General features: G+C 38.3%; 1 protein-coding gene across 3 annotated transcripts; it reads left to right on the top strand.

Moving 5' to 3' along the window:
- Nucleotides 1-2,415: 2,415 nt before the first annotated feature.
- MDFI (MyoD family inhibitor) lies at nt 2,416-57,034 on the top strand. Of its 3 annotated transcripts, none has more exons than XM_034414564.3 (5): nt 2,416-2,790; nt 3,039-3,253; nt 42,412-42,636; nt 52,295-52,570; nt 55,527-57,034. In XM_034414564.3, the coding sequence occupies exons 2-5, from the start codon at nt 3,157-3,159 to the stop codon at nt 55,781-55,783; spliced, it is 855 nt and encodes a 284-aa protein (XP_034270455.1). In that variant the 5' UTR covers nt 2,416-2,790; nt 3,039-3,156; the 3' UTR covers nt 55,784-57,034. The 3 variants fall into 3 exon arrangements, with proteins under 3 accessions (XP_034270455.1, XP_034270456.1, XP_060545807.1); XM_034414565.3 differs by having other exon boundaries at nt 2,440-2,790; nt 3,146-3,253; XM_060689824.2 differs by lacking the exon at nt 2,416-2,790 and having other exon boundaries at nt 2,847-3,253.
- Nucleotides 57,035-107,724: the final 50,690 nt, after the last annotated feature.

Raw genomic sequence — 107,724 nt, 5'->3', positions numbered from 1 at the left:
AGAACAGACCACTGAAGGTAGAGCTAATCGGTTATTTGGAATTATTGCTTACCTTGACTTCTGTGGATTTTATTTATTTATTACATTTATTTTGATCCCCATGGACTCCAGCTGGTATGCAAAGACAAGGACATACATGTTTTTTTTTTCCTGGCTGAAGAACTTGACATTAGTTTGCATGAAATTTCATTATGTTATTTTGAGCCTACTTTAACTGATTATTCTGAAAGTTGTTTTGTCTTCTAAAATATTAGTTTAGGGCTCTGTACTATCCAGGTATGAGCATAAAGAATAGAATATTCTACATTATTTTTGTTATTATTAGAAGTCCTGATTTAACAGTCCTGGTACATTGTTTACCATTAGTTGCCTAGTGCACAGCAGCAAATATATAGAAGCTTAAGTGAAGTTATATACCTGTCAAAGAAGAAAAATGTGTTAGTTGACTTTTTGGATGCATCAGTGAGTTTTCTTTGGCAACAGTACAGAGCTGGTTTGCCACTGCTTTATTCTGAGATGCTTTTTCAGCTTCTCAGTATATCTTACAGCCCTGGGATTTTTGGGAGTTGTGGACTCCTTTCTAACCAGGTGTGGTCTTGCTTATCTTTTTAAGGCCAGTAGAATACTAAAAGCACAGCATGCTGACTGCAAATCTATAGATGCTGAATACAGTCCTGTGCCACCATCGTCAGCATCAATTTGTTTATTAGTTATAATCAAAAGCTCACTACATTCTCCATTTATAATACAGAAGGAAAATGGCATTCTGCACTGAAGTGGGCCCTCTTCACACAGCAAGCAATCATCCTCCAAGTTGTATTATCAGAAGGCTACATTTAATCCCAACTACCATGAAATGTAAGATCAGTGCCATCACTGAGATGAAAGTTCTCATACAGGTCATGGCCCAGCTAGGTTCTTCTCTGTAGCCAGTTGTAAATTTATCCATCTGAATGTAACTCGGCCTGTTTTTCAGTATCAAAAGCACTATCCATAACACAACATCCAGCAACAAAATATTAGCAACTGAGGATGTAATTCCAAAAACTGTGGGTGTCTTTTTAACAGTGTAGTTCAGCGTTTCTCAGGCATGGCAACTTTAAAATGTGTAGACTTCAACTCTCCAAATTCCCCAGCCAGTGTAGCTGAGGGATTTTAGGAGTTGAAGTCTACATATCTTAATGTAGCCATGCCTGAGAAACACTGGTAATTAGTTCTTTATTTGGAAAGCATGAGATTTATTATCTAAAAAAAAATCCTGTGTGATTGTTCATAAACAATCAGATATTAGAGTAAGGCACAGAAAGGATTCCAAAACACTTTCTTTTGAATTGGACTAACGTGAATATATCTGCAGTAACCTAAATTCAGTAAAAGTGTTTTTTCCCTTCCCTTGGAATATTATTTTCCAGCTAAATCAAGTTTTTTAAAATTTAACTCCTAAATAATTCTGCAATCTAATATTCATGTTGCTTTTTAAAGAATAAGATTGTAAGGTCCAATAATAATATGTTTAAGCTCATAAATGCCAAACAAGAAACTTAAACTGAAGCTTGAGAAAATATTAGTATTTATTCTATGATCATAGGTTAGTTATTTCAAACACATACAGAAGGTGATATGCAAGAAATAGCTACCCGCAAGAGAGGGGATGCCTTCTTTTTATACAGTTAGAAACGTCATAAAACAACATCCTGGCTTCCTAATTAGATTTGTGTATTTGTGCAAAAAGGATAGTGTGTTATCTCTTTCCTTTGTTCTCACAATTGGCCTCTTAGCCCCCTGGTGTGAAGGGAACCGAACTCAAAGATGTGATTGTTAGCATCTTCAATCTGAGATTGTATGCCCATAGATTGCAGGAAGATTGATAAAAGTTCGAATGGCAAGGAACATATGTTTTAACAAACACCAGTTGTTGCAGGAAATACAAATCCCATGTAGCATATTTGTTACAACTTCAAAGGCACAAAGTATTTATGTGTTCCAGGAAACAAATATTTACAGCATGCAGGTATACAAAGACATCATATATCATACATATATGTTGCAGGAAACAGCAAGTTTCTACTAATTCTAGTATTCCAGTACATTATATTTTAGTATATCCTTATTACTATTTCCCTACAAGATGTAAGCAGCATGGACACACTGCTTTGATTTTATGTTTTAGTTTGGAGATGTCATTTTGGCTATTCCATTTCCTGAAATATAAACTGCCTTCATACTATCTTGTCCCTTTTTAACTGCTGAAGCAGGTTTGTGGGAGAAAAATAGGATGTGTGTGAGCGCATTTGTTTACTTTCAGTGCTTCAAAAGAAAAAAGAGAACCAATTTTGTGCCAAGCTACTTATTATGGGTTCTATGGACTCCAAATATCTCATGCTCGAAGGAAACTGAGTAATCAAGACTGGATGCAATTTCCTGTTTTAAAAAATAACCGATGGGAGGCAGAGCTTACAGGATAAGGGGAAGAGGCAGAAACTTGCCCGTCTGCAGCTAAACTTTTTAGGAAGAACAAGGCAAGGCAGAGCTCCAGTGGTCGAACGCGTTTCCCCAGTTCTCGCTTTCTCTACTTCGGAAAACTTTGAGAAGCGAACCGGGAGAAAAGTTACAGCCCTTATAAAAGGATAGCAGGGCAATCCAGGGTTCGCGTCTTTTGTTTTCTGAGCTCTGTTTCAAGACGGGTGAAGGTAGAAGCCGAGGAGTGGAGCAGCGGGAGAGAATTGCACGTGGAGGCGGCGGCGAGATGACCGTCCGCTGGTTCAAGCGCAGCTGAAGACTCATCCCAAAGTAAGTCCCCTCCTCTCTCCCAGGGTTTTTGGTCTTTTTTTTTAAAAAAAGACCTCCTTTTTGGAAAGGGGGGTGGAGAGCGGTGGGCTTGCGGAGTTTCACTGCGACAAAGAGGTGGCTGGAGGGAGGCGGCGTTTGCGTCGGGTTGGGCTTTCTTCGCGAGGGGGACGATCTGGGGAGCGAGAGATTTGGGAAGCCTGGGCTGGCACGGGGCGGTTTCTCCAGCGAAGCGTCTGATTCATCCCCAGGGGTGAGCGTCTTGTGGGCCGGCCGGAGAGGGAGCGTCTTCAATGAACTTCGCTCTGTCTGTCTCTGTGTCTCTGCGGGCGGCGGCGGCGGCGGCGTCTCCTCGCAGGGCTCCTTCCGATGTCCCAGGTGCGAAGCGACCTCCCGAGCCCTTCCACTGACTCGCCCGATGGAGACCCCCAAGGGGATTCGATGCTCATCCCAGCCCCCAGTACAGGTGAGTGGTCCTTCCTTCCCTCCTTCCTTCCTTCCTTCCTTCCTTCCTTCCTTCCTTCCTTCCTTCCTTCCTTCCCTCTCTCCCTCCCTCCCTTCCTTCCCTCCCTCCCTCCCTCCCTTCCTTCCTTCCTCTCTTCCCTCCTTCCTTCCTTCCTTCCTTCCTTCCTTCCTTCCTTCCCTCTCTCCCTCCCTCCCTTCCTTCCCTCCCTCCCTCCCTCCCTCCCTTCCTTCCTCTCTTCCCTCCTTCCTTCCTTCCTTCCTTCCTTCCTTCCTTCCTTCCTTCCTTCCCTCTCTCCCTCCCTCCCTTCCTTCCTTCCCTCCCTCCCTCCCTTCCTTCCTTCCTCTCTTCCCTCCCTCCCTCCTTCCTTCCTTCCTTCCTTCCTTCCTTCCTTCCTTCCTTCCTTCCTTCCTTCCTGGAAGGCATGGAAAGCCATCTCCCTTCTCTCTGCTCGGGTTTTCAAATACATTCAAGCAAAACACTGCCGAGAGAGGGAAGTATCTCTTCCCCCTCCTTCGCCAAACTTTCCGTGTAGGCTTCAAGTTTCACAAAGATCCGCAGCTGCTGGCTTCCCTCGCTTCGGGCTTTTTTATTTACATACCGACATACCCACCCTGCCTGGGGCTGCCGTTTCCCCCTCCCAAGATTCCCTTTCCAAGGAAAGAAGGGCGCTGGGGGGGGGCACTGGACTTCCCCGCCCCCCACCCGCCTCTTCTCAGCCTCAACTTTTCTCCTGAAAGCCTGCGGGCCACTTGAGCTCCACCAGCGTTTGGTTCCGGGAGAGACCCTTGGAGAGCCGAAGGGGGGTGGGGGGGGGGCTGAGGGCAAGGGGCGAGGTGAAGCCGATCGCTTCCCCTTTGCCTTCTCTCTCGAAATTGCTCCTCGGGCGCCTGTTGGCTTTTGCAAGAAACTCAAGGCTCTTGCGTGCGCTGGGCTTGGCCAGAGAATCCAATTTTTCTCCGGAGGTCTCCTGCCTTCAGGCACCGTCTCTTGCTGAGTCTGGGCCAGCGCCGTTGGGGCCCTGGCCTGATTTTTTTCCCTGCCCCGCCTCCCAGCCCTGAGTTTTTAAAAGTTGCTTGCCTGCATCCTCTCGCCCAAACTGGAGCCGGGAAAGAACGTCTCCCTTTGTTCCCTTTAATTCTTTCAACAGATCTGGCTTCGAAGTGGGGCGGGGAAATCGGTGCTCCAAACCAGGAGGTTGCATTCCACCATCCATGCAGCAACTTTCAGAGCCAAAATAGCTTTTGGGGTTTGGAAAGACACAACACAGGGCTATATTCACACAAGATGCAAAACCCCATTACCGAATTAACTATTTTTCTGGGTTTGCATAAAACACTGGAATAATGGAGCCAGCTGTTCTCTGTGGAGATTCTCAGTCAACCAGGTCATGGTTGTCTTAAAGGTGCTTTTTAAAAAAGGCAACTGGACTATGTATTTTTTTCTTGAGGAAGACCTTTCACTTCTCATCCAGGAAGCTTCATCAGTTCTGACTCATATGAACTGATGAAGCTTCTTGGATGAGAAGTGAAAGGTCTTCTTCCTCAAGAAAAAAAACATACCCCAGTTGCCTTTTGAAAAAGCACCTTTGAGACAATCAAGTCAGCTAGGTTCAGCTAATTAACCTAACTTTAACCAAGATATAATTTGTGACATGAATGCTTCTGCTGGGGTCTATATCTGTCCCAGTGAAAGGTGTAGTGCAGGGGTGGGCAACTGTGGCCCTTTTACAACATGTGGACTTCAACTCCCAGAATTCCTGAGACAGTCAAGCTGGCTCAGGAATGCTGGGAGTTGAAGTCCACAGGTTGTAAAAAGGTCACAGTTGCCCACCCCTGGTGTAGTGTGAACAAAGTGGAACAACCACTTCACACAAGAGTGGAAAGGGCAGATTGAGAGAATGAAGGCTGAATTTCGGTTCTGAATGGACAGCTGTTGTGCTATGCAACAATCATGCCACAAGTCTTATTGTGGGTTATTTCCCAAATTATAACACTATAAACTATTTCCAAAGTAAGTTTCTGAATATTTTTAAAAGCGTATTTGGGAATTCTTCCTCTCCCCAGTCTGTGATGAAGTTGTAGCTTTCCAGAAGTGCCTGAACTGCAACTTCCAGTGGCCTAGAGCAGGGGTGTCAAACTGGATTTCTTCGAGGGCCGTATCAGCATTGTAGTTCTCTTCCGCAGGCCAGGCCGGGGTGGGGAGATGGGATGGACACCTCCTGCAGCACTCTACCAGACAAAACAGGGTGTGGGAGGTAGCGCACACACCCCTGTGCCCCATTTTGGCTGGTAAAGTGTTGCAGGAGGCCATCCAGGCTGAAAATGGGGTGCAGAAGGGCCGTGCGCAGCCCCCCATGCCCCACTTTGGCTGCCAGAGGCACCATGGGCCAGTCCTTCGCTATTTCCAGGCCAGCCCCACAGGCCAGATTTAAACACCACGTGGGCCAGATCTGGCCCGTGGGCCTTGAGTTTCACACCCCTTGCCTAGAGGGTCATAAGAACTCCACATCCCTATTTGAATCAAACTTTACTGTTTATATTATTATCTTACTAAGAAATATTAGATATAAAATAGAGAAAAGAGCTGGAGGCAGATTTAAACAAAAGGATTAGTTATGTTTGCACTGCAGGATGAGCTATAAACTTCAGCAAGCACCCATAAAATACCATTTTTATTCCATTCTGTAACAGGCTTTAGATTTACCGTGCTGTTTCAACTCTTATATTCTAAGTTAGGACAAAACTAAAATACAGAAATTGAATTAAATAGATACAAGACTATTTACAGTGTAAACTGTCTGGTTTAAATAAAGGTTTGGGTTTTTGCACAGATTGGAGGTGTGCTGATACACAAGCTGTATGCATTTATAGGTAGGGTCAATAGATATTGTATTCACCTCTGAGCAGATGGGATTAGAGGCAACAACATATTGGCTTGCCAGGGTTCTCCAGACTTGTGATCTCCACTTTCATATAGTAGTGTGAGCATATTTGGGAGGAAAAACTGGGCTTTGGTTGTGCTTGTGACACTGGCCAAAATGTGCCAGAAGTGAATAACAGTGTCTATACCCGTGATGGTGAACCTATGGCACGCATGCCACAGGTGGCATGTGGAGCCCTCTCTGCAGGCACACGAGCCATCGGCCATCTCAGCTCCAACGCAATTGCATGTGCGCCTCCCACCAGCCAGCTGATTTTTGGGTCTATGGCGTGGGAGACGTGTGTGCATGCATGGGGTCTCATGCACAGGGGCAGGAGGGGATCTTGGATGCATGCGCAGGGGTGGGGAAGTGTGGGAGGGAGTGGTGCGCCCCCATGCCAAAACGGGCCACGGAGGGTGTAGCGTGCCCCCTGCAGCCTGTTTTTGGTCCCGGGAGGCTTCAGGGAGGCCTGACAGGCCCAAAATGGGCTGCAGGGAGTTGCGTGCAAATGCACGGGGGGACACGGGGTGGTCGTACACGCATATGCAGGGGGTGAGGGAGCACGTGCGCATGCATGGGAAACCATGGGGGTTCACACGTGCATGCGTGGGGGCGAGGCATGTGGGGGGCATTGCATTATGGGTGTGGGCACACGTGAGTGACCCCCTCGCGCTCCCCCCACTTTTGGCTCATGACGGCAAAAAGGTTAGCCATCACTAACCTTTATCAGAGAAAGTTGTAGTGGAATTGTGGTAATCTTAATAAACTAGCCTATTCACTAACATATTTAAAAGAAATTATATAAAAGTCTCTATTAATGAAAATCATGAGGCAGTGGTTAATATTGGTGGCCCTTCTGGTCGATGCAGCAGATGGAAATTGCAACTTCAGGTGTAAGAGGAACTAAATGGAAAGAAAAACCACGAATTAATAATGAAAGGAATAAAAATAAATTAGGTTATATGCCTGTGAAACTACCAGAAAAGAAAAGAGTTTATTAGACCAGAAAGGAGATAGTCTGACCTTGAGGCATGGACTTGATGAATACCTGCTTGTGTAGGTTAATTATGAATAAAAGGGTTAAAATGTTGCAGGATCCAATCTGGGTCAGTCACTGGGACCAAAGGTTTAGTTTTCTGAGCTTTCAGATTTGTGCTGGAGCCTATTTTCAGGGAACTTCTACAATCTTTTGGTTTGTAAGAGAAAAAAAATTTTTTTATCATGCCCTGTCAGGCATAAGCAACACACCTACATTTTAGGGTTCAAACTTGCTCCTTTATTACGTTCTATTATACAGGAATCTCATCAGATTGTCAGCCTCAGCCTGGGAACAGATAAATAAGGCTCAATGGAGCTTAAGGTTTCCAGGAGCACAGAATATATTCCAGCAGCACTGAAGTTACTATATATTCAGCTAAGGCTCCCATACAATTATTCTTTGGTGCTCAACTGGGATCTTACTCCTCTTTTATTCCTCTGGAAAAGGTGCAATCCAAATTCCTATGAGCCATATTTTAGGTAGCATGCTGCATTCCAAATGCAGTACTAAGGAGGGAGGCAGGACTAGCCAAAATCAAAACAGGTGCATGGCTTTATATTTTTGCACATTGGTTAAAACTACTCTTTTCCCCTGCAGGGTTGAGTTCTTTCCTTATAGAAGACAATTTCAAATCAGTATGGTTCAGGACCTTCTCACAAAAACTCCAGTATCTTGGTTTCTCTAGGGAAGTGCTTCTAATGATGGGGTATGAATGTGCATTTAGAGCACTTAAACCATGTAATAAAGATCTGGAAATCCAAAAGGATTGGGCTCCTCCTGAGAATGCTTTTTTGAGCAGTCACAACTTCCCCCTTTAAAGCAGCGAGATATTTATATCAAATAACCATCCCCAAAATCTGAAGGGCATTAACCTTAGTGCACTGCAACACACTTCCCACAGCAGTTTTGGAGGGCCGATTCAAAAGAATACTATATGAGCTGAGATTGTGCCCCTATGGACATTGAAATTGTAGCTCATGTCCTGCTATACTGCATCTTCTATAAGGACTCACGGACTCGATTTATAACACCTTACCTAATAAAATATCTGGGAAATACTGCTCTTTTTTATGTACAACTATTTTATCAGTATGAAGTAGCTTCTCTGAATGTGGCCAAATTCTCCTATGCTGTATGTAAAATTAGGCAAACTTTAACTGCCCACTGTTAATCTACCACCAATTACAATATATTATTCTGTCTGTCTTTTATTTTTATACTATTATTATTGTTTTAATGCTTTTATTTGCTGGTCTGTGACTGTAATAATGATGGATGGATGGATGGATGGATGGATGGATGGATGGATGGAGTTTACAGGAGAGGGGTCAGTTCTAGATCTCTTGCAGCTATGCAAGGATGGTGCTCTTTTGAAGCCTCCACCCTACTGGGTTTCCCAACATGCTTTTATTATTTTTTTATAAATAACTCAAGGCAGAAAATATACATAATACTCCTTCCTTGTCCTATTTTCCTTACAATAACCACCCTGTGAGGTGGGTTGGACTGAGAGACAGTGACTGGCCCAAGGTCATCCAGTTGCCTATCAAGTCTACAGTAACGCAGGATTAGAACTCACAGTCTCCTGGTTGCTGACTTATATTGACTGTCAACAATTTAAATAGACTGTGCAAGATTATGTATCTGACCCTAAGGCTTCAGTTATAAGCACAGATAGTAGAGAACAAAATGTCAAGCTCCAGGGAAATTGGAAGATCCAGGCGGTTCAAATGAGTATAAAGATTTTTTGCAAGCTTCTGCTATCTACAAGAATCTGAACTACTAATGGTCAAAGCAAATTGGTGATAGATAAGAGTCAAAGGAATTCAAGATGGGCTGGACTTAGATCTCTTGTGGGCATGAAGGGACTCAAGACTGGTGATGCATTTGACCCCTCCCTCGGACTCAGCCTGGTCATCTCCTACATAAAGGCTCTAATGAACATAAAGGGGATATAGTTGGGGGAAGCTGAATATAAAAATGCCCTGAAATGTATATGTTAGGGAAAGCTGCATAGAAAAACAAATGTGCATTATCTTGGATTTGTATAATGCGCTATTAATTTCAAACTTTCATAAAATGGAGATGTGAGTGCCATATGGTCAGATATAAATTATATATTTTAAAGAATACTGGCAAGAGCTAGATATAGGATGAAGTATACTGTACATTTCTTTTGGAAAATATGTGCTATTGAATTTACTCGGGTTTATTTTGGAAAAGTATATTTAGAATTATAATGTAAAAAATGTTGCTCGTAAGTGCTCAAAACCCTTCTCTGCAATCCCCAGGGCCTCCCAAAATCATGTCTCCATAATTCGTCTAGAAACTCCTGACAAACAGAGGGAGAACGTCTTGCCTATTTTTATAGAAAATAAACCTTAGTCTGCAATCCTGCCAAAACAAATGAACATAGACACCCAGAAGTCACTATTTGCATGAGGTCATGATATAATCAATTTGCCTACTGTTATTCTCAACCTCCCCACCTCCCCCATGTAACTTCTGGGCTACCCTAAGGATGGCCAGCCCTACAGTAAGAGTTCTTCTGATGGATTTCTATATAGCAGGGGTCTCCAACCTTGGCAACTTTAAGACTTGTGGCCTTCAACTCCCAGAACTCTGGGAGTTGAAGGCCACAAGTCTTAAAGTTGCCAAGGTTGGAGACCTCTGCTATATAGTTTACACTTTTGGGAAATAATTTGTATAGGAAACCCCATTTTTTATCCCCATGAGAAAGGCAGCGATCAGATTTTCCTGCAAACTATTACTGTATGTGATGTCACAGAAGCATGTGCTGGGTTCTCTCTACAGTAATTATTTCCTGGGTGGACTTAATGTTGCAAGTATTGTCTTTCTGGATTACACAAGGAATTAATCATCAGCATAATTTGACAGATATTTATTAAGAAATAACTCTGTTTGAGTGCAATGGAACTTACTCCCCGATGCATTTAAGACAGAAATCAAAGGCTAGCACTTTATCTTAAAATGCGGCTCACATTATGCCATAGGAAAAGCGGACATTAGGAAAACAATGGTTGTACCCTGTTGTTTGTCACAAATCTCTGATCATGAAAGTCTACGTATGGACAGTCTGTTCTGGCGGTCTCATGTTGATTTGTGCAAATAGGTCAGTCAATACAAGATAAAGTCATGGAGATGAATTCGAGAATATTTGCTAGTTCATGTATATTCCCTGTGTAGATGTATCTTAAATTTGATGCTGCCTTTATAGATTCTACTTGCTTCAACATACAAGACTTACTTTCATCATCCATAAGGCATGAATGTGGTGCAATTAAGTAGTGAAGGATATATCCTGTAGTGTATTTTACACTAACAAACTTAGCAGTGGTTAATTTTGCCTTAATTTCCAATAAAGTTGTTTAGGAAACTTCAGTGAAGGAATGCAGATTGTTTAGATTGTTTTATTTCAGGCCCCAATGCAAATGTAAATCCTATACCAATCAGAAAACTGATTCCCATGTCTGCCTCTGCGTGTTAGCATAAAGAAAAGGCACTTTCTGCTAACCCATGTTTGCATCGTTCAAGATTTCTGATTTCAGAAAACAAAGCAGGGATTGACTAGACCTGTAGGTACACTTTGGAAATGTTTAGCTGACTGAGGATCTACAGTCTTCAAAGAGAACTGACAGCTAATTAAATACTAGTTCTTCTTAAGTAGAGATGTCTCAGCAAGTCATTGCTCAACAATCAGAGGAATATTTTATCCTGCTCTCTTAATCTTCTATCCCAACTCCTTGCTCTTTTTGTAAAATCAATACAAAACTAGTATGTCTCTGCTCATATAGTAGAATGGTATCAAGCTCTTTATTTTGTTAGTTGTTTGAGCCCTTCTCATGATATTCATCCATCTTACAGAAATTACAGGAGCTGGGAGGTCTGGCAAGACAGATGTCCCTTCCAGGGACCTCAGAGATCACATCCTCGTACTACCACATAATGAAATGTTATTCTTTATGCAGTAGCAGTCATTGCTTGAAATGAAAGTTCCTCATTTGAAGGAAAGTTCAGAAATGCAACAAAGAAAACAGGGATTTAGCATGACGGTAAGCTTTGTCATGGCATCATTGTACCATTCAGAGGTTTAAACTGACCCATGAACATATCTTCAGCATTGTCAGATTCTGAGAGAGAGGTTCATGGATGACTTATAACTCCTAGATTTTTTATTAAAAAAAACCTTGACACTTTCAAGGTGATATGTCTATTGCAGTCTCAATGATATTTCCTTGAAATGTAGTTCAGACTCTGACAATAATAATTTGAATAAAAGGTAGATTTGCCAGTCCACTAAAAAACTAGTTCACCCAAAGTATTCAGGTATTTCAGATATAAAGTTTAACCATATCAACAAACGAAGGGGATTAGAGGCATTTGATTTCCTATTTAAATAATCATCAGCAAGTATAAGCAATGAGAGAATCAATACAAGCCATAAGGCTGCAGTGTAGGAAATAGAGCCACAGATTAAGATTAATGAAGCCATGAATGATGTCCTCATTTTCTCTTGTCCTCCCACTTCATTATAAAAATCCTAGCTTCTCATAAATTGGAGTTCTATATTACATCAAAACCAACAGACCTTAGATTAATACCTGTAATAGAATGTGTGGATGACTTTGGGGAATGAGGGGAAGAGATACTGCCTAGAAAACAATCAGACAAGAGAGGCAGGAGCCCCCAGTGGCTTAATGGTCAAAGGAAAAAAAAGTCTTAGGAAAGACTCACCTAACTGGTCAGGTGATTAAAAGTAGTGGCAGGAAGTTTGTACCTTCAGAGTTGCAAGATTCTGTTAATGTAGTCTTACAATAAAGTAGAATTAGCTCATCTACTTGTGTTTCCTGTCTGGTTTACTTGAGTGGACTGACTAGTATTGTCAGGATTTTTGTCCTGAAGTGGGGAGGTGGAGAAAAGAGCAGTTCTTAGCACTTATTTTCAAAGCTATGATTTGTGAAGTCATAAGCATGAAGACCAATCTGGGTCACTAATTAGAGAAGAATTGTTGCCCATTATGTTCCTTAGAGCAGGGGTCTCCAACTTTGGCAAGTTTAAGTCTGGTGGACTTCAACTCCCAGAATTCCCCAGCCAGCTTTGCTTTGCTTTGCTGGCTGGGGAATTCTAGAAGTTGAAGTCCTCCAGGCTTAAACTTGCCAAGTTTGGAGACCCCTGCCTTAGAGCATTTTTTGGATAACCATTGGCTTTCACAAAAGCAGGAAAAGTGGAGGATCTCAACTAAACTCAGTAGAGAATAAAAACATTCTTACCCTCCTCCTCCTCCTCCTCCTCCTCCTCCTCCTCCTCCTCCTCTCTGAAATAAGAAAAAGGGCCATTTATTTTATGTGTTGATGTGGAGTCGGAATGAGTACACAGTCACTTAAAATAGATGTAGTAGAAGAAATGGTTACTTCATAGACAAATGTGAAAACAACGCCGAACAAACCATGGCAGTTCTGACATGAGTGTCTCTTGGTCTCCTTTTTTCCTGTCACTCACCTTTCCGTAATCAAAATTCTGTTTTGCTTTTTGATGTACACAGAACTGCGTGAGATGTACATGTAGTCCTAGAATTTTATTTTTCGGCTCTCTTGCTCCTGCCTTCCTATTTTTCTGTTAGAACCAGTAGCTCTGTGGTATTTTTTTTTTCTGATTAGGAAAAAAGCACAATGGCAACACTAAGTTGTCACAGACATACAGTGCAGCTTTCTAACCAAACCCAGCTAGTTTGCCCTGAGGTATAATGTGTGTCTTAAAAGCCATTCTGTATCCAGATCCTGGCTTAGCTGTGTTGTCCAGCCCCTCAAATGCTTCCAAACAATGCATCTTTCACAAAATCCTGGGGCTTTGCTCAGAGTTAAGCCTGTTGAGCCAAGCAGAGCATGTATCTGGCCTCCAATCCATCCATTGTTCAGTCTAAATATTCAGCCTTTTTAAAATGGTGACCCTTCGTGACATAGGAAAGCCATAATTTTATGTGTCAGTTTCTTAGCTTAAATCTGCCTAATATTTAGGGCCTCACAATCTGGATTTTCCAGCAGGTAAAATGAGAACATTTAAGTATAGCAAAGGAGAAGCTGAGTTGATTCTTCCCCTCAGAGATCAGTCCTACTCTTGTTATGGTGTGATATGTTTTCTTTTCTTCTAAATATGGAACCTTCCAGACAGCATCTGGCTGAAGGTGTTGTGCCAATGCAAACAGGGTCTTTATCCCTTTGCTGGAAAAGATTTGTACTGCAACTATTGGCACCAGATGTGGAGTGAGATAGAGGCAGAAAGTGACATCTATGCACAAACTTTGATTGTACAAGACTGCAAGAACCACTGTGGTGAAATAAAGAGGGTCTATATAATTCTATAATAGAGCAGTCAGGATGATCATCTGTGATTTTGGGGGGAAGCTGCTAACAACATTGTCTCACATAGATATCAATCTGACTCACTTTACGTTCTGCTCTTATTTCGATCTGCTCATTTAAAATACCAAATTGGGGGGGGGGAATTCAATATAAGTTGTATAGCTACTGAAACCTATTTAAACTTCAGCTGCTAGCAATATCTTAATAACAAAAGTGGAGGCAATATTGCCTCTGAAGTCAAATGACTAGGGAAGTGTCCTTCAAACTTGACAACTTTGGCAAGATGGGAGGACATGTTGGCTGGGGAATTCTGGGAATGGAAGTGAACACATCTTAAAAGTTGCCAAGTTTGAAAAACACTGGACTAGGGCATGCTCTCTTCAGTTCTGCTTTGAAGAAATAATGTGTAGCTCTTTTTGGTGGGGGAACTAATATAGAATATTTTGAATTCTAAGTCAAAAAATGCTTTGGAACACATAGGTGTATACACATATCACTTGACTACAATTCCTGAACTTAAACTTCTCAGTTCCTGAGATTGTGCAACTATAGACAGCAACTGTACGATCTTAAGAAAAGATGCAGCTGTTTTAAGGAGATGAAGGTACTATGCGGGTACCCTTAAAATTCAGTGCATTATTTTCTCCTTCATATCCAAAAGATTTCACCACCCTACAGTTTGTTTTTTTCCAGAGGAAATGCCTTTTATTTATTTATTTCTTTTAAACATTTACATATCTGCCCATCTTATATCAGACTCTGGGTGGCTCCCAAAGAATTACTGTTGATAGATGCAAATATTGGAAATGCTTATGCTTTTAAGGCTTTTGAAATGTTATGCTAATTCTCTGCTTAACACATTTCTAATGATTTTAAGAGTTTATTGTTTTCAGTTTTTATTGTTTTATGAGATATTTTTAAATTTTAAAATATCTTGGGAGTTGAAATCAAAAATAGAGCAAGAATTCACAACCACTATTCAACATAGTCACTTATTTTCCTCCAGCTTCAACACAAGGATTCTAAAACTGCTCCAGTCCTTGGTAATCCCACACAGTCCAAAATATTCAGCATCTGAGGTGGTTCATTTCTGACTCAGTTACAAGGACTTTGAGATCACATCAAAACTATTACTGTCTTTGGTGGGAACTCTTGTCACTTTCTGCCTCTCATTTCCTGGACTCAATAAATTGTCATTCCCCCTTCTCAAAAGGGTTTATCTTCGGAGCAAATCTGCTAAATATTTATTTCAAGAATCCTGATTGGACATGGTGGGTGGGAGGGGAAGGGGAGAGCATCAGTTTGGCAGCAGCCAGCTGGTCTTCTATGAAGAGAAGATGAAAACAGAGAGCATCCTATTCAGTTTCATGTCTGCTCCCTTTCCTCTGCTCTCTTTCCCTAAGAAGAATTTCAAGTACCCTGCAAACAGTCAAAACAGCTCAGTGCATTCCTTCCCTCCTGCTGTTTCATCCACCAATTCTGCTTAAGGCAATTGTGGGAATTGCAAATGCCAATGGGTTATTTTTTTGGCTTCACAGCTCAGAGTGGCTTTAATATAAAAATAGAAGGAACCTCACCTCTGTTGTTAATTTCCCCTCGTAGCAACCACTCTATTGTTTTCTCCTTATGAACAGTGAAATACACTATACTAAATGCAAGAGACTAAAAATGTGGTTGGGGGTACCAGCAGCTTTTTTAATCTCCCCATATTCAGCTATTAGGAATGCTGGTTGGCATGTAGTCTCAGTGTGAAATGGGTGGCTATATAAATTGAATAAAATGAATAAATCAACATATGCACAGGCAAGCACTTTAGAGAAGACTGCTTCCAACTTCCTTTGTGTGATTTGGGACTTAAGATTGGTGTAGAAGGATCCCCATTTCATTGATTTGTGAGCTGATCATCGTTTTTTCCAGGGGCGGGTTTCAAAACCCGTTGCTACTGGTTTGTTCCTGGGCGCGCTTGTGCGCGCAACACTTCTGCACATGCCCCCCACCACTGCCACCCGATCCAGGGTGAACCAGTAGCAACCCACCACTATTTTTTTCACACAGAGAAAGAGTGAAAATTAATGTGCAGAATGTATTCAACCTTCAGAATGTATATGCTTAACTATAATTCAAGCAGTGGGAAACAAATATATCTATTGATTTTTTTCTGTTATGAAACACCTATTGCAAGAAAGATTTCTCAGGAAAAAATTGAAATAATTTATGGTTGTAATCTATGTATGATTTTAAACTGGTATCTCTAATTTAAGATGAAATTAAGTCATTTACTTCAGACTGTGTCCCTCTGTAATTTTGTGACTCACTTCCTTTTCTCAGATAAATTTTAATTGCCCTGTTGGTATGCTGTATAACCAAAAAATAACTTTTTAAAGGTATCCTGGATGGTGTTTAGAGGAGGTAGGATTGGGGAAGGACTGTGTCCAGAAATATTAAATCCAGGTCCTTAGATAGAAAAGGTGATTCTACTAACTCCCTACTCTGACATTGGTTTTTTGATAGCAAAACCAGACAGAAATGTATCCTGGGAAGTTTTGAATCTGCTGAGTTAATAATTTCAGATGAGAGAAAATGTTCTTCAGGCCTGGAGTTGATGTGCTCACTTTATTTCAGTGTTTCTTCCTTTCTACTGCTATCAGCCTATTTAATTCTATATACATTTTAGTTTACTGTGCCATCAATAAATACTACTGGATGTCTCTATGTACCTGTAAGAAATACATCCCAGTTTTATTAGCAAATCAATATCTTCCTGTTATTATTAAATTGGCAATGCTTCCTTTATGTCAAATCTTCCACATACCGAGCAAAACATTCTTACTATAAGTAGACAGATTAATTTAATAGGCATGGTGGAGACCCAATGAAATGATTCCCATGACTGGACTATAGCAATTGAAAGATACAATTTGTTCTAAAGCAGGGGTCTCCAACCTTGGCCACTTTAAGCCTGGCAGACTTCAACTCCCAGATTTCCCCAGCCAGCAATTCTGGGAGTTGAAGTCCGCCAGGCTTAAAGTTGCCAAGGTTGGAGACCCCTGTTCTAAAGGAACTGAAGTGGTAAAAAGGAAGGAGAAGCTGCACTATATGTTGAAAATATCCATGTGACTGAACTTGGAGATATCATAGGGAACACCTGATAAATTCAGTGGAGGAAGGAATAAACAGCAATAATGTTGCTGATGTCTACTTTCACCTGCCTCTCTAAAAAAAGATGTAGATGAAGTGTTTCAAAAGCAAATTGCAGAGGAATTTCTGAGAGGAATAACTATTTGTGAAAAGGTCTTTATTTTAAACATGTTCTTTTCAGAAAATATCTGGCTTGTGTTACTGATAGTTTTCTTCTTCATCCATAAAAAAACAAGCTATCCTTGATCTATTGAGGGAAAGTTATTGTCTGATACCGAGTTCTAAGGTTAAATGTAGTCTTATATGTATACTATATTTTAAAAATATAGATTTGAATGAATTAAATAAAATGATAACCAGGTTTCCACGAAGGAAAAGACAGTTGTTTAAAGAGCTTTTTGAAGTAGTTTGAAAAAAATAAAAAGGGAGATAATAAAAGCATAATGGCAAATAATTGAAATGAGGAAACAAAAAGGGAGATAGCGGGTGTCAACGTGAATATATGAGAAAAATAGTGAATATCTAAAAACAAAAAAAAAAGAAATATATAGGAAGTAAATGAGAGGTATATTTCTAAAGAAGGAGCTTGGAATTGCAGACAAGGTATTAGAGAAACTAAAGCTCAGAATGAGCTGACATTGTCAAGAAAAGAATGTTAAAGAGAAAGAGAAAAGACTTAGTATACCACATTTTTTCAGTGAAGATAACAAAATGATAAGAGATAATAACAACAGCAATAGCGAAACTACTTGATTCCTCTGGTTCAGTCTGTTATAGAAATACTAACTTGTGGACTTCAATTCCCAGAGTTCCTCAGCCAGCAAAGGAAAGCTGGCTGAGGAACTCTGGGAGTTGAAGTCCACAAGTCTTAAAGTGGCCAAGGTTGGAGACCCCTGCTATAGGATACATGTTCTACCAGCAATTATAAAAAGAGGGATGAGGGGACAGGATGAAGATTAAGAGAAACCTGTTTAGGGAATACTTATTTAGTTTGAACATGCTAATGCATCTCCTGAGCCAGTTGAAATTTATTTAGGGTACTACTAAATAACTTGCTAATAGTTTGGTTAAAACTTTGAGAAATCCTAGAGAATAATTTGGTCTAGTGGTTAAGACGCCAGGCTAGAAAGCATGAGATCATGAGTTCAAATCCTGCCTTAGCTGTGAAAGCCAGCTTGGGTGACCTTGGGTTAGTCCCTCTCTCACAGTCCAACCAACCTCACAGGTTGTTATTGGGGAAACTAGAAGGAAAAAGGTGTGTTGGATATGTTTGCCGCCTTCAGTTGTTTGTAAAAATAATACAGTCAGGATCCTAACTAACTAAACAAACAAACAAGCAATAGTTGGCATGCCAAAGCACTAAAGAAATGCAAATGTTATCTTTATTTTCAAAACAGAAAAAAGAAAATTCCATATATCTGTGAACAAATTAAGGAATGATCGATTTGAGATTTTTAAAAAAGATTGATTTAAAAACAAGACAGAACCAGGGTCTACATGGGTTTGCCAAGAATAAATGTTGTGAGATTATCCTTGTGTCAGACCTAAGCTTGCAAGGTGAAAGACTGGACATCTCAAATGTCATCTTCTGAGAGCCTTCTAGAGCCATCCATCCTGGCCCTGTTTCCCTCCTTAGGATAACTGCTTGTTGCCACCACTCACCTTCAATAGGTTGATTGCATCTGGTCTTTTGTGTCCCTTTCTCTCCTGAAAGAGAGAGAGAGACTGCATTTTACTGGCAGGTAAGATAAAAAAGACAAACTTGAAATAAAATCTATCTTTATTTTAGACAAGGGATTTTTTAAAAAAAAAAACAAAAAACATTTTTAGTATTAAATAGTTGCCTGCAAGACATTCAGCAATGAATGGAGTTAATAGAGCTCTTAAAGTAATAGACAACATCTTAAAAAGAAAACAGAGACACTGAAAGTTTATCATTATTAAACATACAAGTTTAATAATAATAAATCCAATATAAAAAATATATACCAGAAAAAATAAAGACCACAGGATGTCACTGATCTGTTCTATTCCTAAATTAGAGAAAATTCATATGTGCAGATTATGTTTATAATTTATAAACTGCCCAGAATCACCTTGTAGAGGAGATGATGGGTGGCATAAAAATGTAATAAGTAAATAAATAATGTAACGAGGATTGATGTTGCTCAAAAATCATCATAAGAGAATTGTATTGAAATAGAAACAAGAAGTTAAACATCAACGGTCAAAAGTAATTTTATGCAACAATTCCACCTAAATGTTTGTTATTTATCCTTTCAATGATAGCAATTTTCCCTGAAACAGATTTTCCTCTGTCTCAATTTCTCCTTGACTCTTATCCAGATCCTTGTAGTTTCCAGTCTCTTAATTCCGAGGCTGCTGCGAAGATGGAAGATGTTTCTTTTCTCTTCTCGGCCAAGGTCCATCTGTGTTTTAAAAAGACACCAGTTTTCTCTGTAATAACAAGGGAGGGTTTTGGGTAATATGATGTTGCATGTGACCCAGAGTGTAAAACTCCTCTTAGGCAGATAAAAGTTCCATGTCTGAAATGAATTTGCATGTGGATTGAAACTCACCCATCTGGCTGTCAGTGAATAAGTATGGGAGAACTTGTCTGTCCATTCACTATACACCTCACCTCATTTTGTCTGGGCTATGTCACATCCATCAATGGTTGTTTTTATTTTTATTGCTTTCTAAGTGTAAATCTTGCATATTCAGCTCACTAATGTTCCCCAAGTGACTTGCCCTGAAATAAGACATAGACTGATATAACTGAATATAATTATAACTCAGACCAAAAGCAACACAGAAACATTGTGAAAGAAAACACAAATTTTTCTGCAGTTAAATGGTTGCGACAATCCTTGAATAGAAACACTGGAACAATGTTGGAATAGGCAAACCGCACAGGGAACAGAGTTTTAAAAAGGCAGAGTGCGTTTCCCTTCCCTCGAACTTCTGATTAAGTGTCATTAAACAGAAGGACTTGGGGCTTATTCAAGAGATTTTGCTGTCCAAGTGAAAGAACAAGATGGCTTCTTCATTATCCATTCTGGCTGGATTAACTTCCGGTTGTTGTCTTTTTAATTCTCCAGATGGGATAGCTTATTCCACTCATCCAATGTTAACAGCAGAAGTGGGTTTCAAAATTTTTTACTACCGGTTCTGTGGGTGTGGCATGGCTTGGTGGGCGTGGCTTGGTGGGCGTGGCAGGGGAAGGATACTGTAAAATCTCCATTCCCACCCACTCCAGGAGAAGGTTACTGCAAAATTCCCATTTCCTCCTGATCAGCTGGGACTTGGGAGGCAGAGAATAGATCTGGGCGGGGCCAGTCAGAATTTTTACTACTGGTTCTCCGAACTACTCAAAATTTCCGCTGACCAGAACTGGTCAGAACCTGAAGAAACCCACCTTTGGTTAACAGGATAGTCAATAAAAGTTAGCAAGAAAGCAAGCAAGTCCACCACATTCAAACACAATCCAAGGGTGGAATTTATACCAACCTTCCAGGGTTTCCCTAAAAAACCCAATTCTTAATGTCATCCCCAAATTATAATATTGTATAGTAGAAGTCAAGACTTTGCAAGAATTACTTGGAGTGGCCTCAATCATGTATCCATTAATTGTTTTGTGTCAATATATCACTACAGAGCAGGCAAACAGTTGTAAGCAGGTTAAAAAAAAACTATACTTACCATATCTATCAGTTCCATCTCAAGCCTATTTTCAGGAGGCAGTGATCTCATTTTCTAGCTTCATTGCAACTTGTAAAATATCTATATATGTTTAAAATAACAATAAACTGAAGAAAGGGAAAAAAGAACAATAAGCTGCCTTTTGCCCTTTTCAAAGGTTCCAATTTTAAAGCAAAACAAACAAATCCCCCTTCTGGGATCTGCTCTCTACTGCTTAAGCATTGCATTCTTGCACTTATTCTTAATTGGATTTCCTTTGAAATTGCCTAACTAGATTCTATTAGTTGCAGAAATCAAACAGTATCCCACTTGGGTATTCTTGAGTTTCATTTTCTTATTTCTCATTCTTTCCCAGAATTGTAAAATCACATGCATGCCAAGCTTCAGGCTTTCCATCCATAGACTCCATCATATGATCTAGTTTGATCTGTCTGAACCAAACATTATTTATGAAATGCCGTAAAATGGATGATGCAAAACGCAAATAAAGAAACCTTTTACAAAATGTTAAAGGTACAACCTAAAAAGGGATTAACATCAAACAATCGAACATATAGTAGACAGTAGCTAGCCAAAGACCATTTAGTGACTTACAGAATATGGAATAATAGAGCTGGAAGAGATCTTGGAGGACTTCTAGTCCAACCTCCTTTTTGAACAGGAGACCCTATGGCTGTCCAGTCTCTTCTTAAAAACCTCCGGTGATTATTAATTGTTCTCACCAATAGAAAATTTCTTCTTAATTCTAAATCTAGACATTCCCAGTTTCCACAGCCATTCATTGTACATTTTAGCCTCCAGTCCCGTAATCATTTTTGTTGCTCTTTTCTGCAGTCTTTCTAGAGTCTCAACATCTTTTTTGTATTGGGATGACCAAAACTGTGGTCTTACCAGTGAAGATCCTATTTAAAATAGGAAATTTCCAGATTTGCAGCGCTGCATTACAGTTGTTATCAATATGTTGCATAATTTTTCATTGACTGAAATAAAATTAATAAAACACACAATGTAGAATGTTGAGATCAGGGCCTGACTGTCTGTAAGAAATATTGCATGGAGGGGGGGGGAGCCTAAATTATCCCATTTGAAGCAAGGATATATATCTATTCCATCCTTTAGCCATTGACAATCTAGTGTGCCACTTTTCTCAACATCATGCTGTCTGGGATGATAGGAATTATAGTCCATCACATCTGGTCAACACCAATTTAGCAAAGATTAACCCATCTCCCTTCTAAGAATGGAAGCACAGAGTTAGGTACAATAACACAAGAGTTTTCACAATGTTTGCTTGATATAATGTAAGTTGTTTTCTATTTTTAGATAGTCTCATACAAGTCTACAATAGATATCTAATTATGATATATCTATATCCACATAAGCCTGTTATTAACTTTCAAATGGTCAGAAAGCCGAGATATTTATATTAAAAATAATTTAATATTTTTCGAGAAGGAGCCGAGAAAACCCCAAAGAAAAGATTGTGGACTTCTAAATGTTAGAGTCAAAAAAAGACTAAACGATTACAATTGTTCTTAGATTTTTGACCTTGAATTTCTAGGATTGTAAAAGAACAAATAGGTGCCTTCTTGATCTTTTCAGATAATAAATTCAGTTATCTGTAGCATAACTATAATAACATTTTATGGTTGAGAACATAATGGGAGATGCAGCTGAAATAACTACCCTGTTTCCCCCAAAATAAGACATCCCCTGATAATAAGCCCAATCGGGCTTTTGAGCACATGGCAATAAGGCCAAGCGCTTATTTCAGGGTTCAAAAAAATATAAGACAGGGTCTTATTTTCGGGGAAACACGGAACCATCCAAAATACAGTGACCCTCACCCCAGCCAATGTAGTTGTGCTATATTCATTAATGGGCATTAACAGTCTAGCACATCTGGGAAGAGCCAGATCAAGGAAGACTGCAATAGAATCCGATAATGCAGATGATGCAGTTGCCCTGAAAGTATGGGTAGTGGGAGGGGGAAATGGTGCTGATTTCAAAGCAAAACTGTTTTATCCTGTTGGAAGATGTAAGAGATTGCAGAAGAATTTAAAAGCAGTTGCACTTTACCCCTCATGACAAGGGAAGAAAATGGAAGCACTGTTAACCCTTGACCAGTTCTTTACAAGCTAATCTTGGGTAATATGACTTTTTCTCCATAATCTTTAAGGATTGCTCAAAGCACCTGGAACATGTCTTTACCAATCCAGTTTGACTTATGCAGTTTTATTGCACTTTTGCACAGATAAAAATCATGTCCACATCAGCCAGTCTTGTAAATTCCAAGCAAGCTGTGATGGACAATACATGGAGGGTAAAGATTAAAGACAATGTGACAACATCTGGAATGTCAGGATTTTGCAAGATATCATCAACTCTATTAGTCTTTACAAAATACAGTTCATGGATTTTATGTATGTGCTTGCCTTGCTTATGTCTAGAGTCCATATGCTTAAGGTTTTCTTCTGAGTGGGAATTTCTTGTTAGCATGCCTCAGTTTGTTTCCTCATTAAGGGACTTTTGAAGTAACATTATAATATCTATTACAGTGGTAATAGGGGGCGCTTTTGAAAGTGCTGCAGGACCAGGTGAGGAACAGATCACCATGAAGAAAATTTATTTTTGAGGTCACTAAAAGCTGACATTGACTTGATGGCATGTAATCAATCAATAATTAATCAAGAGCCACAGATCTGTATTTAAGATCCTCTGGATTCATTTTTTTAATTTGACACATTTCCATGCTGCAGTTGAAATATCTGTGAGTTCAAGCCGACCTATCCCATACTCAATGCTTTGTGTGGCCTCACTGTTAAACAAAGAGAGGTAGATGCCTCAGGGAGCAGATGGAAAGAGGGAGCAGTAGAAGCTCCTTATATACATTTCCTTTGAAACCTTCTAGCTTGTTCTTTCTGTTCGAGTTCTAGAATACTGAGAGGAGATTACCAGGAAATAACAAGGCTGATAGGCAAAACTGATAATTGGGGGAAATATCTTCCCAGAAAACAGCATTGTTGTTGTGTTCTAAGAGCACCATATGAAATCACCAAATATCAAGCTTGACTTAAAGAAGACTTAATAGACTATTAATAGCGTATTTTGATTTGAGGTGTGTATGTGTGTGGGGGGGAGGGGGACGGGGAGGGAGAGGGAGGGAGGGAGAGGGAGAGAGAGAGAGAGAGAGAGAGAGAGAGAGAGAGAGAGAGAGAGAGAGAGAGAGAGAGAGAGAGAGAGAGCTCTGCATGGTGAGTTGTGAATATCACTCCCTTGAATATTCTTTCTCTCCTTCTACAATTTAAGAGGGTAGGGAATGAGGAAGGTATTTTTCTAACACAATTAGGTTTATGCTATTGTTTTTGTTTGTATGCTTCTTGCCTCAAAATGTTGCAAAATAATGTTTCCAATTTTTAATCATTGGGGATGAGGAGAACTTGTATTTCTCAGATTCTTTGTAATGGTCTGGGTGTTTCAGGAGGCCTTGAACTTGTGTAACCAATTCCTCTCCCCAATTGTTCATTTTGTATATTTGAATCAAAGCTTGGGTCAAGACATTATATAGCTGACATCTTAGGCTGATGAAAAGTTTATATTGAAGATTTGCTTCTAACTTTTTAAACACTGGTTGGCACTAGTAACTTGCCCTACTCAAAGTTTTCAACAATACTGTCAAACATTTTCCATTACATGTATTTATGCAAAATAACTACTATTTTGTTGTTCGCAATCTAGCCTTGCCTTGTAGTAATTGAAAAAAGGTGGAATTACTGCATCTTTACAGAGTCTCCAAGTCTATCTATTTTTTTAACTAATGCCTGCAGTAGCAATTACTCTGGAGAATTGGTTTTGTTGCTAAACGTTCTATTTTCTTCAGAATTCTATTGTGTAGATACATTGCACAGGTAAATTCCTAACTGGGCTTTGCACATCAAACTCTTTGACCTTTTGTCCAGTATTGTGTGTCCCAAACACTATAAAGTTTGAGTTTGAAAATTTGAAAGAGAAACAGGTGGGCAAACGCAAAGGAACTAGAGCCATTCATGGCAGGTTGCTTGTATCTTACATAGAGACATGTATATCTCTATTTTTGTACACCTATCTATGTCCTCATGAGCTGTCCTGTCATTATCTTCAATTTTATACATCCTCAGCTGATGAATAGAATCCAGTTCTTGCAATACTGCCCTTGAGGTCTTTTTTGTTGTTGTTGTTGTTGTTGTTGTTGCTATTTTGTGCATGGTGCAAAATGGCAGATGGACTTTTGGGGTGTTTTTTAAGGATTAGGGTTCAGTGTATCTGCACCTTCTTTCTCTCACTTGGTTAGGGTAAGCACACCCTTTCCTGGATTAGCCTGGTCTTCCTCAGGGCAGCTACCAAACCTTGAAACAATCTGTCAACTAATGATTGAGGAAATTGTTCATGGAGCTCAAACTGGCTTCTGAGCTCTGTGTGTCTCTTTTATGTTCTCAATAAAAGGGCCTCTTGACTGCATTGCTAGGTACTAGTGCTACTTACAGATAGCTTACAGCTTGTCCAATGGTCACTTGTGGTTGAGGTACTTCGCTTTCCTCTGAAGTTTCTGACCACGATGCTGGTGACTACAGCTGCTCCTGTTTACAGGAAGAAAATGACAACAATCAACCCTACAATCTGTATGGAAGCAGAGATTAGAGCTTGTATGGTTTATAATTTGCTTTGTCTACAGACTTTGTGGCGGATTGATTGATTCCATCTACAATTTTGTTTATTCATAGTTGTGGCTATTGATAGTATGGCAAATGGGACATTTGCACATATATTATGAAGCTCAGTCATTACATGGTGACTCAGGAGCACGCTGTTATCTGGTTTTCTTTGGTTTGCATCTCAGTACAAAATAGGGTTTCATTTGTTCGTTGTTCTTCTCTCCAGCTATGTAAAGGAACACTGTGATGGGAAAAATAAGTTATCAGTAGAGTGTACAAGGCAAAAATTGTACTTTGGATTGAAACAAAAGATGATACAAAAGCTGTGTATCTGTGTCAGGGCGAAAGTCCAAATCTTAAAACAGTTGCAAAGTTGATCAAGATACTCTAGGCAGATTTCAGAAGTGACGGGAAAGATGTTAATTGCAGAGAAGCTAAGCAGAATCTCTAATATTATGGTGCACTCCATGATTACAGGATTAAAAGAAATTAATTCTGATTATAAAATTTAGGTATCTGAAGAACATGGGGTGGGTGGAATGCCTCTTATTTTGAAATATATTTCTGGTAAAAATATGTTTCAAAATATAGGAAATAAATGCTGAAATCCCAGAAGCCACTAGTGAGATATACACACTTCAGGCCAGACAATATTCTACATGATATACTATGTGATTATAAAAAATGCAAAATGTTACCATTACATTATGATTGATAAACAATTGCCATAGACGTTTTTCTTATGTGAGGTATATGATTTTTTTTATTTATTCTACAAATAAATAGACTAAATTACCATTAGGGAACCAGTTCCATTAAACCATAGGAAATGTTGGAATTTTTTTACATATTTTTGCTGAGCATTTAGAAATTTCTATAGATGAGCATTCAGGTATATAATTACATTTAAAATCAAAGGTTGTCTTGTCAAACCAATCAAACATGTCACTGTATGATATTCTATGATCTACACTGAGGGATTAGTATGACTTACAGTAAAAGGAGTCAGATAAATTCAAATTATAATTCTCATTAATAATAATGTCCACTAGCTCCCATATATCTAATCTTCAATTAACTTCTCCAAAGATCTCTTAAAGGGTTAGAGAAGCACAATTTCCTCTTGAAGAACTTGTGCTGGTTTGACCTGAGAAGGTTAGACAATTACTGTACCAGCATGTCCTTGATTAGATTTGCCATAATTTTTGTTAGCATGATGGTCTGTTTGAAAGGTCTACAGTTATCCAGCTCTGTTCCATATGTGCTTTTTCTCAGCCTTTAAGCTCATGTCTGCATTAATATAGAAACGAAACAAAATATAGGAAGCACTAATTTAGTTTTATTTATTAAACAAATTTATATATTGCCATTTCACTTCATTCCTTAAAGAAGTAACTTCCAATAGCAACTGCCAGTTTGTCTTAAAATGAAAGCATTATGCTGTCCTGTAATGATCTTTCCTAAATATTACCAACCAAAATAGAGGAAATCTAAAAAAATAAATAAATCAGAATTTCTGTAATGGCTTCTATAGTAAATGTGATTTCTCACAGTTTGGTGGTAAAAGAAGCTGTGAGCTGCATTTTCTACCAATCCTATAAGATGCTCCCACCTGTGTGAACTGTTTAAAGCAGGCATCACCAACCTTTTGGACCTCAGGGATCACTAAATTCATAATTTTAAATCCCATGGACCACTAATATGATCTGCTTAATGACCGGCTGGGTGGACGTGGACGTGTGACTGGGTGGGCATGGCCAACTTGATGTCACTCACATCGAGGGGCACTTTGCTGGCCTCTACTCACCCCTCCCCTCCCAGCCACTCCTCATCTGCCTGCCCAGGCTCCTTAGGGTCCCAACAGGAAGCAATTGTTGGAGCTAAGCAGCCACCACAAGAAAGAGTTGGCAAAACAGTTGGATCAGTTTAAATTGAATCTGACCGAGAAGGAGGCTCAGCAGAAGTACCTCACTGAGGACTACGAGCATAGGCTTTCCAAGCAGAGGGAAAACCTGTGGGAGTGCAAGGCCAGGTACTGGCACCTGAAGGCTCAGTGGGCTGAGATGGTCAGCCAGTTCCAGGCCATGATACAGTCCCACTGGAATGAGGCCCTCCGGCTCTTTGCCACCAGAGGCACTTCCCTCCAGCCTTCATCCAAAGCAGTGTACCAGGAGGCTGAAGCAGACCCCAAATCAGAATTTCTTTCCCCCTCTGACTTGCATAAAAAGACCCCGAAGGGGGAGACTCTCTGTAGTAACACAAGCATTCATTGCACATATCTGGCTCAGGGGCCGTAGTTTGAGGACCCCTCATTTAGTGCAATATAAAAAATGCAAATAATTTTTCTGTGGGCCACCAAAATTTTCTCGCGGACCACTAGTGGTCCACGGACCACCAATTGGTGACCACTGGCTTAAAGTGTCATTATAATAAAACATTCACAGCACCCTGAATTGACCCTGAGTAGTGACAAGAGGAACAACAAGGCATGAAACAATGGCCCAGTAAACCTCATTGTTTATATTTGCTGTCCATATCTAAGGATGGTATAGTTAGCATGCTGTTCTAGTAGGAAGGAATAAATAATAAGGCCACCCAGACAGATATATATCAAAAACAGTCCAGTCATACTGTAAATTACACTGTTTTTGCCTCTGTCTTGCCTTTGAATTGTAGTAAGCCAAAGATACGTAAACTATGATTTTGCTTTTATCCAAGATTGCCAGTGCTTTGCTGGGAATCTGGTATGTACTGTAGTTGTCTGCATGCTTAATAAATCTATTTTGCATCTTCAAAATGATTTGGGCGATTTAGGTAAGCCAGGTTTTGACCAGAACACATAGCAATGAACTCCTTAGTCATTGCTGCCCCTTTTCTAAATATTTTGAATGTGCTAGCCTGATGATTTCAGATTGAATGTAAGTGATTTAGTTGAACAACCAATTGCTAATTCTTCAGAGCTATAGAATGCAATGAACATTTGGGAGAAACTTTAAAGTGCATAAGTCTTTAATCTTGCTTAAATCCATGTGTTTGTTTAATTTCATTCCCCATTTTAATGTGATACAATCTGCTTAGGGTACATGTATAATAAATGCCTTTCCCCATAAAAATGAAAGATAGTTTAACACTGACAAAATGATGCAATAAGTCACTGCCTGTATATTTATAGTACATGGGGTGCACTTTTTAAAACTACAGTATTTACCCAAAAGGAAGGCAAATATTAATTTGACATCCATCTCCAAAGGAAGAGTAAACAGGGAAAAAAATTAAACAAGACAAAAAATCTTGTTGAATACCCTAGCTTTCCTTAGCTTAGCTTTCCTATACTTAGGACTGGTATGGCTGGCTTTTGCCATTTTGTTGAGTTCATTTTGCTCATTTCTGTTCCTAGATGTTTTCACTTTGGACATTTGCCTCTCATTCTTGGGCCTCACATCCTAACATCCTTGCCCTAAAATTCCTGGAAGGCTACGTGATAGCCTTATCAAAGAGCACGTACCATACTGAATGAGGACAGCAGTGGAAACAAAGCTGGTCCCTTTTTCCTGCTGTAAACAGATTAGTTAGAATGTGGTAACTCCCCTTTTCTTGTTGCAGATAAATTAGCTAGAAAGTTTTGTATACTTAATTACTAGCCTTATCAGTTAGATACAGAAAGGCAAGGTCTGTAATATTTTAATAATGAACCCTACCTGCTGGGTGGGCCATCTTCTACATGGGTGTGAATATTTTATTGCTTGTTGTCTATTACTTGTTAAGGATCATGTGCCTCTGTTTTCCAAAAGTGTGTAAAAGCTATGGTAACTTGTGCATTGGGAACTCTCGACTTCGGTTTTAGTCCAGAGAGCGCACCTCTTTGTGTTGTACAGAATAACAAGCCTGAAATTTCCTGCCTTGTTTGATAATTGGCTAATTTGCACCAGGGAAAAACAAATCCAGCATTTGGCTGGGCTAATCAACAGTTTGGCCAACACTTTGTCAACCTAGGTTTACCAACCTTACATTGAAATCAGTCCTGGAGATTCTGTTTTCTCCTAAATATCAACACATCTCCTATGTATGCTTACCTATGTAATGGTGTGCATATATACTTGCCAAAAATTACATTCCAAAAATGAAAGAGAGAGGATATTTGGAATTTGTATCTATTAATTAAAATGTCTTTCCTTTAAAAATGGTTTATAACATTGACTCACAAATCATTTTCTCAAGTCACTTTCTCATACACATAATGTAGAGGAGATAAGGAGAGCTTGGCTGTTCACTTGATTACCCAACTAGGTAACATCATCAGTTACCTAGTTATCAGCACTAGTATTATCTGACTATTGCTTTGGTAGCAGCTCTTTCTCTTGTCTTTCAAGGAGATTTCCTATTCCTCTACACATAAACAAACCATTCTTACACCATGCAGCCATAATGATGGAGTGAGGGATCTGGAAAGCTCAACTCTGGGAAAGGAAGATAAAGAAGTAAAAGTTGATGAAGTTGAGGCAATGAGAAGAAATAATTGGATAGAAAAGAAATGAAAAGAGAGCAAAACTTTATTTAGATATCATAAAAAGATTTAAAATTCACCATGTAAACAGTCTTCTTATACAAAAGCTAATTTTCAAAGTCATCCAATATTTTCAGCAAGCAATCATTTGAAATTCTTGGCCATTTTTGTTTCTTTGCATTCTTACCTGCTTATCTAAATGGACCAATTTGGAGGGGGAAAATCCATAATCTTCATATTAAGAAATATGGTAATTTTCTACAGGAAATTTGTAGATTTTTACCAATATTTTGTTCTGTGGGCTTTTCTGTTTGTTCTTCTAAAGAATTTCTCATATTTTTCTTGTTCACTTTAGTTTCATTAAGCCTATTGGAAAACTTTGTCCGTCTTATTTGCTGTTGTTATAAAATAATAAAAATCACACTTTTGGTTTTCAGTGACGGTAAAAATATGCAGCATAAACTTTGGCTCTAGAAAGTGCAGTAAAGATTTCTGGGACCATATGCAACCTATAGTTATGAGCTGTATGTTCCTGCATTATTACAGTATGAATTGATAATGACTTAGTGTTCAGATATGTATATCCATGTGTGGTCCATTTCTTATATCAGGAAGACTTTATGGACAAAAGCACAATATTTCATGCCATTCATTTAAGAATAATAATGGGATGTTGGCCTTCATACAGTGCATGCAAAATTAGTTATAAAACTCATGAAACTACAGCTCCAGTCTCCCTATTATAAGACCCAAGTGTCTGCCTATAAATATTCAGTTCTGAAGATAATTCAGAGAACCCAGCTGCTGCAAAAAAAACATCCCCTTCCACTTGTGGAATTATTTTTTAACCGATTTCACTAAAGAAAGATACAAAATCTCAATAAACTTGGGAAAGTTTCATTGTTGATACAAAGAAAGTGCTCTGTTTACATATTCAATTGCTCCTCCCCTCTTTTATACAGCTTTTTGCCATTTAATTTGTCATTTGTCATTTAAGAGCTTGAATCCAGAAATTAGCTTAAATTGTTCATCACTAATAATAAATATTTATATTACAACATTGCCTAGAGGCATCTCATTCATTGGCAGCCTTTTCTGGTATATATCGCATAGATAGGAAATAAATGACAAGTTCTGTATTACAATTATAACACTGCAAGCCTAAACACATTTACCAGACAGTGTGTTTAACTGAACACAGATACCTTGGGGGATTTGCATTTCTATCCAGATATTGTGTTAAATGGATTATTTCCATTAAGAGACATACAAAAAAGGAAGCTAAAACCTGAGCAGATGAATAAAGGAAAATGGTGATGCCTAAAATGCCCCATAAAATGACTATAATGAGCTACTGTCAGTGCACATTTGAAGATCCATCCAGAAACAGGTGGGGCTAAATGCTAAGCATGCAGCAATCCAACCAGTTCCTTTTGCCTCATTAGTCTTTTTCTGATTCTTTCAAGGGATAGAGCAAGAGATAGTTTCGATACTGCAAAACGATAGCTATAAAAACCTGCCAGACTGTTTAGCACTGCTAACGCTTTTAGTTAAAGAAAGTACCACTCACCCAACTTTTCATCCTATCAATTTCTCCACCAGGTTTTAGCCTTCTGTGCATTTTGAAAACACACCTCAGAGACTGAGATGTAGGACAATCAGCATGTGGTCAAAATGGGTCAGATTTTTGAACGATGCTATTAATTCTAGGCATTTTTTCCCTGAACCTTCTAGCCCTGAAACTTGTACTGTAAGCCTGAGTCAATTGCTCTAAGATGTGGAATGGTTCAAAAAGCATTGGTGTAGAGTAGCATGTGTTATTATCTTCCACTAATTTTGGAGCTTCCCGCTGATTAATCTTCTTAATTGGTGATATCAACAAGTTTTGGGGATGTTTCCCAAATATAGTTTTTTCTCAGAATGCAAAATGATTATAATTAATTTCTCACTAACATCTACATTCATCCGAGTGATATTACCAGAAATCAAAGACATCCCTGAATTTTGGGATTTTGGTGTTTTCTGAGGTTGGGTTTACAGGCTATTTATGTGTGGCAACTTGTTCTACCTGTTTTGATCAGGACTGTTGTGGTTTCTGATAGACCTCCTTTGCATAGTTGACTATATTGTTTATTCTAAATTATTAGTCTTTTATGTTGGTTCCCCTATGTGCAGATTGCTGGGTATGTGATAATTCTTAAAGAAGCCATCTTTGCTATGGCAGTCCAGAACTCTTAAAAATGGAAGATAATTATATCTTGACTTCTGTGAATTTCTGTTATCGAATATATATATATATATATATTTGTTTTCATAGATTTTCACAGGTACAGATATATATATATATATATATATATATATATATATATATATATATATATATATATGTGTGTGTGTGTGTGTGTGTGTGTGTGTGTGTGTGTGTGTGTGTGTGTGTGAGAGAGAGATATTTTTGCAATCAGGGTTTTTTCCTATGTTGAAAGATGTTAAATGGCCATGGTGGGATGAAATCTCTATTCATCGCTTTCAGGCCTGTCAGACATTTTACCTGATTGCAAAAATATCACACATTTATACCCATGAATTAAAAGAAATAAATATTTGACCTCTACAGGGAGGAGTCATAAAATATGGGTGTGTCTGTCTGAAGAGGTCCAAGAAGGCCGAAATAGTGCTATCCCAGTTTCCCATAAGTCTCAGAAGAAACAACATAAAATGTCTGATAGGCCTGAAAGCGATGAATAGAGATTTCATCCCACCATGGCCATTTAACATCTTTCAACATAGGAAAAAACCCTGATTGCAAAAATATCACACATTTATACCTATGAATTAAAAGATATATATATATATATATACAGTTGCAACAAAAAAACTAATACAAACTAAAAAAAAGATAAAAATAGAAGGTGCAGATAGGAAAAAGAAAAAATAGAAATAAGAATATAGTAAAGAAAAAAAAGTATAAAGAAATGTATATTCTTCATTACAAATATAAAAAATCTTATCACTGCCTTTTAAAATGCAGCAGATGATTTCTTATTCCCATATCTCTTATGTATAACCAAATCCTTAAGCGTTATCATTGCAGTCCTAATGTCAGCAAAAGACCATTAAGGGTACCAGAGATAACAAATTTATTTTAACCTTGGTCTAATAAACGATCTTTATATTCCTTTTACTTTTAACAATCCTGATCTTTAGCCTCTTCAAATAATGCTCTAGAACTTAATTTCTTTTCATTTTTTCTTCTTTGTCCCTTCTCACAAATTTTTTCAAAACTTTAACTCACCTCTTTTTCAAATCCAATATGAGAAAATTATACAGGTAATCTTCTTGTTTGTTATCTGTATATTCCTTTTAACTATTCAGAAGACTGGTATCTTTTGTATGTCCAGTGTAGCATTTTTACCATTTTTCTTACAGCCTGCCATTTTTAAATCCTCTTTCAGATCAGTCTCAATCTCATCAGATAAAACTTGTTTCTCTTCCATATAGTTTTTTAAATATAGTCTATCTATAAAGGACAACACTTTTAAAATAAGCTGATGGTTGATTACAGGGGTGGGTTCTACTTACCTTTACCACTGGTTCGCACTGGGATCGCGCATGTGTTCGCTTTGCTCGCGCATGCGCATTGCTTCTATGCGTGCGCAAAAGCTTCGGCGCATGCGCAGATAGCTGATGATGACATCCGGGGCGGTGGGTGGGGCCTCCCGCTGGTTTTACTACTGGTTCTTGCAAACTTGTCCGAACCAGGGGCAACCCCACCACTGGCTGATTATTCAAAAATATTCTTCAATATGCCCAATGTTAACATATTTTCCTTCATTCTGTATTTTATGTCAAGTTTAACTGTTCTTCTATTTTAATTGTAATCTTTAGCTCTTTCTGGTTCCCTCTAATATCCAACCTTTAAAGCTCTAGCCTATCATGTATATTTTTAAAAAAGAATTCAAAATGAAAGCATTTTCCATGGGAAGGATTCTTTGCAATTAATTCCAAGATCTTATTGCAAATTTATTGGATTCTTAGTCCTTTTATACTTTCGCAAAATAAAATTTTTAATCACCCTTTTGGTGTTCCAGAAAAAAAAGCAATTAAACTTATATTTAAAACTTCTTTAATTAAAGATTGAAGGAAAGTCACCAAGTGTTTTCAGACTTGTCAAACCAAAGGTTCCTAATAGCTGAAAATGGAATTGTATGTGGGAATGACCTTAGAAAATAGTCAGAGGAGGGGGAGATGTTCTTAGGTAATGAATATTCTATTTTATTGTAAGGCTACATTAACAGAATCTTACAAATCTCTGGTTGCCCCTTTTACAGCCTGAGAAGTTAGGGAGCCTCTTTCTGAGTTTCTTTCTCTGCCCATTATGCAGCTGTGGGCTTGTGAGGGGCAGTGAAGTTGGGGTTGCTTTTTGGCTTTGGAAAAGCAACTGCAGCCAGGTAGAAACACTTCCCACCTTCAGTTCCCTCCTTTTTTTATACATTCATTTTACTTACAAGCATTCAGGCCAGTGTTGTAGCTGCCTGTGATCATTTAGCCATACTCTCGTGTTTTCATGGATGTCCAGATGTCCAACCTCAGAGTGCCCACCTATGCTCTTGGCTTACAAAATCAAATGCTATGACAGAGTGGGGAAAGGGGTATAGGAGGAAAAGTAATAAGCAAAGAGAATACAGACAGGGAAGTGGAGGCAATATCTCGTGTTTTGCAACTATTATAAGCAGGCAGGAGGATTATCGTTTAACTGTTAGGACTACAAAATTTGGTTATCAGCATATCATGGTGGGAGTCCTGTCTGGAGTTTATAGCTTTGCTGGGAGCTTGGTAGTAAGTAGAAGAGGAACAACCAGTGATAGGATTCAGCCAGTTCGCACCACTTCGGGAGAACCGGTTGTTAACTTTCTGAGCAATTTGGCAAACTGGTTGTTGGAAGAAATCATTAGGGCAGAGAACCGGTTGTTAAATTACTTGAAATCCACCACTGGGAACCACCATAGTAAAACAGCATCTTATCCCAATTAGTATAAGAACTTTTGAAAAAAGGCAAGTTTTCTGTTACTTTATAGACTTTGAGATTCATGTTTGAACTGAACATTAAAAGACTGAGTAGAAAGACATGTGTATGTGGCAGAGGGATACATGGCCCAGTATAGAAGAATGGAGTTGACCGAGAGCAATAACCTGTAGCACACACTTGGGGAACATGTGTGCTGCAATAAATCATTGTTTACAGATCTGCTACACTGTGGTGTGTCCAGTCCTTGAAAAACAAAGAACCTCACATGGCGATCCCCTCTTTCACTAATCATCCTCTAGACAGCATCTCTTCTTCAACACCCCTTCTTCAAAGTCATTCCTACATACCATTACAGAAAAGCAGAAATAGCAATTTCCAAAAGTAATTATAAAAGGAAGTATGCAAACTCAGTGTCCTTTTAAGACACCATGTGTGGTTTGAGAAGATGACTATTCCTTTATCTCCCAGAGCATTAAACCCACCAGAAACCACTATCTTATGGTCTCCTTTCAAGAAATAATTGTCTGGAGCACTGGGTGATTTCAAGTCCTCTCCAGGAGGAATTATCCAGGAGGAATTATGAAGAGGTGGCTTCACTGGCTGGCTTTTTATTCCGCTGTAGTTGTTGGCTTTGCTTTGAGTGAAGCCATCTTCAATTTGCCATTTCTTGGTGTTATGGAAATCCATTGAGGTCCACTTAGGAGTAACAAATCCTGAGGATGTTAGGCATATCCCTAGAAGCTTTAAAGTAAAAAAACCAGCACTTTGAATTGCTCCCGGAAGCACACTGGCAGCTCATAAACTAGAGGTATTACACACACTGAATAACTGGCAACAATTACCACCCATGCTGCCACATTCCGCAGCAGTTGACACTTCCAAATGCTGTTCAAGGGCAGCCCAACTTAACATTAGAATGACTAATATAAATTCCAAACATTGCTTAGTTTTTAAAATATGCTTATTCCAAAAGGAAGGAAGGAAGGAAGGAAGGAAGGAAGGAAGGAAGGAAGGAAGGAAGGAAGGAAGGAAGGAAGGAAACAAAGAAAGATCCTCCTTAGTAATTTCCAGACTATCTATAGTGATGCCAACAGTTGCTTTAGTTTGGCAAGATTTCTGTCTATAGTGAGAAACAATAAGAGAATAACAGAGTTGGAAAAGACCTTGGAACTCTTCTAGTCCAACCCCCTGCTCAGCAGAAACCATATACCATTTCAGACAAATGGTTGGCCAATGTCTTCTTTAAAACTTCCAGTATTGGAGCATCCACAACATCTGGAGGCAAGTTGGTCCACTGTCAGGAAATTTCTCCTTAGTTCTTAGTTGCTTCTCTCCTTGATTGGTTTCCATCCATTGCTTCTTGTTCTGCCTTCAGATACTTTGAAGAATAAGTTGACTCCCTCTTCTTTTGGCAGCCCTCAAGGCAGGGGTGAAATGCTCCCGGTTCAGACCGGATTGCCCGATCTGGTAATGATGGTGGCAAGTGGTTCAGAGAACCGGTAGCAAAAATCCCCCCCCATGCCCAGCTGAGCCACACAATCATCAGAGGCTTTTTTTTTATTTTTAAAAGCATTTTTTCTACAACCTCTTCGGCTGAAAAAATGCTTTTAAAAGTAAAAAAAAAGCCTCTGGTGATCGCACGGCTCAGCTGGGATCGTCAGAGGCTTTTTAAAGCATTTTTTACAACCTCTTCAGCCAAAGAGGTTGTAGAAAAAATAGTTTTAAAAGTAAAAAAAAAAAAAAAGTTGGCCACGCCCACTCAGTCATATTACCCCCACAAGCCACGCCCCAGAACCGGTAGTAACAAATTTTACATTTCACCACTGCCTCAAGGACACTGCTTAGAAGATAATAAAGGACACTACTTAGAGGACATGTCTTTCTTGGTTCTTCGGTCTGACAGTTATTAATTGACATAATTAATTAACTATGGGGCTTAATTTTGGGGACACACTATACTATGCCTATTTGTGTACTGTATGTGCATGTGTATGTTTTATATATGTACATGTGTTGTGTATGTGCTATAAAACCTTTCAGGAAATTATTGTAGAGTGCAAAAAAAATTTTGTAAATTGTATGAACTTTCTGGTATTCCTTACAGTAATCTTTCAATATGTTGAAAGATCTGTTCAATCTTTCACTGATAAAGATGTTAGAATGGGAAGTTTGCCTTAGAATAATCCCAGTATTGAGGAGAGAAAAAATGGTAGGCCAAACCAATATTTGTCTTCCTGTTTTTAGACACCAAGCTGCATGTGTGTGAAGTCTTTCAGAGAGCTCCTTCTTGAAATATGACTGAGTGCATTACTTTAAGCACAACTGAACCAGATCAGGAAAAGTGCAAGGTATTTTAATGCATGACCTGGTCTTTTTCTCTTCCACAAATTTGTAGGTTTCTTGGAGTTTCTCTTATTCTGGGGAGTGTTATTTAAGAGATATACTGCAGTATAGGTAGTACATCTGTGTGATCTGTGATATTCTTTAATAACAATTCAGTTCTCTTTGAAGGACTTCTTCCATCTGTCTGTCTGTCTCTCTCTCTGTGTGTAGAAAGACTGCATGAGCCTGTCTGCTTAACTGAAATAAGTTATGCCTCTGTGCTGCTCCTGATAAAATGAAAGCAATTTATATAGTTACCTGTGCATAATAAATCAGCTAAAAGAATCTGTGGGGCAGGGAAGGCCAAGTAAATAATCCACTCTTTTGAGTTAGAGGCAGAAGGAATATAGAACATCTGGCTGTTACTATGACCACATAAATTCTCAGGAGATGTTGTCATTTGATAATAGGTGGCATTCTGTAAATCAGAATACGTCTTATTAAATAACATGAAATAGGGATGGGAAATCTGTGGCTCTCCAAGTTTTGCCAAATAGCAGTTCCAAGCCTCTCCCTGGCTTGGAGTATGGCTAATAATGAAGGTGATTTGAAGCTATAGATTTGCAAACTTCTGAGAACAGGTTCTCCGTCTTGGATGATAATCCATGATTCTCACTGTACTTATGTAGTGACTGCTAGCCAGTTTGTTTCCAGCTCAAAATTAGAAAAGTACTAAAAAGTATAGTTTCTAATTACAGAGGCAAGTTGTATTTAGCAGGTAATATATATTGCAGGATATTTCTGGATCTGCTTTTTTGGCTCAAAACAGCTCCATAGCTGCTTGTAAACTACAATACAAATGCAGAAGTCAACGTACAATACAATGAAGGCAAGGTAAACAGCAGCTCACTTAAACCGAGCTCACATCCCAATTAACATAATTGAAATAAAAATACCCAAACCTCTAACATATCCTTCCTCTTACCTTAAAGAAAAACAAAAGTGTTCTCCTCCCCAAATGTTGAATGAGAGTAGGAGTAAAATAACCACACACGAACACACGCACAAAAACAAACCTGAGAGGTTTCTTGCCTCTTAGCAATAAATATCTGCCTGATTCAAGCTTTATGGCAATCTGTAATTGTTGGAAAACCACGAACTGCATGGAAATGGGAAAGGCAAGTGAGCAAAAGCATGATTTGGTTGTGACATCTGAGTAGAGTCAAGGTGTTACTGATTCAGTTAATAAGATCCTGCAGTGAAGATGGCAACATCTGCAAAGTTCTGAGCACCATCATCATCATAAAATAAAATATTGGGATTAGAAGGCATTACTTCTTTTTTTATCCTAGATTCAAGAGAAACCAGATGTAAGTGGTTATTCTACTCTTTGATTCTAAACTGAAAAAAGTATAACAGCAATAAAAAGAATTTTGAATATGAGCAAAACACCTAATGCTTTGTAACTGGGTTTAAATTAAAATTGGTAGGAAATGTTTTACTAACTCATTTTCTCTCTTTGCTGTTTTAATGGAGCATGCCTTTACAAACCACTGGAGGGTTGGTGCCTTGGGTTCCATCAAATGAGAGTCCCTACTGCCTGTTAAAGGGAGCAAGGAGGGAGCACATTCAGACATGCAAGATTTTGTTATTATAGTTTTTACAATAAAAGTAATACTTACCTGCATGACATTGGTCTGGTCTACTTGTTAAAGTTACAGTTAAAGTTACAGGAAACAACTTTCTATAATAGCTACAATAGTAGAAACCTTTAGCACTAATCTGTACTACTACAGTAGTACTACTGTACTACTACTAAAAGTCTATTAGCCATGCAAGTTTTAAAGATACTATATTTAAACATATGGTTTTAAAATAATGGAGTCTATTAAATTATTGATTTATTGTTTAACATCGTATTCCAGATAATAATTCAGGATTTACATTCAGGGTACAGTAAATAGCACAAATATCACCTCCAAAATCTCAGGGTCCATACAGCACAGGGTCCACAAATGTTGTAGGACTAAGGAACATACTTGGCCTTTGGATAGCAAGTTAAAACCATACCCTAAAAAATAATGGCTGCGGGCAACACAAATATTAGGTTCAACTACATATTACTTTCATTTAATTAAAATTAAAATAGAATTAATATAATTGCACTCCCAACATATTTCTTATTATTTTGCTGGTTTATTTATTGTTTTTTAATATCGTGCACCACTTGGTGTAAGGGAGACTTCAAGATCTTATAAACAAATAAATGTATTAACTTGGTTTCACTTCACTTCTGTCAATTTAAAAATGACAATGGAGTTGAACTTGGAGAGTCCAGTCTGGCCTTTCTTGGAATTAGGTAATTTCCCAATTTAGTTTGTCCCCACACTTTATTGGGGTGGGTGGGGGCAGGATTATTTGTAAATGACAATGAAATGTAGAAGATGAGCAGAGGTAACAGGTGATGGTGAGGGGAGGAATTTATTTTTATTTATTAAGTTCCTCACACAGAAAAGAGACCTCTCCCATGAGCTGCAAAAGCATGGCTGAAGTTTCGAATATGATGATGATGATGATGATGATGATGATGATAATAATAATAATAATAATAATAATAATAATAATAATAATAATAATAATAATAAGATTGTTTTGTATCTCAAAGGAAAAGCCAGCTTTTCTTTCTTAAAGTAAATGTTCAGGGAAGGAAGAGCATACACTAAATTACAAAGTGATGGCTTCTGTTTGATGAAGATTGCCAATTGCTAGAGCACTCCGATACTGGACAAAACAATCATTTCTGGGAAAGCTTCTACAATGCTGCTGTATGAGTCACCTCAAATCATTTGTTTATTCAGATGTTTCTGAATCACATAGAAAATAGCTTGTTAACTATAGTACCCCTAGACTCTATCCCTCGGTCTTCATACTGGGCCCTGTGTTACAATGACTAAAATGATGTGTGTGCGGTCTGCCTTCTTTCCTCCCTGACTGCCTGCATGTAGGACCACTTGTTCTATTCAGAATAATGATGGGTCCAAAGCTTCTTACTTCCTGCCTTCAGCCCCCTGCCTGGCTGCAAGGAGGGCTTGTTGTTACCGGCAGTGTAATTATGGGTATTTGGTCTTACTCTCTTCACCTAAGGTGTAATTTACTTTATATAAAATGTGACTCCACCCCTCCAAAGCTGGTGCATCCAGCTGCTCATCTTGTGTGCAAATTGTTGCTATTCTGAGTGCCCAGCAGGAGCAGGAAGGAGCCCAGAGAGTAGGAAGGAATAGTGCTGTGGATGAAACTGAAGATGTTTTAGAGGTGAAGAGAGATTTGTCAGCCTGCCATCTCATGGTCTCCATGGTGTTTGGCCACTGATTTCAATGAATCTCCAGTTTTCTTCTCATATTTTATATTCCTCTCTTTCAATAGGTTCCATTTCTACCAATAAAATTCAACAATTGCATCAATATCTCCCAATTATACACCGTTCACTGTTGTTGACTCAGAAATGACCTCAGTGCCTTTTTACTTGGTACGTGTTGTGTCAGAAAGGAAAAGGGAGCAATTGCTATGAAGCACATGGCTGGGTTAATCCAATATTTGAAAGAAGATCCTTTATTTCACAGTTTTGAGTCTTCTGTGTACTAAAAACAATGGACCAAAAAAATATGACCAACTTAAGTAAGTTTCAACAGAGAAATGACGAATAGTAGTACTAAAATCTAAATACAACAAGATTAAAGTTAATTATAGGAATGTTGGGACATATATAAAATAGTAGCCTTAATCCACTTCTACAGCATGTTTCTTGGTATATACTATATTCATGCACAGTCCAGCCATACACAAATCCTTTCCTTTTCTCTTTTTGACACTGTGCCATAATATCCCATGATGTCTGAAGCACATGATATTCTAACCTGATTCAACACTAGACTAAACTCTGCAGTGCCCTAAAAGGGGGGAACATTATGAGAGGAGAGGATGGAGCACAGAGGCTTAGGCTCATACATAAATCTGCTTCTAAGCTAAACTGATATTCTGTCACATGTGTATATACAGTATGTCCATATGGATCTTATTTAACAGACTAACAGAGTTGGAAGGGGCCTTGGAGGACTTCCTGTTTATGCAGGAAGGCCTATACCAAAGAGCAGTGGTGGGATTCAAATAATTTAACAACCAGTTCTCTGCCCTAATGATTTCTTCCAACAACCAATTCATCAAACTGCTCAGAAAGTTAACAACTGGTTCTCCCGAAGTGGTGCGAACTGCCTGAATCCCACCACTGCCAAAGAGCCACAGTGGAGCAGTGGTTAGAATGCAGTACTGCAGGTACTGCTGCTGACTGCTAGCTGACTGCAATTTGGCAGTTTGAATCTCACCAGGCTCAGCGTTGAGTCAGCCTTCCATCCTTCTGAGTCATTAAAATGAGGACCCAGATTGTTGGGGGCAATGCGCTGACTTTGTAAACCACTTAGAGGGGGGATATAAAGCACTGTGAAGCAGTATATATAGACTTAGCACTTAGACAAGTGCTATTGCTTTTTCAGACAAATGGTTGTTCAATCTCTTCTTAAAAAGCTCCAGTGTTGGAGCACCCACAACTTCTGGAGGCAAGTCATTTCTCTGATTAACTGTTCTGTCAGAAAATTTCTCCTTAGTTCTAGGTTGGTTCTCTCTATTAGTTTCCATTCATTGCTTCTTGTTCTTGTTCAGGTGCTTTGGAGAATAGGTTGATCCCATCTTCTTTGTGGCAGCCCTTTAAATATTGGAACATTGCTATCATATCACCCTTAGTCCTTCTTTTCATTAAACTAGAAATATCCAATTCTTGCAACTGTTCTTCATATGTTTTAAGCCTCCATTTGTGAGGCTTACATACCAGCCTAACAAATCCTTCCATCTATAGAATTTGTAAGGCTGGGCTAATAGAGGCCCAGAAAAGAAATCCCCAAAATAGGGATACTTGAATACTGAATACAGAATCAAAATAAGGATGCAATAAAGCATTTGTTCTACAGTTTCAAAAGTGCAGGACTGTTTTCTGTGCTACGTGGTTTCTGATTTTCATTGTGGTAGAACTAGTATGTGAGAAGAGGGCAGCCAATATAAAATCAGGATGCTACAGATCATTGGGGAAGGAGGACCAGTTTTGCTCATGCACAAAATGGCAGATTAACTGTGTGCCAAATAACGGAGGGTAAAAACCCATTTACTCTTTATTCAACCCCTGCTGATACATGACAATATATAATGGGATGACAGACAATGAAGTCCATTTTTCTATTTCTATTTCTCTCTGCATGCATGTGTATGTAAAAGAGACAAACACTTCTGTAATGATATTTCCACTTTTATCAGCTTGGATTTTCTGAAGACACATGCTGTCCATAATATAAGTAAGCTATATTCATGCTGAAACTCTCCTTTCCCTTGCAGGCCAAGATAGAAACTCATGCCCTTCCTCCAGGCCAACTTCAGAGGTAGCATCAGCAACTTCAAACTCCATAACCTCTACTTCTAGTTCTCAAAATCAGACCACAGTTGTGAAAGAAGAAATCTCACTGGAAGAACGTTCAACATCTCATATATCCCTGATGAATGGAAATTCTTCATCCAACACAGAATCTGAGGGCAACTTCACAGCAGCAGAGGCAGTAACGTGTATGTTTTTCCTTCCAATCAGATAGTCTTTTTCCTTTTCTTTTTAAATTGAGAAACAAAATATCCCAATAAAATAAAACAAAGTTACAAAATGAAAAATAAATTGTGGCAAAAGAACTTTGTAAAAAATGAAAGCAACTGTATGTAAAACAGTGAGTGAATGGAAGTATCCTAAACATCTAAGCACCAATATTCAACATTTCTATCTAGAAGAAATATTCTACAGACAAGGTACCGCATTTTTCTGAGTATAAGACACACTTTTTCCCCCCTAAAAGAGGGTGAAAATTTGGGTGCGTCTTATACATCGAATGTAGCCCCGCCCACCCACTGGCCCCCACCCTTCGGCCTCTGCACGTCCTCTTAAACGGAGCTTTTGGAGGCTTCAAATCCAGCCTCTCAAACAGAGAGCCTCTCAAGCAGAATTTTTTTTCCTTATTTTCCTCCCCCCAAAATAAGGTGCGTCTTATACTCCAGAAAAATACGGTAATTTTTAAGGGAAAACAGTTGTAATATAGCTAATAAATACCATAATAAAATTTGGAAAAAAGTCTGTTATAGTAGTTTTTTTAATGGCCCTTGGTCATTGTTTGAAAATTTTCAACTAAAGCAATTTCCCACAAATTTAAATATCTCTTATCAACTGAGAGATTTATTTCATTTTTACATTCCAGTGGTGATAACAAACTGGGCAGGCAACTGAATCAATGATTTTTCTTTATTTATTTAAATATTTTTATTTATTAGTATTTATTTCTTAATGTTTACAGAACGAAATAGAAGAATATCATACGACTTAGGAAATAAGGTCAATAATTCAAAAGCAGGATTGATTATAAAAGGTAGTTTTTCAATTTTTTCAAAAGCTTGTGACCAAAAAGTTATGCGAATTTGGTACAGCCAGTAAAGATGATAATGTAAATACATATATTTACAATCTGCCAATATATTTGAAAAACATTACAATTTGTATTGTCTAATTTTTGCAGATGGTAATTTTATTTATGAATTATGCTGATGTTTAATTCTTTGTACCATGCTATAGAACAGGCGTGTCAAACTCGATTTCATTAAGAGCCGCATCAGGGTTGTGTTTGACTTTGGGGGGGCCATGGTGGGCATGGCCAGCTTGACGTCACTTGTGTCAGGTGCTTGTGGTGGCCCGAGCGCTCTGCTAGCGAAAACAGGCTCAATTTTCTGGCTGTGACGGCTTCCTACAACCCTCTACCAGTGAAAACAGAGATCAGGAGGTGCCGCAGGCCGGTCCTTTGCTGTTTCCAGGGCAGTCCTGCGGGCCACATCTAAGAACCCCGCAGGCTGGATCCGGCCCCTAGGCCTTAAATTGACACCCCTGCTATAGAACATTTGAATGCAGTTCTATGTTATAAATAGTTCCAATGAATTAGGGCTCATATCATAAACAATCCTCCTTGAACTTCTTAACCATTTCAAAAGAACCTGTTGCTGAAACCTTAACAAATTCTATATTAGGTACTATTAATATGACTTTGTAACATTGATGTTCTTGCTGTCAACAGAACTGATGTACACTTTTTTCAAATGCTCTCTCAATGGATGAGATCTAAATAATTGGGGGGAGAGGAATGAATGGATTTCTCTGATTTGAAATTCATTCGTTTGCTTTTTAGAAATGTTCATTTTTCTAATTTCATAACAGGCAGAAAAATATAAAATGCAGGTGCTCCAATACTGATCCAATTCATGGTGTCCTTTTACGTCAATTTCAGTTAATGACTGATTGGCTAGGTATACTCAAACTTATGGCAAACCTATGTCTTTAGTTTGGCAACTTTTAAATCAGGCTTGCTTCGAATATGTTGTATTAATATGTTTAATTATTAAAAGTGAATTTTGACTCATAGCATGTAACAAAAGTGGAAAGGTGAGCTTTTCAGCAGGTAGAAGCTTTGAGGTGAGCTTGTTTGGGCCTGAAGGTTTGTTTTGGCTTGAAGTAAGGACAAACTTGGTTTTTTCTCAGATGGGAGACTAACAGTAATTGTCTAACTGTCAGGACTGTAGGATAAATTGGGAAATAAAAAAGCAAACTAGACGCAAACAGTGGTAATCTTTTCCTCCACTTTTACTAAGAAAATTGCCTGCTAGTGTACATGTAGCTGCCAGTTGAGCTCAGCTGAAGGGCAGTGCTCAGACTGAGTTGAGTTCTAAAATCATAGTATCTCTGCAACTTAATATAGGAATCAATTCTCCTTACTTGGTTGCTAGTATAATTTAGGAATAAAACAACTTTTATATAATGTAGCCCAACTTACATTATAACAGTATAGATCAGTGGTGGGTTTCAAATTTTTTTACTACCAGTTCTGTGGGTGTGGCTTGGTGGGCGTGGCTTGGTGGGCATGGCAGGGGAAGGATATTGTAAAATCTCCATTCCCTACCCAATCCAGGGGAAGGTTACTGCAAAATCCCCTCCCGATCAGCTGGGACTCAGGAGGCAGAGAATAGATGGGGGCAGGGCCAGTCAGAATTTTTACTCCGGACTACTCAAAATTTCCACTACCAGTTCTCCAGAACTGGTCAGAACCTGCTGAAACCCACCTCTGGTATAGATGTAGTTGAAGCCAAGTCAAAGGAAGGTCATATTGCTATTTCAAATATCAGAGTATGACATTTTTATCAGTGGCTGAGCTTTTGATTTAAAACTTTTTGCTACAAAATCTATTTTCCCCCAAATACTGGTAATAAAAATCACATTTCTTACATTTTCTATCTATAAATGTGGCATACAAATTTCCTTGGGTTATTTTTTTATTATTATTTTTTCAGACAAAAAAACCCCAATCTATTCGTTTGAGTAAACTCTCATTCTTTTTGGTGGGCTAGTTTGAGAGAAGCTGTCTGTTGACCACATAAATCTGAATCAAAGAGACCTTTAGAAATAATTAAGATTGCTAGTGGAATGCAGGGTGTTGGTCTGGTTTGAAAAGGGAGACTGTTGGAGGGCCAAGAAAAATTGTAATAATGTGCTGGGAACAAAATTCTTTATCATCAGCAAAATTCCCACCTGTAATTATCCGATTAGGGGACTCCCCACTCTATAATTTTATCCCTAAAATAATGATGATTAGAATGGTTCACCCATGCCACTGCAGTTAAGGGCATGTCAGTGTGTGAACCCATATTCTCTTGGGCTCCATTGAACTCGGCCAGCAAAAGCCATTCTTAAACTTAAGCTGAAAGTTTTTCCTCTCGGAAAGCATTTAGATACAAAGACAGAACTTGCTCTATTTATTCTGCAGATATAGTTGTAGATATAGTTGGATCTTGCCAACCGTTATTAGTAACAAACTTTCATGACAAATTGCTATTAGCATGCTATAATGTAGCCTTTCCAAAATCACAAAAAGGCAGAAAGGAAACCACAGTGCAGACTGTTTTCAGAATGCTGGTGTTTGCATACCTTGGGTCATAGATGGGTCAAAAAACAACTTGTATTTTAAGAAGCAATTTATTTTTAAAAAGGGGGGTGGGGTGGGATGGGGGAGACTGTACTCCTAACAAGTAGCCTAAGGAATATAAACTTGATTCAATTTTAATTATAATATATACATTATACATAATATATACAGTATACATAGGGTATATGTGTAGTAATATTCAGCAGTACCAGAGGTGGGTTTCAGCAGGTTCTGACCAGTTCTGGAGAACCGGTAGTGGAAATTTTGAGTAGTTCGGAGAACCAGTAAATACCACCTCTGACTGGCCCCGCCCTCATCTATTCTCTGCGTCCCGAGTCCCAGCTGATCAGGAGGGAATGGGGATTTTGCAGTAACCTTCCCTTGGAGTGGGGAGGGAATGGAGATTTTACAGTATCCTTCCCCTGCCACGCCCACCAAGCCACACCCATAGAACCGGTAGTAAAAAAATTTGAAACCCACCACTGAGCAGTATATACCTCCTCTTAGTTCATAGCCTCACAATTATGAATTAAACAGGATAGTTGTGGCTAAGAGGTTAAGGACAATATTATGAAATGCAACCAAACCTTGATTTGGAATGCTTTGAGATCATCAACTGAAAAGTGTTCCTGAACAGGGGTCACCAACCCCCAATCCGTAGACTTGCCCCAGGCCGTGGCATGCCAGAAACTGGGCCATGCAAACAAGTGAAGCCCCATCTGTGGGATGCAGGCAGCATACAAAACCACGCCCCCTCTGGTCTGCGGAAAAACCTCTCTCCACGGAACCAGTCCCTGGTGCCCACATGATTGGGGGCCACTGTTCTAGAAGTCTTTAAAATAAAGTTTAAAATTGTTAAAGATGGATGTTTCATAATCATTAAAAGTACTCATTGGTCAGAAATTGTTTCTATCTCTTCTCCAGGGAAATAATCCTTACAGAAAGCCAAATCATTGTTCCGTTCTGTTCTTTAGGGGGAAAAGATCTTCACAGAATGGTTTCATGCTTATTTCATGCAACCATTATTGATCATCAACAGTTCTGGCTTGTAGCTAAAAAAAATTCTTTTGATGTTTGATCTGTCTAGTTTAGCATTCTCTTTTGTGTTTATCGCTGGGTTCGTAATGAAATTCTGCTTGTAAATGACTCCCCTAGAAGGAGAGTAGTTCAGTTGTGCTGCTTGCATAGAGTGCTTTTGCAGGACCGAGCATCCAATTCTATTGATCAAACCAAAATCAAAGCAACTAGATATTTTCTGTATTTACCTAAGGATGTATATTTAAGTGGAAACCACAATAGTTATGCGTCCTCACACATTCCATTCTACTTGTTTTCTCTTTGATTCCAGTATTCATAATAGAGATTTGAGTATGAGTAGCACCCTTTTGATAGGTTACCCGTAGCTAAAGAAACTAGGATTGTACAGCCAGGCATCTACTGTGCATTTCCTGGCTCCTCAGTATCTTGACACAAGGAGCATCCTGTGCTTGAAGGCCATGCATGGTGCTCTCAGTATGACTCAGTGTGGCCTTTTTCATCTGAGAAGTCCAGGAGCTCTGTCCAGCTGTCACCCCAGAAAGAATATAGCTTCTGTTTCTTGAATTGGCTCATAGTGCCTTTAGCTTTCAACACTTTCTGCTAATTCACTGCTGCTTTACAAATCAGAGAGAGGAAATGTTAAACCTACCACCAAAAAATACAAGATCTACGGGGGTGGGGGGGTGTTCATTGGTTCTTAACCAACTCACCCTTTTGCTTAGCTCTGGTCTAACAAGATTGTGTTATTTATTTATTTATATATCATATTTATATAGCAGCCCATCTCACATGAAGGTGACCCTGGGTAGTGTATAGCTCTTAATTAAAAAACTAGAAAAAGGACAGAGGTTTTTTTTTAAAAAAAAAAAACATTAAAAGGGGGAGAAGATATTAATTACAGTAAGGAATTTTTACCGGAATTTTTACAAAGCTGCTTAATATCGCAAAATCTCTCCAGTCCCCTGGGACCCCTCAGGCCTGATAATATAGCCAGATCTTGAGGGACTTTCAGAATGTTGAGAGGGACGGAGATAATCTCACATACATACACATATAATTCATATGTATTTATAGTTCATAATTTGTTTAAATTATGCTTTGTTTCCTTCTAATATCTTTCCCGGCCAAGGTAATTTAAATTTTTCCACGGATCTGTCCATTGTCCATTAAATCAACAATTTTAAGACTGCTTCAACATGTTTTGTATACCCAAGGATCATTCTGTACCCTTCTGATTACAGGAACATTGAGACATTGCTTAATTATAGTCTTCAGAAAGTTAAACATTTGACTAACATTGGAAAAGTTGGGATGGATTCTTTAAAGTGCTCCTTTACCTTTTCCCCAATTATTTTGAGTAACGCTTTTTAAAAAGCTCAGTGTGTTCTGAATTCACATATTGTACTAAATCAACAGTGTGTTTTTGGCGGACTTTGGTTTAATGCATTATGTGAACCCAGCCAATTATGACTGATAACACTTGGTAAAAGTCCATGGTGTAAATGTGTGAACCAGGCCATTTTCTGTATATCCTGTTCATTCCAGATACAATATAGACTGTAGAAAATGTATGCATCAAAATTAGAATCTCATCTGTGTGAACTACTACATGAAACCCATGGGAGTATGTCTGATTTGAAAATACATGGCAGAATTGAAACATGGATGTCAAAATATCATGTCCTAAAAGGGCTTAGTTAAAGCACCGCCATTATTTTTTAGTCTTTAAATTAATTTAATTTAATTAATTTAATTAATAAATTTAATAAATAAATAAATAAATAAATTAGGATTTTTCTCAATTTATGCTTAAAGGAGTTTTGAACATTCACAGCCAAACCACAATCAGTTAACAAGTTGCCTCCAACAGAGTGGTTGCCATTTAGATCTGGTTACTTCTTGCTCCTCAAGGGGCTGGTGTATATCATTTGAAATCCAGGTGTGCTGGTGATGTGGCAAATTAATCGTGTATATATATGATCTCTTAGCCATAAATATTTAGCAAGTTCCATTGAAGAAAATGCAGCCACACAGTTACAGCTAGACCACAGTTTATAATCACAATTACTCTTTTATTGTTACATGGTTTGTAGTAGGAAAGAGCTGAATAACAGGTCAGCCAGCACTGGGCTTGTCTAGCAGTGCTCAGAGAAGACAAGGAAACTGCTTAACACAGAAAAGGCCGCTCACCCAAGGCATCACATACAGCCAAGGAGTTCTGCTCTCACCATTGCCACCAAGGAAGACTTAAAATCAGGATAATGTTTGTATTTTTCAAGCAGTTTTTCCCAGAAAACTCAATTTCCTTAAGGGATTTTTATTTGTTTGTTTTGGACTTCTGCTGTGATCCTAAGTACAGTTACTAGTATATAAATGCAATTAAAATTGAATGGGAATACTTCCAAATATGTGTTTCCTTTTTAATAATAATAATAAAAAAAGCTGGCACAGAATGAGTATTTAAATTACACTTTTCATGCAAAACATGTTGCATTACATAGATTCAATTTTGGCATGTGGTCAATACAATTTTTTGAGTTTTAAAACTCATAAATCATTCTTAAGAACTCTGAATTTAATTGTTTATTACTATTTATTATTAGCTTAACACCTTTCTGCCTGATAGCAGGCCCCAGTGAGACTGAAGGTAAGGGAGAATGAATGTTTTAATGCTCTTTAACAGCCCTGTTGATTTACAGATGTTCACTTTCTAGGTCTTAGATCTACATTTCTAAGATGTAGATACCTTAATCTACATGTTTAGTTTAGCTATTTTGTCATATATAGTCTAAAACCTACTTTTAAAAATATCTATGGAAATTCTCAGTCATCCAGATCATGGTTGTCTCAAAGGTGCTTTTTCAAGAGGCAACTGGACTTTCTGGTTTTTCTTTGAAGATGTTTCACTTCTCATCCAAGAAACCTCTTCAGCTCTGACTGGATGGTGAGGAATGGAAAGATTTATACTTCTTGCATAAGTCATTTGCATTCTTTTAGAGTGTTGTTAAAGCCACCTGGAGGTTTATCTGTGTCGTCAGTGTCACCTGAATAGTGCAAATAGGTGTGGTGCTTTCTTGGAACTGTTGAAAAGACTGTGTTGTACTGGAGATAGATGATGTCGTATCCCTCCACATCTGTTGAGAGAAGGCTGTTCAGTTTTGACATAGATGGCCTCTTTGACCCTTCTTTCAAACCAGTGGTCCTCTTTGTCCAGAATGTGGACTTTGCTGTCTTCAAAAGAGTGGCCTTTGTCTTTTAAATGCAGATGGACTACTGAATCTAGTCCTGATGTGTTTGTTCTCCTATGTTGTGCCACGCGTTTATGAAGTGGTTGTTTTGTTTCCCCAATGTACTGATCTGCACATGGCTCACTACATTGTACTACATATACCATGTTGTTCAGTTTGTGTCTGGGTGTTTTATCCTTGGGGTGGACAAGTTTCTGCCTTAGTGTATTCTTCGGTTTAAAGTGTGCATGTATGTTGTGTTGGCTGAAGATCCTCCTGAGCTTTTCTGATATTCCTGCAACGTACGGAATGATGACGTCGGTTCTTTTATTGTTCTCTGTGTTGTCTGTTATGGAGGAGCTCCTCTAGGGTCTTTTTTGAGATTTGATGAGGGCCCACTTGGGATAGTTACTATTTTAAAAGACCATACTATTTTAACTTTTGGGAAAAAAATATTTCCAGACAGTAAATTTCTATGCATATATAGTATGTGGGAACACTGTCCTATGTTTGAAGGACTTTTTAGCTGTGTCAAACTTCAAGGGCGATTATTGTTAAGGGAAAAGAAATAACCTCATCTTTAGCTGCTTTTTTCTTCTTTTTCTTTTTTACTGCTCCTCATAGGAACAGCTGCTGTCCTACCTTACAACATAATTATCTTTGATTACTACATCATGTTTGTTTGCATCTATCATGAGAGAAATTTATCTCTGCTAACTTGTGACCAACCTTTGTTGCTTACAATTGAAGCTGATAGTAAGGGAAGCTACTTCTCTGAGAGCTGACTCATGATGGAACAAATCATTGCTAAGCTACTTCTCTGAGAGCTGACTCACGAGGGAACAAATCATTGCTAATCCCTTAGTTGCCCTGAAACAGAAGCAATAACATGAGGAGATTTTAATCATTGTTATAAAGCTTTACTTCATCTATGAGTTAAAATTCAAAAAGATCTTAGTCACAGGAAAGGACATTGCTGGAGACCGTTTTCAGTTACATGTCTAGCTAATAGATTTAATTGCAGTAAGGACTGTAGAGGGAAAGCAGACTTTAAAAATAACTAGAGTTATTTCTCAGAATGCTTTCTGAGAAATTAAAGCCAATAAAATGATTGCTCCAGGAGAAAGTTATGCATAGGGGAAACAATAAGAAGGAATAGATATAATTCAAGAAACAGAAATAATTCCAAGAAATCTATTCTCTTTTGGTCCAATAAGAAAATGCCATTATCAAAAATGATAGCGCAGAAGTTTGATTCAAAATAAGATAAATCTCATGTCCCAAATGAACTTTTTCAAGAGGCAACTGGACTTTCTGGGTTTTCTGGTTTTAAAAAAACATCCAGAAAGTCCAGTTGCCTCTTGAAAAAGCAACTTTGGGACAACCATGACCTGGATGACTGAGAATCCCCATAAACATAAATCTCTGTGTACATCCACTCCCAACTTAATCTTGTGGAAGCTACAGTTACAATTTTATGCTGTCCTATTTGTATGTCTGTTTTGATCAGACTTTTGTATTTGTATGTCTTTTGAATTATCAAAAGATAATTCCTGAGTTTGAAACTAAGGGTAAAAAAATTAGCCACAGATTCTACTGATTATTCTGGTTCTATCCAATTTTGCATAGGTATAGATATTACATAAAGTCTGGTTAGAATTTTGGGGGTTTTTTTCATTTTTTTAAAAAAAATGTATGCATCAACTGGTGAGTTAATCTAAAATTCTGTGATAATAATTGAAAAAGAAAAAAATACATCCAGGAAATTGAAAGAAATCCAGATGGTGAGCATTTCATTGACACTGAATAAAAGCAAGATGATTTGCTGTTTAAAGTTTATTTCCTTTTCAAACAGTTTGTGTTATCTATCAAGTCAAGATGTATACAAAGCTTGGTACGTTGACTTAAACAATTAGGATTTTTTAAAAGAAAAAATTGTCTTTCCTCCTACAACAGGTCAGCCTCAAAGCCGAGTCACTGTCCAGATTCCTTCAGACTTCACTTGTGTCCCGTTGCTACAAAATGGTGCTGGATATATATCAGATGACCTCAGCAATTCTAAGGGAGAGGCTGGCAATGGGATCTTATGTTCCGAACTTAGATCACTGTCAAGTTCCCAGAAGCCTCATCGGAAACTGCAGTCCCATCACTCCATCAACAGCCATATCAGCAAAAAAAGCAAGAGCAGCTCCAAATCAGCATCCTCTCAGATCCCTACTGAAGCACAGGAAGGTATCTCTCTGCTTGCATGACTATTTTCACTTACTTGGTCCTCTAAATGAGAGAGACCATGTTCCTACTTGGGTTTTTTTTATTGTGACACAATCCAAGAACAGTCTCCAGGACTGTAAAATTGGTTAGACTTTGACCCCAACCCCCTTCAAGGAGTTTTTTTGTAACCTTAGTAACTTTAATATGCATAGACTTCAACTCCCAGGATTCCCCTAGTCAGCCATGTTCAGTGGAGGGATTCTGGGAGTTGACGTCCACACATCTTAAAGTTGCCAAGGTTGAAAAAAACTGCTTTGGAGGGAAATCAGGTGATTGCAGAGATTTAAAACAGGAGGAATAGAGGCAGAAGAGGTATAATGAAGGCATATAGGATGAGAAAGAGAAAAGCATGGTTCTCATCCAACCTCAAAGATTGAAGAGCTTGTTCATTTACATTATTTTGGATTTCCCTCCCCTTTCAGAATTTGGTTAATTAAGATAGGATAACGGCTCTAAATCTTCAACCAGTTCTTCACCTTGGAAGATTATTAAGAACTGGGCCTGCTTTTTAAAACACGAGTCCTTGATCCCACAACATTAGTATCCTTTCCATTCAGATTTATCCACTGACATGGCCAAAGGATGGTGGAAGACATCCTGTATCTTTTGGACTGAGGGAATTACTTATATGTCCACTGTCCTCGAAAGCATTAACTCAAAATAGGAAAGTTCTGGGTAGTCTTGCCTTTATTCTTTTATCTTTAATTATGTCTGTGTCCCTGTATGGGAATAGCATTTCGGGAATCACAATAGAGCAATTTTGCTGTGTATAAACATAAGTTTGGGAAATGTTTTCTGCTTTTGAAACTAGGCAGGTCAGAAGTTTGAATTCCATTGCTCCTTTCTATGTTTTGTCTACACACTTGCATTTTGTTTTTCAATATAAATGCCAAACTCCTGCTTCATTGTGTATTTTCCTCACCCTTGCAAATTGCATTCCTGAGTGTATTATGTTTTTTAAAAAACAAAACAAAACATGGTATCTAGAAGGCACTGTACAAATAGGGGAAGACAGTTAAAAAGAGAATAAGTATTCTAATTAAATGCTCATTTATTTATGAGACGATTTAGGAGAATTGCAGTTGAAGCTCCACAACTATTCGCAATTCTGGAATCTTTCTTTTTTGCAGTCTTTCTCTCCTGCCACAATTCCCAAATGTTAGTTGAATGGTTTCCTGTCATTTCAATGTGGAAAATGCAGATGTGTTATAACCACTCATGCAGCAATCATTCAAACTTGCAACTATGCTGAATAGGGAAGACTTATGACCAGATCTCGGAGCTCTGGTCATCGTAATATCCCCACAGTCACATCATCATCGTCTGGGGGTTTGGCATGTGCCTCACAATTATGGTATCATAGTGAGCAGGAGCCCAGCATTCACAATTTCCAACATTCCCTATCAGCTTCCCACAAGTGAAGTCAGCAGGAAATCATGATAGCGTAGTCACATGACATCACGCTTTAAGACTGTGTTGCTTAGTGACAGCAATTCTGGTCCCAACTCCCAAGTTCAAGGACTACCTATACAACAAAACTGTTATGAAAATCTTAATATAGGCATCATCTCTATTCAAGGGTTCCAAAAACAAAGCACCTTGGGAAGTCCAAGGTCCTGACCTCAAGTGAAATCAGCCAAAAGTGAGAGTTTTATATTGAGTTTCCAGTCAGCCTGGATTCTTCCTGCAGGAGATCAGTGCTATGTGAACAATATCCTTCAAGAACAAGGATATATCTGGCGCATCCTATAGAGATTTTATAGCCACTTGTCCTTAAAACTCTCTCAAAATCAAGAAAGAAACAAGTACCTTCTGCACAAGGATCTCATCCAACATCACACCATCCATTGTAATCAGTACTCCCCCAATTTTTTTCCCAATCTTTTTTTTAAAACACTGATTTTAGACCTTAATGTTGTTTTAAGATATTTTTAAGACATACTTACATTCTTGAATTTACTGGGGGATAGTAGTTATTCTGCCAGAGAAGCCCAATGGCAGTTGTTTCCAAGAAATTGATGGAAGAACTCTTACTTATCATCTTTCTGAGAAGTATAGAATATCTGGCTCATCATGAAATTTGCTATATACCATTGACAATGTGTGGTATGTTTGAAAAGAAAGTCCTGCACGCCCTCAGGGTTCTGTAAATTATGTCTGGGGAATTCTGCCAGAAGAGCTAATGCTAGTGACATGGAGTGGCTTTAGTTATGCAAAAATCTAGGAAGGCTACAAATACCCCTGTCAGTCCTATAAATAGTGAGACCAGGAAGGTTTCATCAAAAATCATCCCTACTATCTCTGGAATTTTATTGAGAGCTCAGAAGGCATTATCCTCTATTTGGTACTCTCCTGCATTTTCTTAGTATTTCTCCACCCTCCCCTGTTTACCTTTCAAAGAAAATCTGTAAAGTATAGAAAGATAGACTAGCTATACTGTTGATTGATAGTACCATGAGCTGTACATCTGGAAGTACACCAGACTTGCAATCAAAACTGCCAAAAAATTAGTTTTTGCATCCCAAATAATCACCTACTCACTCATACATTCAGCCCTTTCAAAGGCCACTAGTTTCTATTCTGATCAATGGAAGCAAGAATTTTATATTATGAGGTCCAGCCATCACCACTCCCATTTGCATCTGCAGGCTATTTACAAAATCTCCTAAGGCTGGTCCTAGGAGCTTTTAGATGCTGGTATGCAATTGGTTTATTTCAACATTAGTGCTTTTCTTGGCATCCTTAGAGCTTCAGAGTGATGCCTTTGCAACACCCTGCTGTGCTCTAGCTGTGCAAAAAGTTGTCCTTCATTTCTTCTTCCTTCCAATTTTGATCCAGCCTTCCTGCCCTATTTCAGCCTCTTATGCTTGGCTATCTGTGGCCTGCTTTTGATAGTCTTGTCTCTTTCTGATTCCAGACTGCTGCGTCCACTGTATTCTCTCCTGCCTCTTCTGTGAGTTCCTGACCCTCTGCAACATCATGCTGGACTGTGCCACTTGTGGCTCCTGCAGCTCTGAGGATTCTTGCATCTGTTGCTGCTGCTGTGGCTCTGGGGAATGCGCTGATTGTGACCTGCCCTGTGACATGGATTGTGGCATCATTGATGCCTGCTGCGAGTCAGCTGATTGTCTGGAGATCTGCATGGAGTGCTGTGGCCTTTGTTTTTCTTCCTGAAGTCAAATCTTGATCCTCCAATGGGAGCTGCGAGTGGGACCCTTAGGGGGAAACTGTGCTAATTAAGTCTCTGTTGTTCTTCTTTAGTTATCAGATGGCTGAGGTTTGAGAAGTTCCAAGTTTGAAACCAGAGACCTGAATAGAAGAGTTGACAGAGTTAATTCTATTGGATTCAATTCTGGGCTCAGAAACTATTTAGAAGATGTGGTTCTTTTTTTCCCCAGACTGCAACGAAAAGTTTGAAGAAGTAGCAGGATATCTCCATGTAGTCATCGTCTTTATTCTTTCTCTTTGCTGTCACATCAGAACTTTCCACATGGAGGCTGGGGAATAGCAGTGTTCCTGCTGCCTGAGCCAAATACCAGAGAAGAATAGTTGCACGACTAGCTATGCCGGTTGGTTGAGATCTGAAGGAATTACACAATGCCAAAGATCATTGCAGACATGCCCAAGCGGTGTTTAGTATGACAGTAAATTGTTCCACCTACTGGTCCAGCTGCAGGGGTTGTTCTAACTCTGGCAGTTACTGCTGCCTTATCTGATGCCCACTAGTTGGCAATTATCTGTCTCCTGGGCATCCAAAGCAATGGCAGCTCACCTAATGTTTTCATGCAGTTGTTCTGGATTTATCTCTGGCACACCAGCTAAATTCTTCCAGTAACGTGATGCAGGGAACAGCAAGCCCCTAATTCATCCATACTAATGTGGATCCACTTGGTATCTGTCAGCAATTAGGAGCAGATCTTTCCTGTGAATTCTTGGATGGGATCCATATCTCATTCCTGCTGCTCCATCTTCCATTTGTCCTTTGATAGGGACATGTCAGTGTTGTCATTGTATCATTCCATGTGACCAGAACATGCCGCTTTCATTTTCAATGTATAACATTGAAGGCCTTTTTGCCACCACTGACATCTGTCAGGAAAAAGCTTTTGAACGTATTGGGAGAGATTATTGGTCTAAAAGAAGTCAAGGGAAACTGCTGTCCTTTGCTTTTTCCCATAGCAGGAAAACACTAAACCTAACTCAAAGACACCGGATATGAGTCACTTACTATTAAAAAACAAAATCATATCCTCTTAAAAAGAAAATTGACAATATGACATTAAGACATCCAGTATCTTGGAGAGTGTGGATGAGAAAATTTGTAGCATGTAAGGGCAGTCCTCTGCCTCTTTGTAGTATGGGAAAAGTTTTAGATTTTGTCTGTTGTTACTGTAAATAAAAATATTTTTCACTTTTGACTTAAAATTGTTCATTGTTGTGTACTGGCTTGGGAATTGAAAGTACTATACATTTCAGTTGAAATGTTTCTATACATAAATATAATGCCTTTATACAAAATATACATACAGAATGCCTCTTATTGAAATTTAGAATGTACAAACTTCAATAATTTACATTCTTTATAGTGTAAGCATGCAGGTCTGTGAGGGGAATTTACACATATTTGTATTATCAGTATATGAAATTGCTTTAAAAGAACATTTTAATTTGCTTCCAGTTGCAACTATCCATCAATAATGGGTCTTGAAAATGTGTTCCAAAGTATTGTTTTAATACATCATGCAAGAATCAGAAATTTTTCTAAACAGTGAATCAGTTATCTAGCATAGGAGTAGGAATACTAACACAAAATCCAAACTTTGAAAATAAAATCATGTTAAATTGTCTTAATTGAGACAATTAAGCTACAAATGTTCACAGTTTCAGTCACAAATTGACTTCCGTGGACCTTACTTCATACTTAAGTGGTCAGTAGAGGGGGCGTGCATAAGTGCACTAACGTGCCTATCGTCCCTGTCATTGTATTTTTATTCTCTTGTTCTCGTTTTTGTTTGACAAATTCCAATCAATAAAATAAATAAAAATAAATGGCAAACAGTAATTTAGATATCAAATTCTTTCAAGAACAGAAATTTTCCTTATCTTTTGGGAGTTATATGAATAACCTTATTATAACCTTATTATTTACCACTCAAAAGGATATTTCATGTGCAAAGCATCTGTTGAAATTCACCTTAAATCCCTTAGAAGTATAAGATTTTTTATCTTCTGTTTCTTTTAATTACTTAATTTTCCCCCCAATATAATTTTGCTACCCACCTGAACTATAGGCATGTCCTAAGCTTAGCTGTCTGGCTGAGAGAATTGCTGGCTTGGAATCCTGCAGACATGAGCAAGGGAAGAGTTAACCAGGCTTTAGGGAATTAATTAACAACAGATGTCTTTGGTTTCAATTAATTAATCTCTTGCCACATTTGGTTTTTACAGTTCCCTGGGAAGCCATTCTGCAATGACCAGATGTTCAGATGCCAAGGCAAGCTCAGTGCTCATAGGGTTGGTGGCTCACGTAGTAACTGGGCAGGGAGTAAATGGGTCTGTTGTTCTTCTATTTGTGTTGCGCCAGCTAGCAGACAAGCAGACTTCCCCTGATGTTAGCAGAAGTGACGCATTGCACATCAGGCTTCTCAGACAATTTCCCAAGGATTTATGGGTCAGTGGCCAGGAATAACTGCCACCTGGTACTGTGTTTTTGGAGTTGTTAAAACTCAGTCCATATTAGAAAAAAATGTAGTGTTTTGATCAATTACAAAGGAAAGGAAGGCACAGATTCATACATTTGTAGGGAAATTATTTTTAAAAATGAGGTGATATCTTCAACTGATGGTTCACATTTACAGCAAAGATTTGCCGAGTTGCAAATTGTCGTGCTGAGTAAGCACTAGTCTCACGGGGGTGGGGATATGCTTTTAAAAAGGGGGTGGACAACCAATAACTCTGGGGTATATAGACTCATAAAGCAACAGAAGATTAGGCACAACCACTTCTTAAGTTAGGAGATGCAGACAGGGGAAAGGCGTAAACTCTTTAGATTATAGGTTTTCTTTCCAAAGGATTTTGTTGTACAAATAAAGACAAGAGCAGATTATTCAGAAGCAAGGAGATACCATTTCTGCTCTGTGTCATTCTACCCTTATGAAAACACAATGCCTTTAGAAACAATGCAGTCCACGGTGAATTGAATCATTGTCTATGCCAGGGGTCCCCGACCTCTTGTCCATGGACCAACACCAGTCCACAACGTGCCAGCAACCTGGCTCCGCAAACAAGCGAAGTCCCATCTGCGGGATGCAGGCAGCATGCAAAACTCCGCCTCCCATCCACGGAAAAACCTTTCTCAATGGAACCGGTTCCTGATGCCCAAAATTTTAGGGGCCACTGCTCTATGCCCATTGGTTTATCCCCAGTGCCTTACTAAGACTTGAATTAGGATCTCCTTCCAGAGCTTCCTGGATAAGAACATCCAGAATATTCTTAGAATACCACCTAAGATACTGAAACTAAATTGGAAGTCATTCTTTGATTCAGCTTATACCGATAATGTAACTCTTCATTCTATCTGTGGCTTTATTCAGGCAATATCAGTGATGGCTTTGGAGAAAGCTACATCGAACACAAATAACGCACTCTTGATTTCACGACAGAGGATAAAAGATCTAGTTTCAAATTATGCATCAGACAACTTTTATCACATCTTCATTTTTCAAACTACCTTTTAAAGATTATTTTTCCCCAAGCAAAAAAGACATTTACATTAGCTAGCTTTAATATCCTGGCCTTAAATCTAGTGCAGAGGCGGCTCAGTAACATTCCTTATCTAGACTGCCACTGCCTATGTTCAGGTGGAGCCAGTGAAACAACATCTCACATTTTTGTGAACTATATCAGGTCTGGCAATTTTATTACAGTATTGTATTGCATCCAGTCTGTGTTTGTGCAGAAGTTAAAGAATCCAAAACTGTACAGTTTTTATTAGCAGATATTTCCACAGAAACATCCAAAAAAGTCACTAGATTCTTCTCCATGGCAGTTGCCATCAAAAGTCAGTGGGCTCAACCTCACCCAGGCCTGGATTGGCCAAGTGTCATTTATGGGTCTAATACGTATTTTTCCAATGTACTGCCTTATTCTTATTCTTATTTTACTTTTTGAGTGTATGCATAAATCTTATTCATTTCTACATGTCTTTAATTTATTCTACTTGCTACTTATGCATTTCTATTTTTAATTTAATTTTTGACAAAATAAACCACCTCACGCTAAATTCCCTGGAATCATATAGCTGAAATTCAATGTGTATCACAGAAAAATAGACCACAATTTCATACTAATTTTGACTGAAAACAAACTGATAGAAAACACCCTTAGAAAAGTTTATCATATACTACAGTAGCAATAAATCCCAGCCACTCCACATGCATGCCCTAAATTACTTGTTCTGTTTAAGGTTTACAGTAATGTTATTGTGATCCTAAACACTATAATTTTAAAAAAGTTTGCCCCCCCCCCCGGGCTTCTGAAAGTTTGACTGTTTAAGGTGAAGATGTTTCATGAAAAGAGAGTATAAACAAAGATGATAAGGGTGAACTGCAGACATATTGTGTTTTAGGGTTTACAGGTGGCAGCATCTGTTTGACCTTACCTGAACATGGAAGGTAAACAGGATTAGGTTTGTCTAATTCGTGGCAGATTGCGATCTTATGGTTATTAAGAAAGCTACTTGAAGTCATCAGGAGTCAAAATAATTTATTTTTTAAAACAGATTTTTCCCCACAATACAACAGCACAATATATTCACAATACATTATGAATATTTTATGTGAATTTCCTGTTCAGTGTCTATATGTAGGGTTGCAACCACAGTAGAATAATTTGAGATAAGGTAGCCCAACATTTGATTTAGCTGTGTGAAAACTTATTTAAGTCACACATCATAAAGTCATTGTGAATGACTTGTCATTCTCTTGTGGCATGATATTGTCATTCTCTTGTGGCATGAACTAAATTTCTTTCAAATAACAAATTAAAATTAAAATTGTGAGGATGAAATGAAATAAAATTGCTGAATGAAGAATAAAAACAAGGAGGCAGAAGACCTTGAATACATATAAAAATAGTGATTGGATTTATTGTGCAAATATGTTCATTGTGCAACACTTTCCATACAAAATTTCCCTCTGTTTGGTATCCCTTTTATTTCTTTCCCAGGAGAAATGTTCTTAATAGTAAAATTCTGTTGATATTTCAAGTGCAACTTGATGAGCCAAGATCAGATCAAGATCTAAATCCTGATTCCAATTTTTATCCCTTCCCAACTAAAGGGATTACTGTATGATATTTGTCAAAAAACCTGATCTTTACTGAGATTATGGTTTGACTTCCTCTTTGATCTACTCTTATATAATGGCAATATTGATACTCAACAAACAGATAGGACATGTTGAAACCACAGGCTAGTTTCAACCAGTACTAGTACTATAATAAATAGATATACATTTGCATGTAAGAAGCTCTTAGGGAAAGCTTTTCCAGTTAACTGCCCCATACAGTGCTTATTCCCTGAAGAGAAGACAGCCAGATGAACTATATATTTATTGCCTTGGTCAGCATCATAAGCAAATGAAAGAACATAACTACAGGAAAACAAATATCCCCAGAGCCTGTAAATCCCCCAAATTATTATTATGTCACTCTAACCACATAAGAAGTAGAGATTTAAAGGGCCAGTACAGGGCCAAGCAATGCTTAACTTTGGCAAAGCTAAATTGCCTAGGGACCATAAAAATGGTAAATGTGATGGCAGTTACAATCAAATATAGGAGGAATCAAACTTTGGGTTACTTGCAAAAAATGTTTTGTTAGGAAGAAAAGGGAAGGAGATAGCTTCAAATCAGTTACCGGTATGTCTTCAAGTGAGGACGACCTCTTCACTCAGACTAGTACTAGCCATCCAGTCACAATGTGTTGGAGGGTGAGGGGAGGGGCTAATAAGCACTTGGCCTCTTAAACATCCATTGGATTGCCTAAGGATGATGCTTGTGAAAAGGTAAGTTGCAATCAGATTGTGCTTCTAAATTGCTACCTGCATTGGAATGATGTGGGAGGGAATAAACCATTGCAATGGCCTATACCAGTGATGGCTAACCTTTTCCGGACCAAGTGCCCAAAGCGCACACACGTGGGTGCGAATGTGCACTTGTGTGCCCGAACCCCCAAAATGCAATGTGCGCAGCCCCCACGCATGCACCCCAGCCCCTGTGAATGTGCACGTGGCCCCCTGCATGCAGGCCCCCACATGCACTCCACACATACGCACGGCCCTTCACATGCGCCCCACCCACCGCACATGCATGGCAGAGACCCGAAGACCAGGTGGCCAGCAGGAGGCGCGCGCGGATGCACAGCAGAGCTCAACTGGGCCAGTGGCTCATGTGCCATCAGAGAGGGCGCTGCGTGCCACCTCTGGCATACGTGCCATAGATTCGCCATCACAGGCCTATACTCTATTTAGAGAAACAGCCAGTTCCCCTATCTTTTCTAGATCAGGGGTAGGCAGTCTTAGAGGCATTGGAGCATTGTGACTTTCTGAAGGAGAGTAGTGCATAGCCAAAAATGACTCTTGTTCCTTTTTTGCCTGCCAGTGATTTTGGCTGTGTATTTCAATCGTCTCAAATGCCTTCTGCATGATATAACTCTGCAATGTTCGTGTAACAGAGCTGATGATTAATAAAAGTTTACAGGACCTGCCTAGGCAATTTTAGCTGCTGTTAGGCAAAAACACTTTATACATGAGATTTTATTACTAGTGACAGGCAGAAGAAAAAGAAACAAGAGTCCCCCCTTTCCCAATTTCTGAAGAAAGTGATTAAAACTGTCTGGCCTCTTTTGTGGCTTTTTAAACTTAATTTAAATTGTGGGGGCAGGATAAAATGGGGATGGGAGTAGAATATAAACTGTTTCCATTCCAATCCCATTCTTAAAGTCTCTTGGAATTTTCAAAATACCACTGAATTTCAAAGGCACAATCTTGGAATCCTTAGAGGGATGCAAATGAGATGTTGGGTGGGTGCGTGGGGTGCTGCATTGGTCCCATGAATTTCACACTCCTGCTCTGGGGGCCTAGAGTGGCTTTTACCTGTTCAGAATAGCAGAGGCAGCTTCAGTGGTCTCAGATGCAGGTTTTTTTCTGGGAAACTGGATGCTAAGAAAGAGGGGAGAAAAAGAGCAGGCTATACCGCAATGCCTGGAGCCCAACCTCTTCTCCACAAATATTAAAAAAAACAGAGGATGTGGGCAAGAGGAACAGATTTGTTTAATATTGCAAAGAAAATGGTCCTAACAAAGCCAAGAGTGTTTTTCTGAATTACATTTGGAAGTTGGGAACAAGGAAGCAATAACTGGATCAGAACTGGCTGGGATGGACATCCTCTGCATGGTCTGACACCCATTACGTGTCACCTGGCTGATCTGGAATTACATTTCTTCCCAGTTTTTTAGGGAGGAATGGTCATATGACAAATAACCCAAGTGGTGATTGCTCTGTGATAGGATGTGGCTAGCACTGCTATACTATCCTCTTGTGGATAACAGCCAAAATCTTCTCTGCTCTAGTTCAATCTGGCACGTTCTTTCACTTAAGGCAATCATTGCTTTCTGCCTCCAGTGCTATTCTGAGTTTTCCAACAGAACAGCAATAAAACACACCTTTTTCTTTTCCACTGCACAGCCTTTCTTCTGGTTGGTCAGGGACCAGTTTGGCGCCTGCTGTGGAGTGCAGTGAAATGGCCTCCGAGGCCAGTCACTTGACTTGCTTCTCATCTCCAATGGCCTCTGTTGGTCACCTCCCCTTAGCAAAAAAAAAAAAAAAAAAAAAGGTTTCCTCCCCTATAACAAGCTGAACATTGAAAAAGCATGGAAACACATGGCACTGAAATGAGCCAAGCCAAAAAGAAAAATAAATCCATGGGAGATGAAGACTTTTGTTTAATCACCAAGCTGCACTGGGCTGTCTCTGTTAAAGCAGTGCCAGCGCAGAAAAGGCTGCAGTCTATTAAACTTCCTTTGAGAGCCTGCCAGAGTGACAACAGCTGGAAGAAATTAACATTTCAGATCCATCAGCCAACTTTGCTGCTTTTCCCTCCAGAAAACAAATGGCTTGACAGCTATAGTCTTGGCAGTTTTGCCTTGTCCTGCTCACTTCAGACAACTGCTGGCATGATTTTGCATTTCTAAGATTCTCTTAACTTCTATCACCTTCTCCTCAACCTGCAAAGAGAACAAATAACCAGGAGGGGAAAAAAACAATCCAGTAAAGGGATTGAAAAGTCCTTATAGGTCTGCTTTCATAGAAGGCATGCTTCTGTGAAATCTGCACTGACATGGATGAACAGGTACCAAGGGAGATTAATAGCCTAGGTGAAGAAGCAAACAAAACATTAACAAAATTTCCTCAGTACTGAAAATCATATTTCAGTACTGAAATATCAACTACTGTCTCTTCAATAACTCAAAAAAGTTAAGAGAATTGGTCATGACGTTGTATTTATTACTTTAGAAATATTTGTTTCAATTGTTTTTCTGAGATGGCTCCAAGAGTTGCTAACAGATGAAGCACAATACAGTGGAAATGTAGTTAAAAATAAACATGTTGTATGCAAACTGAAATACAGTATTAAAAAAATTAAGAAACTTGGAAAAAAAAGAAAACTAAAACATCTTTACCCAATATCAAAGAGAAAATTGTAGGGTCACTGAATGAATTTCGTAAGGAATAAATTCTAGAACATTTTGACTTTGATCAACTCAGGTTTCTTGCCTTTACCTCTTTTGAAGAAGTTAATATTTCAGGTAGGAGAAAAAGAACATCAGTAAAGAAGATGGGAAAGGTTCACCTAGCATTCAACGATTTGCAGACAAAAATTGTTCTTTATTAGCTGTGTAGCCTTACATCCAGCAAAAAACTGAAATGTTTTTAATTGTATAGCAGTAGTGTGGAATCATGTGGGATGATAATATCCTCAAAGCTTTCCACTAATCAGCACAAAAGGATACAGTTGAACAAGGACTTCTGACCCTAACCTTTTACATTCTACAGGTAGTCCTCAATTTACAACCAGTTACCGTACTTTGTGACCATCTGAAGTTATGATGGACCCCAAAAATGGAACCTACGACCCAAATTTGAAGTTCCAACATTCAGGGATTCTTGCAGTGACATGAACACATTTTGATGCTCAGCAAAATACTACATCTACAGCCGTTTTCAGTATTCTGTGGTCATATGATCAAGAATTACATTCTTTTCCAAAAAGTAGCATTTGCTTGCAGTTTCTGGAAAAAAAATGCCCCAGAGCAATCAATGGGTTTTCTTAATGACTTCTGCATTCATTTAATGACCGCCATAAAAAAAGTTCATGAAATTGAGTGTGGTCACATGGTGACCTGCTTTATGACTGCCATGACTTATTGCACACTCAATTACAGTCATAAGTTGAGGGCTACCAGTATCCATTGTTTCATTCTGGCTCTCTGGGGCTTTTGACCATAGGAGTATATTCAATGGCAAGACTATTACATCCCCTAAATATATTCAAAAGCCATAAATCAAGCATTCTTTGCCTCTTTCTATTTTTAAATAGGAATATTAAATCCTGCTTGAGGAAATGCAATAAATAGAATCATCTTAAGAAATAAGTAAATCGTGCTTTTAAAAGAGAGGGTAATTTGTCTTTGCAATTTAAAGATTTACATTTTACCTGATTTAACGTCACCTCCAGTTTCTCCCCAGCTGAAGACTTTAGTTCTGTCTTAAAACCCTTTGCATTTTTATTGACTAGAAGTGGAAGAATTCCAAATCTGATCTGCATTGCTATCTTATAACGTCTTGTGGGAACAGAAGCACTTTGGTTCCTGTAATATTTAACATAAGGCCAAATTGGCAGACTGACATCAAGGTTGTGCCAAACTACAATCTGTTTGGAAACTTTAGCCTCTCAGCACAGCCTTGAGAGAAAATAAACCATAGTTTTATAAATTCTGTTTTGCTATTAGACTTGAGGAGAACAAATGCAAGTTATTTGAAGTTAAGTCTGGTTGGTGCAAAAATGAACATTCTGGGGTTCTCCAGAATTTTCAGACTTCAACTCTCATCAGCCCAAGCCAGCAATGATAAGAATTTATGGGAGGTATAGTTTGAAACTTCTGGGCGATGCCAACTTTTCTATCCCTGTAGGTGAAGGGAAGTCTCAAATATAATGAGAATCCAAACCAAGAAAATGAGTACTTCTGAGAATGTTATGGGAAATTTTATCCAAAGACATATGTAAGAATTTATTCTCACTCCAGAAACAGATCAGTTCCTAAGTGTGACTGTCCTTGGCTATAATCTTCAATTGCAAACTGGCAGATAAAACTATTGTTTTGGTGAATTTTCCAAGGAATTTAGCCCCCATATCTCTACAACACTGAATTCTTCTGAAAATCTGACCCAGCTGATAAAATGCTACCAGTGCATATCTGGCTATTTGGTCCATAGCGCCATATAAGATGTAAGGGACCCATAACTCTCTTTAATCCGTGATGGCACAGTGGTTAGAATGCAGTATTGCAAGCTAATTCTGCTGACTGCCAGGAGTTCGATTCTGGTCAGCTCATGGTTGACTCAGATTTCTATCCTTCTGAGGTCAGTAAAATGAAGACCCAGATTGTTGGGGGCAATATACTGACTCTACAAACCACTTAGAGAGGGCTGTGAGCACTGTGAAGCAGTATATAAGTCTAACTGCTATTGCTAGCCCAGGGCCTGGGGGAAATCCAAGTTTTAAGGCCTCTTTTAAATAAGGTCAATGTGGGGGCAAGCAACCCTTTGAGATACTCCAGAGGGCAGGTGCTATGATACAGAAGGCTCATGCCCTAGGTTCTAACAGTGATGTTGTTTAATGGATGGAATCTGAAGTTAAGCTGACTTTATCTGATCGTACAAGGTGACCAGAAACTACAAAAAGTATATGCTCTATCAAATAACAAGACCTTTTGCTGTGAAAGACTTCATAAGAGCATCTTGAATTGCATCTGGAAGCTTACTAGTAACCAAATAAAGCAGAGGTGTTGCACAAGAATGCTATGGCATTCCTATGGCTTCCTGTGCCACTGTATTCTGGACTAGCTGCTCCTTCTGAGTATCACATCTTTTGTTGCCGAATAAATGTAAAATATTCCAAGGTTCAACACTGCTTAGTCTTTTCATTTGAGGTCAGCTAAGTGCTGCTGCTCCCTTCCAGTCATGACTGAGAGCTTTCCCAACCGCCTAGGATTGGATCCAATACTTTGGGAGTTTGAGGAAAGTTGTTCTAAATAAACAACAGGGAAATGATTTAAATTTCTCAGGCAGCTCAGTGATATTGCAAGCTTGTTTGAATAATGATTGTGTTTCATTGTTGCAGTTATAAAAATAAACTCATATAATAAATAACATAATTCTCCCCATCCCAAAATAAAACATTGGTTGTTGTAGCTTTGTTCACATTGGTTATCCTGAACTTTTGTACACTGAATTGGCATTCATTTCCTGTTATAAAACTTATCATTGCTAGCAGCAGATGTTTCCTACCTTTATCATTGTGCTTATTTGCTTTTTCACTGATGAAAAGCTATGTGACTTCTGCTTATGTCTCACATAAGCTTTAACCCCACCCTCTAACTTTATAAATCCTACCCTCAATTTTCATATAATTAAATTTCACCCCTAAATGGCCAGTTAGACCCTTTATGAATATGACACAAGAAAAAGTCTTTGTGTTGATACATATATTCAGGTTTAGAATTTCAGATTTGTCTGATGATACAATAGTTGATATAGCTCAAGTGCTGTTTCTTTAGTTCCTATAAGTAAAGAATAGTTGGTATAGCAGAGTGAAAGAAGATAAAAAAGATAGAAGATAGAATGCCACATATCCGGATTGTCTCAGTTTCCTCAGGTTTTATCCATTGTTTCCTACCAATTGCTTGGAATAAGCCAGAATGAAGTAGCCATGAAAAATACACTTTATTGATCTCCTATCTACAATATGTCAAATCAAATACATATTTATAGACCAACATAAACCTATAAGACAGAAAGAAAATTCATCCAGAAAATTTCATATGGAGGGATCAATTTTTGCACCTGTTCTTTCATACAAAACCCGAACTTCCATCAGAATGTGTGACATCCATTCTATTACAATTTGAACTCAGATTCCATAATTCCATATTACCAGATTACTAACAGGGAATGTAGGTTATATGAATGTACGTTACGCACAGTCACTCATGCCCTCGTCACCTCTCGTCTGGACTATTGTAATGCTCTCTACATGGGGCTCCCCTTGAGGTGCACCCGGAGGCTCCAACTGGCGCAGAGTGCGGCCGCGCGGGTGGTTATGGGAGCAACATGGAGCTCCCATGTAACACCTCTCCTGCGCGAGCTGCACTGGCTCCCGGTGGTCTTCCGGGTGCGCTTCAAGGTTCTGGTTACCACCTTTAAAGCGCTCCATGGCTTAGGACCTGGTTACTTACGGGACCGCCTACTACCATCAACAGCCTCCCACCGACCAGTACGCTCCCACAGAGAGGGGCTCCTCCAGGTGCCGTCGGCCAAACAATGTCGGCTGTCGGCCCCTAGGGGGAGAGCCTTCTCTGTGGGGGCACCGACGATCTGGAATGAGCTCCCCCCAGAGATACGGAGGATTCCGGATCTGCGCACCTTCCGCCGCGAGTTGAAGACGTTTTTATTTCATCAAGCTGGCCTCGCCTAAATCTTCTCCCTTTTAAGTGTAAATTTTAAATTTTTAATGTATTTTAAAATATGGGTATCTTAAATTATGGGTATTAATTCAGCCAAATTTATTTAATTCATTTTATTCGATTTTAAATTTTGTATATCTATGTGTTTTATTTCATGGCTGTGCACCACCCTGAGTCCTTCGGGAGTAGGGCGGTATAGAAATTCAAAAAAATAAAATAAAAATAAAAAATAATATGACATTTTATATTTAAATATTGTCATATTTAATATCTAGTTTGGCAAAAGGCATTTCCTCATGTGTCAATGTGACAGTGTAAATGACCATTCTGTTTTACTAGGGTGTTTTGTTTTGTTTTTTGTTTTTTGGATTTCAGTGACATTGATAAAATCTGGGGGAAATCAGATCAGATTCACCAGAACTGTATTTGGTTCTCTTTTAAAACAATCTGCAGAGATGAAACAGTGCAGGGATAGAGGTAGTGTTTCAAGAACCATCTTTTGGAATCAGTTAAATACTGTAAGGAATTTCTTTGGCTTTGTCAATTTCACCAGAAATCAGAACATGGTGTTTTATCACTTTAGAATTTGTCACATCATGAGCAAAAACAAAAACTAAATTCTGATGTATGATTTTAAATTCTGCATTGCTGTCAATTGCTCAGATCCTTATCAAATATGGGGCTGAATATTTTCATGTAATATACAGGTTTATCAGAATACAGATGTTATCAGCTGGTGGACAAGTGATAGTTATCCATATCAGAGCAGGCACCAATGGAAAATTTCTGCCCAAAGAATAAAGATAAGAAAAAATATGATATTGGTTTTACTCACAAGCAATCAGATCATAAGGATTTACAGAAATCAGCTCTGGATTCCCCACACATCTTTCTTTAGACCATATGTGGGTAGTGTAGGTATTAGTTTGAATGAGCTAATCATTTCTTTGTAACTCTTCTTGAATTGTAAATTCCTCTTTGGACATTTGCACAAAGTAAGGTTGTCTGATAAGAAAATAGGGATAATAGAATTCTCTTATTCAGTCTCCATTTTCTCTGAAAATAACCTTTTAAATGATGTGTGCAAAAATGAAAGTGGATATTTTATTTGTCAGTGGGTTCTAGTGCAGTCTTCTCAGAGGGCAGTACTTAACTAAACTGGGTTTGTTTCTAAAGAAAAAAAAACTAAAGAGGCTCAAATTTAGTCAATGGTTGGTTAATAGATCACCAAGAAATCCCAGGAATGTAAATGAAACCGGAAAATAAAAAAGAGGAAAAAATAGAAGTCAACAACAAATCACTTCTGTCTTTTTGCACAAAAAGAATATGGATGTATCCATGAAATCACCCAAAACTGAAAGAGACTTTAACTAAGTTTGCTTTATAAGCATGGCAGGGAAAATTCACCCAAATAAATGCCAATAGCTGGAAAGAATGCAATAATCATTTTATTTTCTGAAGCTAACAGGTTATGAGTCATTGGTCTCTTCACTCCAGACAAACCAAAACCAAAAGCCTCAAGGGTACACAGGTCTTACATAAGATGCTGATTAAAAATAGTTTGAGTAAGTATGCTAGCAAAAGGCCTCAAATACAGAAATAATTGCTTTACAATATATCTGATACAACAATTAATCAATCAGAATAGAGCTGGAAGGGTGCTTGGAGGTCTTCTAGTCCAACCCCTTGCTCAAGCAGGAGACCCTATACCATTTCAGACAGGTGACTGTCCAGTCTCTCCTTGAAAACCACCAGTGATGAGGCACTCACAACTTCTGAAGGCAAGCTGTTAACTGTTCTCACTGTTAGGAAGTTTTTCCTTAGTTCCAGGTTGCTTCTCTCCTTGATTAGTTTCCACCCATTGTTTCTTGTCCTGCCCTCTGGTGCTTTGGAAAATAAGACAACCTCCCTCTTCTTTGTGGCATCCCCACAAATACTGGAACATTGCTATCACGTCACCCCTAGTCCTTCTTCTCATTAAACTAGACATACCCAATTCCTACAAGCATTCTTCATGTGTTTTAGTCTCCAGGAGGTGCCAAGGAGGTGCCGAGACTGTTATTCTAACAAACTGACCCACATTTGACCATAGAAAGAAGTGAAATAAAAAGGCAGCATAGCACATCCTTGAATCAACAACCTCTACTAAAGCCATAAATTCTGTAGGTATTTAAATCATTCCCAGCATATTATTGGCACAGTTATAAAATTCCATACTTAAAAAAACAACCAGAAAAATGCAACTAAAAGCATACAAGTAGTCCTCGACTTACAACAACAAAGGAGTCCAAGTGCCAAGTGAGACATTTGCTTAAGTGAGTTTTGCCCCATTTTACAACCTGTCTTGCCACAGTTATTAAGTGAATCATTGCAGTTGTTAAGTTAGTAACACAGTTGTTAAATGAATCTGGCTTCTCCATTGACTTTGCTTGTCAGAAAGTTACAAAAGGAGATCACATGAGCCTGGGACACTACAACCGTCATAAATATGAGCCAGCTACTCACTGTCTGAATTTTGATCATGACCATGGAGATGCTGCAACGGTCTTAAGTGTGAAAAATGGTCATAAGCCACTTTTTCCAGCAACGTAACTTTGAACAGTCATTAAATGAACTATTGTAAGTTAAGGACTACCTGCATAAGTAATATATTTAAAACAATTATAGAGAAGTACAATCAATTAAAAACATTTTTTTAAATTTCAGCTGTCCACAATCAGAATGATAAAAACATCAACTTTAAAGTTCTTTTAGTTACAATGCCTCCATTCATGATTAGTTCATACAGGATCTGGACATTTGTCACTCCCAATAACCATTCCTAATCCAATGGCAAGAAGTTTGCTTTCCCTCCCTCCTCCCATCATCACAACTTTTTTGTGACTTTTTATGCTGGGAAGTTTTTCCCTTGCTTCCCCATTCTTTTTTCCATTTTGTTTTCTTACCAAAGAAAAAAAGGCAGAGTAGCTTCACCATAACTCAAATATTTTGGCCACCTAGTAAGAAGGAAGGACTCACTGGAGAAGAGCCTAATGTTGGGAAAGATTGAGGGCAAAAGAAGAAGGGGACAACAGAGAATGAGGTGGCTGGATGGAGTCACTGACGCAGTCGGCATGAGCTTAAATGGACTCCAGAAAATGGTAGAGGACAGGAAGGCCTGGAGGAACGTTGTCCATGGGGTTGCGATGGGTCGGACACCCCTTTGCAACTAACAACAACAACAAAGCTTCACCGTGTTCCTTGATTTGCAGGAGATGGGAAACCTTTATCTCTAGAAGTGCCTATTGGTAGTCCCATAAAACGTTTTCCTTAAGTGAATTATTTGAGAAGTGGGCAGCCTCCAGATATATTGCATTTTTCCTGGCTCAGTAAATAAATGTTGGGCTTTCTTTGTTTGGATATTTTGTTCCTCCTTGAGTACAATATGTGTTTACTTAATTGGGTATTTCAGTTATGCAATATTTTATTTCTGCCATTTGTCGAATCCATACCCTCTGATCTCTGGTTCTCCAGCTGAACAAGGGTCTTTTCCCCCCTCCAATTTCATTTTGGGGTACTCAAGAAAACAGAGGGTCCCCTGCCCAAGAAAATGCCACATTCCTACTATTCCTGCCTTTTCTAGAAGGTGTTGTGAGGAGAATGGAAAGACTGTGCTGACTGACTATAAAATACAGACCCTGTAATTCTAGCAAAAGCTTTTCAGCAAAGACTGTCAGGAAGAGGTGCCTCATAAAACCAAATAGTGATTTCCTGCTGCAGCTGGCAGGGGTTGTTTTCTTTATAACACACTGCTGAAATTGGAGAGGAGATGGTGTTTAAACATCTCGCTCCTGGAAGAGTTGCTGTGTGCCTGAGACAGAGCCAGCAGTCAAAGTGCACAAGGAAAGGACAGATGCCAACATTCGAAAGCCATTAACTGGGAATATTTGGGAGGATAATTAAAGAACATACCTTTAACCCTCTTTGAAAATATACTGAAAGGGTGTATGTCTTGGACCTATGGAGGGAAAATATGGCGATTTTTACTTCTTCTTTTTTTTAATGCATACCTTTTATTTTAAAAAACTATCCTAGCCCGAATAAACTATCAGCATAATTTCATAAATCTAAGGCAATTTGATCACACTCATGATTGATTTCTAAAAAGAGCTTCTAAGGTTCAGGGCTTGTGGAGAAGTGTTACTTGGCACTCGGACTGCATTTGTTGTCCAACACCCAATCACAGCCAGCAGTGTTAAAGGACATATGGCAAAGGAAACACCATCTGAATCCACTCTGGAATCAGACCTATCTACTCCTGCATCCTCTCTCTTGGGAATTCCCCATGGAGATCCAGTCAGATCAGCTGCTGTTTTGTAACCTCTAACATTTAACACACTTGTATTCAACTATGCCTGTGAACAGCTATACTGGTCTCCACTGCAGCTCTCCGGATCAGATGAACTGCAATTTCCAGGATCCCCATGTTGGCCGGTGATTGTCAGGCTTAGGTCAACTCATCTGGAGAGCATTGTGATAATAGTAGATCTGGGAAGGCAGCCATCATCTGATCACAAGAACTCAATGGTTATCTCTAATGTCAGACAAATAACAAGCGATGTTACGTGCAAGCAAGGACTTGCTTCTGTTTTGTAGGATAAAAGACAATATTTGATGAAAAACTCAAAAAGACACACTGGTGAGTCAATGGAAAAATAAACAAACAGAATATAAACCAGTGTTTTTCAAACTTGGCAACTTTAGGATGTGTGGGTTTCAACTCTCAAAATCCCCATGCTGGTAAACAATACACATTTTAAGAAAGAACTAGGAGATTCTGGTGGTGCTTTGCTTTTTCTTTAAAAAAAAAATAAGAAAGAAAGAATTATTAGAAAGAAACCCCACACCCTTAAGAAAATCAGATGCAGAGTTAGGGAACCAGTCACTTTCATAATCATGCTGAAGAGAACTTTATCACTGGAGATACGTGCAAAGTGAGAAAAGCTCATCTTTTCTTCTACACAACTCCCTGTTTATGTTTGCATTGCTTCACACAATCATTTCTTTTGGACTGAAAAATGTAATGATACCAGCATGACACAATGGTTAAGATACAGACATTACTCTAATGATGAATAGTTGAGTTGCAAACTTTTGCTAATACAAACAAACCTGTTCACACTCAGAAGTTGGGAGAAGTAGGGAAAGAGCCAGCTTCCCATGTGCAACACATTTGTTCAAATCTCACCAGACTCAAGGTTGACTCAGCCTTCCATCCTTCCGAGGTAGGTAAAATGAGGACCCGGTTTGTGGGGGCAATAAGCTGACTTTGTATAAAAAAGAACACCGCGGAGGTGGGGGGGGGGGCGAAAGCCCTACTAAGCAGGTATATACAAAAGTATGAAGGCTATTGCTTAACGCATTGTAAGCCGCCCTGAGTCTCCGGAAAAGGGTGGCATATAAATCGAACCAATAAATAAATAAATAAATAAATATTTGCAGCGTGTCAGAAACCAACCACTCCCACCCTCTACCTATCACCATGACCCTCTAGGTACAAATTGCAGACAGGTGCAGTACAGGTCTCACCCCACACAAGTGGCAGCATTGTGGCCAAACCTGACAGGTTCAGTGAACCCTGGATAGTGGCAGGAAAAGGTGGGAAAGGAAGTTGGGAGAAGGCAGGAAAAGGTAGCATCCAGTGTGCTGTGCACACATGTGGTATGGTAGGATCTGCAAAGCAAACATGCAAAGTTTTGTCTGGGCTTTGGGAAAGCATGTTGAGGGCTGCATTTAGGTGACTGATTGATTCATGCTTTCAAGTCAGTATTGACTCCTCAGCTACCTGGACTAGTCTCTGCAGCTTTTCTTGGCAAAGTTTTGGAAGTGGTTGCCATTTTCTCCTTCCTAGGGCTGACAGAAAGAGTGATTGGTTCAAGGTCACCTAAATGGCTTTGAACTCCCACTCTTCCAGTTTCTAGCCTGGTGCCTTAACTATTACAGCAAAATGGCTCACATTTAGAGTGAGGCCAAGATGAAGGCTAAATTTCAGTTTTGTTTTAGAGATTTAAGGAGATGCACCTCAGGTTTTGAAATGCTGAGGGTGGACCTACAGCTTTCTGCCTCATGGAGTGAAGCTATAAATATAGCCTTCTCTCCTTTCTTCCTTAAAGTCAGGTGCTAAAACATGAGAACTAAGGCATTCAAGTAAGAAGAAAAAGCATAGAAAGACCTGAGAATATTTTGCTGGTCACATTTAGATGAAATGAATATTTTGATAATACAAACCAACGTTCATCATTCTCTAGTTGAGGATATCAGAGAAAAGCTCAGATGTCGGCTGAAATTCTGCCAAGTCAATGAGCCTGGCCAGTTTTTGTTTGTCATTGGATGGCCTGCTAAAGGCCATTTTGCTCTTTAAATAATTGATTGTTCTCCTTATCTCTTCAGTTAACATTTGTCAATGGGATTACTCCAAGAAGCTAGATTATTTACAAACCGCCCTCTCCTCCAAAATGGATTTTAATACTATCCCAGCACAGATACCATCCCAAAACAAACATGGCATCAGATTATCTCCCTCTGCCATGTTGGCTTCGGTCCCAGTAAAAGGTGAGCTTTATTGTTGCAGAAAGATTTAATATAGCAGTTTTATAGTTAGGCTGCTCCTGCTTGCTGTGACTGATAGGATTCAGACTTATGTTACATTACATTTATTGCACAGATATTAGATATTTCCCAGGATCTAGAATAATGCTGTTTTAACTTAGACTGCAGCTCTTTGGACTTTTCCACATAACCATTGGTTTCACTGCCCACTCTGTTGCACTTCCCATCCTCACAATCATAAGAACTCCTCTTGGGGAGACACACTCCCTCCTGCTGAGTAATAGGGGCACTGTGGCACTGAAATCACAGTTCCACAGCATCCTTATCTCACTTTAACCATTACTCCCTTGCAAGCCTTTTCATGGCAAGATAAAACTAACCTTTTCTGCCTACACAAAGCTGCTGGGCTGCAAGAACATGGTACATGAAGGCTTTGCCACAATATACTGAGGTAAGAACTGGTAGGAACCCTTGCTTCTCACCAATGGAACCCATGCACAGTTGCAGTTGTAAAATAAAAGCTTTGACAAAGGAATTGCTTTGTCGCTGAGCTGCAATAAAACTGACTCACTTGGCCAAGGATGAAGATATGTATGGTGGTGTATGGAGTGATCCCAACAAGTGCATTTTTTGTAGGTCATGCTGAAGTCCCCTAGCATATTTATGATTCTTGCAATCAAAATCTTGCAAGAAGCAAAATGGGGTGCCACAGCTTCTAAGGGCTTAAGCATCACTTTGCTTTGATGTGAAGATGTTCAGATATACCATAATGGAAATTGTTAAAGGAAAAAGAGCTGCATTTTGGATAGATAGGTATCTACTAAGGCTTATTTTGGACAGGTATTCCTTGTGAAATCTTAATCATCCCAGCCTATAGACAGCATGGTAGAATAATTTGTATGTTTCAGGAATTTGCCTCTTTCTCCCTATTCCTCTCAAAAAGCATCATGATCACCAAGCATCTAATTGTTTCAGCATGTTTAGAAAAGAAAACAAGAGAAGAGAGAGAAGGAGGGAGACGCATGTGGCTGTTTGCCTTGGGCCAAAAAGCAGAAGTGGGGGATCTAACATTTGATGGCAGAAAATACTTCCATACTTCCTTTCTTTCTGTCAAGTTGTCAGTGAATCTGGGCTTCTAGAAATGAATGCTGCATTTCCAAAATTTTAGGCTTATTTGTTCTTTGTCAAGTTTTGCTATAAGCACATTGATCCAACTTAAAATATTAACTGGTCTTTTCAACCATAGTATAAAGCTGTGGACAAGTGTTGGATTAGAGTTTGCACCCTCTATTTGCACACAATAAAAGATGAGAATTATAGCACAAAATACTTGATGTTTTTAGAGAATGGCCTAAGAACATAATTGTTCTCCTAGTTTTGATTTGCTTTGCTCCTAGTTGTTTTGGCTACGTTTCTCTTGACCTGTTTTTTTACATTCTTAAAAGGAACTTGGAGGCTTTGATTGGGGCTGAATTTTTCTAAGAATGAAGATGAGCCATTTCTTGATTCTTTGTCCCAGCAACCTAGGTTGCTATCTATGCTATCTATAAACGATTAGTGCTCTGCCAAATATTTTGTATTTTTTTTCCTTAGGGACTTGTATAATTTCCTTTCCTCTTCTCTGCCCCCCCCCATCCCCCTGTGTAAAAGCCTTGTATCTGAAATGCTCTCCCTAGAAGTTTTTTTAAAAATAATTTTTATTAAACAGTTTTGGTTTTTTAATGCCCATTTCAAATGTGACCAACCTGGTCTATTTAAAGAGATTTGTGAACGTAGTTCTGCCGTATAAGGTATTAGTACTGGGATTAAATGCAGACAGGATTTATTAGGGGAAGAAGAATACTAAGGACTGAATGTATACACTGCTTTTGAAGTTTGGAAGGATTTGGAAATTAAATTAGATCATAGTTTACTAGTTCAAGGCAACTGGCCCAAAACAGTCTTTTAACTACTTTACCACAACCATAGTAACGCAAAAGTTTGCATAGTTGTAACTGAGAGCAAGAGTAAGCCTCTGTGTGATATTTATACCTGCACCAGCTATTTTATGAGAATTTTTTTCTATCATGGTTTCTTCTGATTTGAATGCCTGCTTTCTTGACATTGTAATAAACTAGCCAATAAATTGCATACTGGAGAGAGACACTACTGCCCTCTGCTGGGAAGAATGGAAATTCCTGTAGAAAGAAGTTTGGGAAAGGAGGGGGGGGGGGAGTCTTTAAAAGAAACTTTAAAATATTCCCATTTCTTTCTCTGACCCAGATTTCCTATGGTAAATCTTGAGACTGTATTTGAGATCTGCGTTTAGAATTCAGTGGAAAAAAAAATACTGTGATAGCATTGTGCTCCTTGATGCCACACTATGAATCCATTCAGATAAAAAGACAACCTGGTCTCTACAATATTACACAATGTCTAAGCCTGTTTTCTCTAATCTGGTGCCTTCTGAGTATATTATATCCCAGCATAGTAAAAAGTTATACATATTTAAAAGTTCATAGTTAGATAGCCCTGCATTACAAACAGTCAAGCTGGCATAAAAGAATGCACATACAAATGTTAGCTTTTCAGGATATGCCTATTCAAAATGGGAGAGTTATTTATGCATCAGTTTTGAGTCTTCTATTTCATATTTGTTGACTTTCCTCTACCACTTTCTCCCTTTAATAGCAACATTAGAAGTGCTGTCAATGTCGGGCACTAAGACTCTTCTGAAGTGGTTTTTTTTTTTTTTTTTTTTATCAAGAAGTTTGCAGCCTAGTCCAATCCATCGAAGTTCCATTTGAAGTCCAAATTATTCCTCTTCAGCTAGAGGCAGTTAGTATTTTCTTCCCATTAAAAGTTCCTGCTTTAAGGATGGATCTGGCTTTCTTTTGTTAGTTTCTTGGAGTTGTGTGCACCATGGGATGGGTTCTTTTCTCACAACTCTCTCACAATGTTCCCTTTCTTTCTACCCATAGAATGTTTTTTGCAAGAACAGGTTGAGGCCTAAGGTAAATTAAGAGGTTTGAGGAGTTACTTGGAGCTTGCTCATATAAAATGCATTTGCTGCTTACTGATGCCCTTTTGTGGGGCGGGAGGGGGGGGACTCAGAGGGGAGTTGCCTCCATCAAAACCTCATATTGTGAAGAACTAAAGAAAAGCAGCACTCAGCCAAATGTCATATACTACGTTTTTATGGAGCACCTAAAGACATATTTTATGGTGCAATTAAAATATTGGACTGGATCAGGATATCCTTTATCATTCAAGTTCTTACTTTAATACGCCGCCCCAAATAGCATTTAATATAAATTCTCCTTTCTCAGGTCTCAATAGGCATTCAGCTGCTTGCACACGAGGAATTCTTCCCCGGTTCATGCATGATGGTTTCCCTACAAAATTTGGGGAAGGTGGAATCATGGGGACAACACCTGCCTTGCAAAGGGACAGGCCAGACACACCCCATCAACAACAGAAACAAGAAGACAATGGAGGTCAATGGGGGGTGCAGGATAGCAGAGATCTGGGAACAGTGGTTCGTGATGGTGAATGTAACTGGGACTTGGGCCAAAACGGGTATGGCCTCCTGGGGCAGCAAGAAGCCCCTTTGTGCCTCACTGCTTGGCCTGGGCTTTGCACTGCTCTGCATCTTAGAGCTTCTTGCAACCCCAGAGCTGCAGCACACCAAGAAGCCCCTTTGTGCTTCCCGGGGCACAGTGGCTTTGCATCACGCTACTGGGCTGGATTGGGGCAGCTGAGGCTTGTAGGGGTGGCTGTAGCTTTGCATTGCACAGCAGCCCAGGGATTTCTTACAGCAAGGGGTCTTTGGTGCTCTCTGAGCTTGGTTGTTGATGATGATGTTACTTAGTTTCGGTAATAAAATGTCTACAAGAAAACAACAAAGCTCAGAGAGCACCAAGGACCCCTGTTTTCAACCCTGAGCTACAAATATTCTCCTTCATTGTTTCTTGCAACCCCAGAGCTATGTACACAAGAGCCACAGCATATCCTTTCTCTGATCTCCCTGCATTCACACACATGCATACACTCACCTCACATGCTCTTTCCCTGATCTCCCAGAGCTAGCACTATGCTGCAGCAATGCATCATCAACTAGTGTGGGATCAATAACATTTCTGCTGGGTCTTTTTGCAGAGCACATCGGTTCTCCCCAACATCTAACCAGGGGTGGGTTCTAACCGGCTTTACTACTGGTTTTCTTTGTGCGCGCGCTTTGCGTGCGATCTCATCTTTGGTCGTGCACTTTGTGCTCGATCACCGTGCGCATGCTCGCTTTGCTCGCCTGCACGCCAAACTTGTGCTTTGCGCAAGCGCATTGCGAATCTGCCCAGCTGAGGTGGGGCAATCCACTCTGCTGCACCTCTCAGCTGGGCGAAAAAAGAAGAAATATAAGGTCAGTATAACGCCGGGGCGGGTGGGAGGGCCCAGCTCCCGAAGACAGAGAACTGGTTTGGTGACATCATATCATCACCGCTACCGGCTCTCGCGGACCGGTGTGAACCGGGAGCAACCCACCACTGATCTACACAATGTTTCACAGCTGATTATTAATTCAATCCTCTTTCATATAGAGAACAAATTATTGACCCTGCCGTTTGAAACGTAACCTTCAGTTCTTGACCGCAGGTCCTGCATATAGCCAGAAAGAAATCAAAACACAAAGCCAAAGAATGAACTGACCCCTGTGCCGATTGATAGATAGAATGTGGGTTCTTCTTGGGAAAACTAGACTCATCTGATTTGAATTCTGTAGAAAGTTTTCAATTTACAGAGCCATAGACCTAAATTAGTACTCTGTGACCGGAGAGACAGAAATAGTTGAATTTCAAAGCCGAGTATCCAACATATTCAAAAGTACTTTTACTCTATACCCAGTGTTCAGGGTATTATTACAATTTCCCAGTTATGGCCTGCTCTTTTCCTTTTACCTTGGCAATGATAGAGAGCAGGTTCATGTAAACAGAGCCTATTATGCTACATCTGACCTTTCATCCTTTAACACACATTGCTACTATAAGAACAACAACATATTGCCTAGAACCATGATGGCAAAACTATGGCACATGTGCCAGAGGTGGCATGCAGTGCCCACTCTGATGGCACACGAGCCATCACCCCAGTTCAGCTTTGCTACACATGCGCGCATGCCCCCCGCTGGCCAGCTGGTCTTTGGGTCTCTGCCATGCATGCAGGGGGCGCGTGAGGGGGATGCACACACAGGGGGTAGTGGGCATGCGGGGGACACGTGTGCATGCAGGAGGGGTGCATGCAGGGGCACGCTTTGGGTACTCGGTCCGGAAAAGATTAGCCATTACTGGCCTAGAACAATGAGACAAACAAAATTAACTCATTTCAAGTTCAGCGTGAGCATAAGGAAACAGGTTGGGATACTTTCTGTGACTAGAAAAATTTCAGAAGATTTCTTGAAAAGCTTAGAGTTTAAAAAGAGCATTATGAGCTAATTGACCCCAATTTAAGCAGAATAAAAAGGGCCAAATCTGACCCAAAGCACCATTTCTAAGAAATAAAAAGCTCACACTCAATAATTTTGGCTAAAGCTGGCAGGATTGACACACTCACATAACAGAAATTTGGCAGCCTTGGCCAGAAGTATATTTTTTTTAACTGAAGAAAAAAGTTTTTCCAAAGAAGCAGCAGTGTATTTTTACAAGAAAATATTTTTTTAAAAAATTGGGGAGGAGCTGTTGCACATGTTCTTAAGTAATATTTACCCTACAATAAATGAATAGCTTTTCTTGTTCATGAGTTTGTTATTTTTTAAAATAATTGTATTGATTTGAAAAATAACAAGCAATACAAAGTAAACTTAGAAAGGAATAATAAGAGAGAATAGAAAGTGCAAGAGAAAAGCAAAAAGAGAAAGAAATAACAAGAAAAGAGAAAAGAAATATTTAAAGAAGTCACTTAATCACTAGTACAAACAATCTTAATTAATTCTTCATCTGCACAAGGTTACATGCAGGCATCTCTTCTTCCATAACCTATCCCATATCCAAATCCATAAATCATGGTGTCAGCAAAAAGTCTCAGAATTTTATAGGAACATGTTTTAGATTAACCTTGGTAAAACAAATCAACTTTCTACTCTTTCCTTTTGCTTCTAGTAATTGTGATCTTTAATTTATTTGGATATTGTCATAAGCTTGATATCTCTTCAGGTTTTTTTCCCCCATCTCACAGGCTTCTTCAAGCCCTATGGAACATGATGATATTTGGTTAACTCATCTAAGGCAATGACAGTCATACACGCTTACCATAAGGGGCTAACAGGTGCAATTAGATAACTACATTTAAAAGGGAGTTGTTGGGAATATGGTTTATGTTGTCTGTTATAACTAGAAAGTGCATGTACAAACAGACCACAAACCACTAATTGCTCTTTCTGACAAATCTCTGAATGAATGTACCATTCATATTCAAATGTTGATGTATATACTACAGAAATATGAATTGCATGCATTTTATATACAAACTAAATTCATGCTCACTGCATGTTAGCTATTGATGTTCATGTTCATTCATGTTCGGTATGACTCCTCATGAGCCATATTGAAATGAGGAAATGTTAATCTCAAGTGCACAATTATAACATGACTCTATAGTTCCTCCCTATTGCAAACGGAAGACAACAAATTAAAGGCAAGACAAATTTCAACTTTTTAAAAAATTATATTAAAAAAAAGATGAACCTGAGACTCATGGAGAATATGTTATTACCAACCTTACACACATGAGAAGGTTGTTTTTAAAAATAGCAGACTGAGATTCCTCAAACCTTTCAGCAAGACATGAAGGGCAGTCATGGATTGAAGAGTGGAAAAAACAAGTATAAGATGTCATATTCAAAGCAAGATACTACAAGTGCAATCCAATGCTGTTTAAAATGTGTACACTGCCAGCAGTCTGAGCCAGTGGTGAGTTGTTACCGGTTCACCCCAGATTATATATATATAATCTGTATATAAAAGTCAGCATTGCTCTTTTCACCTGTATTTATGTTTTAAGGTAAGCATTGTTTAGATGAGAAGGGGAACACAACTCAAAATAAAAGAGAATCAATTAATTCTGCATAATTAAAGATCTTCCTTCCAAAAATTTAGCTGGGGTATAGGAGGACTTGACAGAGGAATATTTTTGGATTAAATAATAAAATGGCACCATATTGTATCCCAAAAAGAGTTTTGATCAATCCAAACTGTAATGTCTAATTTTCTCCAATTAAAAATTGTGCATTTTCTTCCATTCTTTTCAAACAATTTTCTTCTATGCCGAACTGACAAAATAAACAAATTCATTCTTTGTGCATGAAATTAGCATTTTCATGTTTCAATATAGATAAGTGAATCAAAGCTTCACAAAAGGTAATTGTCTGGGCCAGTTATGCTGGTAATGGATTGGATTCCATTTTTCAGAAATCATGCACCATTTGTCACATGGGCATGAAATACCTAGCATTATGGAGAAGAAACATAGTTTATGTAGCTTAGGTAAAGGTAAATGTTCCCCTCCCACATATGTGCTAGTCATTCCCGACTCTAGGGGCGGTGCTCATCTCTGTTTCTAAGCTGAAGAGCCAGCGCTGTCCGAAGATGTCTCCGTGGTCATGTGGCCAGCATGACTAAACACCAAAGAGGCATGGAACGCTGTTACCTCCCACCAAAGTGGTCCCTATTTTTCTACTCACATTTTTTACATGCTTTCAAACTGCTAGGTTGGCAGAAGCTAGGACAAGTAATGGGAGCTCACCCTGTTATGTGGCACTAGGGATTTGAACCGCTGAACTGCTGACTTTTCGATCAACAAACTCAGCGTCTTAACTACTGAGCCACCACGTCCTACCCCACTATGTGGCTTAGTTTCACAGAAATTAGATTCCATCTGTGAATACATTTTACTGCTACTTCCCTTGTTTAAGATGAGATTAACTTGAGTAGCTCACAAAGCAGCAGCCTGTTGACAGTTTCTACAAGAAATGTTAAGATCTGCCTAGTAGCTTTTATGATAGTTGGATTACACTAAACTGCTTCTTTGGTATTTAATCTATTTCTAAATTCTAAAGTCCTAGTCTTTAATTGAATTAATTTATACTGTATATTTTCTGTAAAGGTAAATTGTCTAAGAGCTTTCATAGTCTGAGGAAATTAGGAGACAAAAGCAAGAACCTGGTTTCTTTATAACTTACTCTGAATAGGATAAATTATGTAATTATTAATTTATTATTAATCATTAAATGTTTAATAATTTAAATATTCCTTCTTACCTTCACCTGGAATATGCATTAAATTTCAAAGGATCTGAAAATTTGGGAGTAGGCGGGGGAATCTTAAGCCATGGCTTCCATATTTTTAAAATTGAATTCCTAAAATGGTTTTTAAATTGTGCTGAAAAATGAATTGGAAAAGAATGGTGACTCTCAAGATGAAAAACTCACACTAATATCTTCACACGGCCAGCTAAGGAAATATACTGTCAGCCCTCCCATTCACAAAAATTTTTAAAACCCACTCGTGATTTCAATACATTGGCTTAATGCAGTCTATATGCTTGTAGAGAGAGAATATGAAAACCCCTTCAGCCACTCACAGCTCAAAGTCAAGTAAATACTCTTTCTGTTATAATATATATGGAAACTGGGAGGGGGCAGAGGGAGGGGCTATGGCCCAGGCAGGCCTTCCAATGGGAAAACAAAGGCTCCAAGCACAAGATAACCTCACTGGAATGCAGGCTTCAGTCCTACCTGAAGCAAGAGAGGAAAAATGCAAAGAATTTTTTAGAGTACAGTGAGGAAATGGAGCTTTTTAAAATTTGCTATACAATCTTTAAAAAATTGAAAGTGATAATGATCAGTGGAGATAAATGCCATCCAAGACGAACAAAACATCCCCATATCATACAGGACTTTAGATTTTTTTTTCTTTAGATTTATCATTTGATAACAATTTGCATTTTTAATTTTTTAAAATTTGGAATCAAGTACTTACACATTTTCATCTGTCCCAGAGTAGAAGAAATTTCATTTTATATGACACCAGAGGAACCATATCAAATGAATGTTCTATTTTTAAAAAATCTACTAACAGCACCTGCAAAAATAAAGTATGTTTACAAAGTACAGAAAAAATACAGGGAAATGTTTAATTGTACACAAGCTAAATTATATTTGGCAATATTTTATATCAAATATCTAATCCATACTGAGCAAAATGTTGGCTTGATTTATTGATCAGTTTCACTCTAATATATTTTCTGTACATTTTTCTACATGCAAATTTTTGCCTATGGTTTCTATAAGGCAGGTACTTACTTTATACTTCTGAATTCAATGCTGTATTGTAAAATTTAGAAAAACTTTAGGATTCTCTCCTATCTCTATTCACAAATAGCAGGAAACTGGCAAATCACTCTATCCTGACATTACTTCTTGTGTGAAATGTTATTATTCCTTCCAAACTGTTCTAAAGTGGTACCCTGATTAATACACAATATATTTCCATAGTGGAGCTAGAATAGTGTTGACATAAAGTTCACAGATGTAGATGCACATATTTTAAAAAAAAAAACCTGAAAAATGCAAGGCATGAAGCCAACAAAATGAGTGTAATCACATTGGCTTTCGACATCAATTGTTTAATTAAAGGCAAGATTGTATTTGTGTAAAAATAATACAGTAAAAGTCAACTCCGTTTTCAGAAAATTGACTGTCACATTGGAACATATCAGAAAGCATGTATGAAAAGAAGCATTGCTCTCACTTTTCATGTGTGTAAAATGAGCAGGTATTCCTCACAGCATACATATTTCAGGCAGTATCCATCATGGTAAAAGGTCAGTCAGCCCTCACTGCAGCTGGGTCGGTGCTGAAATGGTTCAGGATTCATTCAGCTTCTTTTTTGAGTTGTTGGGTTGTTGGATCCAATATAAGTGCAGTACAAACCAACAGACTGATGCAAATATATTACCATATGCAAATGTGGTGACTGAAACATGGAGCCTTGTTCTCTGGTTTCTTGAGGTGCAAATGGTCGAGAGATTGGCTTTCTGGCCTTCAAAGCAATGCATCTTAGAAAGCAAAATTTTGCCTATAAGCCATCTTGACACACACACACACACACAACATTTATTAAAATGTCAGTGGTTTTTGTTTTGGTTGCAAAAAAATTATTCTTAGGAAACAAAGTGTAGGTTAGAATTGTCCAAGGTCAATATTCCTGTACATTATCTGTCACTCTTTCATTTTTTTAGTTGTTGCAGTTGGGTTTTTCCTTAATATGCTAGTGAACTGATCATTTCCTAAGATTATTCACAAACAGTGGCGGGAGAAGGGGAGGGGGATCAATAAATCCCAAGGAATCCCATTCCCATTGGAAGTGTGGCTTGAATTGCACTTAACACAAGCTATAGGCCACAAGTTGTACAGGGATGTAGAGAGACAGCTGAGTATGTTTTCTGTGTTCCCTGTTCATCTCTCACTCTCTTTGGTGTTTCTTTTGCTAATCTCAAGATTCTTCCATTCTGACTTTGTTCCTGTTAAGAAGATCTAGCTAAGACCTAGGCTTTGCTGATTCCCCACCCCCTATATTTCCTGTAATAAACTTACTTTCTGTTAAAGTTTTAAAGAGCTGCTTCAGTAGTTGCTCAGGTTAGAGTTCTGCTCTCTAAAAACAGACATTGCCTAACGTTCTGCTGAGTCAGGGTTAATAGGAATGGATGAAGGAGATTGAGTCAACTGAGGGATGGTTATTAGAGTGTAAAACATGCCAGCATTAATTTTGATTTGTGCAAAATAAAAAGTGAGCAAGGTTGCATTTGGAGGATGCTCCACAAGAACCCAATGAATTGTTAAGATCTTCTTTGTTCACCTCTATCACCCACTCTTTAATGCTTCACGTGTTGCATTACAAAAACATCTGCTGTTAAAGTCTTGACAATCCATATTTCATTTTCAGTAGCTGTTAATGACTAAAATTCAAGAAGAGGAGAATTGCCTGAAACTTCATATTGCCCACTAAGCCAGGTGTCTGAACTAGTAACATTATGAAATAAAACACTCTGTTGTGGGCTTTAGTCACAGTGATGAAAGCCTTTCATATAAGACCAATAGCTTCACTGAATCAAAGCAAATTACACTTCCACACTTACCGAGAGACAGACAGAGAAACAGGTGCTGGAAAGTGTTGGATTAGAATTAGGGACACCCAGATTTAAATCCAGTCTCAGCTATAGAAGCTCACCAGATGACTTTGGACAATTCACCTTCTCTCTCAGCCTATGCAAATTTACAGAAATGTTGTCTTAGGGAAAATTTAGAGGAAGAAGAACTAGTATGTACACCAGCTAGTATGTATGCCAATTCAACCTTCTGGTGAAAAAATGGAACATAATCAAAGACATAAATGTTTTAATGATAAAAATGATTGCACTGCAATCAGCACAAGAAGAATTTGAACAAAAATCTAATGCTTAATTTGTGCAAAAATCCTACAACAAAACATTTTGGAACTAATATTGATGATATGATACATGATACATGATATATTGGACTTTCAGATTTCACAGTCTGAATTCCTCAGAATCACCTTATGTTTAGTAACTTGTGAGACTAAATATTTAACCTATGGCTTACATGTGCTGGGAAGCTTGAATTAGTTTCACTTTCCAACACATCTATATGCAGAAAGGATGATCAGAGCAATATGAAGGATGTGAAAAAAGCCCTATACAAATGCCACTTCTAGATCAAGGGTAGATATCTCCTTTAGTTTGTAGCCCCAATTCTTCTTTAAAAACAAATTAAACTGAGACAATGTGTAGCTATGCCTCATTCTGAGAAAACTACCTGTCCTCAAATAAATCATTCTTACTTTAGGATCTCAGGAGCCAAAATTTGGTTTCAGCATTAAATAGTAAAATATTACGCAGCTGAAGAAATAGAGGAGGGAAAAAAAATCTGATATGCCTCGATTTGACAATATTTGTACATTCCCACTGAGCTAAAATGTAATCAACTATCTAACTAATCTAAATACAAGTAATCTTTTTTAGTGAGTGCCGCTTTTAATGATATTCATAGTTACGACAGTGATGAAAAAGTAACCTTGTGACTAATCCTTATATTTTTAATCTTTGCAGCAGGGGTGAAATTCAGCAGGTTCTGACAAAGTTCTGGAGAACCGGTAATTTTTGAGTAGTTCGGAGAACTGGCAAATACCATCTCTGGCTGGCCCCAGAGTGGGGTGGGAATGGAGATTTTGCAGTATCCTTCCCCTGCCACGCTCACCAAGCCATGCCCACCAAGCCACACCACACCCACCAAACCACACCACGCCCACCAAGCCACGCCCACAGAACCGGTAGTAAAAAAATTTGAATTCCACCACTGCTTTGCAGGCATATAAAGCAAAAGCAAGCGAAAGTAATATCATATGCACAGTCACAGTTTCACTTAGGGACTGCTTCACTTAACAACCGAGTTGTCATTTCCAATTGTGGTCACTAAACGAGGACTATCTGTATTTCAGATACTTTTAGTTCACTTGTAAATGTAAAGGGATTTCATCAAAAAACAATTAAATGTTTCAACATATATACTCTCCGTTTGTTTGGATCAAATATTTATTAAAATTAAAGTGATTCTTCAATATATAAGCATTACATTTTAAAACCAGGAAAAAGTTTACCCTCTGTATTTCATCTATATTTAGAGAACTGTACTGGTGTGATAGGAAACAAATTATAACATAGTTACCTATTCTCAATCCTACTGATGTCAGTCAGTTAAAGAAAATTAAACCAGTTGCCTTTTGAAAAAGCGCCTTTGGTTCAACCATGACCTGGATGACTGAGAATCTCCATAGACATCCTTGGCATCTCCAGAACAATTTGGCAGATAAGAAACTATGGGAGCATTTAGCTGATAGGTCGTTTTGATGCATATAACTTTAGGGGTATATCTGAATGGGAAGAGAGTCCTTGAAAAGTGATCTTGAGCCCTTTTGATTCTGTGTTCCAGAAGGCTCCAGGATGAGCCATGGTCCCTGATTCAAACAGGCACCCCAAGGAGAGGTTTATATTCCTGAATAGAAACAGAAGAAAGAGATTTGGCAGTGGGGGAGGAGAGGAGCCTGCATTTCGAATTCTTCTCTCTCTCTTTTTTTTCCAGCATTGCTGAGTATGAAAGGAAAACCCTTGTCCTTTTGTCCCCACACTTGCCCTCTACAGATGCACATGCAAAATCTAATTAAAATTTAGCAGAAGAGGGGGGGGGGGAACTGACATGGGTTTTTTTAGGTTAAAAAAAAAAAGAGCAGTGAGAGGAAAAGAGAGAGAGAGATCTTTAACAAAGGCCATAATATTAACAGGGCTGATTCGTCAGCCACTACCTGATAATATAGAGTCAGGAAAAGCTTTATTAACATTGGAAGCCTGGGTTCTTTGTTAATTACGGGCTTGCTAATGATTTGGAATATTGGCCAGTTCCGGGGGATGTTGATGAATAGAGACCTCGCTAAGATTTATTCCTAATTATCTCATTTGTCTCCCTCCATTACTTTTTATGGCTGAAATTTATGGAGCTATTACTGGGGACATCGCTGCAGCTCAGAGATTATTTGGGAAAGGAGAGATGTTTAATAATAATAATAACAATAATAATAATGCCCGATTAATAGGAAACCGATTATGCTACAATGAGAATGAGCAGAAGGGTATTTTATACTCTCCCCTCATCCAGCTTTCTCCCCCCACCTTTAGTGTCTCTTGGCTCATATTTAAGATGAAGTCACGTCCTTCCTATGAAAGCTGAAGGAAGGTTGAAAGAACAGTTTGGAAATTCCTTTTGGTACTTTTTCAAGTGCTTTTCTGAGCCTTACTCATTCCCAAAAAAAAGGGGGGGGGAAAGAAAAAAGACATCATGCATGCAATATTGTTTCTCCTATCCCAATGTGGTCAATCTTTTTTATGCATGGTCTCCATCAACCTCAATACATGGCATCAACTTGCCACAATTTGGGGAAAATGTGCCATTTAGAACAAAAACATTAATTTCTCAGTGATGTTACTGAGGTTATGCAGCTGCACATGTCATAGAAATCATTAGTAAATTATAATCTATTATATTGTGGCATATTTTCACAAAGTTTTTAGTGGGCTCTCCAGCACCTTTAAGGTTTAAAGCAAAGTAAGGGACAAAAAAGAGTTATTCTAACACTGGAACAGTTCATACCAGACCTGCCCTCTGGAACGATTTGCCCCCAGAGATATGAAGGATATCGGATCTCCGGGCCTTTCGCCGTGCCCTAAAAACTTTTCTTTTCCATCAAGCAGGGCTGGCTTGAACCCCCCCCCCTTTTTTTTTTTTTTAGCTTTTTAAATTGTCAATGGGTTTTAGTTTGAATGTTTTAAATTTTCGGCCAAAGTCATCTAATTCTTTTAAAAAATTTAAATTTTGTATTAGTATGTGTTTTAGTTCTGGCTGTGCACCGCCCTGAGTCCACTAGGAGAAGGGTGGTATACAAATTGAATAAAATAAATAAATAAATAAATAAAATAAATACTTGTAGTATGATAACTATGTCTTCCTGGCTACCTTGATTCCTAGTCAAAGTACAGAGATGAGAAGTAAATGGAAAATGGAACTTACACAGAAACACTTTTCTAGAAAAAGGGCATGAAGGTTGTAGATATATATATATAGAAATATAAAATACCGAAGTAACTTTCTTTTAGGCTCAAGTTGTAAGACTTGATTTTAATGTATAGTTTGTCTATGTTGCGTATTGTATGTATGTATGTTTTTGTTTATCTTTAATAAAATTAATTTAAAAAGAGGGGGGGCATTCTTGTGAACAGGCAACAGTAACCATTGTGTTGTGACTAAAATCTATTTAATTTGGTAAAATCCTATCAGGAGAAACAGTTTAAGTTCTACATTTTATATATATCAGTGCCAGCAGCAAAAATGACAGATTAGTTTCTCCCCATTCTTACAGTTGCTTGACATGTCAGCAAATCCTTCAACTGCATTCTGCTCAGGAAAATCACACCAAAATACACTGAATTCGGGTTTTCTCATAACCACAAAGGGTCTTTCAGAGCCATTGTAGATACTTCAGGTATGCAGTTATGGTTAGGGCTGAACATTTGAAGTATCAACATTATTAGATCAATGGAACATATAATGCTTCACTACTCTATACAAGTCTATGAGCATTCTTTAAAAAGGTAAATTACTAATGGAGTAATAACCTTGAGCCAGAAAAAATACAGTTGTTAGGAGAGTGAAACTGACTAGTCAAGAATCATAATGGGAGGAAGCCAGTGGTGGGATTCAGCCAGTTCACACCACTTTGGGAGAACCGGTTGTTAACTTTCTCAGCAGTTTAGTGAACTGGTTGTTGGAAGAAATCATTAGGGCAGAGAACCGGTTGTTAAATTATTTGAATCCCACCATCGGAGGGAGCTAATTGAGATGAGAAAAGACTGTTCACTCTAGTTAACTGATATCTAAATGTAAATGTTTTTGGTTGTTTCATTTTCCATGAGCATCACCTACCAAACCTCCACATAGTCAGAAACATATTATTGTAATGATTGCTTTGGGAAACTGAGCTGATTTTCCCAGAACACAGCTGAAATGACACAAATCAGAGTTTTGCTAAAGATCACAAGAGAGTCAAAGCACACATCAAGAATAAAAAGTCTCAGATTTTCTCAGCCAGAAGTTCTTATAAATACCTCAGCCATGACTAGAGCAAACTTCATTCAAGACTTGTTGAGACTGGCTCATCTTGAAGATCAAATTTCTACCTGTTAAACTCATAGCGAGAATAGCCTTGGTCTTAGGAGGGGTTTTTTTTCCAGCAGCCCAAACACCTCCAGGGAAACAAATACTATTTGTGTTATTTATATCCTATTTCAGGGTCTGGGTGTCGTTTTCTTTCCATGACATCAGAATGAAAGGCTAATGAGCCCCTTTAAGAGAGGATAAGAGGAACATGAAATTGTTGCTCTGCCTCACTGCAGGGCCTGGCCTGAAAAGTTATTTCAAGCAGCCAGGCAGCTAACATGTAGGATCCTATCCCAGCACTAGCATGGGGATTGGGGTTTTGCTAATGAAACTTGCCTGGGGTAATTATTTTAATCTTGGTTATTGAGATGGAAAGCAGCTCTTTCGGTGTCTGCAAATTTATAATAGCACGAGGGGGGGACAGAGAGACCCCCTCCTCTCCACAAGAGCCTTGCTTTCCTTTGATCCTTTGTGTAAGGCCTCTTATCAGCAGGCGAGTAGGTTTACATAGTGAAAGATAGAGGAATAATACTCAGCCAAGATAAGCCACAGCCCAGTCTTGCCTTTGTGTAGCAAATTTGATAGCACTGGGAAAATGTTTACGGGGAGACTTTGGGAGGGAATTAGTCCCCAATGCAGCTGAGAAAAATAATTGACTTGAATTATAATTAGAAGGGTGCTGGGTGGGATTTCTATTGCCGTGGTTGGATCTGTATGCTCATCTTGGTTAGCTGTCAACACTTCTAGATTTTTAGAATCAAACGCCATAATTTTAGAATGACTTTGTTTTCTGCACTCCCTACAGTTGATAGCTGAATACAGAATTTTGCAGAAGAAAACAGATCGACAATGTTTAGCTTTACATAGTGTGGGTGTTAGTGGATTTCTCTGCTAATCCTATACTTTAAGACATGCAGGGCTAGCTCTTCTAAGATACATCTGAAGATACATTGGTTTTAAAAAGACCCACATTGCAACAGTTGAAACATCTGGTACTATTGCAGGTAACCCATTACTCAGAGGCCTTTGGAGTAGGGATTAAAGGAATTCCACCAGAAATCCCATTAATTTTCCTGGGAGCAGAAGTAAAAAGATACACAAAAATGGAGTCAGTTGCTATACAAAATGTAGTACTGAAAGGAGACTGTGCTAGCACTTCCCTTTATCAACTCAACAAAACTGACAGGAAAAAAAATGGCTGTCTTGGCAAAAGCGCATGCATTTCTGTAAACTGTGAACGAAAAGAGATAATTCTATTTTAAAAATTAGTTGGGATTACAAAATTTTCTTTCAGAAATTTATTTAACAAGGAATAGGTTTGGGAAAATTTGTATGTTAAATGAATCCAAGAAAAATGGTGTTTGAACCCCCTAGTACATTTGAAAAAGCTATATATAAAAAATCAGTACTTTCATAAATGAAGACAAATGCATACATCTTTTACAATATTTTAAATCTATTAATAAAATGGCCTAGAATTTTATCCTATTATCATGAGTAGTATAAAAAAGAAGAGGGAGTAAAATTATCTGCACATTCAATTGTGCACAAGCTTTTGGTTTACCTGTATAATAAGAAATTTCATTTTTTGGTTTATTTAGGGTTTTTGTATCTCATCCCTCTGATTCATATCAGGATAATTTACAGTTTAAAAGACAAAAAAGTGGGGCCTAGTACCTACAAAATATCTGATAATAATAATAAAATAGGAAAAAAGGAAATATAATTTTCTAGGAAATTGCATTCCTAGATTATGCTGTCATAATTTTCTCTAAGAAAACTAAGGGACACAATTTATGCTTTGAGAATTTCAGAGTTTCAAGATACATCTCAATTTTAAAATGTAGTCAGTCCTAAATAGATAGATAGCCTGTTCTATAGTCAACTGAACTGTGAAGTTGCAATTCTTTTTTCAATTGTGTACTGAATTTGTAAGTATCATCAGACAATAATTCAGGCATAATCATCACACATCAATCAGTTGTCCTAGGAGAGCGACTAGTTTCATAGCAGCTAAATCAAAGCTTCTATTTCATATTCTCGATCAACTCACAGCTCATATTCAACTCCAGAATATGAGTTGATCCAGAATATTTAGTCTTAGAAGACAAGACTAAAACACTATCCCATTACAGAGAGCATAGGCAAAAGTTCAGATCCAAACATGGGGGCACTGATCAAGAGAGCAGACCTCCCCGTGAGAAATTGGCATCCTCAGGGGTATAGCCCTACTCCCAAGCAGTAAATATTTCTTCTTTATTTTTAGAAAAAAATTCACAGCAACATACATGATTTTTAAGAATATAACGTTTAACAGCTTTGGCGTAGCATTTAAAAACAAATTCAGTTCTGCTACTAGGGTGGGAGATGTTAATTTTATTTTTAAAAGCACAGTGGACTACGCTACTCTTCTATTATAATTAAAAACAGATAAACGATGGGATGAATCTGCAATTACTATAACATCTATTTTCCTCATCTGGTTTGCCTCTTGTGAGCTTTCTGTTGCTTTCATTGTATAGCCTGGAATTCTCATTACCTTATCCCATAATTAAGGATTACTGGTGGCGTTTACATTTTATATGCCACAACGGCAAATACAGTTTTTATTAGATAAGTGAAAATAAGGCTATGTTAGTAATATTAGCGGCTGTTCCTTTTCAAGTGCATCAACTGGCATGAACCTACTTATAAGATGATCACTGGCAATAGAAACTATTTCATAACAAGGCTAATTCTTATAAAGGCAAACTAACTGATTCTCTCAGTATTGGCACTTGGACATATGATAGAATCCCCACACTTTATTGGGTCAATTAAGTACTCCTGCAAAAATCACTGGGAAAGCTAAGCACAAGCCAATACCCATCACAGCCCAGCATCTGGTTTGTCATCACGATCAAACAGGTGCTTCACTTTTTACAATCATCCAAGTTAGAGGCTTTACTTTTGTTAAAAAGTAAAATATTAGTTCCTTCATGGATCTGCCAGTTTAAGAAAAGGAAGAGAAAGATTGGAAGATCTTGAACAAATGCTGTATCACATGTAATAACTGCATCTTTAATTGACTTGCCTCCTCTACCATTCTAGAAGACTATTAAAAAACTATAGTATATTGAACACCTCACTAAAGTACCTTGACTATTCAAAGAACAGAGCTCAAAAACAAATAATATGCCTAGCCCAGGAACTGAAAAAGATAGAGTCAAAAAGTCCAACTAACTACATCAAGAACATAACCTTGAGATTCCCAAGAGGGTCCTTTGCCAAAAAACCCTGTAGCCTCCAAAAAGAAAAAAGGGGCTAAAAAACCTGAAGTTAAAGAAAAAACTACCTAAGTGAAGAAAGTAAAACCATCAATAACGAACATGACTCAAAGCCCTTGAATGTTAGATAATCTTGATTCTGAAGTGTTTCAAGAAAGCTTTATACTGTAATACCTATCCAACCCTCCCAGAGGAACTACATGAAGAGCAAATTCCATACCTCAATGATATGGAATATGGCTACAGCTCATTGATGGCCACCTCCAGAAATCTAGTTGGATGGGAGAATAAAAGCAGTCACATCTCATTTATGAATTACATCAGAAGGTTTGACGTTTTTTTGTTACAGGAAACATGACTTTCTGACGACTCAAGAATTTGAATCCCTTTCAGTGAGGGCAATCTGGTAGCCTAACTTGCTTATTTCCTTTGCACTTCGTTTTGAAATTTTTCATGCCTGTTTCTTGGAGTGCTGTGTAATAGCTGTACTACATTTAACAAAAGTAACACCTGTATTACATTTTATATATTTATTTACTAATGTTTACATCATGCTACTGTAATTAGAGCTGTATATTGGTAACATACAAATGAAATTCCCATATGCCTTTATAATTCTCACAGGTGATTTCAAAGCAAGGGCAAGTTTCCCTGACAAACTGCTTCATACTAAATGCCATTATTATCCTCTAATATAGATATCGTTCCAGCACTTCTCAGATAAATTAGCAGATAAGTTGGGGAACTTTAATGGGTCTCGCCTACTTCGAACTTTCAACAAATTTAATCTAAACTTCTTAAGTGGTTCTATGCCTAATGATTACTCAATAGAATTTTCCATTGGACTGGGCCTAGTCCCTTTCTAGCAAACTACATAGCAATTTCCTAAACATGTTCCTTTTCATTCAGCTATTCTTCATCAATAATGTTCCCGATAGTGACCAATTTCCAGGAATTTTAATCATCCAGGTTACCACCATACTTCTTTGTGGCCTGTGATATGTTATTACAGAGGAAGACAAATTCTGTCCCCGCCATATTAAACAGTAACCACAACAGGAAGGCATTTTACTAAAGTCCTAAAATCTGATTCAGCTGATCATGCTGAAAATTATATTGTTATTAGCAATAGTAGGGCAGGCAAATCAATTCTAAGTCATTTCTCCAACTAAATGCACTAAATGTTATTACAGGGAAAAAATTATCCATGTCATATTTTGTACACACGATTGTGATCCTGCAATAAAGCTATGTCTCTATAGTTGAATAATATATGCTTAATCTTGTGAAGTGTTGTTAACCCGGGACTAACATCCATGCTAATTTAGATGTAGTTCTAGATTTGCCAATTGCCCTATAGAAAACTTGAGGAAAATCAGTACTTTGAGCCAAGTAAAAGAGCATGGTTTTCCCACATTCAAAAGACTTAGCATCTGTTTTCTATGGCTGCAGAAAGATTGCTTTTCACACCAGACCCAGGTCTCTCTGAGCATATCTGCCAGTCAAGAAAAAAGCCCCAATGGAGAAGTTCCACACTCCCGTCCTTGCCATAGCTCATCAGCACAGATGGCAAAAGCTAAATGTTATGATAAGGTATTTCTCCCAAATTTCCCTCCTAATAGAATTACCAGACTGCAATTATCCTGCAAGCCTGAAAAACTGCCAGAATCCCAATTAGGAATCTGAGGATATAATTGCCTCTTAATTAGAAAGATTTGTCAAATGCAAATAATTTCCTTAGCTCCTGATTTCTGCTCTTCTTTTTACTTAAAATCTAGCTATTTCCTTTTTGTCTGCCCTCCCATTCCTTGCAAAGCAGGTCTGGCTTTTCCCACTTGCATTTTTCTGCCAGAGTTCCATTAGTTCAGTTATTGTGACTGCTGAACTGCATGACAGGAATTAAGCCACGTTTATATTTCATGGAAAAAATATGCTTTAAAAGAAGAGGGGAATCAAACAAGGATCCCAAGAGAAACAAAATGCAAATGTTCTCCTGATGCTTACATAAAATATACAACTTTGAACATGTAAGGGGTGCCAATGATCCTCCAGTCCCTCCATTCTCAAATTGGGGCCACCCAAGTCAGTGGTCGGTTCCAACCGGCTTTACTACCAGTTCTCTTCATGCATGCACGCCAAACTTGCGCAGCGCACAAGCACGTTAGGTATCTGCCCAGCTGAGGTGTGGCAATCCACTCTGCGCACCTATCAGCTGGGCTAAAAAAGAAGAAATAAAAGGTAGGAATAACGCAGGGGCGGGTGGGAGGGCCCAGCTCCCGGACAAAGAGAACCAGTTTGGTGACATCACATTGTCACTGCCACCGGCTGGGCCAAACCGGGCCGAAGGAACCCACCACTGATCCAAGTGTGTTGGACAATTCCCACACACTTCAGTCAGCATGGGAATCCACACATCTGAACAGCATGGAGAAGAGTGATTTAAAATTAAGGATTATCTGTTTTTAATCCTTAAATTGCTCATCAAAATACTTGTTGATGAAGTTTCTATATTTTTTCTTATTCTGTTATTGGCCAATAGATTTTCCTAGACAGAATATGAATCTTAATATTAGTCTCCTCAAAATTTATCAATGCAGTTTACAAAACATTAATTTAAACTGGATTTCCATTTAAAACTCTCGACTCAACTCAGCCTATTGAAAAGGTTGGGACTTGGCTGCAACAGGCAAATTTGACAACCATATCAAAGGTTTAAAAAATTAAATAAGCTATTTTTTCATGTGTTTCTGACCTCCAAATTTATTTTCATGAATCCAGATGGCAGTTTCCATGACTGATGGTAAACTAAAGTAAGGGTGTCAGAAAGAAAAGATAAACCTCTTTGGGATAACTGGCCACTTTAATCAAAATACTAATGAAATTTGTGTGATTGCATCTGTAGATGGCATACGAAATAACGAACAAGTAGGAAGAAAGAGATAATAAATAGCTTGGGACTAATCCATACAATTACTGTATGTATGTGTATATATATATACACATACATACATATACATACACACAGTATATATATATGTATATGTATATGTATATGTATACATATATATATATATATATATATATATATATATATATATATATATATATACGTATGTATGAATATATATAGTGTGTGTGTATACACAGTATATATCAGTGGTGAAATGTAAAATTTGTTACTATTTGTTCTGTGGGCATGGCTCGGGGGGGATAATGTGACTGAGTGGGCGTGGTCAACTTTTTTTTTTTTTTACTTTTAAAACCATTTTTTCTACAACCTCTCAAAGAGGTTGTAGAAAAAATGCTTTTAAAAGCCTGTGACGATCCCAGCTGAGCCACACGATCATCAGAGGCTTTTTTTTTTTTTTTTACTTTTAAAAGCATTTTTTCGGCTGAAGAGGTTGTAGAAAAAATGCTTTTAATTTTTTTTAAAAAAGCCTCTGATGATTGCGCGGCTCAGCTGGGCATGTCGGGGGGAGGGATTTTTGCTACCAGTTCTCCAAACCTATATATATATATTTCTTCAACCAGGTATTTTCCTACGTAACCAAGTTTGCAGTCATAGCTCAGTGAAATCACATATCCTAGGCTTCTTCAGACAGCAAGCAAGCATTTTGCTGCCTATTGGGAGACTAATATAGATCTATTTCAGACTGATTGGTCCTCATCAGTTAGCCACACCCTTACCATACATGCATATATCCAATAGGCAGCAAAATGTTTATATATACTGTGTTTGTGTATATATACCAAATATATATACATACTGTATGCGTGTGTGTGTGTACTGTGTAGATAGATAGATAGATAGATAGATAGATAGATAGATAGATAGATAGATAGATAGATAGATAGATACAGATACAGATACAGATACAGATACAGATACAGATACAGATACAGATATCTACTTCTGCTTCATTGACTATGCTAAAGCCTTTGTGGCTCACAACATTGTGATTGTGTGGATCACAACAAATTGTGGCAAATTCTTAAAGAGATGGGAGTACCAGACCATCTCATTTGTCTCTTGAGAAATCTATATGTGGGTCAAGAAGCAACAGTGAGAACTAGACATGGAACCACTGATTGGTTCAAAATTGAGAAAGGAGTCCGGCAAGGCTGCATACTGTCGCCCTGCCTATTTAATTTATATGCAGAGCACATCATGAGAAAGGCGGGTCTAGATGAATCAAAAGTTGGAATTAAGATTGCTGGGAGAAATATCAACAACCTCAGAAATGCAGATGATACCACTCTAACAGCGGAAAGTGAAAAGGAATTAGCCTCTTGATGCAGGTGAAGAAGGAGAGTGCAAAAGTTGGCTTGAAACTCAACATTAAGAAAACTATGATCCAGGCCTCTCAATTCATGGCAAATAGATGGGGAAGAAAAGGAGGTAGTGACAGATTTTATTTTCCTGTACTCCAAGATCACCGCAGATGGGGACTGCAGCCAAGAAATTAAAAGACGCTTGCCCCTGGGGAGGAAAGCTATGGCAAATCTAGACAGCATACTAAAAAGCAGAGACATCACTCTGCCAACAAAAGTGTGTATAGTCAAGGCTATGGTTTTCCCAGTTGCAATGTATGGCTGTGAAAGTTGGACCATAAGAAAGGCTGAGCGCCAAAGAATTGAGGCCTTTGAACTATGGTGCTGGAGAAGACTCCTGCGAATCCCTTGGGCTGCAAGGCGATCAAACTGGTCAGTCCTAGAGGAGATCAACCTTGACTGCTCTTTAGAAGGCCAGGTCCTGAAGATGAAACTCAAATACTTTGGCCACCTAATGATAAGGAAGGACTCACTGGAGAAGAACTTAATGGTGGGAAAATTGAGGGCAAAAGAAGAATGGGACGACAGAGAATAAGGTGGCTGGATGGAGTCACTGAAGCAGTAGGTGTGAGCTTAAATGGACTCCAGAGGTTGGAAGAGGACAGGAAGGCCTGGAGGAACATTGCCCATGGGGTTGCAATGGGTCGGACATGACTTCGCAACTAACAACAACAAATAGATATAGATATAATGTCCAAGGTCATGAAAATTAATGAATATTGATACTGGCAGCATATTTTGCCTTCACAAAAACTACATTTCAAAATTTGAACATCCATCCATCCATCTATGTCTTCCATGTCCTTTAAGAAAGTTGCAAGAGTCAATTGACACATCAGTAACAACCACTGCCTTCTTTTCAAAAGTGAACATAGGTGTTTCTTCTGCATTGAGTTATCCAAATGATTTTCTCTCCTCTGAATCTTAGGGGTTCATCAATGCTCCTTTGAAAATATTGTTAGACCAGAACAGTGGTCTGAAGGTATGTAAACTACCGCTTATTTCAACAGATCTTTTTGAAAAGTGGACTTTCAGCATGCACCGTAATCTTGACCAAACATCAAAATAAGCGGACTGTTCTACTGACTCTAAGATTTCCTTTGACAAATCTGTCCCCAGACATTAGAATAATTGGATCATAGATTTGGAGGGCCATTGAATCCAACCTTTTCTTCAATGCTGGAATCCATATTAAAGGATTTCTTACTGTCTAAGCTCTGCTGAACACATCTAGTAAAGAAGAGCTTACCAACCCGCTAGCTAATTGGTTGTACTGTCAAACTACTCTTATGAAGCTTTTCTAACTTTTCAGCAGAATCTGATTTTCTCTTACTTAATGTTTTATACCGGGCACATTGGAATAATGAAGAACAGGTACTGACTTTCTATGTGTAATCCTTTCAAATATCTAAAGAACATTATTAGTCTTTTCTTCTCAAATTAAGCATTCCCAGTTCTTGTGATCTTTCTTCCTAAGAGTTAATTTCTAGTTCTCTGATGATCCTCATTGCTCTTCTCATAACATCTTCTAGTTTGTATGAATCTATCTTTAAATATACAAGGTGGATTCTATCTAGTACAAAATAAAAAGGAATTATTATTTTCTTTAATTAGGACAATTTTTTCCTTTCAACACAGCTTAATGTTACAGTACGTCTTTTTTGCAACTGTTTTATGCTGCTGATACATATTCAATATGTAATCAATTGTTTTTCCAAGAACTTTCCCCAATATGTAATCAATTATTTTTCCAACAACTACTATCAAGGCAAGTATATCTGTATATATTATGTCTACAGCATTCCCACAACTTGCCAAGGAAGATACCTAATTAATAAATTAAAATGTTTGCAAATTTATTTTTCCCTTCTCCCCTGATTCTTGAATTAAAGTTCCCCTTCTGAGTAAAATTCTTTCTGATACTTGAAGAATATTATTAGTCTTCTCCTCTCAAGTGAAAAATGTCCACTTTTTTAAATTGTTCTTTGTTTAGGAAAAGATAAACTACAATGATTACTGTATTAGAGAAAACACATTTTAAAGCCGGAATTTCCTCATTAGAAAGTGAGGAGAAAGTTCTAGTTTAATTTGTGTAGATTTCAAATTGTATTTCCAGGGTATTAGAATAGACAAATCACTTTGTGGATGTCCCATAGAAGTTGTCTTGAATGTTGGAATAAGCCAACTAAATCTGATTATATTTCTTATCTAGTTCAAGTGCCCATCCTGTATTTCTGGGCACAATTTCCTATTACTAAACAAATTCTACTGTTAGAGAAGAATAAGCCAAAATAGGAATTAAGTAGCTCTGCCTTTTCTTTGCCACTTGGCAGCATTTCGGTTTTCACTGAGAAGGTGGCATAATGTTTCTTTTCTGTTTCTTTTATTTTCAACATACATAAAGAAGCTATTCTAATATTCTCATCCTTTGATAAACTAAGCTCATTCTGAGTGTTAGCTTTCCTGGGTGCATTCCTCCTTGGTGAACTGTATCTTTTACTGCTTCTCTATGTGTCTATTTTCTTGTCTTCAAATTTGTATTAAGACTTTTGTGCAGCTAGTGGCTTCTTCTGTGATCCTCTATTTTTGCAATTTTGCTTTCAGCATTTCCTATTTTAGAAACTCTGACCTATTTTGCTGTTTGATTCCAGTTAACCTTTTTCCCATGCAATTCTATCCATGAGAGATTGATTTTAACAAAACTTTTAATGCATTTGTTAAAATCTGCTTTTTTAAAAAAATCCAAGAAACACATTAGTTTTCTATAAAATCAAGAAGTCCATTATATGGTCACTTTCTACCAAGGTCCATAATACTCCTACTTCTTTATCTGAGTCTTTGTTAAATTCCAATAGAAAAGAATATACGTAACTCAGGATTAGACTGTGGAGTCCTTGGTGTTCTGTGAGCTTGGTTGCTTGCTTGCAGACATCTACAGTAATTGCCAGACTAGGTAACATCATCAGTGCATCTTTATGAAATTTCTTGTGAAGGACAAGTAATATTTTTGCGCTTTCCTCTACCTTCCGAGAAGAAAATGATCAGAAGTATAAATCAGAAACTCCTTTGCAAACTTTGTCTCTCAACATTTGTCAGAGTAATTAAAGTACCCCTTCAGTACTATTTCATATCATTTTGAAAGATCTGAACATTGATTCTGAAAAGCATTATCCATGTCTTCTTGATTGGGTAATAGTAAATACCAACAACTGTAAGCCAGATGTAAAGTTTATTCACTTGCATTTCTGAACATGTGTAGATATTTTGAACATAGAGTGCCGTTCTTCCTCCATTCCTATTACTTCTATTCCTTTTGAATTATGTATGTCCTTCAATTCTTATACTGTATTTCAGTCATAGGGACAATCCACCGGACGTTCATTATTCCCATTAAATCATGATTAATTTTTATTTCCTGTACTTGAATATTACAGTATACTTGGATAAAGAAGTCAGTTGTGAATGTTATTTTTGATTTTTCACTGAGGGGTTTAACTGGCCTCATCACAACAATATGATCACTTTCTGGTTTCTTGATCAAATTTGCAGTGCTTTGAGAAACACATCCTTGTGGGATACAATTAATTCTATGCCAGTAGTCCATTATTCAGAACACTTATACTATGGTCTCAGAAATTAATTCTCCTGTATCATGGATAAAGACGACCATTTTCTGTCCTCTTTAAAGACCAGTAGAATGAATGAGAACAGCTATCATGTCTTGAGCTTCCTTCCCAAATAGCTGATGTAATATGGTTGAAGTTGTTCTCTGCAATTTCATTTATCCCTCTATGGATTAGCAATGAACATTAGAAGCATTATTAAAACACTTATTTAAATATTCTTTTTATTCTTCCCCCTCCTTTTTAGAGGAACACTTCTAAATGTTCTTAATTATTTTTTTTAAAAAAACAGTTGTTTGTGTGTTTTACTCTTAACAAGCTTAATATTGGATTACAGAATTATCACTTTGGATTCTTTAGTCTGTGGAAATTCTAATGAAGCAATTCTAAAATATTCTCTTTTAGCACAAAGTTAATGTAGCAAGAAAAAATGTATTCTTATTAATGAAGGAATCACAATGCTGTTATCTTGAATACATTTGCCTTACTGCTAAGTACTGCAGTTCATGGGCATTTGATTCTATTGTCTATAAACTTAATTTTTTCTTCATATATGGATACCTGCCCAACTGCAGCTAAATAGTTCATGCATCTACCAGAATAGGTTCCAGTCTATGTAAAATATATTATATATAGATAATCATTAAGTTGATGTAGATTTCTTTTGCTACCATAGACTAATTTGGCTGCTTTTCTGGAATTAAAAAATGATGCTTTTGATTTATTGATACATTGCTAGTATAAATCAGGAACTTCAGACAAAGATCAACCTTTTTCTAGTGGTTCTTCTAAACAATTTTAATTCCATTTTCTATTTTTCTTCTAGTCCAGCATTTTTATTAAATATTTTATATGTGCATTAAATATAGAAATGGACAGTATGTATACTTAATGCACTCATTTCCAAATTTGAACCATTTCGTTGGTCCATATTTTTTAAAAAAATTTTGCTTCCTAGTCATTCTAACAGTTATTCACTGGATAGTTGAGTTGTACACCTATATTTTCAAGGGCTTTCCACAATTTATGGTGACCTACATAGTCAAAATGGGGACATAGTGGCTCAGTGGCTAAAATGCTGAGCTTGTCGATCAGAAGGTCGGCAGTTCAGCAGTTCAAATCCCTAGTGCCATGTAATGGAGTGAGCTCCCGTTACTTGTCCCAGCTTCTGACAACCTAGCAGTTCGAAAGCACGTAAAAAAATACAAGTAGAAAAATAGGGACCACTTTGGTGGGAAGGTAACAGTGCTCTGTGCGCCTTTGGCATTTAGTCATGCCGACCACATGACCACGGAGACGTCTTTGGATGGTGCTGGCTCTTCGGCTTAGAAACGGAGATGAGCACCGCCCCTAGAGCCGGAAACGACTAGTACGCATGTGCGGGGGAACCTTTACCTTTACATAGTCAAAAGCTTTTATGTAATTAAATAAGCAAACATAGACTTCTTTGACATTACATTATTTGTGAAAAGTTATCAATATGATCTTGAGTACTCCTGCCTCTTATGAATCCAGCTTGTATATCTGGCAATTCTCATTCTATGCAAAATTATAGTCTAGATTGCACAATATTGTGCATTCTTTTAGGAGCATGAAACACAAGTGGATTTGTGCAAGTGCTTTTAGCACAGGACAGTCCATTTTTAGTTTTAAAATGAAATTTGATTTTTCCAGTTCTTTGATGACTGCCATGTTTTCCATACCTGCTTACAGAATCACATGTAGAATTTCACTGCTTCATTGAAGTGCTGACAATCAATTATCTTATAAGATTCCAAACAATTCTTGTAGCTTTGTTCAGCAATGTTTTCTAAAATGCACTTATTTCATTCCCTAGAAATCTGTCTCTAGTTCAGTGAAACATTTGTAAATATTACTGATTATGGGACTTGTTTATTTATAGTTCTTTCATATATTTGTACATCTTCCGTATTTTGTCTTCAGGATGAAATGTGCTCATCTTTGCATAATAAATTCACTTGATTTCTGGAATATTTTTAAATATATTTTCCTTTCTATATAATTTGTTATCCTTAATTTCTTTCAAACTGCATTGTTTAGATACTAATCCTTGTCTATATTTGCTCTTCTGGAACTCGGTTTTTAGTTGAAACAATTTCCTTCTCCCTGTAGCTTTTTATATGCCATTCTTCAGCTATTTTCAACATGTCACCAATTGCCATTTGTGTGTGGGAGTGTTGGATTTTGTTTGTTTTGGTTTGTTTGACAATTGGAGGTATTATAGTTTACTTCTTCTTTAATCATGTCACAAATCTCAGTCCAGAAACTTCAGGCATTCTAATTATTAAATCTAATCCTTTAAATCTATACTTTATAAAGAACTTAAGTCCTGTTAGTGTAATAACTTTATTTTTATTAGTTTTGATTGTAAATTACAAAATGGAAATTTTGTCACTTGAGATTTCAGGCAGTTGAGACAGATAATACTTGACTGCTCAGCTGAGATCCTAGGATGAAAACTAACTAAGAGAATGGAGCCACTGCAGGAATGTCCTATGGGAAGTGTCATATCTCATAGCAAAGTGTAGTTAAATCCTATCCTATCCTGCTATGGTTCTCCACCTCCAAAATTGGCTACCAGAATTGGTTCCAATGTTCCTGGCTCAAAGCTTTATATACAACTTTGTGAAACCATGGTATATAAGGAGTTAACTGCTGTAAAACACATGTATGCAAGCACTGCACAGGAAAACATAGCAGAGCTATGAGTAAGAAAAAGAAATAGAAAAATCAATCAATCATCATCATTCCGAGTTTGATCAAACAGTTAATCCTAACCCAGATCAGAAATGCAAAGGAAGTGTAAAATTTGGAACATAGTAGCTGTGGTCTGTTGGTTTTAGAAAGAGTTAATTAAAAGGGGATAGTATCCAGGCTGCATGGAGAACACCTGGGGGGGGGGGGGAATTGGCCAGCTTGCCAAATTATGAACTTACTTTGTTATGTTGCTAAATCATAATCCTGTATTAATTAATTAGCAGCTGGAAAGTGTTCTAAACACCTTCTTCTGGTAGGCTGCCAACAGCTCTGTAGAATGGGAAGTCTCCTGAGCTAGAGCTCATCTTTCTGAATGGAAACCTTCAAACCAGCAGTAGCCAGGCTGAGAAGTATTAGATGGAGAGAGGAGGAGCAGCAACAGTCAGGGTAGGGCCTTTCTGAAGAGGGATTTACCAGCCCTATTGTTCTGAGAGCCTCTCTGCTACAAGAGGCCCTTCAGTTAAAAAGGCAACAGGAGGAGTGGGGCGGGAGAAGCGTGGTTTTCCTAATTAACAATTAGCACAGAGTGTGCTGCTAATTATGTGGTTCCGTGTAATTAAGAAGCTAATTAGTGCAGTGTCAATTAAGATTTAATTAGCACCCTTGTCAAAAATACTTGAAAGAGCAGTTTATATACAAGTACTTCAATATTTCAATAGCCATGATCTCCCTGGCGCAGGGAAACAATCTTCTGGCTAACCTCTGATTTGAGTATATGAGCAGCTCTCCAGAGTTTATTGATATTGTCCTCTAAAACTGCTGCTTGTATCTCTGTAACAGACACTTTTATTGATTCTGCAAGAAGCCTGCTCTCTGATGTGCTGAACAGTCGAGGCATAATTCCACTGACACGTCCGTTTTCCCACGACAGATGGCATTAGTAGAATGAGGTTTTCATGGGGTAATTGTTCTGATACAGTCTTGGTTTGCAGAGCCTGGAGGTGGGGCAGGGAAAACAGAGGGCTGTCCAAATTTTGCTTCTCAGAAAGCTCTGGCTGACAACACACCAAGACAATTGGAGGAATGCCAAACACTGACATCAAAAAGAGTGCGTAACAGCTAAGGGATGGTGCTGCATAAGTTGAGGCGGGCTCTGTTGTAGCTCATGTTGACAGGAATCCCTGTATGACAGCATTCCTGTTTATGTAATGGAAATGGCTGGGAGCTTTGTTGTTGTTGTAGAGTAGCAGGGGGAGGAAGGAAGAAAAGAAAGTTCAATGTACTGATTCAGCACTTGGTCCATATCTTGAGATTTCCCTAAGCCAATTTGTCACTTTCTGAAAGAGTGAATGTTCAAGCTCTTTGTCCACAGAAAATCCTTTAAAGAAAAAGAGAAATGCAATCTCTTTGAAGATAAAGATAGGAGAATTCAATTCTAGCACATTCTGTAAGGGAGGGACTGCCTTGCTCTGGAGAAATTAAGCCTGCAGTTTCCGATCTGGTACTGAACCAAACTAGATGGCTTTGATTCCATTAGTTCGGTACTAAATTTAAAGATTGGATTTTCTTGGATAAAAAATATTGGGACTTATAAGTAAACATGGAACACAAACTGGACTATAAATACAGTAACTTCAGAATTTATTTAGATGTTTAGTGGAGTTTACTAAGAAGTAACTTCGTCTTCAATTTCCCTGCTTGATACTGCAGAAGCTCTTATTGAAGCTGTACATGTATAACTTTAAAAACCGTGATAACATGCAGATACAAAGCAAGCTGTTAAAATGATGCCTGGGAATCACAGCTTTGTAAATGTTGGGACAAAAATGTTTGTGATGATCAATCATGGATGAGCATGCCTTCACTTTTATGTCATGCCCTCTGCATAAAACATAGAAAGATCCCCTCATCCTCTGAAAGGTGGGACCTTTGAAGTGTGGACAATCAATTGCAATTCAATCAAAAAATTCAGTCAATGACTGGTAGCAATAGGGAGCACTTAGAGCAGCATCTGTTGTCACCATGTGCTGCAGAGTCTCAAAAGTGAAAGTGACACTTTAGCAGATTCATCTTTTCTGCAAACGTGCATGTTCTAAATGTTTCAGACCTGTAGATCTTATCTTAAAGGCACAGACGCCTGAAATAACTTTTTTCAGCTGGCTAAAGTTTGCTAATCTAAAATAAACTTGGTTGTGCCAGTGCCAGTCTTTGCAAAAAGACCTTCTGGCTCCAAATGCATTGGGCCTTAAATGCATTTTAAGTACCTTGAGGACCACTCCTCCATCTTTCTTAGCTTATATGTCTACATAGTCATTTAGGACCAAATGATAAGTACACAAATGAAAAATAAAATAAGATATTCTCTTTCTTTTATCAATACTTGTCCTAGATGTCATCCACAACTTATGTCAGCTAAATTTGTATTGTTACCTGAGAGACATTGAAAGTAGGGAAGTTGTATCCTGCCTAGAAATTGTTACTTAAAGCATGTTTTACTTTTTTTTGTTAAAACTAGTTTTGGTTTATATTGCCCCAGCTTGGCTGTCCATAGCAAGCCATGGTGATGTCAAAATTGTAATATCTGTGTTATGGTGTCATTGTGACAGTAATTATGTACTTCTCTCATGATGTCTAACACAAGTAGGTAAATAGTCATATCATTTCACTCAAGACACATTTATTGTCGTGCCATCCACCTTTCAATAGTGACTTCTGAGCATTAAGGAGCAGCAATATATTCCTCCTTCTAACCTCTAGTTAACCATTTCCAGCTCTGCCTTTTCTCCCAATAAATATGCAAGCCTTCATTTACGGGAAATACTCTGGAAAAGATATTAAAAAATGAAAGTATGATTGGGAATTACTAGTTAATGCAAGACAAAGCAAAGCAATTAAAAGAAAACAATACGCATTTTTAAATATATTAGAAGCATGAAACTCATCAGGGAGATCAGCACCTTCAGTTGTATAATCATAAGT

This window comes from Pantherophis guttatus, chromosome 3 (genome assembly GCF_059756535.1).
Source record: "Pantherophis guttatus breed Tessera chromosome 3, ASM5975653v1, whole genome shotgun sequence".
Classification (NCBI taxonomy): domain Eukaryota; kingdom Metazoa; phylum Chordata; class Lepidosauria; order Squamata; family Colubridae; genus Pantherophis; species Pantherophis guttatus.
This window is presented reverse-complemented; position numbering and strand designations above follow the sequence as displayed.

What these genes read in the sequence shown, in the direction of transcription:
- MDFI (XM_034414564.3), top strand. Translation starts at nt 3,157, where the DNA reads ATGTCCCAGGTGCGAAGCGACCTCCCGAGCCCTTCCACTGACTCGCCC. An exon ending in AGCAGCAGAGGCAGTAACGT is followed by an intron (nt 42,637 to 52,294) that starts GTATGTTTTTCC and finishes CTCCTACAACAG; the next exon opens with GTCAGCCTCAAAGCCGAGTC. An exon ending in CCCTACTGAAGCACAGGAAG is followed by an intron (nt 52,571 to 55,526) that starts GTATCTCTCTGC and finishes TTCTGATTCCAG; the next exon opens with ACTGCTGCGTCCACTGTATT.